This window comes from Nelumbo lutea, chromosome 4 (assembly GCF_056320005.1).
Source record: "Nelumbo lutea isolate HS-2025 chromosome 4, American lotus-T2T, whole genome shotgun sequence".
Classification (NCBI taxonomy): Eukaryota; Viridiplantae; Streptophyta; class Magnoliopsida; order Proteales; family Nelumbonaceae; genus Nelumbo; species Nelumbo lutea.
In genome coordinates, this window is record NC_142687.1 from 42715437 (window position 1) to 42859615 (window position 144179).

At 38.9% G+C, this 144179-nt stretch overlaps 2 protein-coding genes, 2 long non-coding RNA genes and 2 pseudogenes across 10 annotated transcripts; 2 read left to right on the forward strand and 4 right to left on the reverse strand.

Annotated features, from left to right (window-relative positions):
- Window positions 1–2815: 2815 nt before the first annotated feature.
- LOC148855449 (Protein kinase superfamily protein) lies at window positions 2816–91095 on the forward strand. Its single transcript, XM_088986727.1, has 16 exons — window positions 2816–3209; window positions 3338–3421; window positions 10500–10640; window positions 10761–10831; window positions 16012–16105; window positions 20938–21015; window positions 45196–45262; window positions 48601–48686; window positions 49023–49073; window positions 55742–55789; window positions 67345–67465; window positions 67626–67806; window positions 89524–89661; window positions 90128–90240; window positions 90514–90585; window positions 90681–91095. The coding sequence occupies exons 1-16, from the start codon at window positions 2994–2996 to the stop codon at window positions 90797–90799; spliced, it is 1680 nt and encodes a 559-aa protein (XP_088842853.1). The 5' UTR covers window positions 2816–2993; the 3' UTR covers window positions 90800–91095.
- LOC148855450 (allantoinase pseudogene) lies at window positions 68720–71024 on the reverse strand (annotated as a pseudogene).
- Window positions 91096–93089: 1994 nt separating the features above from the next.
- On the reverse strand, window positions 93090–100507 carry LOC148855451 (uncharacterized). Of its 2 annotated transcripts, none has more exons than XR_016112456.1 (2): window positions 100128–100507; window positions 93090–93434 (listed from the first exon to the last, which is right to left on the reverse strand). It is a non-coding gene; the product is annotated as an uncharacterized LOC148855451 (long non-coding RNA). The 2 variants fall into 2 exon arrangements; XR_016112455.1 differs by lacking the exon at window positions 100128–100507 and adding an exon at window positions 93922–95364.
- On the reverse strand, window positions 96076–99417 carry LOC148855452 (disease resistance protein RGA2-like; annotated as a pseudogene). The gene has a single exon (XR_016112454.1). The product of XR_016112454.1 is annotated as a disease resistance protein RGA2-like (transcript).
- A 2301-nt stretch (window positions 100508–102808) lies between the features above and the next one.
- Window positions 102809–107973, forward strand: LOC148855453 (uncharacterized). The gene is made up of 2 exons (XR_016112828.1): window positions 102809–103235; window positions 107547–107973. It is a non-coding gene; the product is annotated as an uncharacterized LOC148855453 (long non-coding RNA).
- A 672-nt stretch (window positions 107974–108645) lies between these two features.
- Window positions 108646–141021, reverse strand: DPB2 (DNA polymerase epsilon subunit B2). Of its 5 annotated transcripts, XM_088984031.1 has the most exons (14): window positions 139976–141021; window positions 139689–139898; window positions 139390–139564; window positions 139074–139227; window positions 138823–138955; window positions 137940–138016; window positions 124158–124262; window positions 123957–124037; window positions 123740–123870; window positions 123542–123636; window positions 123335–123437; window positions 112668–112782; window positions 112447–112557; window positions 108646–109234 (listed from the first exon to the last, which is right to left on the reverse strand). In XM_088984031.1, exons 2-14 carry the CDS (start codon window positions 139849–139851, stop codon window positions 109094–109096), a joined length of 1584 nt encoding a protein of 527 aa, XP_088840157.1. In that variant the 5' UTR covers window positions 139852–139898; window positions 139976–141021; the 3' UTR covers window positions 108646–109093. The 5 variants fall into 5 exon arrangements, with proteins under 5 accessions (XP_088840157.1, XP_088840158.1, XP_088840156.1 ...); XM_088984032.1 differs by having other exon boundaries at window positions 123335–123434; window positions 139689–140175; XM_088984030.1 differs by having other exon boundaries at window positions 139689–140175.
- Between the last annotated feature and the right edge of the window lie 3158 nt (window positions 141022–144179).

Sequence of the window (144179 nt, forward strand, 5' to 3'; positions counted from 1 at the left end):
TGTCAATTTATCCACTTTAGTTGGTATTTTGTTTATAATATAAATTGTTGTAGTTAATGCTTCACCCCAGAAATGTGTTCCTAGATTAGAGTGGGATAACATTGACCTTACTATGTCAAGTAGAGTTTTATTCCTACGTTCAGCAATTCCATTCTGTTGTAGAGTATAACTCATGGTTAATTGATGTTTTATTCCATTTTGTATACAAAAATCATTAAATAGATTATATATATACTCACCACCTCTATCACTTCTTAATAATTTTATTTTTCTTCCTAATTGGTTTTCTACTTCTAACTTGTATTCTTAAAATTTTTCTAATACCTCAAATTTTCTTTTAATCAAATAAACATATCCAAATCTAGAGCTATCATCAATAAAAGTCACAAAGTATTCCATTCCCTTGTGTGTCTTTACATTTAGTGGACCACAAACATCTAAGTGCACAATATCTAACAATTCTTCTGATTTTCTTCCTTTATTAAATGGTAATCTAGATAATTTTCCACTAAGGCATGATTCACAGTATTTAAAGTTAATTTCCATCTTAGGTATTAAGCCACTTGAAGACATCCTCATCATTTTGTCTTTATTAATATGTCAAAGTCTCATGTGCCATATATAGGCATTTCCATCCACATTATACACACAATCAAAATAAGCAAAAGAGACATTCACTTTATTAATAGATAAATGATACAAACCATCAGACTTAGTTTCAAACAATAAGACTCTCCTATGTTTCCCAATTGGCACTTTTTCTCCTCTAAAATGAACCTCAAAACCCTTTTCATCCAAGAGGGGTATAGACAAAAGATTCCACCTAACACTAGATGCATACATTATATCATTTAAGATCAGATTTGTATTTTCATTGATGACTATTTTCACTTTCCCAACACCTAGTATATCGCAATAGGTATTGTTTCCCATGAAGATCCTATGTTCGCTAGACTTCATATCATTCATCTCCATAAATAGTTCCATGGATTTGCATACATGGCGAGAAGAACCTGAATCAATGCACCAATCAACATAATCAATATCAGTGAGTAATGATTCAGAAACCACACAGCTGATATCTTTCTTTGCTGATTTATTATGATTGTTATCTTTATTCTTCTTGTTTTGATAACAATTATATTTGGTATGGCATGGTTTCCCACAAATAAAACATTTGCCTTTAGTTTTCTTGAACTTCCTTGAAAAATTAGGTTTATTATGATACTTTCCTTTACCTTTATAGTTCTCAGTTTTTTCAGTAGTTTTCAATTGGATTAGTGACAAATATAAATGATGATGATTGAGCCTTTTTGCTCTTTTGTTCAGCTTCTAGGCCTAGCAAGGTTGGTAGGTTTTTCATATTAATGTCTCTTCCAAAAAGATTTAAGGCAACAACCACATTTTCCCAAGAGTCTGAATCTCCTTCTTTCATCTTACAAGCACAATATTTTTCTATTAACATTTGAACATAGGATTCGGTTACCTTTCCATAAGCTTCCTTAACTGCATCAAATAATTGTTTAACATTCCTATATTCTTCAAACAAGACTTCAATGCCTGGTTCCATAAAAGTTAACAAGCAAGAATGGGCTGTTTTATTATCTTTTAGGTATTTCTGATAGGCTTTTCTAACAGCCAATAATGCATCATCACCAGGAGCAGAGGGAACATCTTATTCTAATATGTATTCAGCATCTTCTTGATCTAATATAAGTCTGATCCTACATTTCTAGAGAGGAAAGTTACTGCCGTTAAGTTTTTTAGTTTTTCTTAATTCATTTGCTATTGCAGATCCAACCATTATGACTATGAATAAACAAGGAAGTTACAAGCAAAAAAAAATGAAATTTATAGTGTAATGGCAAGTTGATATGAGCAAGAAGCTATTTTTAATCCAAAAAAAAAAATGATGAGATGTAACTATGATTTATTTAAACATTTCATGAAATTTCAGTTACAATCCAGCATTGACTCTTTGAAATGGATATTTCAGATGAAACCCTTTTCAAACATCTTGAGATAGGGTGGAAATTACTTATAAACCAATGGAAAAACTACCCAAAAATCATAATCAAAATTTTAGAGCCACACTCAAAATCCACATTTTAAAATCATTAAATAGTGGCAATTGGACCTACTTTTAAAAGGCCCACACCTGATAAAAATAATCATGATTAAGAGATTTTTTTGGGGGAAAATTTCACTTTAATACCCAAAACTTTGGGGGTGGTGTCAAGTTAGTACCTGGACTTTCAAATGGGTCGTTGTAGCACCTAAACTTTTAAAAAGTGTCTAGTTGGTACCTGTCATTAACCGACCGTCAGTTATCTATTAAAAATGTCAAAACTACCCTTCAAAAGAAGACACTATTCATTGTCTTCTACCTTGAGGCTGAACTAGTTGAGGTGTTTGAGATTATAGACTAATGAAGTCATTGTCTTCTACCTTTAAATTTGAAAGATATACTTGTCTAGTTATTTATTTGCTTTCAATTATTATTTCCCTCTATCATATTTCATATTTTTTTCTCTTTTTCTTTAAAGATAACCGATTCAGTTTCAAGTTAGAAGACAATGAACAATATCTTCTTTTGAATGATAGTCTTGACATTTTCAACATATAATTGAGAGATCGGATTTGTTCCTGACCGAGCGCAGTTCACACCTTTCTCATAGCGCATCTCAGCCGTGCATTAAGAACATCTCCCGTATGAAAGATCATCCCAATGCACGGCTGCGATGCGCTGTGAGAAAGGTGTGAGGCGCGCTCAATGAGGAGCAAGCCAGTACCTTGACTAGCTTCTACCAAACGCGACCTTCCAGTTTCTCTAATTCTGCTGTTCCTCTCCTCCTCTTGAGTAGAGTGGTAGGCTGGTAGCTTCCAAACGACGACTAGTCGGCTATCCCTAAGTCATTCTTCCGTTCCTTTCCACTTGCAGATTTGCATCACAACGGTCACCACCACCACCACCACTACGCACAGAAGCTCCAATGTCTACAAAGGCCAAACTTTTCAAATTTCCCGCCAGGGTTAAGACCACTCTGTATCTCATCACGGCAACTGGAGCCGCCGGTCTTACCTTTCAAGCAGTGAACTCCAACCTCATTCCCTTGGATTCCCCAATTGCTTCGGCGATTTCAGGCTTTCCTGAGACGATAAGGGCAGGATTTAATGGCGTTATCCGCTCGTCTCGGGCTATCTACACTGTCAGATTCTATCTCATACTTAACCCTTCTCTTTTTTCGAAGTTTTTCTTCTCCATTTTTGCTCTTTTTGGTTCAATTTATTCTACCCTATTTCTGGCTTATAATCAAGTCTTATTTATTGGATGCAGATTACTTTCAATGTTGTTGATTACAAGTATTCTTTAGGTGGGATATCGTCGGATTCCGAGGAGTATCGTCGTAAATTATCTGAGGTGACTTATTTTTCCTTCTTTTATTTCTTATTGTTTCTCTCAAGAGCAAATTTAGTTTACTTGTCCTATTTCTGTTAAAGTTGAAATTTGTAAACGGTATGTTCACTAAGAAGGCTAATGGGGAATGGTTTGATCGTGATAATTTTATATTGGCAGGAAATAATGGATGTCATATCTATTATCTGCGAAAAAATGGTTAATGGTGTCCTGTCCGCTCCGCTAAAATCCAAACTAATTCATTTATGAGTTCCAGCATTTCTTGTAGCCATGCTGAAAATTCAAACTGAATTGGCATGTTGTCACAGTACAAGTACCTACTGTTATGTCATAATGCTCAAAAGATGAATTAAGATAACTCTTTTCAGTTTTCAGAACCTAATGTTTGTGGGATATAAAAGTTCTCTAGGTAACAGGAGATGGTGAAACCTTTGGAAACCGTTACTCTATTATCACCATGCAGTTTTGGAAGGAGTCCAGAAAGCTAGGGAGATGAATCTCAGAAAACTCATAATTAAAGGGGACTCGGAGGTGGTGGTAGGGTGGCTGAATAAAGACGATAGTGGTTTATGGAGATATAGCAATATGAGAGGGAAATTCAGATGGCTGGTTCGAGAAGTGGAAGTTAAAATCAGTTGGGTTAAAAGATCAGCTAATTCTTTTGCTGATGGGTTAGCTAAACAAGGGGTGGACAGGATCACATTACATGCATGTTATTTACTGATCAAAAAAAAAAAAAAACAAGGGGTTGACAGGGAGTCAATGTTCTGGGCACAATTGTAATTTAAATCTCTTTTTTTTTTTTTCTTTTTTCCTTTTTCCTTTTCTCTCTCTCTTTTTCATTTCTTGAGGCTCAAGCTGAAGGTGGAAGATAAGAAAGTTTGTCTTCCTCTTTGTAATTCCCATTGTGATAATTAATGAACTGTGTTATTGATCAAAAGAAAAAAAATGAAGCTAAAGAATTTCTATTGGAGGAGACATCAAATTGGGGGCGGGGGTGGGGGGGGGGTTGAAGATTCAAGGTCCTAAAGGGACAACTCTGCTGGTAGGGAAAGTTTGGATATGGTTCAGAAAATTCCTCAATGGATTAGTTTACATGGAATGGAGATTGGCATGGAAGGCTATCTTGCACAGGTGGGGAAGCAGTATATCACAGGAAGGAGAAGAAATGTAAAAGGGAGTTATGTGAGTTTGACTAAGAAGCTTAGAAAAGGGAAGAAGCAGCTAATAATTATTCAAGAAGGATGACACCGACAACAGGTTGGAGAGGGTTTTTGGAAGGAATTTCTCTGTAAGACATGGGAGATTGAAGGGGTGAAGAAGAAAACACATGTATAGCAGAAACCCCAACAGAAAGCGAGAATCCTATCATGGTGATGATAGATAATCAATCTAAATTAATGATACAGGGGAATAGAAAAGGATGGAAGGAGAAACTAGTGATTATTATAAGTAGGGGTATTGCGAATTGGGAAGAGTTGGGGAAATGGTTGCAAGAAAGATTGAATTAAGAGGCAAAGGATTGAATTAAGAGTTGGGGAAATGGATAATCAATCTAAATTAATGATACAGGGGAATAGAAAAGGATGGAAGGACAAACTAGTGATTACTATGAGTAGGGGTATTGCGAATTGGGAAGAGCTGGGGAAATGGGTGCAAGAAAGATTGAATTAAGAGGCAAAGGATTGAATTAAGAGTTGGGGAAATGGATGCACCTAAGTATGTGGTCACAGAGACCAACCCCAAAGAAGGTCCTCTTATAGGCAAGGATTGTGTCAATTAATAAGCTGGATAGACATGTGTAGGCTAATCTTCAAACTATTCCACCTTTGGACCTAGGTAATCCTGCCCTTGTGTCTTGTTTGCATATTGGACTTTCCTCGGGTTCTGTTGCAGATCAGGTAGGGTAATATCTTTCATTAAATAAAGCCAAAAGCCACAGCCAACCCATGTACAAAGAGATGCTGTACAATGGGAATATTCAAAAAGAAAGCAAAGGAATATAAGTAAGAAAATTTGGATCCAGCATAAAAAAAATTACTAGGCCGGACACCCTGGAAAGGAGTTTGAATGTTTAACCAGCAACGTAACAAACCCTTTAACTTGCTTTTTACTGTGTCTAAATGACAATGCTTGTTCTCAAAAACTTGCAAGTTTCTTTCTCTCCAAACGTCCAGATGATGGCTGCTGGTAAAATTCCCCAAAGTATTGACTCCTAGCCCCTCTTGGACTTCTCCACCCTCTGGATTCATAAAACTGAATTTTGATGGTAGTAGCATAAGGAATCCATGGCCTTTGGGGATTGGGGGTGTGTTCAGGAATGAGGAAGGGATTACAAGTGTTTTAGCTACTCTGTAGTCCAGAGTACATCATAATACAATTTGCCCCAGATCACAAGGATCATCATCTCTATGTTTTGCTACAATCAGCTATAGCTTTGCCCAAAATAGAGCTATCAGCTCCCTGTTTTTCTTGAGCATATGCCAATTCATTTGCTGTCTTTTTAACCCAACCGAATTAAGAGTTAAAGCTCTTTGTAAGAAGATCGATCTCCCTGAATGCAAATCTATATTTCCAGGGTGCCGACTTTATTTGCATAGCCCATGAAATGACCAAAATTGAGTCCCCTTCTACCTCCAACTCACTAGTTTCTAAGTGTACTGCTAATTTTAAGCCCTGTAAAAGTGGCATAATTTTTGCCTGAACCAAGTCTCTATAACCAATTGGTCATGAGAACAAAGCCACAACTTCTCCATGATGATTTCTAAAGGCTCTCCCTGTACCTGCCATCCCCAGATTTCTAAAAGAGCTGCCATCAAAGTCCATCTTCAGTTTATTTGGCTTTGAAGGTTTCCATCCCATCTTGATAATTTCTATATGTGTATCCAATTGTGCAACTTCCTTCCATTTCCTTATTATGTCATTTGTTGAGACATCTTCCTTTCCCCTGACACCCGAGTGTGGACCCTCCACCCAAATGGCGAATTTTCTTCTAAGTCTCTGTTCAAGGCTCTAACAACAGGTGAGCAAAGCTTCTCTTTCCCCTATAAGAAAATCTGGTGCAGTCACGTTCCTTCAAGAGTCTGCTTCTTTGTATGGGAAGTGTGCCTATAGAGAATAAACACCTGTGATTTCCTTTAGAAGAAGAGCTTGGGAAGACTTTATATTTCTCCTCACGCTTGTTGTTTATGTCTGCAAGATGGTGAAACAGTTGATCACCTACTTATACATTGTAAGTTCACTTAAAGGGTCTGGTTTTAAGCCTGATTGGTATCATTGGGTTAACCCAGAGCACATTTTTTCTTGAAGAATCAATAAAAAATTCATTAAAGGAAAAAGGTTACATCCTAACACCCTTGGTTGTCTAGATGACACACCAAATACATTCTCCTCCCTCTTTCCTTCTCTCATACCCCTCACAATCCAACTACGAAACCTCATCTTCCTCCTCCTCTCCCTGTCTTCCTACCAACCCCAAGATCACTCAATCTCGTCCAGTCCCTCCTGGCCTCCTCTTCTCCCCCTTCCTCGTCCCACCCCTTGATTTTTTCTAAGTATTTTTTCTTTTTCTTTTTCTTTTTTTGTTCAAACTTCTCAAATGCTATTTTCGTGAAACCATTTCCCTCCCCAAAAAACAAAACTGAGAGACTTTCCTATCTCAACCTCCCTCTCCACCAATTTATTGATATTCACTTTTCCATTTTGTATTAATTCATTGACTTCTTGGTCCTTTTGAATCTGTTCTTCTCTCTCTCTCTCTCTCTCTATTTCTGTCCCTAGTATTTGAAACTTCTCCTTGTTTTTCTTCTTCTGGTCTCTGCTGTTGCCTTGAGTTTTACTGCCTGTATCAACTTCTAAATCATTTGAAGCATTGCTTTTGATCAGTCATTTCTGAGATCTAGAGTTTGCCTTAGGTTCTTTCCTTTTGTAAATTCTATTAAATATGCCGCATGGACCATTCCCGACCAATCCTTCCTTGAGACGATGAAAAACCTTGGTTACATGAACAAGCTGAATTAGTTTGTCCCGGGTTGGCTACGACTCTTTTCCTACCCAATTCCATCTCTAGCTTTCCAATCAAAGAAGCCCACGCTTCTTCTTTGCCCATACCTTTAGCTTTTTTGTCACTCGTTACCTTCACTGTTATCTGCACCATCTTCCTATTATTAACTCCGCATGAGAACACCTTTCTCTTTGATGAATTTCCTTCCTTATCACAATTTTCTTCCAGTTCAGCTCTTACCACCACTCCATCACCCTCCTCAATCCCATCTGAAAATTTAAGAATTTCTTTCTCAGAGTTAATGATTGAATCCTCAACACCTACTCTTTCTTGTGATGCCATCGAGCCTGGTTCTCCAAGGTCATATCCAACCACAAGGGGTGTCAGATCTGTAACCATGGGATTGGAAGAACCAAGAATCCCTTATTTCCTGAAAAGAAAGTCCTACATTGCCATTCATGGGAGAAGGAGTGAGTTCGACACAAACCCCTTGAGTTCCACCTACAATCCTCTTCCTACCATTTTTGTCATACCTAGTGACCACCCAGACCCATCTTTCTCTGTCTTTGGTCGGAATCCTTCTTCCTATTATTCCACTCCTTTTAAACTTTGGTCCAATAAGCCCATGGAACTTTTTCTCGCCAACTACCTTTCTCCTGAACTGATTCACCTTCCTGCCATTGTTCTCTTCGGCGTTGCAACCTTGATACATCAGTGGTAAGGTTCTGGACTAAGCAAAAGAGGCAAAGTTAGGGTTGTCAACGGGTCGAAACCAGGTAGAACCGGTCCCGGAACCAATAGAAGAACTCGTGGACCCGGAACCGACACAGACCCTATAGGGTCTGTAATTCTGGACCCAGAACCGAACCGATCAGTTCTTGGGACAATCGGGTCCAACCCGATGGGCCCGATTTTGATATGTATGCTAATAATACCCTTACTGAAAAATGCAATAAAACCCCTGTAAAAACCTAAAATACAATGAAAACCCTGCTAAAAAAACTGCTAAAAAGGAAACTGGTAAAAAAACAATAATAACTGTTTTGATGTACAGTGTGTGTGTGTATTAGGGGTTGGGTCGGGTCTAAACCGGTTTGGGACAAGGTGGACCTGCTTCCGACCAGATAGTAATCGGGATTTTTTTTAAAGAACCGGAACTGACCCATCAGGACAAGTTCTGAAACCAGAACCGCCCCAATTGGTCTGGTTCTGACCCGACCAATTGACAGCCCTAGGCAAAGTCTACTGGAAAACGGTGTTACATGCAGTAATGTGGGGAGTTTGGGAAGACAGAAACAAGCACTTGTTTGAAAACAAGCCCAGACCATTCATCAAAAAAAAAAAAGCCCAGACCTCTCGAAGTGTTAATATCATATATCGCCTATCTATGTAATCTCTGGGCTGCTAATTTGGAGCTGTTCCAAGGTCTCTCAATCAATGACCTTAACAGAAATATTCATACTATTCTGTTTCTTCTACACTCCACTCAGAATATCTTAAGACAACCAGTATTATTCAGTTGAGGAGGGATGGTTTTATACTTTGATGGTAGTGCTGCAGGCAGTCGAGGTTTTCCTGGAATTGGGGGTATCTTGAGGGATGAAAGAGGTAATATTTGCTGGGTTTTCAGTGGTCCAATTGGATTTACTGACTCCACTAAGGGTGAACTGTTGGCTGCTCTTACTGGAATCAGAATAGTAAAAAGTTTTTTTTTTTTTTTTTTGTGAGAATGTAAGGTATAAATTTATCGAGAAAACTAAAAAACAGTATAACAAGCTGCTATACAAAAAAGGGGGGGGGATGCACAGCCAATGCCTATACGACCCTAAATCCCCACCCTCTGCTTATAAAAAATATTATCATATACAAGAAAGGAATTGAGATTTCTTTCCCTTCAGAGTTTGTTCATAGCTAGCTATCTATTGGGTATTCAGAACCTATCTATTGTAGGAGATTCAGCAAACACCACTAAATGTCCAAGGGATAAGGAAGGGAGTTTTTGGAGGTTGAGCTATTATTGGCAGAGGCAAGGGATTCCTTGGAATGTTTAAATGCAAACCTGTTTTGGATCCCGAGGGAGCTATAACTATTGTAGATGGCTTAGCTAAACTGGGTGCTTGCTTAGAAAATCTGTATAGAGATAGGCTTCCTCCTTTGTAAGTTCTTGTTTTATACATCCTCTCATGTACTCCTTTTAATGGAATTTGGTTCAATATCCCTAAAAAAACAGCTATCTATAATGACGATTGAGGTCTTTAACATTAGGATGTGTTGAACCCAAACCCATTAATGATGAACAAGTGTCAGAAACCATTCTTCTAGACTTCTTTCTTTTCCTTCAAATGTTACTCTATTCCTAATGTCCTTTCCTTCCTAAGAACCCAACAAACTGCAATGGGGACCATTCACAAAATAATTGCCTTTTTACCTGCTTCAATCTTTTGTTCACATTGCCATACCTTGTAAACAAGATCAGAATGAGATGCATGTTATAGAATTTGCATTCTTCCCATCCAAGGTGTTCTTATCTATTGCTTTGCTGACTGAATTATCCATATGTTATGGCTGTACATATTTCTGGGTCTCTGGGAAGTATGGCTGTCTCAAAACAGAAAACCACTTACCTAGTTGAATTATTCATGGGCATGCTTGGGAATATATTGCTTGGTCTTTTGTAAGTATGGTTGTCCCAATAAAGAAATCACATACATGATTGAATTATTTGTGTGTAATGGGCATGTTCTGGGACATATTTCTGGGTCTCTAGGAAGCATGGTTCACTAAAGCAGAATATCATGTGTAATAGAGTCATGCTCAAGTAAATTAAAGTTTTATATCCATCATTAAAGAAACATATTCTTTGTTTTCCACACTTTTTTTTGAGAAGATCATGTAATTTTCTTTAACAATAACAACAAAGAATTAAAATCATAAAAAAAAATGCTAACAACACAGAACTAAGGAACTAGCAGAAGAGGTTGGCATGCTACTTAAAATAAAACTCTGGATCTAGTCAAGGAATGTTGCAATAGCATTGCTGTTTTTGGTGGTTAACTTTAAAAAGACGTGTGAATGTAGGTTCATCTACGCTCTGCCAAGAGGATTTTGAAATTATGTGAATCCAATAAAGGTTTCTATGTCAAAGCCGGCCAGTTTGTTGCAGCCTTGCGACACGTTCCAAAGGAGTACACATTAACTCTCTCCACTTTGCAGGACCAGGTATTTATTATCTTTTCATGCATATGTGGACATTATCATTTGCAATAACTATTTATGTAGATGAAAGTTAGTGGTCTCCTGATGAATTATTTTGCTACTTTGTTCTTTTTGGTGCCTTAGGCAGTTCCCTGTCATTTTAAAGCAATTAAAGAAGTACTAGTTAACAATCTGGGACTGGATTTGTCTGAAATGTGAGTTTTCTTTACAGTAGCATTTTTTTTATCACAAAAAGAGAATTAGTTATTTATTAAACTGAGATACAGATTACAGTTTCTTTATCTACTCTGCACTCCAGAGTATTGCAACATACAAAGAAATCCAGATTATGTAGATCAACATCCCACTGTTGTAATACAGCTAGCTACAGTTTAGCCCAAAATAGAGTAGGTCTATCAACTCCTTGTTTTGCTAGAGTATCTGCCAGTCCTTTCGCTGTTCTTTTAACCCATCTGAAAATAGAGTTAAATCTCTTAGCAAGAGAGTCAATCTCCCTGAAGGCAAATATCTACTTCCATGGTGCTGAGTTTACTTGCTTAGCCCAAGCAATGACCAGAAGTGATTCCCCCTCCACTTCCAATTCTCTAGCTTCTAATTGTTCTGCTAATTTCATGCCTTGTAAGAGTGCCATTGTCTCTGCCTGAACCGCATCTCCATACCCAATTGGTCATTTGGTCCTAAGAACAAGGCTACAGCTTTCCCATTGTAATTTTGAAATACTCCCCCTATTCCTGCTCTCCCAGGGTTTCCAAGGGAGCTGCCATCAAAATTCAGCTTCAAGTTATGTGGTTCTGGAGGTTTCCAATCCATCTTAGTAATCTCTTTATGTGTTCCCATCTGTGTTACTTCCTTCCATTTCCTCATTATATCATTTATTGAGATATCTTTGTATATGTCAATGGTTTTTACCCAGTATGCCGATCTGATTTTAATTGTTTCAATTACTTCCTCTTTAGATTTGCTCTTGTCATCGAAAATCCTTTGGTTTCTTTCTTCCCAGATGGTCCAAACTACGGCTGCTCTTGTTACCTTCCATAAGCATTTCACCCTTTTTTTCTGTAGCCGTATAGAATTAGTATTGAATAAGCTAACCACATCTTGTGGGGTTCTCATTTACAACCAAAGAGTGAAGAAAAGTAATCCCAATTGCAAGACACCAAAGAGCATGAGATTAGTAAATGAGGTAGGGTCTCACCACTAGCCAAACAGAGGATACAAACATGAGGAGATAGGCACTTAACTGGCCTTTACAGTAGCATTTTTATTTCTCAAAAAATCCATTGATATTTACCTGTAACATTCTTCTGCATGGTTTTTTCATTTTCAAATAGTCTTCTTGCTTTCTGTACATGGTCTCATCTTGTACATGCTTGCCAAAGACCCTCCCATAGCAGAGACACAGGATCAAACTTGTGGTATGGGTCTCATGTGCACCCTGCTTTGTCCTTGCTCAACTATTAAGATACCAAAAAAAAAAAAAATCTTATCCATGTTTTTGCACTCAATAAAATACAATATCTACTACTTTAAAGAAGTACTTTATTTCTGCAATTATCAATGCCTTGTTTATTTATACTCAATTGTTTTATTTCCCAATTGAAGCAAAATCTAGGTCTTGTGAAACACATTTTTTTTTATGGAGTTTGGAGGCAATTATTTTTCTGTGGCCCTTCACTCTTTAAAGAGACATGCAATATTTTTTGTACAACTTTTCTCTGTCGTTTTCTAACTGATGATGTAGATTTTTTATGGGCAGAACTCTTGTCACTACTATTTGGTCTAAAGCTTGCAAGTTCTCTAGACTTTACAGACAGTTTAGTGGGAGGTGACTCATGCATTATTGTGGAATGTCTAAGACATAATCCAGCACCATGGACTATGGAGATATAGGAAATGGTAAGGGAGGATGCAAATGAAGGACCCAGGGGCTAATGTTGGGTGGACTCCTAGTGAAGGGATTGACATGGCTGATGCACTAACCAAACATGGTGTGAATAGGGATCACATGTTTTGAGGGACTGTAAACAATGTACAAACATTTTAAAGGTCATTATCCAGTATTGGTCCCAGCTATCTGTGGTCTTGGGAGGGGGTGAACTGGATATGGTCCTAGTCTTTGGCATTTTTTTTTTTCTTTTGGCACGAAGTAGCTGCTTTGAGACTCAAAACTGCATTTCCATGCCATAGGATTTGCAAAGAGTACACCATTTACTAATTTCCTGTACTGTTACATCAGATTTGTGGGATTGGCTCTTGATTTTTGGATGCAGGTGTAATAGGCCAGCAGATATAAGCAGGCTTTTTGACCCTTCTGCCTTTGCTTGGTGCCATCGAAGAGGAAGAATAATGTGGAGGGTTGCAAGAGCAGCACTGCTTTGGACAGTGTGGGAAGAAAGGAATGCCAGAATATTCCAAGAGACGGTGTGAAGCCTACAAGATCTGAAGGAATGTATTCTGTACAGGGCTATAGTGTGGCTAAAATCTCTGGATTTATTTCAGCAGTTCTCTTTGAAGACAAAGATGCACATGAGCTGGGAACCCCCACCTGAAGGTTTCATGAAGTTTAATTTTGATGGTAGTAGTCTGCGCAACCCAGGTCTGTCTGGGATGGGAGGGGTTATAAGGAACGTAAGTGGTTCTGTAGCTCTTCTATTTTCAGGTCCTCTAGGTGAGGGGGACTCCACTAGGGCAGAATTGTTAGCTGCACTACAAGGGGTACAGTTTGTTATACAACTAGGAGTGGAGCAGCTACTAATAGAAGGTGATTCTCAGGTGGTTGTGGGGTGGCTACAAAAACCAGAGGCTGCAGTTTGGTGCTTCAAAAATGAACTTAAAAGATTCAAATGCTTGACGAGGAATTTGTATGTTAGAATACAATGGGTAGGGAGATCTGCCAATGCTATGGCTGATTGTTTAGCCAAGCAAGGGGCAATGAGGGAACATCTGTATTGGAATTTGGGCCCAGTTGTGATCGTTTTTAGTTTATGATGGGTTGGAGTGGTTGCAGCTCATGCCTCTCCTAGTGCATTCTGTAATAGTTCCTCTTGGTTTCTTCTATTAATAATTTCTTTCATTTATCAAAAAAAAAAAAAAACTGCATTTCCATGTTTGAAAGCCCAAGATTTTATCCTTAAGCCAAGTAATGGCCCTAATGTACGAACATTTTAGTACATCACTTGTACCAACTTTATGTTCTTTTCCATATATAAATAAAAGTTTTGGTATAGATTCAATGTGTCTAATCCCTACCCTCGGTGGCAATGTTATGTGCTGGTTGTTAAATTTCAAAGAGATGAAAAGCAGTTATGAGCTGATATTGGATATTTGGATTACTTGTCTTAGGTTAGAACTTAGTTCATTCTGAGTTCTTGGTTGTTGAAAGAACCTCTATCTTCTGGTCAGTTTTAAATTTGTAGGATTTTGTAACTGAGGATTTATGCTCTTATTGATTTTGTAGTCTCCTATTGAGACACATGTATTTTTTTCTGTCACACCATTTTCTCAGTTATCTTTTCTATGTATATTTTTAATATACTTGTCAATATTTTTTTTGTTTACCATAAAAAGTATTATGTAAGAGTTGAGTCCATCTGGCTCTAAAAATCATGGGATGTGGGTTATGATGGATCCGATGACTGGGTACCCATATGCAGGCATGTTGTATACTGAATTATATGATTCTTGAGTAAGCAAGATATGTTTAGTAATCTAGTTGCAATCAATTATATTTTTTGGGAAGTAGATGGAAAAATTTTATTAAAAGAGAAAAAATGAGAAGACTGATTACAAGCAACAGCCAGGTTTTGAGATAACACCTGCCCAATCACAGAAATAAAACATAATTAAAAGCACAATACAGAGGGAACAAAAGAAAGCCACCCAAAACAAGAGCAATTATAAATCTTCTTCAAGCATTTCGTCTTGTTCATCTCCTTCCTCATCCCACTCCTAATTATATTTTTGTTGTTATATTTTATTTATAATTTATTATTTTATTATATTCTATTATTGTTTTTTATTAGTTTATTAATATTCTTTTGTTTTTGCTTATTATTTTAAAATTAATTTATTATTATTTAGTAATTAATATATTAGTATTTTATTATTACTTTAATTATAATATATTAATATTTTATTTGTACTTTATTATTATTATTATCTCATAAATAATATCTTTGTTTTTTATTATGAATTTATTAATATTTTATTCTACTATTTTTATTTTATGAATATTTTATTACTATTTTAATTATTTACTATACTCTGATTTTATTGTTATTGTTATCTTATTATTACTTCCATAATATTTATTATTTAATTGTTAATGTTTTATTATTATTATTTTTATTACTTTAATTATGTTGTATTAATATTTATATTATACTTTATTATTGTTATATTTAATAATTAATATCTTTGTTTGTTATTATTAGTATTTTATTATAGTACTATTATTTTATTACTATTGTACTAATATTTTGTTAATAATTTATTAATTCTTTATTGTGATTGTTATTATCTTGTTATTAAGTTAGTAATATTGTATTATTTCATTAATATTAGGTTCTGGGGGGCTTATCGGGCTTTTAATTCTTGATAGACTCTGGAATGGGAATCCCATTACCTGGAGGGGGGGGGGTGGAATGGCCATTCCCCCTAGAATGGGAATCGGAATCCCATTCTTCCTGTCAAATAAATGGTAGGAACCGGAATGGGCCATTCCTTTTCCGATCCCAGGCACCTATTCCTGGAAACCAAATGGATCCTGAATATAATGATGGCTCATGGGGTGTCTAGTTTACTCAGGCTGAAAATTCTTCTCTGTGATCATTTGAAGCACCATTAGATCTTGACTGGCAATCAGATGGCTATTGACATGGCGCACAGTCCTGTTCAATATGACTGAACCAAAGATATTGAATCAGTATACATTTGACCGAGAAAAAGGTTTTTCCTGGAAAAGTATGTCCACCCTTTGTGAGGTCCAAGTGTTGACTTACTGATGTACTCAGAAAAGAATGGTAAGAATGTAATGTTGTATACACCTGGTAATAAACAGGGATATTGTTCTAGAGGAAGGGATTGGAGTACCTTTCTAAACATTGTCCAAAAATCCTTTGAGTTCACTGAAACTATGGTTGGTGGTATGGTCATTCAGGTCTTTATTTGGAAACTACTTTCTTACACTTATTTATATATTCTATGGTTTCCCACTACAAATTGCTTAACAAGTTTACCTCTCCATGTAGATTTCATTTTGTTGTTATCTAATGTTTCCTTTTGAAAGAAAAATGTTTGTCCATACCACTATTTTGGTTTTAGTTATTTCTTGGAAGGCTAACATCTGATTTTTAATTTCTTGAGTAAACACCAGATTTTTGTCATTTGATGAACAACCGATTGCTGCTGCATCAATTGCTCAAGTTCACCATGCATTGTTGAAAGATAATCAGGAAGTAGCCATTAAGGTTTGTTTTTTTTTGGGCCCTTATCAAGTTCATGTGGATGATTGTACATAATCTCTTTGTGCAAGGTTGTTCTTATTTGGTATGATTTTCAAAAAAAAAGTTTTTTTTTTTTAATACTTGGAATCAGCATAAGAAAAAGAATTTTCATTTTTTTTTTTACTTCTGCTGTACATTGTATTTCATATTTTAGTCCTAATTGCAATGTAGGTCTATAACTTTCATTGAGATATTTTAGTTGGCATTTAACAAAATGGCCTCAGTTGATAACGAACAATTTTGTGATCCAAAGCTGCTATTTTTTTGATTGGCAAAAGTGAAACATCATCATCCTTATCCCAACTATATGAGGTTGGCTACATAAGTCCTGTTTTACCAATCCATTTTATTTAATGCCATATCAACTGTAGAGCATATGGAAATAACAACTTCAGACACTGTTTTACCATGAATCCTGTGCACAATATGGGAGGGAAAATCAGATCTTTTATTAACAGGAGGGTATGAGCTTCTACAATGTTCATTTAACTGACAAGTAGAACATTCCAATGTAGCAACAGACACTGACTTGAACAGGTATGGAAATAACAACTTCAAAGACGCAAAGGAAAAATGACCCCATATCAGTAACTTGACATTGAACAGACTAGTGGGTGTTAGTGGATTACTATTTTACCTTTTGTTCTATTCAACCCATTTTTCAATATTTCAGAAATACCGCTGTTATTATTCGACTCAAAACCCATTTTTCAGCTTCCTTGAAGTACTTTCAAGCAGTACAATGAGAGAAAAATGTCTCCCAACATGTAGAAATCTTATATACAAGGCAGTTGGGCTCTTAAGGGTATTTTAGTCATAAAAATATGTTTAATAAGGCTGACTCTCCCTTCAGGAGCAGTTCGGTCATGAAAATTTCATATATGCTGATGTGGACATCTTCTGTCAATGAACACTACGGTGCTCTATTGGATGGTGAGTTTTAGTAAACAAAAACTCACTGGCATGGGGTTCCCTGGACATTTTGAAAAGTAATGGTGAGTTTAAGGGAAATGCTGAAAAGTCATGGTGAGTTTTAGACAATTTCTCTTTTCTTTTTCTTGCTTCCATGTCATCTCTACTCTCCACCCCTTCCCCTCCACATGTTACCCACCAAGCCAAGTCAGCATCGTCTCCAACCTTCACACAACTCTATAACAGTGCCTCAGCTTCGGTTGCCACCCAAACTTTATGCCAGACACCTTCTACAAGTCAATTGAGCGAGGAATGGCTTCTGGTTTTGTACCTACTAATTTAATCCTTGCTGCATGGAGGTCAACTATATTCATCGCTTCCAAGACTCCCCTGCAAGCTATTGTGACTTTGTCCAAGATAGACTCAGACCACAAGTTGGACGGAGGGCCCAGAATGTTCGGGGTGATACTTCCCTCCTTAACAGTCTTCTCATTATAGGAAGGATACTAGTTTTCAACCATAACCAGACCTTCATTGGTCTCCGAAGTGCAAAAATTGAGTTTGGTTCTCCCCCCCAAGATGGCTTTATTCGGTTCGAAAGGCTTGAGTGTAACTGTGTCTTTCAGATCCAGTTTACTTGCAACTGCATTCAGACTCTCTTTCCAATCTTTTTATTTTTGGTTGAGACTACCATTTTTTGCTCCTAGTTTTCACTTCCTCCCTTTACAGCCATCATTGGGGGCCATTGTAAGGCATACAAATGTATCTCCAAGTCTATCTTCTCCGCTCTGATTTCTTCCATTTTCTGTAACCTTTCCTCCTGGCTCTCCTGCTGGCTTCCCCCTTCTTCCAGAATCTTGTCAAACCTTTGATCATCAACAAACCTAATTATATATATTCCTGCAACAGATCTTGTTATGGACGCATTCGTGGGGAAGAAGTACCGCTGCCGGCAGCAGCAGTAACGTGGGACCCTCATCAGATTATCTAGCTAGCCACAGTTCATCTTACCTTATCCTTATCTTATCTGCTTTCTTACTCTTATCTTATCTGTTCCAATAAGGATTAGTATAGAGTCTGATTTATCTTAGGGAGTTTTTATCCTTCTTGAGTTGGGAGTCTTATCTAGGAGTCTTATCTATCTTATATGTAAGCAGTTTAGTTAGTCTTATCTAGGAGCCTTATCTATCTTATCTGTAAGCAGTTTAGTTATCAAGGAGTCTTCCTACAAGGAGGACTCTTACCTCTTGTAATCTCCTGTTTAAGGAGCTGAAATTATTGAATAAGGATATCAAATTTCCAGTCAAGAAAGAGAGTAAAAGGAGAGTTCGGTGATCTCTGGGACAAATCACCCTCTAGGGCGCCAAGGTAGGTTCAGCTAGGAAGGGGAGGAACAAGGGAAAATAGGAGCTTTTCCCCGTGGACCAACCCGTGACGAGATCCTATGCCCGGGCCCATAACATTCTGGTATCAGAGCCAACCGTCATGGGAGATCTGGAGCAGCTATCATCCAGGGTCCACGAACTGGAGCATAGGCTCGTGGAAACCAGCGTGGAGGTTCGTGAGGTCAAAGGTGATGTCCGGGAGCTGTGACGCTTGTTGGAATCGTATTTCTCTAACAAGGAGAGGAATCCAGAAGGGGCTGTAACCACAAACAGCCGCCGACCAGACTTGACGGAGTCGTCCGGCGAATAGCAGGTCGTCGCCCCGGTAGCCGCGGTCGTTCCCAAGTACAGCAAGCTGGAGTTCCCTTCATACAACTGTGCCGGAGATCCTTTGGGATGGCTGTACAGATGCGAGCAGTTCTTCCGCAACCAACGGACAGGGGACAACAACAAGGTAAGCTTGGCCGCATTCCACATGACGGAGGAGGCGCAACTCTGGTTTTATAAATTGGAGCAGGAGGAACCCGGACTCAGTTGGACCCAATTCAAATCCTACTGCCTCCTCAGGTTTGGGCCCTCATTGACGAGCAACCCGTTAGGTGAACTGATCAACCTCAAACAGACGGGAGCGGTGGCTGAATACCAGCGTCAATTTCAGACCCTCCTTTCCAGAGCAGCTTCGGTACGACTGGACCAGCAGGTAGACATGTTCACCGTAGGGTTAGCAGAACCCTTGAGGGTGGATGTGGAGATGCAACACCCCCCAACCTGGTTACAACCATGAATCTAGCTCGCGCCTTCGAACGAAAGATGCAGCTCAGCCGCGGAACCTTCAGTATGGGGTGGCCTCCATCCGCATGGGCACCCCCGGAACCACTCGGAATGGCTCCATCTTCAGCAGCCAGCCAAGAACGGAAACCACAGACGAGCCACAATTCCAAATCAGCATCTAGTGAGGGGAGCAGCGTTGTTGCACCCCCTATTAAGCACTTGTCCAGGGCTGAGATGGCGGAACGCAGGGTGAGGGGACAATGTTTTAATTGTGATGAACTCTACTCAGCAGGGCACAAGTGCAAGAGACTTTTCTGCCTTCTGATGGAACAAGAGGATGGTGAGGATGAATCTCCTCCATTGGAACCCGATCCAGGAGGGCTAAATCATTCCACCTATCCTGGATTCCCTTGACTGAACTCCAAGACACATATCCAGATTTCGAGCTTGAGGACAAGCTCGTAGTCCAAGAGGGGAGTAATGTTATGGACGCATTCGTGGGGAAGAAGTACCGCCGCCGGAAGCAGCAGTAACGTGGGGCCCTCATCAGATTATCTAGCTGGCCACAGTTCATCTTACCTTATCCTTATCTTATCTGCTTTCTTACTCTTATCTTATCTGTTCCAATAAGGATTAGTATAGAGTCTGATTTATCTTAGGGAGTTTTTATCCTTCTTGAGTAGGGAGAGTCTTATCTATCTTATCTGTTAGAAGTTTAGTTAGTCTTATCTAGGAGTCTTATCTATCTTATCTGTAAGCAGTTTAGTTATCAAGGAGTCTTCCTACAAGGAGGACTCTTACCTCTTGTAATCTCCTGTTTAAGGAGCTGAAATTATTGAATAAGGATATCAAATTTCCAGTCAAGAAAGAGAGTAAAAGGAGAGTTCGGTGATCTCTTGGACAAATCACCCTCTAGGACGCCAAGATAGGTTCAGCTAGGAAGGGGAGGAACAAGGGAAAACAGGAGCTTTTCCCCGTGGACCGACCCGTGACGAGATCCTACGCCCGGGTCCATAACAGATCTGCTATGGCTTTCCATTCAGAACTTTTTCTTCCCTTTGGAAAGCAATCACTTGTCTTTGCCCATCACCAAACTGTTCTGTTAGCGTCAGGAAACCATCCCTTAAATTCTTTCTGTGTTCCACCTGGTAAAGCCTGCCTTCCATCTGTTAACTTTCCTAGCCATAACAGTGAAAAAGCTCAAAATAGAATTTGGAAGGGTTGTCAAGAATGAATGGATCCTCACCCCAAAGAGCCTCCTTTATATTAATAAAGATGTACAATTACAATAATTCCCTTACAGGGCAGTATACAAAGTACAACAAGGACTATGATAATAAATGTGTTGGTTTCACTGTTTTGGGTTTGATTATTTTGTTTATCTTGGTTTTATGTTAGAGTGTTTCCTCAACCCTCTTCGTTGTAGTCTGATCATAATCTTTTTACCTTTACCTTTTAAAAAGTGTTTTTTTCTCCTTTGTTATTAAAATAGCAATAGGGATATTTGCTTCTGCTTCTACTTTCTTTTTATAAAATGATAAAAGGAAAAACCAGGTAAGGATGGCTTCCTTATATGCTCTTTGTATCATGCATTATATTGCTAATTTCTGTGGCATACTGGCATATACTTATTGGAGGAAATCAGGAGATGTTTGGCTGGAATAACCAGTTAATTATGAAAATATCACCAATTTATTCTATGCAAGTTTCTCTCATTGTGACTGCCAGGTACAATACCCAGGTTTAGAGCAACAGATGAAAATAGATATTACAACCATGGCTATCCTCTCAAACTGCGTAGCCTGGGTATTTTCCTTATTTTGTTCTTTTCCTTGAGATGATATTTTCTTTATGTTTTTGTTTTTGTTATCATGTCTATCTATGATATACTTCAGATGATAAACGATGACTTCCATTTTTAATCTTTCCTGAGATGTATATGATGCTGATTGTGTTGTTTCCTGAGATATATATGCTATTGATTGTGATGTTTTCTCCCCAGCAAGGTTTTGAGTTTTTGAACATTTGATAGATGTTGAAATAGCAACAGCAATAAGTTCCATTGAGGCATTTAACCTCAAAGCATAAAAATAAAATACTCACAGATTCTGTTAAACTTTTGTTTAATGTTCTATTCATCTCTCTTTTGAATCTTTTAGTTATTAGATGTATGTTAAATTGACCACACAAGAAAATTGCATCAAGACATTTAGTATTGAACTGTAGAAGTAATACTTGACAGTTAGAGTTCATGCCCTAGTTTATTGTTTGTGAAAGATCTAAACTTCAAACTTTATGGAGATTAAGAATTACAGTGAGACCAACAAGAATTCTTTGCAAAGGAGATAGAGAAGCAAGGTTTTTCCATGGTGCAAAGATGGAGGAGACAAATAAAGGTGGAAGTGAAGACCTTCCCGTCAGGAATCAGGTCCAGAGGCATCCCAACTCTAAAGATCAGAGAATTGAGGATGGAAACAGTGTTGCTGGTAGGTGAAGCTGCTCTAAGTGTCAAGGGTTTTCTTGATGGAACAGCATTTACAAAGGAAGTGGTGGACTGGAAAGCAAAGCTAAATGTGGCTGCACTGGCTGGATGAAGAAAAATTGCAGGAAGGAGGAAGAATTCTAATGGAAGTAATGTGGGATTGGTTGAATAATTTGGAAAAGGGAAGAATGAATTGGTTTGCTTCCCAGTGGGTAAAAGAGCATTAGGTTGGGAAGAAACTTCCAAAATATTTCAAGAATACCTGCAGGAATTAATATAATATAAGTTGAGGAAGGAAAAAAAGAGCAAAAGTGAAGAGGGATGTGGAGAATAGAAGAATGACGAAGTAGAGTCTGAATATTGATGTAAGTGCTTGAGAACCTTCTGAGATGGTAGCAGTGAAAGGAACCCAGGACTGTTTGGCATTGGCGGAACTTTTAGGGGTGAAGAGGGGAGAGTCGTTGCTTTGTTTTCTGATCCTATTGTTGTTGGTGACTCAGTCCAGGCTGAGATCTTGGCAGTGATGGAAGGGATAAAGAAGGCTAAGGAGTTGAACTGTAGCGGGCTCATTGTTGAAGGAGATTAAAAAATGGTTATAGGATGGCTGCAAAAGAAGAGGATGGTGTATGGAAGTTTGCTAATGAAAAAAGTGTCAGTGCAGTTCGAAATTGAAAAGTTGAACAGATCTGTGTTGTGATTAAGTGAGTTGGCCACGCCAAGAGAAAGGTAATATTAATGAAAAGTAAAAGGACAAATCTGCCCCTAGTATACAAGATGTATGATACACAGTGAAAGAATGAAGAAATATGTACAACAATAAGAGAAATTACAATATTAACCCTCATTTTCCCTATCTCTAGACTCCCCCTCAAACTGATGCAAGATACTAACATCAGTTTGCTCATGAGAAAGGAATGTCTGGCTCCAGTCATACTCATAGCTTTGGTGAGGATGTCTACCAGTTGAAGGTTGGAAGATACATGAAGAACAGAAATGCAGAGCCAGAAGTGAGAAGATCCTTGATAAAGTGACAATCCACTTCAATATGCTTCGTTCTCTCATGGGAAACAGGATTGGAAGCAATCTTGATTGCACAAGATTGTCAGCAAATAGGGGCACTAGAGATGATTGATCAAGATTATGATCCTGTAGGAGAGACTGGAGCCAAATGATTTCACTACATGTTGAGGACATGACTCAATATTTTGCTCCTGTGGATGATTTAGAAACTGTCTGCTGCTTCTTACATTTCTAGGAGATAAGAGATGCATCCATAAAGATGCACCATCTTGTAGTGGACTGTCTAGTATCTAGACAACCAGCCCAGTAAACATCGACATAGACATAGTTTTCAAGGCGCCAAGGCGAGGCTAGGCGACAGTGGGGCGCCTAGTCGCCTAGTTGCCTAGGTGGGCACCTAGGCGACGCCTAGGCGATGAATTTTTTTTAAGTAAAACCATATATCCTAGGGTAGTTCCCTAGGTTCCATCTTTCCTTAATAATTATTCATAATTTTCATAAGAAAAGTATAAGTTATATGTTTAAGTCTAGAAAATCAACATTTTTTGAGAAGAAAAATAACAAAGTAAAGAAAATTTAAAAAATATAGGGGCTGAACCCCTACTTTTGTTATAGGAAAGAAGAAAAGAAAAAGTGGAAGAAGAAGAAGAGGACATGGAAGAAGAAAATGTGTTGATTAGACAAAATTTTAAGTTCTTCCTTTGCTTATAGGTTCAGGTTTTGAAAATTTTGAGGGTTCAATCAAGGATCAAAATTTCGATACGATACGCCCCATATCGGGTGTATTGTATTGTATCTTTGGGGTCCCGATACCTATTTACAGGTGTTTTTGGGGGACCCATTTTTTTTAATAATATATATATATATATATATATATATATATATTTAAAAATGAAATTGGATACCAAAGAAAAAAATAGGGGGAGTATCGTTATAAGTACCGATACACCTTTGCCAATACACAAAGGTGTATCAATACTGTGAACCATGGGTTCAATACAGCAGTTAGCAATGTTGCATTGATTAAACCCTAAGAAAATAAGAAAATAATAAAAAGAAATTAGTAAATAAACACATAAAATGAATATTCTAGTTTAATAATGTCTATTTTATAATTATAATGTCAAAAAATTAAAAATATAAAAGTATTTTATAACCCAGTGCACAAAACTGCTAGGTGACTGGGCGAGGCGAGCCTCCAAGGGTGCCTTGTCGCCTAAGTGTCGCCTTGACAACTATGGACATAGGCTGATATCTGAAGACATGAAGAGGAAGGAAAGAACATGCCATAATAAGCAGTTCCCCTAACATAACAATGATACGAAGTACAACTGTCATATGATATTGGTGAGGGGTCGAAACAAACTGGTTGACTATCTGGACAACATAGTCATTGTGAGATAAGACTCCCCACAAGTTGAGGATAAAGAGTGGCATCCTCTAAGAGTGGATCATCATCCTTGCTCAACTTCAGATTAAGTTCCAACTGTGTATCAACTGTCCTAGTGTCAGTAAGATGAGCAAGCTTAACCGAGTCAGGGGCATATTTTTGTTGATTAAGAAAGTAGCCACTGGAATTGTAGTGCACTTCGAAGCCCAGAAAGTATGTTACTGGTCCAAGATCCTTCATTTTGAAGGATTGACTAAGAAGAAGTTTCAGCTGATGTGTACCATCTTGGTCATCTCTGGTGATGAGAATATCAACATAAAGTAGCAATAGTGTGATACCTTGAGGGCGATGTGAGGTGAAAAGAGAGTAGTCTTAGGAGCTTTAAGTGAATCCAGCATTAGTAATATCAGATCTAAATCTCTCAAACAAGGCACGAGGAGCTTGTTTGAGACCATAAAGGGACTTCTTGAGGTGGCAAACAAGATGTGGATCAACACAATAGCCTGGAGGAGATTTCATATAAACTAGCTCCTTTAAATCTCCATGTAGAAAAGCGTTTTTGACATCCATCTGATGAATAACCCAACTTTTCACAGCTGAAATAGCAAGGAGGAGATGAATTGTGGTCATCTTGGCAATTGGAGCAAATGTCTCGTCATGGTCAATTCCATACTCTTGCTTGAATTCTCGTGAAACAAATCTAGCCTTGTATCTGTCCAAGCTACCATCAGACTTTAATTTAATTGAATACACCCACCGACTTGCAATGATTGAAGCATTGGGAGGAGTAGAAACTAACTCCCAAGTGTCATTCTCTAAAAGAGCATCAATCTCAGTGTCCATGGCATCTCTCTAGTGTGTGAGCAATGGATTTCTGGTAGGATCTTGGAATATCTGTGACATACAAAGGCCTTTCTTGCATGCGGAATGGCGGTGGAGGAAAGTTTTAGGCTGGCGGGGAGGTGGAGAAAAGATCTGTGCATTGAAACGAAGAGATTCATCTTCGAGCGGGGACGAGCAAGGGGTAAAGAGTACCTGAAAGTCAGGGAAGGTAGCAGGGCTACGATCCTTTTACCAAAGGAAGACTGTTTCTGGCTAAAAGGCTTCGAACAGTTAACTCAATCAAGGCAGAAGGGTGGAAAAATTCTTTCGGCTACTCTGGAAAAAGATACAAAGCGGTTCTGAAGAGGAACGAGAGAGGCTGGTTTTTCACTGTTTCAGAACACTTTGGCATTAATAAAAAGCAGATGATTTGCGTGCCTGAAGGTCTGAGGAAACAAGGGTGGGCCTCCTTTGCTGGCAGTCTTCAATCTTTCCTCTTGAAAGTTGAGAGTGAGGCAGCAGAAGAATCACCGAAGGGAAGTAACTCCTCCTCCCAGTGGTTACCTAATACCAACCTGGACTAGACCCCTGTCTGTCAAGAAGTAAAGGTAGCAAGCTCAACCGTACGTCGGAGATTAACAGTTGAAGAAGGGAGGAAAAATTGGGAGCACAGAATGGTTCTCACAGTTGAAAGGGAAGTAAAGGACTGGACAAAAATCCTAGATGCAGTGGCACAAAAGTTAAAGTTGGAAGGTGATGCTATACTATTGCCTTTCTCTGAGAAGAAAGCTATCCTGGAAATTGATGTTCAGAAGTGGAGCTTCAACACGATACAGATCGATGGCGGATTGGTACAGATACAAAAATGGGTCCCAATCTGTAATGAAATTGAACCAGAAGAAGGTAGCTTTCGGATTAAGTTGCTAGGATTTCCTTTTCACCTCTGGAACGAAACAGCTTTTGAAAAAATAGCAAAAAGCTTGGGTGGAGTAGTGTTGGAGATAAACCAGTGGAGCTTGCGAGCAATGGAACTTAGAGTTGCAGGATTGAAACCAGAACAAGTGCCCCGTTCGATTGAGATATGCTCGGATGGTGCCTGGTACAAAGTTTGGATTGCCTCAGAAGCAGAGGTGTCGCTGTGGGGAAGACGAACAGCTGAAAAGGGAGATGCTGGGGTGGCCGGTTGGAGTACACGTGGCTTTCAGGGGCTGAAGAAGAAGACTGGTACAATGAAAACAGAAGGGGAACAGTCGCAGGAGGTTAACCAGTCCCAAAGCACTCCATTTAAAGCAATTAATTCAATTTTTTTTGAACTAAAGACTTTTGGCTATGATCGACAGTCCTGCTGATGTGGCAAGAAGGGGTTTGGGTTCGAATGGTAATAACCAGGGCGCACACTCTGAGCCGGTTCGAAGATTGGGTGAGCCAGATAGCATAAACACTCTTAGAGGCCCACGTGACACTTTAAGTTGTCACGTGGGTCGGGAAAGAAAGAGGGAGATGATAGTTGAAAAATCCCATCTATCATCTTCAAAAACTGTGCTGGCCGAACTGAAACAAAAGGAAAAATGCCGAACAGAGAGAGAAACTCGATTTCTGTGTTGGATCCCTTGACTGGGTGTTGAGGAACAGGAAAGTAGGGCAGCAGGTTGCCCTAATCCGTGCTATCTGAGGGATAAGAAAGAAGAGAGGGATGTAGAAGACCAAGGGTGGATAAGCTGTGGTTCAGACAGTGACTTTGAGGAGGAGAGTTCAGACGACATCTCAAGTTTTGGAAGCTTGGAAGATGAAGGATCTCAAGAGGACTAATAACAGGGAGTCCCTAAACTTGGACCGCCTATTCCATGGAGATTTAGTGGGAGAACAAGAAGGGAACGAGGAGGCAGAGATGCACAACACAAAGGCTGAAAACAGAGAGACTCACAATCAAAGAGGTGGGGGGCAATTCTGGTGCCCAGAACTGGAAAAGCCTCTCTCAAGCGCTAGTACTGTACGGAAAACTGAGGTGTTAGCTTACGTTAACCCAGAACTGAGCAAGAATACATCACAGAATGGTAAACAATTGGGCAAGGGGAGCAGTCATTGTGAAAACAGAATGACGGGGAATATTTCCCTCCAAAACGAGGAGACCAAAAACTCCAATTTTGACACACAGGGCTTGACAACCATCTGTCCGCCTACAATCCCAATTCCCTTTGCCCAGCCGAACCCAGGTAACCTTGCTAACCCTATTCATTTAGCTTTTTCTACTGATGCGGCTTCTGTTTCTCTTGTTCTAGATTCCATTCCCAGTCTAGTCTCAGAAGCCCATGAGAAGGAGGCCACACTGAGTCCTCAAGGAAAGAAGGGGGGAGAGGTGACGATGGAGGGAATTTTAAGGGAAGAAAGAATATGGGGAATCATTGAGAGCATAATCGGTGAAATTGAGAAAAATGAGCTACAAAGGAGAGTTACAAATGGGTCTGAGCTGGTGTGCAATGAGGAGGAGGAGTTTAGAATGGAGGAGAGGACTAGTTATGGAATGAAAGAGGGAAGGAGACTAGGAAGGATGATTCGATAGCTGAATTTGTTGGAAAGCTGGGGTGTAAGCTGAAGAATCTAAATGATCTAAAAGTTTCCCTAATAAAAAGAAAGGAGGAGAGCAAGATTAAGAAAAGAAAATTGAGTGAAGTGGAGAGATTAAAGAGAGATATCGAGAGGGATAATAAGTTTGGGGTGAGAGGGGATAGAAGGAAAGGATTCAAATAGATATCTGGTGGTTTTTTAGGGTTAAATTCTAAAGTTGAGATGAGAATTCTAAGCTGGAATGTGAGGGGATTGGGTAATGCAAGGAAGAGAGCAACTATCAAAGAAGTAATTAGGAAGTTCAATCTGGATGTGGTGTTAATCCAGGAGTCCAAGAGAATGGGCTTTGATAGTAGATGGGCAAGAAGTGTCTAGAGTTCTAAAGGGATAAAGTGGGTGGCTGCTCCATCTTGGGGAGCCTCGGGTGGGATCATAACATTGTGGAAGGAAGATGTGGTGGTAGGTTTGGAAAAACTGATAGGGTATCATTCAATTTCTATGAAATTCAGGCAGGTGGAAGATGGTTTTGAATGGGTACTAACAAATGTATATGGCCCCAATGACTATAGGAAGAGGAAGAGGCTATGGGAAGAATTGAGTGATATTAGGGGCCTATGGGAAGGACCTTGGTGTGTGTGTGGGGGGGGACTTTAATGTAGTAAGATTCACAGAGGAAACCAACAATCCCAGACAGAGAGTGACAACCAGCATGAGAAATTTCAATCAATTTGTGGATACTTTTGAGCTTAAGGAATTCCCGATCCAAAGCAATATCTACACTTGGTCCAACCTTCAATCTAACCCAATCTGCTCTAAGTTAGATAGATTCTTGTTCTCAACAGATTGGGATGAGCATTGGGGGAACCTAAATTCTAGAGCACTCCCTAGATTCACTTCAGACCATTGGCCTATAGTGTTGTGTAAGGAGGACTTAAGAGGAGGTGGACTTGCTCCCTTTAGGTTTGAGAATATGTGGTTGATCCATCCGGAATTCATAGAGAAGATCAAAGAATGATGGGAACAACACAATCCGTCAGTTGAATGGGAGGGGATGAGATTCCACAAAAAGATTCAATTCCTAAAATCTCAAATAAATGAGAGGAACCGTCTGGAATTTGGAAGAGTGGAGGAAAGAAAGAAGACTTTAATGGAGCAAATTGAGGAACTAGACTTGAAGGAGGAAAGGGGTTCTTTTGGAGAAGAAGACAGAGAATTGAGATGGAGGGTTAGAATGCAGTTGGAGGATCTCTTATTGCAGGAAGAGATAAGTTGGAGACAAAAGTCTAGATGTAAATGGTTAAAGGAGGGAGACAGAAACACTAGATTTTTTCACTCTGTGGTAAACACTAGAAGAAGGAAGAATATCATTTCTAAGCTAGAAGTTGATGGAGTTGTTCTTTCCCAACCAGCAGAAATAGTAGAGGCTTTTGCAACTCATTTTAAATCAATTTTTGGAAGCCCTTTAAATGAGAGGATTTGGGTGGAAGGGCTGGAATGGCCAAATCTTAGTTTAGAAACCAGAGTGGGGTTAGAGAAAAACTGACTTAGAGGAGATAAAGGAAACAATATTTTCAATGGATAGAACGAAAGCTCCAGGCCCAGATGGATTTACAATGGCATTTTACCAGGATTGTTGGGATATTGTGAAGAAGGACCTAGTGTTGGTTTTTGAGGAGTTCCACAGGAGGGGAATCATTTATCTAGGTTTAAACTCCACATTCATTGCATTGGTCCCTAAGAAGAAAGAGGCATCACATCCAAGGGATTTCAGGCCGATTAGTTTGGTGAATAGTCTGTACAAGATAATTGCAAAAGTCTTGTCTCTAAGAATTAAGAAAGTTCTTCCAGCCATTATCACACCCAATCAAGGAGCTTTTGTGAAGGGAAGGCAGATAACTGATCAAATTTTGATTGCAAATGAGAGCTTAGAGAATTTTAGGAAATCCAAGAAAAAGGGAGTGGTATGCAAACTAGACTTAGAGAAGGCTTATGACCTAGTTGACTGGTCCTTCTTGGTGGAGGTAATGAAAAGTTTTGGTTTTGGAGACAGATGGTGTAGATGGATCTGGGGTTGTATCAGGAGTTGCCATTACTCAATATTGGTGAATGGAACTGCGGTGGATTTCTTTCCGGCCATGAGAGGAATAAGACAAGGTGATCCGCTCTCTCCCTTTCTCTTTACTCTGATTGTAGATGTCCTGGGGAGACTGATACATAGAGTCGTTTCTAGAGACTTAATAAGAGGTTGGAGAGTCGGAAGGGGGGAAGTACCACTTACACACTTGCAGTTTGCAGATGATACAATCCTATTTTGTGGGGGTGGGGATATAAGATGGATCAAAAACCTAAAACTAACAATACAACTCTTTGAGCATATGTCTAATCTTAAAGTGAACTTTGATAAGAGTTGTGTGGTGGGAGTGAATTTGGAGGAAAGGGAAGTGATTGTGCAAGTGTGTTAGGGTGCACTATCTCGGAGTGGCCTATCACTTATTTGGCCTCCCCCTAGGAGATAACCCCAAGAATGAAAGCTTTTAGAACCCGGTAGTAGAGAGATTTGAGAAAAGGCTTGCTTCTTGGAGGAAAAATTATCATTCTCTTGGGGGGAGAATCACCTTGATTAGGTCTACCCTTTCCAACCTTCCTATTTACTTCATGCCAGTGTTTAAGATTCCTACAAAGGTCTCAAACTGGATAGAAAAATTAATGAGGGATTTTTTATGGGAACTAGGAGTGGAGAAGAAAGACCATAGGGTGAGGTGGGAAGTGGTAAATAGGAACAAGAAGCTAGGGGGCTTGGGATTGGGAATATCAGGAAAAGGAACATGACATTATTGGGGAAATGGTTGCGGAGATTCCCATTGGAAAGGGACAAATTGTGGACGAAGATTGTGGCTAGCATACATGGGCTGGGTGAGAATGACTAGGATCCTGGAATTTTGGCAAGGACTACTGCCGCATCCCCGTGGAAAGCCATTCATTATCTGCTTCCAGTTTTCTCCCCTTGGATCAGGTACGATTTGAACTCCGGTAATCGAATAAAATTCTGGGAGCAAATTTGGGTTGGGGACCTACCCCTGAAAGACCAATTTTCCATCATTGTTTGAGTTGAAAAACAGTTCACTTGATGTATGGAACTATTTGAGATTAGATGCAAAACAGAAACTAAACAAACAAGAGAAGAAGAGAAGAGAGAGAGAGCTGGCGGCAATGAGTGTTAGAGAGTGAGAGTTTTCGAACTTAACCTCACTCTAACACTCTAAACATTTTATTAAGGTGTTAATCTTTGATAAATTACAGAGAGGCCCTTGAGTGGGCAGAAAAATACAAAAACAGAACATTACAGAGTATGGGCCCAGAATAAGGCCCATAACAAAGAGAAACATAACATAACATGAAATGACAGTCTATGGGCCATTTGGCCCATCTCCTCTACACTCCCCCTCAAGCTGAGCATAGATGTTAATCATGCCCAGCTTGCTAGTGTCATGTTGAAGTCTTGCCTTGGAAATGCCCTTGGTGAGAAAATCTACCAATTGTCCTTCAGAAGTAATGAATGGAAGACACACTTCACCGGAGGAGACTCTTTCTCGAATAAAGTGTCGATCAACCTCAATATGTTTGGTTCGATCATGTTGTACCGGGTTGCGAGCAATGTTGATGGTAGCCTGATTATCACAGTACAACATCATGGGTTTGTCATGATCAATCCCAAGTTCTTCCATTAAGGACCTTAGCCACAACAATTCCGAGACTCCATGTGCCATGGCTCTATACTCTGCTTCTGCGGAGGATCGGGCCACAACAGATTGTTTCTTACTCCAAGAGTCAACATTACCAGCTACTAGACTGCAATACCCTGAAGTAGATCTTCTATCATCAATATTTCCAGCTCAATCAGCATCAGTATAGGCTTCAAGTTTCAGATGACCATGCTTGGTAAATAGAATTTCTTTTCCTGGAGAGCCTTTCATATAGCACAAAATCCGTTCTGCTGCTGCCATATGAGTATCTCTAGGAGCATGCATGAACTGACTAATGCAACTGACAGCATACGCAATATCTGGCCTAGTCATGCACAGGTACAGAAGCTTCCCAAGAAGTCTTTGAAAGACCCCTTTGTCTTCCAACAAAGTTCCATCCGAAGCTGAAAGTTTGTGACTCATATCAATAGGAGTTGCAGTTGGTCTTGCACCCAATTTTCCAGTTTCAGACAATAAATCAAGGACATATTTCCTTTGGGAAATAAGAATTCCATCCTTGGATTTGGCAACTTCTATGCCAAGGAAGTATCTCAACTCCCCCAGATCCTTAATCTCAAATTCTGTACGGAGGAAAGACTTAAGGGCCAGAATGCCTGAGGCATCATCACCAGTCACTATAATGTCATCAACATACACAATGAGATACACTGCTAGAGATCCACTTTTCTTCACAAACAGAGTATGATCTGACTGTGTCTGAACATAGCCGAATTTAACAAGTGCAGCTCTAAATCTCTCAAACCAGGCTCTAGGAGATTGTTTGAGACCATAAAGTGATTTATTCAATTTACATACCTTTCCTTGCATATCTTTCCCATACATTCCTGGAGGAAGACACATGTTGACCTCCTCATGTAAGTCACCATTCAGAAATGCATTCTTTACATCTAACTGATAGAGAGGCCAATCAAAGTGAACTGCCAGAGATAAAAGAACCCTTACAGATGTCATCTTGGCAACAGGGGCAAAAGTCTCCAGGTAGTCAATCCCATATGTCTGTGTGTAGCCTTTTGCAACAAGTCTGGTCTTGTACCTCTCAATAGCTCCATCAGCCCTGTATTTAATGGTAAAAACCCACTTGCACCCAACTGGATCCTTCCCTTCAGGCAAATCCACCACCTCCCAAGTACCATTTGCATGTAGAGCATCCATTTCAGTCTTCATGGCATCTCTCCATTCTGGAATCCCAAGAGCTTCTGAGACAGACCTAGGAATGGGGTTAGAAGCAACAGAAGAGAGGTAGGCAAAGTATGAAGGAGAAAGCAGGTCATAAGAAAGGTGTTTGGAAATGTAGTGTGCAGTACACTTCCGCTTCCCTTTCCTAACAGCAATGGGGACATCAAGGTCTAGGAAGGATGATTCCAAAGGAGCTGAAGCAGTACCTGTTATCTCATCTGTGATTGGGAATGTATGAGTCTCATCTGTTGTAAGGGAAACTACTTGCTCATTCCTGGATCTCTGCCTTTGATACACTTTGGGATTATGGGTAGGATGAGGAGGTAAAGAAATAGGGGCACTAGGACAAGAGGTATGAAGTGATTGATCCTCCTTTGATTCATTTGGTGAGGATACAGGTTTGTCAAGAGACTCAACTGGGACAGGAAGAGGAAGAGCAAAAACTTGTGATAGACTTTCCCCCTATGGACAATGTCCTTCCTGAGAGGAACCATAAAAAGGTGAAAGTTCATCAAAGGTAACATCCATAGAGACATGTCGGGTGCCAGTCTTTGGATCAAAACAACAATAACCCTTTTGTGTGGGGGAGTAACCAAGGAAGATGCATTTGTGGGCTTTCGGTTCAAACTTATGTCCCTGCACACTTGGAATGTGAACATAGCAGGTACTTCCAAACACACGAAGAGGAATTGGGAAGAGATCCTTGTTTGGATGAAGAAGACAGAAGGGGGATTTAAACCCTAAAACCCTGGATGGCATACGGTTTATGAGATAGGTAGCAGTAAGTACAACATCACCCCAAAATCTTGTGGGAACATGCGAGGCAAACAAAAGACTCCTTGCAACTTCAACAATATGTCTATTTTTCCTCTTAGCAACTCCATTTTGTTCAGGGGTTCTAACACAAGAGCTTTGATGAATAACCCCCATGTCAGAGAGATACAAGGATAAACTCTTCTCAAAATACTCTTTTGCATTGTCAGATCTGAAAACCTTAATTCTGGTATCAAATTGAGTTAAAACAAGCTCATGAAATTGCCTCATAAGTCTTGGGACTTCATCCCGGGATTTCATTAAGTATATCCAAGTGAATCTAGAAAAGTCATCAATAAACAGGATAAAATATCTGTAACCCCCTATAGAGGATAAGTGGTAAGGCCCCCACACATCAGAGTGCACAATATGAAAAGGAAAAGAGGATATTTTATTGCTTACAGGGTAATTTTTTCTACAATGCTTTGACAACTGACAGGACTCACAATTGAGACTGGACACACTAACTCCCTTAAACAGTTTGGGAAGCAAATGACTTAAAGCAGAAAAAGGTAAATGACCCAACCGATAGTGACTCAATATAATTTGACTGACAGACTCTGTAAAAGTAGAACCAAAAGCAACATTCTTGGGATGATCAAAGCATTGGCCAGGGGTGTCGAGCAAGTATATTAGATTCGCTTTATGGCTACTCCCAATCACCTTCTGAGACTTCGGGTCCTGAAACACACAGTGAGAAGGGAAAAAGGTTACACAACAATTCAATGACTTGGTCAAGCTACTTACAGATAATAAGTTGGTATTTAATTTAGGTACATGAAGAGTGGAAGATAAAAGTAAGGAGTCTGTAGCTTTGACAGTTCCCTTGCCAGAAATAGGGGCAAAAGAACCATTAGCTAAGGTGATTTTGTCATGACCATGAAGTAAATCATATGAAACAAACAAAGGGGAAAGGTTGGTCATGTGATCAGAAGCACCTGAGTCAATGATCCAAGGGGTTTTGAGATTACCTGAGGTGGATGCATGGTTAGCAGAAGCCCTTATACCTGAGTGAGCAAATTCGGTGGTGGTTGGACTTCCAGAAGGGCTGGATGATGAAGTTACACCTTCAAGCTGGTTGATCATCTTTCCAAACTTCTCATATTCAGCTTTCATGGCTGCCAACTGTGCACTGGTAGACTCAACCTCTGTATCTGTGCTTGTGGCTGCATGTGCACTTCCTGTCTTTCTACTATCATTCTTCTTCTGGAATCTGATAGGAACAAGATTGGGATGCAATTTCTAGCACTTGTCCTTTGTGTGTTTCGGCTTCTTACAATATTCACACACCACCTCCTTGTTTCCTGTGCCTCTGTGAGCTCCTGTAACCCCTTTGGGTTTAATTCCCATATTTGCAAAATGATCATTGATACTGACTCCTTGAACCTACACTTGCCTCCTACTTTCTTTACTGCTGACCAAAGCATATGTGTGTGACAATGAAACATCTTCCTTGGACAAGATGTTTTGCTTTGTAATGTCATATTCAGAGTTCAGCCCTGTCAAGAACTCAAAGACCCTATTCCTTTCAACCAATTTCCTGTATGTTTCAGCATCCTTGGGGGTATCCCATGTCACAGCCTCTATCAAATCAATCTCCTGCCATAGTGATTTCAGGGTTGAGAAGTATGCTGCAAGTGACTTCTCCCCCTGCTTTAGATTCTTCACATCACTTCTCAGTTTTTAGGCTCTGGCAACATTCAACTTCTGGGAGTAAGTTTCTGCAACACTATCCCAGATTTCTTTAGCCGAGTTCATCCACAGATAATGTTGGCTAATCTGTGGCTGCATTGAGTTCACAAGCCACCCAATCACTGTGTAATTCTCTTGCACTCATTTCTCATAAGAGGGATCCTCCTCTGGGGGAGCTTTCTTGCTCCCAGAGATAAACTCCCACTTTCCTCTACTGCAAATATGAATTTTTACGGATTGTGATCAGGCCAAATAATTGGTTCCATCCAGTTTAATTGTAGTTACAGCCAACAAGGAATCAGTTGTAGTTCCTGAATTATGTCCATATTCAGCAGTGCTCTTGTTCTCAATTTCTGAGAAGTCCATTATGTAACAGCTTCAATTAGGGTTTCGGCAAGCCTTCAAAAGTGACATGATTTCAAAGAACTCAGATTGAGTTGAAACAATAGCAAACACAACAACACACAAACTCAGTTCAGATCTGACATCCGTGAGAACCAAGTTCGGTGGCAGCACTTTCAAGGAGAAGAAACCTTGATTCAGCCTTCAAGGAACAATCAGCAGGCGTCCAAACAATATGTATTCTTGATTCCCAACAATAATTTCCCAAGGAGAACAAAAAATACAGTCCACAGTACCTAAGAGGACTTTTTACAAACACTATGTATGCAACAGTCAACACCTCACTGTTAACCAGCAGAAATCACTTCAAGAACACTCCGTCTAGGTCCAAGAAGTAGCTGAACTAAAGTAGAGGCTTGTACCACTTAGTTTAGATTAGTTTTCAGCAGTTTGGAAGTCCAATAACAGCCGAACCACACTTCCAGAATAACCCAGAAATTTCTGAGTAGAATCCGTACAGCAACAGTGGGCCGAATGGAGGTGTGCTTTGAATTCTTTAACAGTCCTCCCAAATAACAAAATAACTCAGCAAGGAACTGAGAAAACAACTTACAGTATCTCTGGTTTGAACTTCAAACCAGGTCGAACTCTCTGAGCTAGCTTCGAAATCCCTTTTCTCTGATTTCAAATCAGGCTGAAAAACTTGCTCTCTGATTCTTCCTGGTCACCGAACCTTTCTCCAAGTGTATAGAAACTTGGGCACCCTCCAATGACCTCCAAGAACCAGGCGAATGACTGTAAACATTCAGCCCTAGAACCTCCTCATGCAGTTGGCTGAACTAGAACCACATGAGGGACACGCCAAGCAATGACCCGCTCTGATACCAAGTTGAAAAACAGTTCACTTGATGTATGGAACTGTTTGAGATTAGATGCAAAACAGAAACTAAACAAACAAGAGAAGAAGAGAAGAGAGAGAGAGAGTTGGCGGCAATGAGTGTTAGAGAGTGAGAGTTTTCGAACTTAACCTCACTCTAACACTCTAAACATTTTATTAAGGTGTTAATCTTTGATAAATTACAGAGAGGCCCTTGAGAGGGCAGAAAAATACAAAAACAGAACATTACAGAGTATGGGCCCAGAATAAGGCCCATAACAAAGAGAAACATAACATAACATGAAATGACAGTCTATGGGCCATTCGGCCCATCTCCTCTACAGTTTGCTTTGTCAAATTTGAAAAATGAACCCATTTCCTCCTTCTTGGTTCCTTTTGATTCTTCTTCTGGGTTTGGGTGGAATCTGGGGTTTTGAAGGGCAATAAGGGATACAGATTTGGGGTGTATGTCATCTTTGCTAACCATCCTTGAAAATGTTTTCTTGAAGTAAGGGAGACACTAGAATCTGGACCCCTTCTTCATCCAGCTCTTTCTCTTGTGCTTCGTTTTTTGAGACATTAGTCCAACCTACTACACCACTTGGGCTGTCATTCCCGGTTAAAGAGATTTGGAGCAAACCCATTCCTCCTCGGGTTGGTAGTTTTTGTTGGGAAAATTTCCTGGAAAGAGTTAACACAAATGACTTGCTTCAAAGAAAGAGGCCCAACTGCTGTTTACTTCCCAATAGGTGTATTCTTTGCAAAGCTGATGGGGAAATGGGTTATCATATTATGGTTACTTGTCCAGTTACTAAGACTGTTTGGGAGTGGGTGTTTTCCCTTTTTGGGTGTACTTGGAATCCCCCCGGAAGTGTGCAATGCTTGTTCTCTCCTTCTTTCTTTAGTTGGCCTAAGAGAAGGGGGAAGATTATGTAGAGAAGCATTAGGGCTGCAGTGTTCTGGTCAATATGGGAAAAAAGAAATTCACGAATTTTTTCAGATAAGGAAAGAACCACAGAAAACCTAACAGATTTGATACTTTCAAGGGTTGCTCATTGGCTGAAATTAATGGAGATATTCTCTGAATTCTCTATGGCAGACATGCTGAGAGTGGAAATAGGTTGCTACTGCTGTTATGTATAAAAGGAACTGTAGTCCCACTTGGACCCCCCCTCTCGCCGGATTCATAAAACTGAATTTTGATGGATGTAGTTTTAGGAATCCAGGGCCCTCTGGGATATGGGGTGTTTTAAGGAATGAGGAGGGGTATATTACTGCCATGTTCTCTGGGCCAATTGGAGAGGGTGACTCTCTTGCCGAAATTCTAGCAGTTCTTGAAGGAATCCAAAGAGCAAGAGAATTAAGCATTAGATGCTTAGTGATTGAGGGGGACTCAAAGGTGGTGATTAGGTGGCTGAAAGGAGATATCAGTGGCTTGTGGAGCTACAGCAATGAGAAGAAAAAATTTAATTGGCTGTGTAAGGACTTAGAGGTGCAATACAGCTGGGTGAAGAGAAGTGCTAACTCAATGGCTGATGGGTTAGCTAAGCAAGGGGTGGCTAAGGATTCTTTGTTTTGGGCACATTTTTAGTATTTTGTTGCCATTTTGATGTTGGGGAGTTGCGATAGTTTACCTCCCCATTTTCTGTAATTAATTTTCACAAGTATTATTCATTAATACAGATTTCTGTTATCGATCAAAAAAAAAATCTGTGACATACAACACAGTAGAGAACAAACTATGGATTGAGGGAAAACCATGGCATTCAAGTAGTCTAGAAACTCTAGTAGAACTGTGTACGGTAGGAACATTGGTAGATGGAGAAGTTGTGGTAATAGGAGGGGATGACATACTTACAAGAATAGGAGAAAATAAAGAACCATGTTCTAGAAGAGACAGAGAGGTTGGGAGTGTAGGAACTGGAGCAGCTATCCACTTTTGGAAATAAGTTTGGTGCAACAACTGAAGAAGAGATAGTGCTTCTGAAGTACTTGCATTGCATGCTCAAAGTAGTGTAAAATGGACACTGAAGGAGCAGGAAATTTGATAATATGTTGAAAGAAAGAATACATTTTGTGAGATTCTAATCTGACAGAATTTAGGGTCATAGCAAATAAACCCCTTATGATCAGGACCTTGTTCCAGAAAAGCACAAAAGATAGACTGAGTAGATAACTTAGTATCCAAACACACGAAGCATAGAGAAGTAGTATCCGCATAAGGAAGGTGTACAAAGCTAACGTATCCAAACACATGAAGCATAGAGAAGTCAGGAAGTGTTTTGAAAAGGGACTGATTTGGGGACAAGCTACCAAGAACTAATGATGGAAGAAGGTTGATAAGATGTACAACAGTGCTGGCTGCTTCCACCCAGAACGTGGGGGGAGAATGGGAATCTGGAAGAAGGGTTCTCACAACACTCAAGATGTGGCCATTCTTGTGCTTGGCAACTCCATTTTGATGAGTGCTAGTATGGGATCTTTGGGTTTGTATTCCATGATGCTACAAATAGGTAAGAAACTCTCCATCCATGTACTCTCCCCTTGAATCCGAATGTAAAGTACAAATTGTAGCATTGAACTATGTGGTAACCTTGGCTTGAAAAATTTTAAACACAGTAAAGGCATATGACTTTTTGTGGAGAAAATATATCCAAGTGTACCGAGTATGATCATCAATGAAAGTAATAAAATATCTAAATCCCATTCTGGATATCAGAGGAGATGACCAAACATCATTATGTAATAACTGAAAAGGTGCTGTAGCATGAGAAGTAAAGATAGGAAATGGTAAAACATGGATTTTACTTAAGCAACTTTGCATACAAGTTTTATCAACATTCTTAGGAGCATAAGTAGATAAAGGCAAACAACCAAATGCTATAAGAGAATCAAGTTTTCGTGTAAAAATATAGCATAAACGACATTGCCAAATATTCCAGTCATTATTACAAGACAAATAAGTAGTAGAAAGTAAACAAGAAAAACTACTAGTGGAAGAGGCTGAATTCTTTCAAATTCCAAAGCAAATAACCATTCTAGTCTATGCCCCTTCCCCTTCACCTCAGTGCACTGGTCCTATATCAAACAACCATGTTGTGAGAAAGTGACAATATGACATGTTTAATAAGTTGACCGATAGATATTAAGTTAGTAGTAAGCTGATGAGCAAATGAAGTTAAGGGCAATTTGAAAGGGGTAGGTTGAGAGATAGACAATGGTAGATCATTACAACCCACAATATTATGTTTCTTACCATTTGCAGTAACAGTATGTCTACTAGAGGGAAGACGATAAGAAGGTTGATCACAAGTAGCCCCCGTCATGTGATTGGAGGCATTGGAATCTATGATCCAGAGATGACTAGGGGAAGCACAATAGTGGGTACACTCACCAGACAAGTCAAAAGAAGAGAAAGCCGAGGAGATTGCCAAGGACACCAGTTGATGAATTTTCTCTTCAGTCATTACAACACTGGCTGTCCCACTCTCGGTCTGTGCACAAGGGAATGAAGCATCATCTGATCCCTCAACAGTAGTCTGATCCTATGCTGATTTTTGTTTTCTTTGGATTGGTTTAGGTGGCCTAGTAGGACAGTTTGTAATAATAGGTCCATGCTTAGTGCAGTAGGTACACTGTACTTTGTGGATAAGTGCATCGGTTTGGACTTATCTGAAGCCAAAAATACAATCTCTATTCCATCAATCTTTGCATTCACTGCTGACTGAGTAGAATGGCATAAGGGAGGACAAGAAATATGGGTAGAACAGCGTAAGGGAGGATTAGAGGATGGTTAAGGATCATTGATAGGTGGTGAAGGAATACTTACAGTGTTAGGAGGTGAGTAGGGACTAGTAATTGGTGGTGAAATACTAGCTTTTGGTGGTGAAGGGGTGGAGGTGTAGGCGCTGAAGCGGCTAGACTCTTTCGAAGAAAGGCACAGAACATCTCAGGAGCAGAGGAGCATAAAAGAAATATGTAGCAGGAAACTTTGTAATGTGAGCATAAAAGAAAACATTATAAAGAAAAATAACATTGCAACACACATCAATGTTGATTGGAGTTGGGAGGGTGGAAAGGGACATTGTATTGAAATGAGCTAAAGCCTTCGAATGTAAAATTGGGCAACTCCCCTTAATATATTTAGGGATGCCGATTGAGGGATCCTCAAAGTCAGGTGCATTATGGATACCAATAGTGGAAAGAGTGGAGAAGAGGCTGGGTGGTTCAAAAGAAAAATACTTATCTTTAGGGGGAAGAATAACCTTAATAACGAGCAATGTTTTAAAAACTGACTAGGAGACCGAACCATTTATGCCTCTGGGTCGCGGGTTACTGATTCGACTGGCTGGGTCGAATGGTTCAGACCGTGCCACTTCAGCGCATATATGTATTAAGTATAGATATTTATATACATATAAATATGTTTTAGATATGTTATGTGTATTATTTTATATTTAATTTATGTTTTTAATTATTTTATTTATAAAAAATATTAAAAATTGCAATTTGAGGCCAAAAAAGGGTTCTTTTTTTTCGTGAAAATAGCGGGGCAAGGTGCCTACAGCCCTTGGGATGCATAAATCTCGAAAAGTTACCCAATATAAAAAAAATCACCCCAATCAGACATCGGAGTGCAAAGTTATGGCCTCCAAAAGTTTGCATGCATAGAGTGTGTAACCCGCGACCTGGTCACCGGGTTGAATGGGTCAATTGTTGAACCGGCTGGTTTGAACGGTTCTTGACCAAGTCAACGTTTTTTGGCCGTCTGATGGGTCTTGACTGAACCGGAACTGGAATCCTGGCCAGGTTACGGTTCGACCGACCGGGTCAATGGCAGGTTGAAAACATTGATAAAGAGTGTTCTCTCAAGCCTACTGACTTTCTACTTATCCTTACTTTGGTTTCCGTCACAAGTAGTTGAATTGAAAATATTCAGAGGGAGTATGTGGGGAGAGAGGGGGAAAGAAGTTTCACTTGGTAAGTTGGGAAGTTTGTAGACCAAGGAAGAAGGGTGGGTTGGGTTTTAGGAGAGTCAAGGTTTTTAACAAGGCCTTGGTTGGAAAGTGGCTGTGGAGATTTGGTTTAGGGAGGGAGGAAAACACATTATGGAGAAGAGTGCTGGTGGATAAGTATGGGATGGTGAGGTTTGGGTGGGAATCCAGGGAGGTTAGGTCTTCATATGGGGTGAGTGTATGGAAGGGGATCATGATTTCAGGGGTCTAACAAGCTTCTCAGTTGGAGATGGAGCAAGAATCAGGTTTTGGGAGGATGGTTGGTGTGGGGCAGGCAAATTGTGTGAACTATGTCCAAGTCTGTGTAATAGATTATCTGAAGCTGAATTATCCATAATCCAGTGTTATGAGAGGAGGGGAGAACAGTTGGTCTGGTGTCCAAAGTTCAGAAGGCCTTTGCTGGATAGAGAATTGGAGGAATGTATCTCCCTCCTGGAGAGATTAGAGAAATTGAAGATCTCAGCTCAGTCAAGGGATGAATTTTGGTGGAAAGAATGCTTGAATGGGAAGTTCTTTGTTAAGTCATGTCATATGGTTCTCATTAGAAATATTTCAGATCCAAATCAGGTAGCTGCTGTTTGGGGAAATCCAGTTCCCGCAAGGATTGAAGCATTTGCTTGGGTGGCAGCCATGGATAGATAGTATACTGACCTTGGACCATCTGAAATCCAGGGGCTTTAGTTTGGCTAATATGTGTTCTCTGCAAAGAACAGGAGGAAACTGTTGGTCATCTTTTCATCCCTTGCAAGATTGCTGAATTCTTGTAGATGATATTTACTTCTATGTTCGGATTCCCAGCCAGGCGCTACTGCAGGAATTTTTTCTACATGGCCGAAGTTAAGAGGTAGCAAGAAAGCAAGAATGCTTTGGAGCTGTATCCTGTTTGCAATCTGTTGGAATATATGGAAAGAAAGAAATAGAAGAATTTTTGAAGAAAAGTACTGGAATCTGGACAAGATTGTGGCAGCTGTCAGCAACTCAGTTGCAGTTTGGGTTGTTGCAACTTCAGAATTTAACCATGTCTCTAGGGAGGATTTGGGGGATAATTTGGGAAATATTTTTGGATTTCAACTCTGTAACTTGGGTAGCTATTTAATTCTGTAATTCTGCTCCCTAGTAGATATCTTATGTTTTTTTTTTGATATGCAGGTAGTGCCTCATCACCTGCTAGATTGTAATCTCTCTCTCTCTCTCTCTCTCTCTCTCTCTCTCTCTTTTTTCTTTTTTAATGAATTTTCATTTTATCTTAAAAAAACCCACAAAAACATACATAACAGATTAGGGTTTGAGCTTTGTGCTCTTATGGGGAAGAAGATGAACAAAACACACACAACCAAACACGTGGAATATAGAAAAGTCTGGTGGGAAATGAAATAAGCACTGGGAAGAAGAGGCATTGTTCAAGACGAAACAGGGAAGTTAATAAGGTGCATAGCAATATTGGTGACATCCACCCAAAAGGGAGTTGGAGCATGTGAATCATGAAGTAATGTTTACACAACAGTCAAGATATGTCTACTCTTGTGCCCTACCACTAGTTTTGTTTGGGGTGCCAAGGGAAGATTATTGTGATTGAATTTCATAGCCCCTCAAGAAGGTATGAAGCTGACCAAACTCACCATCAAAGTATTCACTCTGATAGTCAGAGCAAAGGGTTCCAATAGAAGCATAAAATTGATTTTTAATCACTGTCAAAATGGTTTTAATGGTGGGAAAAACATTAGATTTCTTTCTCAAGAAGTATACCTTGGTGTAACAAGTGCAATCATTAAAATGAACAAAACAAAGTATTTTTTCCAAAATAAGAAAATAATAAAAAGAAATTAGTATATAAATGCATAAAATGAAATCTATTGTTTTTAATAATGTTTATTTTATAATTTTAATGTCAAAAAGTTAAAAATATAAAAGTATTTTGTAACACAGTGCACAAAACTGCTTGGCGACTGGGCGAGGAAAGCTTCCAAGGGTGCCTTGTTGCCTTGGCGTCGCCTTGACAACTATGGTCTCAGCCCTGCTGACTTGAAGAGAGGGATCAAAACCCTTTTAAAACATAATGGATCTAAAACCAACTTGATAGGCAAATAGAGAGGGCTAGGGTGACACATAATTGAGAATCCTAGCTTGATCCAATGAGGCAATTGAAAGAAATAGGGAAACACAGATCTCATCTGCGATTTTCCAGAAAGAAAAGAGAATTCCTGTGCTGATTGAAGCAGCTCCCAGAAAACTTCCAGAGGAATGCAAATAGGTTGGTCTGAAGTCCTTTAGTCTCCCTTTGAATCCCAGGTTTCAAGCACAAATCAAAGGCAGATCTATACCTGCTCTGGTACCATGTAAATGCTGTGCAAACAAGGATTTCTGTTAGGGTTGTGTCTAACGATCCACATGCCCAAAAAGAAAGCTTTTATATTAAAGAGATAAAAGAGTGAGAAAGGACAGTTATGCCCTTTTCTTACAATAATTAATAAACTGTACAAAGAATAAAATAATATACATATGATACACCAAACTACCAAAGAATGGTGATCCCACACCCCAATATACAAGGAAAAATAAGAGAAACAAGGATCAGCCTATAGAATCTCCACACTCTAATGTGTAGTTCCTTGTTATCTGTTCTCAAAAGAAGGAAAAAAGAACCATTCTCAAACATAAGTAATAAATGGATAGGAGATTAGTAAATGGTAGCTAGTCTCCCGGCTAGCTTTATAAAGAATGCACACATTTGGGGATAAACACTAGTTAGACCTTCTCTTTTGAAGAATATCATAGGTACTAATTTTCTTATGAAAAATTCTCCCAACAAACTACTATAAATTTGTTTAACAAAAATGGCCTGTGAAGAGGAGGGGGAGGGCAAAAGAACATGGAAAAAAGGAGTCTGAATCCGTTGACAACACATTGCTGGCCTTGCTCATCCATCCGTACATCAGGAATATTGGTGATGTAAAGTACAGCTGATATTCCCGATGTGCAGCTGGGTGAATGTGACCAGCAATGTGTTGTGGTCAGCAGATCCAAACTTTGAAAAAAGAGGGACAATAGAAGAGGCCTGAAGGATGGGAAGTCCAAAACCACCATCAGGCTTAAGAGGATCAAGGAAGACCCCCTATAAAACTTGCAACAAGAAAATAGCATTAGGTTATTCAATTCTTTTAAAGCTCAAGTCTCAATCAAAACAACTAGAAAAGGAGGAAGGAAAAACAATTTAGGAGCAGGCTCCCTTTTAAAAGAATAAAGGGAAGACAAATTGAAATCAATCTTTAACAGAGGAGTCCCTCAGCATCTCTCAAAAAATAATTTTATTTCGAGAGTTTACCTGCTATCATTTTATTATACATTTTTCCGTTTTTTTGGTACATCACTCAAATCTAAAGACCCTTTTTATTGATAACAAGAAACTTTAGTAATTGTAAACAGTAAAGATCTACAAGCATTACATACACTTCTGAGAGTATAGCCCCTACTATCTCTCGCCATAAAGCCTAGAAATAAAAATTGATTTCTAGTTACTCCTTTTATGGGTAATGCATCTGCCGAGACTGTTTTCTGACCTTTGTACCCATTGAATTTTTACTTGTAAGTTCCTAGCCAGCCATCCTAAGCCTTTAAAGATCATTCCTATAGGACCACAATGCTCTCTCATGATTAAGCAGCCATCACCACCTTTGAGTCACCTTCAATGATTACCCAAGTTCATTTCATTAGCTTTCTATCTGAATAACTGCGATAAGCTCAGCTCTTGTTGAATGTTCCACTCCAATTGGGCCCAGGAATATTGTAATCACATGACTGTCACATCTCTTAATACTCCTCCCACCCCTTGATGACCCCAGATTCTCAAAGCTGCTGCCACTAAAGTAGAACTTTTACAAATCCCTTTTCTAGTGGTGTCCATGCATATAAAAATTTTCTTTGATTTAGAACAAAATCTAGAGACTTATTTTATTGACAAGTCTAAATAGATCCACAATTTGTAATGAATTTCATGTGTTTTAAGTGTTTCCATTTATTTTCTTCCACAGGCTTTTCCTGAATACAGGTTTGGGTGGATAGTATCAAAATTTGAGAAGGCAATTTCTCTGGAGCTTGGTAAGTAGTAGAGCATAGCGTGTTTCTGTGTAGAGGTCATCTTTTCTTACTAGTCTTATGCATATGAAGTCTTACTGTAGCAAAAAGACTCTTTTCTGTTGAAAGCTGAAACAGAGAAATACCTGAAATTCTTGCATTGTTTATGGCCTTATTTAATTATCCTTTTGTGCATTACATCCATTTAATTTGGGTGCTATTCAAATGCTTGGAGATCTTTTTCATTTATGTTTCTGTTGGTTTTGTACTTTTGTAAATATAACATAGTACTACTGGGTCTGTATCTTGGTATTTTTGTAGTATGGACTTGTGAGATTTTAGATTACATGAAATCATTTTTTTGTCTTTTCTGATGATAAAAGATTGAAAGGGAAAATAATGGTATAGAATGGGTATTTGGGCTTACTGGCTCAGCAATGAGAGTCAACAGTGGTAGCAGAATAAAAGCTACTTACCAAGTTACCAAATCAAAACGGTATAAATTATCCACACCATACAAAAGAATTACCAAAAAAGAGCAACATGTGTAACTGAGTCCCAGCCACCCAGCCTAATCGAAGAAGAGATGAAACACTTAAACCTTGCTTTTAAGAAGAGAGAAAAGGCACCTACACTATAACTGACCAACACGAGTACCTGGACCACTGGATAAGCCGGGAAGTTGTATGCAGGGATAAGAATAGGGGGTTTGGGTTTAGGGAATGCACAGAATAGGAGTGCAGGTTTGTTAGGGAAGTGGCTTTGGTGATTTCCTCTGGATAGGAACAAACTGTGGACAAAGTTGATAGTGAGTATCCATGGGCTCTTGGACAATGGATGGAGTGCTGGTGTAATGCCTAGGGCAAACTGAACATCATCTTGGAAGGCCATTAGTGTAATTTTACCTCTGTTCCTTCCTTTTATTAGATACAACCTTTGTAATGGCAACAATGTTAAATTTTGGGAACAACACAATTGGCTAGGAGCCTCACCTTTGAAGGATCAATATCCCTCTCTTTTTGCCTTAACAAACTTTAAAGATGATCCAGTTTCTAAGTTTCTTGTTCAATATCCCTCTTTTTGCCTTATCAATATCCCTCTCTTTCTCATGTGCCTCGAAAACCTTGTTACAACCCTCCACTAGTGGTCTGCCTCCTTTTCCAGTGAAAGAGATTTGGTGCAAAGCTTTTCCACCAAGGTTTGCTGCCTTTTGTTGGGAAGTTGTTCATGGAAAGATTAACACCCTTGATCTACTTCAAAGAAAGCAGTCACATTTGTGTTTATCCCCTCATTGGTGTGTATTATATAAGGCTGATGGTGAGAGTTGCTATCAAGGTTAGAGATGATGTTGCTCCAAAGATTTTGGGGAAAGGAAAAGATGAAAGCAGGTTTCACCTTGTTCATGTCTCTAAAGTTTTCTCTCGACTGAAAGATGGGCTGGTTGATATTGGTCTTACTAACAAATTTAAGAAAGTCTATAAGAAGAGAGGTTCAAAAGCTAAAGCTTTGAAGACAGATTTCTGAGCTTTGGGGAGTAAGGCCAAGCTCTAGGAGTAGAGCTGCAGAGGACGTTGGCTTCTGAAGAAGGTTTGGAACTGAGGTCAGAGATGGTGGATAAAGTGGAAAAGGGCGATCGAGATAGTGGGAAAAATTCACATGCATCTTCTTCAACCGTTATAGGTGAGAAGGGGAAAAAGTGGAGATTAAATGTCTGGTTGACAGGGAAGTTCGGTGGGTAAGAGCTTAGGTCTGTTTTTTTGGGGCGGAGAGGAGTTCGCTAGAAGGGCTTTTGATGTTTTTGAAAAAGAAGAGGGTAGAAAACTCAAGGAAGACCATTGATGGGGAAGGAGGAGAAGCATGTAATGAGGAAGGCTGAGAAGATGATTTAGTACCCTCTTGTTTTTTGAGCTCTTGTTTTAGTTTCCTCTGTATGTTGGGCGACCTGGAAGGTGTTAGTATTTAGACTGCTTTTGTTTTTTAGTTCTAATAAAATTTTCTTTTTACTCTTCAAAAAAAAAAAAAAAAACAGAGTTGCTAGCACCTGTTTATCTCTTGTTCCTTTATTACTTCTATTTGGGGTTGGTGCTTTTCTCTCTATGGGTGCAGGTGTAATCCCCCAGTAGATGTTCAAAGCCTATTTGATACAAATACCTTTGGCTGGTCAACAAAGAGAGGGAGGTTAATGTGGAGATGCAAAACAGTTGCTGTTATGAAGACAGTTTGGGAGGAAAGGAATGCAAGAATCTTCTCAGAAAAACAAAGACTTGAAGGTAATATCATTGAAACTATTAAGATTGAAGTGGTGCATTGGATGAAGTTAGAAGGAAGTGGCGGATTCTTCAGTTCATAAGCCGGTCATCAATCATCTTTGGTCACCACCAACTAGAGGTTTTCTTAAGCTTAATTTTGATGATATCAGTTTTGGTAATTCTGGACCATCAGGTGTTGGAGGTTTATTTAGAGATGAGGAGGGTAAAATCATTGCTATGTTCTCTGGGTCAGTTGGGGTGCGAGACTCCCTGAGAGCAGAAGTGTTAGCAGTAGTGGAAGGCATTCAAAGGGCAAAGCTAATTAACATTTGCATGTACAGTTTTTGTCTGTATTTAATGTGTTTTACAGTTTCTTCCTACATTAATTAATAAAATGCTTGAGTTATTGATAAAAAACAATATAGAAGACTGTGAGGCATTAAGGAATATGTGGAGATGTATTTTAGTGACGTATATTTGCTGTACCTTTAGATGTGAAAATACTAGGAAATTCTTCATCTGTTTTTAAGAAAGGTTAGGAAATTTTCAATCATTTTAAACCGTAGTAGAGTAGGGGCAGGGGGAGATGATGGTGGTTCCATGCAAAAAAAAAAAAAAAAAAAGATACAATAAAAAATAAAATAGTGAACAACCTCTAAGAAATGTACTGGAGAGGTTGGTTTGACCACTGAATGCAGGAATTAGATCAGGAATGACATGACTATCTAGGAAGTGAGCCTATTTGGTGTTATGAGCATTTAAACAAGAAAGGGTTGGATAATAGGGGCTTTCTATTCACCTTTTGTTCTATCTTTTGTGTATGGATTGTATGGATATGGGAAGGGATATTCTAACCATGATGTTTCTTAGCCTTAAATGACTTTTGGACACGTGGGTATTGTCATAGAAGGCCATGGTGCCATTATTCTTGGCTTCTTAATAGTCATTTTTTTTTTATTTTTCCCATTGACAATTGGAATTTTTATATACCATTTTTGCCCTTTCTAGATTTTATAGTTGATCCTATATAAGAATTTGCAAATTTACTTCTGCAAAAAATGGTTCATTAAGTCATTGAACTGAACAAGAATGCGATTAATGATTCCCCTGCAGATTTTGTCCAAGAGGGAAAGAATTCAGAGAAAACAGCCGAAAACTTCAAATCAAACAATACAGTCAGGGTTCCTCGTGTGTTTTGGGTAATGATCCTTGGCAAGGTCTTACACATAATTTGATTTTTAGTTGATCCATGGGGCCATTGCTTGGTGTAAGGGTAAAATCTTGGGCTGACAAGCATGGGGGTGCAGGTTCTAATCTGAGAATTGTCACTTTCTGCAAGAAATGCCAAAAGTTAGGCCCAAATCCAGTCCACCCTTCCCAAAACCCCTGATAGCTAGGACCAACATTGGGTGCTGGCCTTTTTTTGTGCATTATTTATTTGACTACAAGTTGATAGTTTATCTTTTTTGTGGATATTGGGGCTTGTTTTATAAATCATGGGTTATAGCATGCTGATCATGAAATTATGTGCCTAGGATTTGACAACAACCCAGGTTTTGACAATGCAATTTTGCCATGGATACAAGGTATGATTCATCAAACTTGCTCGGCATGATTGCTGGACTTGACTTTCATACTAGCTTTTTGTGGCACTTTTCTACTCAAATTGATTAATAACACTTTATACGGAAAAGTAAAGTTATTTGCCTACTAGTTAAAATAACATAAAAAGAAAAGGTCTTATCCAGTGTTGTGGATATAAGGGATATAAATCGGTTTAAACAATAAATCTAATTTTGTTTAAGCGTGAAATGTCTAAGAAATCACAATTTACAATATCAAGACAGTAAAACTGATGTAAAGATGGAAAATGAATCTAGAAGGTGCGAAATGAAATAAAACAGTGCGGAACTTTTCCAGAATGTGTGAAAGGATGCAACTGTAGCTATCATGCGAATCTGTGATTAAGGAAGAAAGAAAGCTAATCGATTTGAGATTGAGGTATGTTACAACAATGCTGTTCTTGAATCTGATTTCACCCCCTTTTGGATTATATTCACAGTGCTCACATTAATGGCATCAAGACTCCAGGATACAACAACCAGGCTCTAAAAGTTGCACCTTTTGTCAAGAAAAAAGTTAATTTCCAATAGTCTTATCTCGGAGTGCAAAATGAAGCAAGCATGATGCAGTTTGAGTTGGGTCTTTTCTCATTTACTAGAGAGGGTGATAAGAAATGACGAATAAGTAACACTGCACAAGGGTCACTCCGGAATTGGAGGAGTAATTAGGGATGGGAATGGGATCATTTGTGGCTTGTTTTCGGGGCCTATTGGGCAGGGTGACTCTGTAAGAGGTGAGCTCTTGGCGGCTATTGTTGGGGTGCAAAAAGCCAAGGAAATGGGGATTAGAAGATTAATAGTAGGAGATTCTAAAATAGTCATGGGATGGCTGAAAAAAAGAGAAGCGGTATTATGGCAATTCAGAAATGAACTCAGGCGGTTCAAGCTGCTGTCAGGAAATATGCAAATCCAGTAAAGATGGGTGGGGAGATCTGCTAATGGTTTGGCGGATGGCTTAGCTAAACAAGGGGTGAGTAGACATCATTTGTTTTGAGCTCAATGTTAGCTGGGTAGTGGGGCTCTCTGCTGTATTGGGTGTTCTCTAACAACTTCTTGTTGTACTATTCTCTTTTCAAGTTCTAATAAATCTCTTTAAGTTGCTGATAAAAAAAACACTGCATAAAGACAAGAACCTAACCTTCAATCAAACAAAACAACAACAACCAAATACCCACTCCATAAAATAGGAAACCTCAAAACAAACTCCTTTTCTCACCAATCATTATCAGCACTATTAACAACCTTTCCCATCCCTAACACTCTCCAAACTCTTTCCAAAATCATAAATCCCTTTTCAACTCTCATACTACTAAGACCCCCTAAATTTGAAGATTAAATTCCAATTGATACCAATCATATCTTTATCCACTAACTCCATTACTTCATTGGCTTGATCTATACTCTTTTTAGTAATCTTCTTAATTTTCTTTACCTTCTGACTGCATTAGTGATCTTTAGAAACTCACATTGTTTTTCATCCTCAAGTTTATCAATTAAAGAACCCTGAAACCCCCTTGTAATTCCATGGCCATGTTTTTCACCATGCCTCTCTCTAACACCACTTTGTTCTTTGTTTCCCCAGCAGAACTTGAGCTGACTTCTTCTTCAAAAAAAAAAAAAAAGAAAAAGAAAATAAAAGCTTCCAACACCCTCTCATGTTGCCCTTGCTCCTCCATACTCTGTCCTTCCAAACCTCCTCTAATCTCATTTCCTCTATTTATACCTTTTCCACTTCTTATAACACCTTCCTATTGTTGCCTCTCCCCTTCCAATTCTTTCTCTAATTCTTCAAAATCCTTCTTTTTTCGATCAGAAATTCTACAAAATCCTTCTTTGCAAACCCTTTCCCACAATAAAAAGAAAAAGAATAAGCCGAACATTTTACTCATCTCACACTCCTTATTCAACATTTGTTCCGCATTAATTATCTTCTCTATTGTATGAATTTCATCTATCACAAATTCTTCTAACTGGTCATTTCCATCTATTTCCTTATCCTTTGCAATCCCATTGTCTTCTAATGGTGTCGTCCTACATAACCTTTTCCTTATATAAACTTCTGTACATATCAGGTCCAGACTGCCCTTTTTATCCTCCAAAACATTGACTTCCCCCTTTTTAACAATTCCTCACCATCTTAAGTTTTCTCACTTTGCTCCTCATTCCTTCTACTATCTTCAAAACACTTCCCTACGAATTGACATTTGTTGAAGGCTTTTTTTTTTTTAAATCCAAATAATATTTAAACAATTTGTAACCCAAATAAGTGGGTTGGCTAGTCTGCTAGCCAAATCATCAAAACTATAAAAAAGTGTCCCATATGGGAGTTCCCTTTCTTTAAGTGGGAGGGATAGGTGTCCTTCACCTAGGGGGAGGAGGTAGTTGCATAACTACCTCATTCCCTATTTAAGCTCCTTAAGGAGAAGCTAGAGGCTCCCCCCCTTCGGAGAAATTGTCTCAAGAGATTCTTAAGAACAACCAAGATAAAGAGAGAAGAAAACTGACTTAGATACTTCTTCCACTAGAAAACAACAGGCAAAGACTTGGAACAGCAGAACAAAACTAACTCCTCTGGCACCAAAGACTAACCAAGAACAAAAGGACAAACTGAAAACGAGAAAAAAAAGGTACAAACAGAAGAGAAAAGCTAATCTTCTCCATCAAAAACCTCCTTTTGGTTGTCACCATCTTCATCTCATCTCCCTCTTCCAATTAACCCTTTTTGTAAACTCTCTTCCTTCTTCCTCTCAAACTCTTCAAAAGTTTTTAAGGCGAGATCCTCACCTCCCCAGAAAAGGAAACCCAAACTTTTACCAATTTCTACATCCTTTATAGCATCCGCCTTGAATGAGACAACACCGGTTTTCTCCACCTCTTTTTTGAGACTTTTATCAAGTTCTCTAATGACCGAATTGGAACTTTCTTCAGGGGCGCTAACAAGATGATCATTCCCCGGCTTCTTGCCCAGGTTAGAGGCAACTTGAGAGTTCTTAATATCCAGATCTTGCTTTAAAATTTTAGAGGTCTTACTGTTCCTTCTTCTGTACACCCTTTTGTAATTCTTTGTGGGCCAAACCCAACCAAATCAAGCTTTAGACAGGAAAAAATTTGGTTACATACATAGTATGAGAGAATCTTACTCCAGCGGCTCCTCGACACTTCTTAGATGTCATAGATTCAATCCCACTCAAATCTTTCTTAACCTCCCCTCTCCTACCCAAATCCACGTCTAATTTCCCAATCACCACCTCTTCGAAGACAAGAAGATCATCATCGACGTCTTTGATCTTGGATGGTGAACAAAATAAAATTCCCCACCGACAATTTTGCTTCCTTCACCTCCAGCCACAACATTTCCTGCATGGGTAGCAACAATAGACCCACTGGAAGCTATTTCCTTTTCCATCATACCAATCCCCGCTTCTTTGTGGATCTTCATGTCGGCTCTAACAACATCCAATCCAGTTTAGGAAGGGGCCTTGGCACTTGCATTAGAGTTTTGTTTTGGAGGAGCATCTTTAAGAACTTCTACTGGCTCTTTGCTACTTTGATCACTACGACCAGAGTTGTCCATGCTGATCCCAGAACTCCTAGATGCACCGTAGTCCCCCACTGGACATATAGTATCTAAGACTACCTACTCTCCCCTTTTTTGATCGTTGCTACCAGGAGCACCTTCGTTGTAACCATGGCTACAGGTCGCGTTAGAAGTTCTTTCGACAACAGGTCTTTCAACATCATTTAGCTTCGGCGTCTTGTGCGATCTGATAAATCTTCAATCTTGGGATAAGTTCAAAATGTGACTATTCAGCCACCTACGTTTGATAGCGTGTTTGAAGAGATTCACACTCCCCTTAATAACCCCAACCTTGGGTGGGACGCGAGACCTACTCACACTAATTGATAAAGGCCTTGGAAGCGGGCCCCACTAGAATCTCCTTCCTCGATGCATGACACCCCTTGAAGATGTGGAGATGGAGACTTTCCATCTCCCCCAATAGCTAACACCGAGTGGGCCCTACTGCCCTCTTCCTTTTTGAGCTCACCCCCAAACCATCACTCCTTTTCCAAAGTCTCGAAAGTCCACTAGAGCCATTGAAACAACCCCAATAGAACCAAAATCTTTTTTTTTTTTTTTGTTGTACCCAAACTAGACTTGTCTTCAGCCTTCGTCACTATCTATTCGACTTTCGCCTTCTCGAACTAGAGGGATCTTGAGGATCACCTCCTCCCTCCTTACTCGAGACAAGTAGATTAAGCCAACCGCCTAGGTAAGTTCCTTCTATTACCACTTTTAAATCGAAAAGTTCTCTGTCAATGTGAAGCAAAAGGGATGTTGGAACCAGATGAACTTCCTCCACATCAATTAAGATACATGCACTTACTAAGTTCTTTCAATCCAAAATTCTTGAGTCAACAAACCTAAAAATCCCACAAGCATCTCCAGTCTCCCTGAAGGTAAGGTAGCTCCAGGCATGAAGAGGAATACCGAACATGTTAATCCAAATGAAGCTTGAAGCCGCCACATTTCTCAGCACACTGACAAGAGGATTCCACCTCCCTAGTCTTAACTCTGGACTCCGAACTTGATCTTGTTTGTGCTCCAGAATATCTGAGGCTTCTTTTTTACTACTGAAGGAGAAAAGAAAGAGCCCTGTGCCAAGTCTTCTCACCTGGAAGTGTCTATTTGGCTCCCATTCAGTCACTGCTCAGTTCCAAACTACTTCAGCATCTGGTTCAGAGTTGATGAAATAACCAACCAAGCATTTGTTTAAGAGCTTTAGATGCTCGAAAGTTCCTTCAGTTGAGTTCGATACCACTAAACTCATAAATCCATCTTCAACTCAAGCCATGCTCTTTTTTTTTCCTACAGGGGAAGTCTCACTAATACAAGTAGGAAAAAGGAAGGTCCTCTCTGTGAATACTTCCTATATATGTCTTCTGCTATGTGTCCTTCTTTCTCTCTCTTTTATTTTTTCTTTTGAGAAAGGAAATAGAGGGAAATAAACCATCTACAACTAGGTGCTTCTACTTGGTTGATTATGGTCCCTCTTTCAAGACAAAGTTTGGGATTAAACCATCTATAGTCTAATTCTCAAGGGCTGATTATGGTTCCCTTCAAATGAAAATGAAGAACAGAGGGATAAAAACTGTCTACAATCAATTATTCATTTTGATTGACTACGGTTCCCTTCTTGTATACAATATCCAGATGATTAAGGCTGTTTAGAGTCAAAATTTCACCTGATTGACTACAACTTATTGTGAAGAAAGGAGTGAGAAGGAAATCTTCTTTGTATTGAAAAGAAAAGAAAGAGAGAAATGTATTGTTGTAGAGTTTCTCAATTGTATTTTTTTTCTCATTCTTGTACACTTGATGTAAGGGAAATGCAAATGAAAAATTCTTTTTCAAGAAGTACTCTATTGTTCTTTTCTTTTGTTCTATGCATTCATTTCTCTATGTCAGAATCAAAAGGTGTTATCTACCTTCTTGTGGAGATGTAATTAAAGGGAACGATCCCTATATTCCCTGAATGGGCCTTACCCAAAATAATAAAAATTCAATCACTTGATTGAGTGAATTATGTTGCATGAGAATTTATTAAAATTTTCACACCTGCAACATTTACTTCATTTGCTGCCAAGATATCACCATCCAACCTCTGCCTGCTGTCCTTTGCTTCCATTGTCCCCTTGATCTTCTAAAAAATGCCCCACTTTTGTCACCTATTTCTCTTCCATCTTTATTTATATTTTTCCTTCCACCTATAAGATGTTCTATTGTTGCCACCTCTGTGCTACAACTTCTTGCAGTTATTCCTTCTTGTTGTGCATTTGAAAAATAGAATACCTCTCTACATCTACATCTCTCTAACCCTACATCCTTTTCCTCCTCAACAACCCTGACCATTGATGATTTCTGTATATTTCCTTTGATGGCTGCGCTTGCTCTTCATTTTTCTTTCATCTTTTGGCTTTACTTTTCTCATTTTTTCAGCTCTATTTCTCCACACGTCCTCCCTCTGTTCTTTATTTTCTCTGCGAATATGCTTTGTGATGCATACCTTTGGAAAAAGTAGATTGTAACCTTAAGTTGAGGAGTTCAGATTTGCACCCCACAAAGCGCTGCCCCATATTCACTTCTCAGTGTGCTTTGGGAACATCTCCCGTACTTGTCAATGGAAGATGCTGCCGATACACAGCTGGAATTGGCCATTTCCCAATCTGTTTATAACACACCACTCTGATGGAGCTTATTTTCTAGCTAGGTGTGTTGTGGCTAGATCTTATTTGTGTGTGTGTGTGTGTTTTCCTTCAGAGCTCTGATGGATTCATGTGCTACTTTTTTTCAGTCTTGTTTTTCTGTCCTTTTGGTTTAGGGACCTTTTTTGTAGCGGCTTCTTGGTTTGCAAACATATGTATTTATGTTTGGAAAAGGATTTGCACAATCAGCAGTTATAAACAAATTACTATTCCAATTTTAATGTATGTATTCAAATCTGGTCACTCAAGGCCTGAGTCAACTGCTAAATCTATGTTGAATTTATGGTTGGTTTATGCATGGCACCTTTTTTTTTTCTCTAGCTATAGAAAGGTACATTCTAAATTCTACTAACAAGTTCAGCTTTCAGGTTAATGACATGGAATCTCTCAATGAAAGTGGTATAAATCCGAAAAAGGTTGGTTATTTGTATGTTTTAAATGACTATGCTTTTCTATAGAGCGTCAATTTTGTTTGTTCACTGCTTTTTGGTTTAATTCTGTTGTACATTTCACTCACACAAGGCAACATAGTTTCCATTTTATTTGCAGATTACTGGCTAAATTGGTTAGTGTGTAAATATATACCATAACTTTGTGGTACACTTAATAATGGGTATGGTGGTTAGAAATGGTCATGCCAGAGAATGAGAACAATATAGAGTCTATAAATGATTCAGCCAGATTGGATGAGGATTCAAGATATAGATAAGAAAATGGATCTGAGCATACTGATCTAATAAGAAGTTGAGGTGAGGAGGTTTGGAAATCTTTCTTCTGGGAGGAGAATTTTCTCAGAAAGCTTTCTTGGAGCTGGAAGAAAAAAATAAGAAAGGAAATAGCAGTTCAAATCTGAACTGATGGTGAATTCGTAGAGGTAAAGAAGGGGCATAAGAAGTGATTTGGTATTGGGATAAATTTGGTGAGGGCTTGTAGGCGGGATGTTTGTGGTTTTGAGGTTTGTTAGTTGACTGTGTTGAAATTGGGATGCAATGAACCAAATATGTGAGTGTTGAGTTTGGTAGAGATTTTGGTTTGTTAAGGCATTAGGAAGTTTTTTAACTTTACTGGTAGGGTAGTATGTTTTTCAGGCTTCTGGTGAGGATATTGGGGTCATGGTAGTAAGGGGGGTAGAATGGATAGTATAGTTTGTCTTGTTGATGCCTTTATATTTACCATGAAAAAGACATCTAGTGAAATGCTGATTTGTGAACCAATGTTCTTTAACTCTTCTAGAGATAGAAATCACAATAGATCAAATATGGATTGATCTTAAAATGGGGTAGTGGAAGTGTCTACAAAACAGAGAATCCCAACACAGTGATGTCTCTGAAAGCTTATCCCTTCACTATAATTTGCGTAAAATGTAGCATACCTTTAATGCTAGAAGAACTTCTAGTGATATTGGAGTGAGATACCAATAATATCAAGGGTGTGTAACGAACTTTGAGTTGGGATATCAAATATCGTTAAATTGGGATATCATTGTAAAAGAAAAGATTTCATTAAAAAAGAAAAATAGTACAAACTGTTTAGTTGTTAAGGCAACACCTTCAAATAAAACATACTCATAAAAAGCCAAATCAAAACAAACCATCAAAGTTACAGAATTGGAACTCCAAAGCTTCCCAAGGCCTATCCCCAAGATCCACTTTATTAACAACTTGTGCAAATTCTGGAAGATTCAAAACCCAATCTGAAACAGACTTGCCAACAACCACCACCAGGCTATCCAAACTCCAAGCCTTTCCTTCTATGTATTCCAGCAAATCACAAAAGGGATGCATCTCAAAATCAGCCCAGCTTACTGCCCCTGATCTTTGGCTAAGAGAAGAGAATCTCTGAAAGGAGTCCTTGGATGAAAGTTTCTTACACCGAACAATGCTGTGAGCAAATTCACAGGAATCCAGTAATCTTGCAAAAGATAAACAAATGACTAACTGATTTCCTTTGTTTTTTGCACAAGTAACAGTTGCTAGCCATACTGAAGCCTTTACTCTTAAAATGATCCACAGTCAAGATGCTGAAACCCAGTGTGATCAGACATGAAAACATGAAATAAATAAAGGAAAAAGTGTAGAAAATTCACAGAACAAGTTGGAATAGAAGTTTAGAGAGAGAGAGTAACATGGAGAGGGCTGAAACCCAGTCAAGATCAAATTAGTCAGTTCTCAACTGCCGCCTACCTCTTTATTTCTATTAATGAATTTGAAACAAGGTTCAAAATATTGATGCGTATCGTATCGGGAGCTTCCCGATATGCCCCTACAGAGGGTGTGTTGGGGTTTTAACCGGTTCAGGGGGTGGACAGACATTAAAGCGCCCCCTGAACCGGATTTGAAAAAAAAGTAAAAAAAAAAACTAAAAGAAAAACTATCGTTACTGCCCGATACGCCTGTACCGGCGTGTCGGGCGTATCGATATTTTGAACCTTGATCTGAAATTAGATTATTACCCCTAAATAAGTGAACTAATAAATAATAGAGGGAACATAAAATAAAAAAGACTAAAATACCCCTACAATAGACACTATAATTTGACATTCCCCCTCAAGTTGGAGCATATATATCATAAAGCTCCAACTTATTACAAATATAATTCATATGTGCATGGCTTAGGCCTTTGGTATAAAGGTTGGATAGCTGATCTTCTAACTTATGATTTCCCCACTAATAACTTCTACCTTACAAAGTGGCAATCCGCTTCAATGTGTTTAGTTCTTTCCTGAAGCACTGGGCTGGAAGAATCGTGTTGTCACAGAGCAACTGAATGGAAGCAAGCTTCGATGGGTCAGCTGGTTATGTGTTTAGGAAAAAGTTACAGAAGGTAAAGGCTCAGATTAAAGAGTGGCATCTAACTCAGTCCAGGGAGTCCAGTAAAAGAAAAGAGGAATGCTGCCTAATTATTTCTGAAATTGACAGAGAGGAAGAGGAATCCACTATTGATGAGGAAAAGAGGAAGAAGAGGTGGCAGGCTAAACAAGACTTTGACAAGCTGGCATTCCAAGAGGAAGTGCATTGGAGACAATGCTCCAGGGTACGGTGGCTGAAGGAAGGTGATAAAAACACCTCTTTTTTCCACAAGGTGGCAAGTGAAAGAAGGACTAACACAATAAAAAACTGCTTTTGAATGGTCACTTTGTGGATAAAAGTGAGGAGATAGAGAGGGTAGTTGTGGATTTCTAAAGAAGATTTACTCTGAACCTAAGCGGTGCAGGCCAAAATTAGATGGTTTGCAGTTTTCTCATCTATCAGTTGATCAGGTAGCAGAGTTGGAAAAGCCATTCTCTGACGAGGAAGTGTTAAACGTGTCGAAGATGGGGGGGGGTGGACAAGGCCCCGGGGCCAGATGGTTTTACCATCTTATTTTTTAAAAAATTCTGGGAGGTGTTAAGCGGATTTGACAAAAGTGTTGTGGAAGTTTCACTCTTCTGCTGCTTTAGAAAGAAGCCTCAATGCCATTTTTATCACGCTTATCCCTAAGAAAGGAGCCTCCGAGCTTAAAGATTATAGGCCGATTAGCTTACTAGGGAGCGTGTATAAAATCCTTGCAAAGCTCTTGGCCTGAAGACTGAGATTGGTGCTGGGGTCCCTTATTTCCTCTTCTCAGGGGGCATTTGTTCTTAACAAGCATATTCAGGATGAGGTGTTGATAGCCAATGAACTAATTTATTCTATAAAAAGGAGTGGAAAGAAGGGGCTTGTGTGCAAAACTGATATAGAGAAAGCCTACGTGGGCTTTCCTAGATTTATGCTGAAAAGGATGCACTTTGGTCAAACCTGGAGGAATTGGATGAAGGTTTGTGTCTCCATGCCTAGATACTCAATTCTGCTAAACGGGCCTGCAATAGGTAACTTTGAAAGTTGTAGAGGTCTCAGGCAAGGAGACCCCTTGCCCCCCTCCTATTCCTTATTGTCATGGAAGGGCCGAGTAAGATGATTGATAGAGCTGTGGAAGGTGGCTGCCTAGAAGGTTTTCAAATAGCCAACAATGGGGTAGAAATTCCCCTACTTCAGTTTGCGGATGATACATTATTTTTCTGCAGTGCTAAAGCAGATCAAGTAATCTCTTTGAGGTATACTCTTTGCTGGTTCGAAGTGGTGTCAAGGCTAAAGATCAATTTGGTGAAGAGTGAGATGTTGGCTGTTGGGGATGTTGAAAACTTGCAGTCCTTGGAAGACTTGTTGGGGTGTAGGGTAGGTTCTCTTCCTTCTTCCTATTTGGGGGCCAAATGCACTTCTAGAAGTATTCGGTCTTCAGTGGTGGAGAAAATGACTGGTAAGCTAGCTTCATGGAAGGTAAGGTACTTGTCTAAAGGGGGTAAGCTAACTCTTCTAAGGAGTGTGTTGTCCAGTATCCCTGTTTATTAAATTGTTTTTGTTTCCAATCTCCTCAGAGATAGCTCTAAAGTTGGAGAGACTTATGACAGACTTCCTTTGGGTGGGTTGGAAAGATTCTAAAAAGATCCACTTGGTCAATTGGGTCAAGATTTGCAAGCCTATCAAAGATGGTGGTTTGGGAATCAGAAAGCACAGAAATATGGTATTCACGCAAATGAGTGGGATGCAGCTGAGTCTACCTTCTCTTACAGGTGTGGGGTGTGGAAGGGGATCTATAAGGCTTATCCTCTTTATATGAAAGGAATTAAGTGCAAGGTTGGAAATGGTGCAAGGCTGAATTTTTGGCATGACAATTGGTGCTCAGATTACCCTTTGAAAGACTTGTACCCAGAATTATTTCTCTTGGCTGCTGATAAGGATGTCAAAGTAGCTGAGTGCTGTAGTGTTTCAGGTGATTCTCTTGTCTGGACTCCTTCCTTCCGGAGGGACTTAGGGGACCTAGGGGATTTGCCCTGGTCCACTTTCTTTCCCCTTATCTTTTCTTCCATTCTCTTTTTTTTCTTCTCTTTCTTTTTCTTTCCCTTCCCTTTCTTTTCCTTTCCTTTCCTTTTTTTCTCTTTCTTCTTTTTTTGTCTTTTTATATGAAATATGCATGAGGTGTATGAGCACGCCTCATGCAAAAGGCGTATGAGGCGTACACCTCTTACACCTGAGGTGTATGCCTCCAAGGTATCAATGCCTTTGGCATATGCCTCAAGGTGTTGTGGGGGTGCCTTGACTGGAGGTGTGCCTTCAGGTGTATGCCTCCCACGCCTTTTAAAACACTGCCTTGGGACATAACTCACAAAGCATTCCTACCTCACACCAATCATCTCACCAAAATCTAATTCTCGCTCCATCCCTATTGAAAAGCTAGTTAACTCCTGAATTCCTGATTGAATATCATTATTCCTTTCAACACACTCCATGAGATGAATTCACCTCCCTCGACTTCCACCCAAATGTCACCACCCCATACTTCCCCACCACCACTCTCCTCCATAACTAATCTTCCTCCTTTCGTAACCCAAATCTCCACAGCCACTTCCCAAGCAATGCCCTATTGAAGGCCCTCAACCTCCTAAACCCCAAACCCCCTCCTTCCTTTGGCCTATAGACCTTTTCCTAAACCAAATGGAACTTCTTAACTCCCCTCCCCTCCACCCTTCCCGTAAAAAGTTTCATTGGATTTTTTCCACTCTCTTAGCAACTTCTGTTGGCACCCTTAACACAAATAATATGATGGCAAGCTCAATAAGACAATAATGAGAGTTGTGGCGAAATATAAAGGGAGAGAAGAAGAAAATTTTCTTTATTGATGATCAAAACATATTGAGCATACAACTTAAATAAGAAAAGATAGGAGAGACAAACCCCTAGAATCTCTCTCAATCAGGGATTGACTAAATCTTTCCCTTAATCCTAGGATATGACTTTCCTAAATTTATTCAAATCTAATCCTTCCTAAATTTATTCAAATCTCTTAATCAATCAAATCATATCTTTCTTAATTTGTCGCAAATCCTATCTTTCTTATTTTGTCAACACTCCCCCTCAAGTTGGTGCAAAGATATCTATCATGCCCAACTTGCTAACTTGAAGTTCAAATGGCTGTCTCAACAAGCCCTTAGTCAAAACATCTGCAACTTGCTGCATGGTTGGTACAAACGGAGTGCAAATTATTCCTTCTTCAAGCTTTTCCTTTATAAAGTGTCTGTCAATCTCAACATGTTTAGTCCTGTCATGTAGAACCGGATTATGAGCAATGCTGATAGCTGCCTTATTATCACAGTACAGTTTCATAGGAAAACTCACTAGTCTCTTAAGATCTGCTAGCACTCTCTTTAGCCAAAGAACCTTGCACACTCCTTGAGCCATTGATCTGAATTCAGCCTCAACACTACTTCTAGCAACTACACTTTGCTTCTTGCTTCTCCAAGTAACTAAATTGCCCCAAAGAAATGTGCAGTACCCCGAAGTTGACCTTCTATCAGTGATCGAGCCTGCCCAATCCGCATCTGTATACACCTCAACCCCTCTCTTCTCATTTTTCTTGAAGAAGAGTCATTTTCCTGGTGTGCCTTTTAGATACTTAAGAATTCGATACACAACTTCAAGATGTTCTTCATACGGGGAGTGCATAAATTGACTCACCATGCTCACAGCGAAGGCAATATCAGGACGTGTATGTGACAAGTAAATCAATCTTCCTACCAGCCTTTGGTATCTACCCTTATCTACTGGAACCCCATCTTTAACTTCTCCAAGCTTAGCGTTAAATTCTATCGGAGTGTCTGAAGGTTTGCATCTACTCATTTCAGTTTCTTTCAAGAGATCTAGAATATATTTTCGTTGTGAAACCACAATGCCCTTCTTTGATCTTGCCACTTCCATTCCAAGAAAGTACCTTAGCTGGCCTAAGTCTTTAATCTCGAATTCCTTGGCTAAGCTCTGCTTCAGTCTGCTCATATCTTCAATATCATCTCCAATCAAGATTATGTCATCAACATAGACAATCAGAACCGAAACCTTGTCTTTGGTGGATCTTTTTGTGAAAATAGTATGATCAGATTGTCCTTGACTATATCCTTGACTTTTAACGAACCTTGTGAATCTTTCAAACCAGGCTCTGGGAGACTGTTTAAGTCCATATAGAGACTTTTTTAGCTTGCATACCTTAGTTCCAAACTTCTCAGTGAAACCAGGTGGAGGCTCCATATATACTTCTTCCAAGTCTCCATTCAAAAAGGCATTCTTCACATCCAGCTGATTCAGTGGCCAGTCAAGATTAGCTGCAACAGATCAGAGTACTCGAACTGTATTTAGCTTCGCCACTGGAGAAAAGGTCTTAGAGTAGTCCACTCCATATGTCTGAGTAAAGCCTTTAGCTACTAGGCGAGCCTTGTATCTCTCCAAGGATCCATCTGAGTTGTACTTCAGAGTAAACACCCATTTACAACCAACAACTGTCTTTCCATCTGGCAGATCCACTTTCTCCCAAGTAGCATTCTTTTCCAAAGCTCTCATCTCCTCAAAAACAACTTCTTTCCACTCAGGAACATTTAGAGCCTCCTAGATACTGTTAGGAATGGATACACTAGACACTTGTGAAATAAAGGCACAATATGAAGGTGAAATATTTTTGTAAGATACAAAATTTGACAGAGGATGTTTTGTACAAGACCTAACACCTTTCCTAAGAGCATTGGGAAGATCAAGCTGATTGGAAGAATTAGAATTACCTGGAGGAATATTTTTAGGAATTTTTGGAGAATTATCATAAATTTCATGATCCAACCTCTGATCAGATTCTTATTGATGCTGCGGAATAGTGCCTCTCCTTTTCTGTGCTAGATATTCCTTTGAATATATAAGGCCTTTATACTATTTTGCACGTATCTCTGTTGTTTCAGCTTTTTCATTTTGAGATGGCATCACCAAAGGTTGTTCATTTTCAATATTTAATTTATTTGTTTCCACTAATTTTGTATTTTCTGCCTCACTTTCTTTCGGTGACTGGTTGTGAGGGACATCATTATGGACAAATTCAAACATTAAATCAGAACCAACTAAAAAACCATCTTCATCTTTACTAGTGTTGCTCTCCCCCTGAAGATGGGAGTTGCTGTAGTACAAGGTTCCTTCAAAGAATGTGACATCCATAGTCACAAACATCCTTTTCAAAACTGGATCAAAGCATCTGTAACCTCTTTGATTAGTGGGATAGCCTACAAAAATACATTTATGTGCTTTTGGATCAAGTCTTGAACGTTTAGGATCATGGTTATGAACAAAGGCCACACTTCCAAAAATTTTTAAGGGAATGTTTGTCACTAGCCGAGAGTTTGGAAAACAGTCAATGAAAACCTGTATGGGTGTTTTAAAATCCAAAATTTGTGTAGGCAGTCTGCTAATCAAATAAGTGGCTGTTAAAACAGCTTCTCCCCAAAGATACTTAGGAACCTTAGTTTTAAAAGTTAAAGCTCTAACAACTTCAAGGAGATGTTTGTTTTTCCTTTCAGCCACCCCATTTTGTTGAGGTGTATTATTACACAAACTTTGGTGTACAATTCCTTTCTCAGCAAAAAAATTCCCTAACACATTGTTAAAAAATTCCTTTCCATTATCACTTCGAAAAATTTTAATCAGAGTCTGAAATTGTGTTTGAACCATGTTATAGAAATTTCTGAACACAGTTTCAGCATCAGATTTCTCTTTTAAAAGGAAAACCTAAGTGACCCTAGTATGATCATCAATAAAAGTAATGAACCAGCGTTTTCCAGAAAGAGTTGTTACTCTAGAAGACCCCAAACATCACTGTGAATCATGGTAAATGGTTTTGATTTTTTATATGGTTGAGACTGAAAAACAGCACGATGATGTTTTGCTAATTCACAAGATTCACACTTGAAAACTGAATGATTTTTATTCATGAATAACTTGGGAAATAGATGCTTTAAATATTGAAAACTAGGATGTCCTAATCGATAATGCCATAACAAAACTTCACTGTCACTAGAAACAAAGATAGAACTGAAACAAGTCTATCGGTCTTGCCTTCCAAAGGTTGATCCTTTATTAAAGAGCTAGAGACCACCATTCTGTTTAGCACCCCCAATCATCTTCCCCGAGGTTAAATCCTGAAATTCACAACAAGAAGACCAAAAATTAACTCGACAATTATGATCAAGGGTTAGTTTGCTGACAGATAAGAGATTGTATGATTGGTTAGGAACATGCTGAACATCTTTAAGGTTTAGAGAAGGAGAAATAGACAGTTCCTTTCCCAGCAATAGTAGCAAAGGAACCATCTGCAATTTTAACCTTTTGATTCCCTGCACAGGGTGTATATGAAGAAAAGAATTGCGAAGTGCCGGTCATATGATCAGTGGCACTTGAATCTAATATCCAGGAGCCATTAGATTTGGTACAAGCAATGGTTGCAGTGAAAAAATTACCTGACTGAGCTAGAGAACATGATGGGTTAGAATTTCTTAACGATTGAGATTGAAATATTTTATATAAGTGCTCTATTTGTTCCTTTGTGAATGGAAGAGACTCTGAGGATGATTGTTGCCCTAGATCCGAATTGCTTACTTGAAGCGCGCAGACATCTCCCCCTGACTTGTTGTCACTTCCAGATTTTTTCTTCCAACCCGCCGGTTTCCCGTGTAGCTTCCAGCAGGTTTCCCGAGTATGCCATGGCTTTTTACAATGATCACACCAAGGCCTCTGCTTTCCTCCTCGTCCATCTCCGTCTAAGTCTGCACCTCGGGCCACAAGAGCGGACCCTTCATTCTCTGTTTTTGTTTCACTAACATTCTTCAACATCACTTGTCGCCGTGCTTCTTCTCTACGCACTTCTGAAAAAACTTCTCTTATAGTAGGCAAGGGCTTTCGCCCTAAGATATGTCCCTGAACCTCATCGAGTTCTTTATTCAAACCAGCCAAGAAGACAAAAACCCGGCCTCTTTCTATCTTCTTTTTGTACCAAGCATTGTCACTCGGACTTTCCCATTCTTCTTCTTCAAATAAATCCAACTCCTGCCAAACAGCCATCATCTCATTATAATAGGCTGTTACTTCACGTTCACCTTGTTGCATCTTCCACATTCGGGTATTCAGTTCGAACAGTTTTGAATAATTGTCCAAATCTGAATAGGTTTTCCTAACAGCTTCCCACACATCGCGAGTCGTCGACAGGAACATGAATGGTTTTCCAACCACCAGATCCATAGAGTTGATCAACCAGGTAGTAACCATCGAATTTTCAGAACGCCACTGCCTGTACTTTGGATCATCAGTGGCTGGTGGTTTCACTTCGCCGTTCAAATAGCCGAGTTTCGCTTTGCCGTCGGTCACCAACCGCACGGACTGAGACCACTCAAGATAATTTTTTCCATTGAATTTGTGAATGGTAATTTGAAGAGAATTCTCAGAAAGAGAAACAGTCGCTGACTGAATACCTCCCTCCGAAGACGTCACACCACTGGTAGCATCCGAAGAGGCTGAACCCGAAGACGTTACATTGTGCTATGGTCACCCTAATTTCTATTTTCTAGAAGACGTCACACCACTGGTAGCACCCACTCCTATCAACAGGCTCTTTCCTTGCAGGAAGATCAACCAGTTCCCATTTGTTGTTCTTGTGTAGGGCATCGATCTCTTCCAGCATAGCTTTAGTCCTTTTTGGAGATTCCAGGGGTTCTGCAAGAGATTTAGGGATAGGAACACTAAATATAGCAAAAATGTAAGCATGATAAGAGGGAAGCAAAGAATCAAGAGAAGTTTAATGAGCAACTGGTGCCTAGTGGTACACATGCAATAGGAACATCAAGGTCATCAGTAACAAAAGGTAAAGACAAAACAATGATTCCTGATTGAGAAGAAGATGGACTAGAAAGTGGATTTGCCTTCTAAGAGTCCATTGGCACCAGTTGCTTATTCTAGTTGCTCTACACCTTGAGATGCATGCTGAACCTGCTAGCAATAACAAGAATGAGAGAAAACACAAAGAGGATAGAGGACTTGCTGAGGATGAGAGAGACTGAGACCTAGAAACAAAAGGAGAAACAGGTGTGAAAACTGGATGAGACACAGGAAAATAGAACCTGTCTATCATCACCACAAGTCTCTCCCTAAGGGGAGGTAGGAAAATGGGACTCAAATTCAATGGAGGTAACATTCAACAAGACATAAGACTTAGATGATACAAGGTGTAATAGTTGATTAAGTATGCTGCCATAGGAATTGCATCACCCCAAAACCTCTTTGCCATATGCATCTGCAGGAGTAGACATGGAGCCACTTTGAGCAAGTGTCTATTCTTCTGTTTTGCTACACCATTTTGTTGAGGTGTCTGAGGGCAAGAACTGTAATGTAACACTGCATTATTAGCAAAGAATTTGATCAGAAACTGAGTATACACCATATGAGAGAAGTCTTTAATTACTTGTGGGACTTCTTCATGTGAACAAAGTAGATATCTCCGTATGTAGAAATAATAGTCATCAATAGAACCCATAATGTACTGATATCCACCATCAGTTACAATAGATGCAGTGCCCCATACATTAGAATGCACAATATCAAATAAAAAATCAGTTTTTTTTTTTTTATTATTAATTGGAAATAATGTTCTACAGTGTTAGCTTAATTGACAAGTATGACATTGAAACCAACACACAGGCACAGACTTGAATAGAAAAGGAAAACAGACTTTTAAAGCTTCAAAGGACATATGTCCCAAATGGAGATGCTACAAGAAACCTGACTCTAACATTACTATCACAGTGATGCAGAAGAGTTGTAGAAGAAGAAGACTTTAGCCCAACACGAAAGACCATCTGTCATTTAACCTCTGCCATTTATCCTTCTCTAAGCCAAATTCTAAAAAACACATGAAGTGGGTAAGGTTACATTACGTTGCAATTTAGTGATTTGGTAAGACCACTGATATACCTGGAAATGATCACTGCTAGTTGATACAGGTAGACCATGCAAGTCAAAGTATTGGACATCCCATAGCTATTTTTTTGTTAATGGAGAGCAGATTGCTCCTTTCTTAAATTGTCTTCGATTTATTTGAATTATAGGTTGCCAAGGCATTAGTGGAAGTGTTTGCCGAAATGATATTTGTTCATGGTTTTCTGCATGAAGATCCACACCCAGGCAATATATTAGTTTCTCCAGAAGGCCGTAATGGATTCTCTCTAGGTATATGTTCAAGTGATGACCTGTGTGGATCTATATTTTGATTTATAATATGGATATTATTCCTTGAAGTTGTTGTAGTCTAATGTACTTGTAATTGTTTTGATATAAAGTTTCTCTCTGAGCATTTGATGTTCATTTTTATTTCATGAATGAGAAATAGTTCTTCTGGATCATGGACTTTACAAGGAGTTGGATGAAGCATTCAGGCTGGATTATTGCCAACTGTGGAAGGCTTTGATTCTTTTGGATTCAAGCAAAATACAGAATATAGGTGAGCGTTTTGGTGTTGGAAAGTACTCTAGGTACTTTCCTGTTATTTTCACCGGAAGAACTATTGACAGGTATTTTTTATATCCTTTTTCTCTTTGTATTGAGTGTAAGGGGATTTGGAAGAATTTCTAGTATGGCAACTGGAAAAAGAGAATATTACAAACGTACAACCTTTTGCATCCTACGGTCCTTCTTTTATGTATATAATGTTATATAAGAAAGAATATCTGTAGTTGTGTTTGATCAACACCAAATGAGTATATCAAAAGTCCTGAAGGACAGAAAATGGAAAAACTCTTGTCCAAACTTTTAAGTAGAAGCAAATTTATCAATTAAAAAAATCAAATAGAAGCAAAAAAAGAGAATATTGCATCATATGATACTTTCCAATCAAGGGGCCACATAATCACATTGCTGCTTGAGTTATAAAATAAATATTATGGAAGCCTAGCATGGAGTATTATCAAATTTCTCTTCTTTTCTTTTTTTTTTGTGATCAGTAACTGTAAATTATTTATGCATACAATAAAAGTGAATATACAGAGCAGTTATGGAATGGTCAGCCTTGGCTAATCATCATAGTGTAATTTCATTATCAATTATGAATTCTCCAGAACTGCTTCCTTGTCACCTCTTGTTTAGCTAGCCCATCTGCTAACCTTATGACTGCTCCCAAACTCATTAATTCTTTATCTTCTCTGATTTCATATCTGATTTCCAAGGGCCCTCTTCATTGCTTCCCATCCAACCTGTTTTTTTTATCAATAACTATACTGGTTATATACTTATATTATACATATCCAAGAAAAAACATGTGAGAGAGAAGCATCCTGCAATTGGAAACAGAATATAAGCACTGAAAATGACCCGATATGATACAAGGACTGCTGAGACACTAGAGTGAGAAAGACATGTTCAGGTGTTGGAGGTGGAACAGCTTATGTTGTTGCATTGCCTGCAATCAGGATTCAGGAAGCCCCACCATCAATTTATCCCTTTAATTTGTAAGGTTCGTAACACACAGACAGTGGGATGATGTCTCCCCTCAGTGTTGACAAGGTTCCCTCTCACAAAAGTTTCCAAAACTTTCCCAGTTGGTTTCATTCCCATGTAGGCCGAGATACTAGGATGCTTTTGGTACGTAGCATGGTTCTCATCAAGTTCAGATTCAGTATCAGGTTCCCATACAACAATATTTGCATGGCTTCCAACATGCAATAGCTCCCTTCAATTGCTGGTCTGCAAGTTTAGCTGGCCTTTCACTCCACCATGAAGCTAATTGACTCAGTGATTTCATACTTTTCTCCATAAGACCATGCCACAGGAAGAACAAACTGCAAGGATGGTATGCCACCCTGTGCCTTCAAAAAGTCACCCTCGTAAAAAAGTTTAAGGTCTGACACTGTTGGGGAATGATCAGAACTCAATAGGACAATGTGTCCTTCCATCATGGCTGTCCATTGTTTTTCTCTATTATTAGCATCACAAATGGTTGGGGCACATTTAAAGCAAGAATCACCATCATGAATCTCTTCTGCAGAAAATGCTAGATAATGGGGGTACGTTTCAACAGTTATGCTGTCACCACTGCTCTTGTCTCTCTTAATAGGATCCAAGGAAGCTGTTGCATCTGACAAATGAACAATGTGTAGATGAGCTCCTTCTGCTTGGCTCTCACTCCTTGTGTCATTTGTTTCCTTTTTTTGATAAGTAAAAATTGACTGGAATCAATATTGATAGCGCACTACCACCTTTGAGTCCCCTTCAACCACCAAATACTCAAAGTTTAACTCTTTTGCAATCTGAACACCTTTGAGTCCCGACTTCCCACTGGTCTTGAGTAGAGTGCCACTACATTCTCTTCCTTATCTCTTATGAGACCTCCAATTCTAGAAGGGATTGGGTTACCTTGGCTACTTCCATCAAAATTTAATTTCAAAAAACCTTCAATAGGAGGTATCCACGTCAACTAGGGATGCAAACGGATTGGATCGACTTCGAATTAGGGTATATCTGAATCCAATCCGACACTGTTCATGGCGGATCCTTTCTGATTCGGAGACCCGATCGGATCTGAGAGGCAAGGATATGAATTCAAATCCAATTGGGAAGTCAGATCTTTGGATTTGATCTGATCCAATTTGTTTTCTTTAAAAATTAATAAATTGTTAAAACAAAAATAAAATATACCAATTTAAATAAAGAAAAACAAAAAAATACAAGTATTTCTTTTAATTATTTTCATCATATATACATGTTTTTTATAAAAAATAAATAATATAACAAATTTACAAAAATACAATATAAATAAAGGGGGGATTAGAAATTTCGAGATCACCTCTTTTTTGTACAAGGAAATTTAATACAAGGAAACAAATCCTTTAGAAGCAAGTCGTCAATCCAAACATCTTCACAAAACCGAATTAAATTCCTTGAACATAAATTATACCTGATATACCTGAGAAAAAGAGGAAGGATTCCATGAATTGCTTTCCAAGGTGCTGCCAAAGTAGCCCAATGTGACACACTAGCATTCTAGCCACTCTCCAACCTTCCACGAATACTATGCATCATGTCATGCCATAAAATTTCCCTTTCTAATGGCCATCTCTGGAACCACTTTCCTAACAGAGCTATATTCTTCTTCCCGACCAACCTGTTATAACCTTTGAGTCCCCTTCAATAATTATATTTTTGTACCTTTTAAGTTTCACCTTTTCAACCGACTTTCGGCTTTAGCTACCACTGAAATCTTTGCTTTGTGGAGGTGATGCTTCCTTGGATATAGTACAATTCAAGGTGATAATGTATTTTGACCTGCCAATGACAGTTGGTGTTACTTACATTGTATCCCAGCTAGGGGCTGTAATTTGGTAAATAACTGATGTCAATATTGGTTCAAGTAGAAATCACTATTTGCTGATTCAGTCAAGCTTCTTGTGAGAGAAAGAGGGGGAAGGTGAAGATTTCAGCAGTAGAGAAGGAAGGAGAAGAAGAAAAGAGTAGGAGGTCAACTAGAGTTATGAGGAAGTTAACCCTAGCCGCCAGCCCCTCATTATATTTATATTTAACTTAAAGATGAGATATTACAAGGATGCCCTTAGTAGGGCGGCTACTAAAACTGAATAGTCACAACTTTAAAAAATAAAAAACTAATGGGCCGAAGGCCCAACAACTTCCTAATTAAATAAAAACAAACTAAAGACAAACCGGCCCACTCAACAAAACAAACCGGCCCACTCAACAGTTCATCTTCAGGTTTTAGTGATATTGATGCTTCTCTAACCATCTGAGTTTTCATTAGATGCTTGGGTGGTAGCCAGGGGTTTCCATCCAGTTAAGAGATGGTGGTGACAGGGAGCTTGGAGAAGAAGATTCCATTGCAAGGGTTGGTGGGATGAACTAACATCTATCAGGAGAGGTGTGCCTCTCTCAGCTGGTGATCACTTAGGTGTGGATGATTCACATTGTGTGGATTGAATTTTGGATTTTGAATCTGCTTATTCCACAACTTACCTTTTTGGAGCTAGTTCCTTTGACTGGTCTAAGTCAGATGATCAAATTGGTCACATGTGATAGACCCTAGTGACAGTTGGGTCTTTGGTTCTGATGTTGGGACTGGCCCCAACTCCCCCTCATTGCTGTGATCCCTATGTCTTCAAACTGGAATCAATTGAAATCAATTATTGGTCTTTGGGATGAAAATGTCCGTGTGGCATTTGAGGAATATCTGGGTTACCTCAAAGGGCATTAATGGGATTCTGAAAAGAAAGCATTAAGGGTTTTTTTACTGGAGATCATATAAAGTGAATTTCTCTTTCTTGATGTTTCAGTTTGGTCTGTCTGATGTCTCTTCTCTGAACGAGGTTTCTTGCTGTTGTCTGTAAAGCCTCTTGCTCTAGCTACAATATTTTAGAAAAACAACCTGGAAACAGAACCATTTTTCCCTTCAGGTCTTCAATGGTTCAGTCATCTGGATCAAAGAGGTCAACCTGTGATATCATGAATATAATAAAATATTAACCAAACTGTAGAGAAAAGAGTTAATCAGTTTGTAGTCCCACTAGTTTATTTTTTTTTTTGTGATTTTTCTGTTAGCTCTTTATTTTTCTGATGTTATTGGCAGCAGAGCTATTCTTGCCATTGTAACCTTTTGTTTTCGTTTAATGTAAATAGCAACCTGTGGGGCAGCAGAACAGATTAGATTTATGTACCCCTTTTCTCATTCTTTCTTCTTCTCTCTTCTTCTCTCTTGTTTCTCTGCTTTTTCTTGCTGTTTTCTTATTGAAAGTAGGCAGATTATCTGTGGTTATTATCTACATGGTATCAGAGCCAAGTTTAAGATTGATTAGGGTTCTCATATAGGCCTTGTCCAGCCAGCTACATGAGAACATTTTAGGGTTGGAGATTTCAGTTTTTCTTGCCTGATTCTTGAAGGTCATTGGAGACTGCTGGAAGTGCCTAAGGTGTGAGATCTTGGAGATTTGCCTGGTGGCCAGGAAGAGTCAAAGAAGCAGGTCGGTTTGTATTATAGGGTTTAAAATCAGTGATTGAAAATGGCAGTCAGGGTGGGTTTCACATTCCTTTTCAGACCGGCTGCTATTGGAAGTGTTTTTGAATCCTCTGGAGAGAAGTTATGAGTTTCAGGTTTTCTCCAGGGCTGATTCTAGGGTTTCAGCAAGAAGTGATCAGAAGAAGGGCTGTAACCTTCTTTTCATCTTCTTTTTTTTCTTCTCTTGGGGATTCTAAGAGAGGCCTGTGAACTGTTTTTGTTGTGGAGTAAAATTGTGCAGTTTACACTACTCTATGTTTTCCTTGGGGTACATTCAGCATGGAAACTACTGGGATTGACTCTAAATCCTATGGAGAAGGGTCTTTGGGGGCTGGAAGTGTTGTTGACAGCAATTCTTTTCAGATTACAACTGTGAAATTTGATGGAACAAATTATTTAGAGTAGGTTCAATCGGTCATGATGGCTATTGGAGGAAGAGGAAAGTTGGGATATGAGACGGGAGGCACAAAAAAACAAGCAAAGGAGGATCCATCTAATGCTAAGTGGGTTCAAGAAAATTATCTTGTTATGACTTGGTTATGCAATTCCATGCAACCCCATATTAGTAGGAACTATCTTTGGGCAAAATCAACTAAAGAAATTTGGGTTAATATGAAAGAAACCTACTCTCAATCCCTTAATGTTGCTGGAGCATGTGAGCTGAAAAGTGAGTTGAACAATCTTAAGCAAGGGGAGAAACCTGTATCTATTTATTTATCTACCCTAAAATCATTATGGCATGAGATAGATCACTTAGAAACAATTGAATGGGAGAGCCAAAAGGATGAAACAACATATAGGGTGTTTGTATTCCTTGTTGGATTAAATTCAGATTATGATACTGTGAGACAGCAACTTCTTACTAGAGATAGTATCACCCTATGTCAGGCTTACTCCATAGTACATAGTGAGAAGAGTAGAAGGAAGGTTATGCTTTAGATTCCACCTATGGAGTTGGCTTTAGTTGCAATAAAACCAAAGGTTGGGGGAGATAAGAAGGAAGTGAAGGAGGAAATGAGGGAGGTCCTTTGTGATTACTTTAAGAAACCAAAACACAATAGGGATACTTGTTGGAAGCTTCACCCTTAACTTATTCTAACAAGGCTCAAGAGGCTCCACCCACATCCAACACACGATCTATTCCTCTTGATGCCTTGGCTACAGTCAGAGCTGCCTCGAGTTAGTTGGAGAGTGATGTTGGTATTATCGGACAACCCAAGTCAATTATTGTTCCTCCTACTTCTACTTCAGCTTTTGCTCACTCAATCACAAGGGCTATTGCCTATCATGCCTTTGCCCCAAGTAACACTAGTCTTTTTTGGATTGTAGATTCGGGTGCATTTGATCATATGACTAGTTTGTCTTCCTTGTTTTCTTCCTATTGTTTGCCTCTATTATTTGTTGATGACTACTCTTAGTTTTCATGGGTTTACTTTATGTGCTTTCAAAATGAGGTTCCTACTTTGACCTGTGCTTTTTATTAGATGGTTTTGACAAATTTTAGGATTAGAATAAAAAAAAATGTCAGATCCGATAATGCCAAGGAGTATTTTGCAAAACCCTTGGGCTCATATCTTCTTGAACATGTGGTTATTCAACAAAGCACCTATCCCCATACACCTCAATGAAATTGAGTAGCTAAGAGAAAAAATAGACACATCTTGAAAGTTGCAAGAAGCACTCTAATGTTCTTATACGTTTCTAGGGGGGTGGCATTCACATTGTTGTCTATCTCATTAATAGGATTCTTTTATGAGTCTTAGACATGAAAGCTCCTTTTAACTTGTTGTATCCTGATAATGAGCAGTTTTCTATTCCTCTCCAAACCTTTGGATGCACTTGTTTTGTTTAAATACTTGGGCCTAATCATTCTAAGTTTGATTCCAAGGAAGCCAAGTGTATTTTTCTCGGGTAAGCACAAAATCAAAAGGGGTATTGTTATGTTCTTATCTCAAGGACCCATTATCAGTGGATGTTACTTTTTTTGAAAATGTCCCCTATTATCCTAGAATTTCATCTAAGGGGGAGAGTAGTGAGCAAGGTTTCTTTTTGCTCAGGAAGTCTCATTGCCTATTCCTGTAAATGAAGGGGAGTGTAATGAGGGGAGTTGTGAAAAGTGTAAAGAATTGAGGGTGTTTCATAGACGATGGTAGAGGTAGGTTGGTCCTAGTAATGAATAGGCCAGGCCAGCTCCAGTCTGCTCTACGACACTAGATTTAGGTATTACACCCACTTTACTCACTCTTACTCTAGATGACATTACTACCACCACTAAGCCTCAACCTCCCTTTGATGATCTTGACCTCCTTATTGCACTAAGCATAGGGAAGAGTCATTGTACCTCATCGACCGCCCATTGCATCTCCCACTTTCTTTTTCATGACCACCTTTCATCATCATATAAGTCTAATTTGGCTTCAATTGATACAATTCCTATTCCTAGAATTGTGCAAGAAGCCATAGTAGTGCTTGAGTGGAAGGAAGCAATGAAGGTTGAGATGGATGCCCTTGTGAAATGATACTTGGAAATTAGTAGATCAGTTGAGAGGAAAGAAACTTGTTGGGTGTAGATGGGTATTCACAATAAAGTATAATGTTGATGGTATAGACAAAATATACAAGGCTAGACTAGTTGCTAAGGGATACACACAAACTTATGGTATTGATTACTTGAAAACTTTTCCACTAGTTGCCAAAATGAACACCATCCAAGTTTTGTTGTCTCTTGCTGCTAACTTTTCATGGCCATTGTTTCAAATGGATGTTAAGAATGCTTTTTTAAATGGTGACTTGTAGGAGGAGGTGTATATGGAGTCACCTCTTGGTTTTTATGATGAAGATATTGGTAAAAAAGTCTCTAGGTTGAAGAAACCTTTGTATGGTCTAAAACAATCTCCTAGTTGTGTATGTTGTTGACATTATGGTGATAGGGAATGATATTGATGAATTTAATTCCCTTAAACAATTGCTTAATTAAGAGTTTGAAGTATATGATTTGGGTGAGTTGAGGTATTTCTTAGGGATTGAAGTGACTAGGTCCAAGTATGGCATTTTTGTTTTCCCAAGAAAATATGTTCTTGATCTCCTAGAAGAAACTAGAAAATTGGAGCTAAACTTGCTGACACACCAATTGAACAAAATCATTATATAAATGTAGAAGATGGTGAGCCTCTTGAAGATAAAGGTATGCATCAATGGCTTGTGGGAAGGCTTCTCTATATTTTCCTGACTCACCTTGGCATTTCTTATGTTGTCAGTGTTATTAGTCAATGTATGCACTCTCCCAAGACAATTCACCTTCTTGCTGTTGAAAGGATACTAGCTTGAAGAGGTGCTCGTGCTGAGGTATACTTTTTAAAAATAATGGCCATATGAAGATAAAATTATACAATGATGCAAATTGAGCGTGGTGCATTGATGATAGGAGATCTACCTCAAGGTATTGTGCTCTTGTTGGAGGAAATCTTGTTTCTAGGAGGAGCAAGAAACAAAATGTTGTTACTCGCTCCAGTGTCGAAGTTGAGTATAGGTCTATGGCTAATGGTGTAGTTGAAGTGTTATAGTTGAGATCACTTATTGAAGAATTGGGAATTGAGTATGAAAGACCCTTGATGTTGTATTGTGATAACCAAGTTGCCACTAACATTGCTCATAAGCCAATGTAGTATGATAGAACATATTAACAGCCGAACAAAGGAGAAGAGAGGTAGGAGAAGAGAAGAGGAAGAGAGGAGAGAAGAGAAGAGAGAGGTTTGGAATCTGCTACAATGCCGCTATAGTGCTAGCGGCACCAGCTTATATTAATATATATAGGGCGACCATAATTGGAAGGGAAAGGACCCTTATGCCCCTACTTAAGTTACAACATAAAAAACAAAAGAAAAAATTGCTTTAATTTGTCCAAACGGACCCTAACTCAGAAGAATACAACCATAATAAACAAAGTTAACATTCCAACACTCCCCCTCAAGTTGGGACATGGATGTCAGTCATGCCCAACTTGTCACACAAATTATTATGCCACACGTGTTGAAGGCCCTTGGTGAAGATGTTTGCAAGTTCCTCTGAACTAACATAAGGAGTGCACACTTCTCCTAAGAAATTTTTTATCCACATCATTTCAGCAACTCCATGAGACATGGCTCTGTATTTCGCCTTAGCACCAGATATAGCCACCACACTTTGCTTCTTACTTCTCCATGTGACTAGGTTTCCTTCCACAAAGGTACAATACCCACCGGTAGATTTTCTGTAATCGGTTGCCCTTGCCCAATCAGCATCTGTATACACCTCCACTTTCAAATGCCCATGTTTCTAGAAAAGCAAACCATCTCCTGGGAACTTCTTGAGGTATCTAAGGATTATTTCTGCAACTTCAAAGTGAATTGTCTTAGGATTATGCATGAACTGACTAAGAACACCCACTGCATAGACAATATCAGGTCTGGTCATAGAAAAATATAAGAGTCTCCCTACAAGTCTCTAGAACTTCTTTACACCTTTCAAACACTTCCCCTGATTGTCTCCTAGCTGATGGTTGGGAAATAAAGATGCCCCTTTTTGAGCGGGCAACTTCAATTCCAAGAAAATAACGTAAGGGGCCTAGATCCTTCACCTCAAATTGAGTGGCTAGGAAATTCTTCAGCTTCTGTAATTCAGTCTTCCAATCTCCCGTGATTACTATGTCATCAACATAGACAATTAAAGTTGTAATTTTCCCTTTACCTTTTTTCACAAATAAAGTATGATTTGACTGGCATTGTTTGAATCCCATCCGTTGCACTGCTAAATGAAACCTACTAAACCAGGCCCGAGGTGATTGGTTCAACCCATATAAAGATTTTTTTAACTTGTACACCTTCTGCTCACTACCTTTGGCACAGAAACCTGGAGGTTGAGTCATGTAAACCTCTTCCTCTAGGTCACCAATCAAGGTTAGCTGCTAGTGAGAGGAGGATTCTGATTGAATTCATCTTGGCTACTGGAGCAAAGGTCTCTGCATAGTCTACTCCTTACATTTGTGTAAACCCTTTGGCCACCAATCTAGCTTTGTATCTTTCTACTGAACTATCAGCTCTATGCTTTACTGTGAATACCCACTTGCAACCCACTGGTTCTTCCCCTTCAGGAAGATCCACTAACTCCTAGGTGTCATTTTTGTGTAAAGCATTATTTTCTTCCTTCATTGCATCTGTCCATTCAGGTTTGGATAAAGCTTCTGCCACATTCTTAGGAATAAAGACACTGTCAATAGAGGAAAGGAATGCATGGTATGAAGGTGAAATATGATCATAGGACACAAAGTGAGAGATAGGATGATTAGTAGTACAAGACCTAACACCCTTTCTCTTAGCAATAGGAACATCAAGATCATTAACAACAAGAGGATCAATGTTAAGAGATTCAGGCATATCAATGGGAACAAGTGTACCTGGCTGATGAGGAGGATCTACCTCTGGAGAGTCCGATGATATTGGTTTCATAGTTTCAGGTTCCACGACTCTTGAACTCTGATGGCTCTTATGGCGGCGAAGAAAGACCAGAAATGGAGAAGGGTCGGGAAGAGGAGGTAGTTGAACCTGAGTGTGTTTCTCCTCAACCCTACTCTCCCCCTGAGGAGAAACCGAGAAGAAGGGTTGATTCTCAAAGAATGATACATCCATGGAGACATAGTACTTGCATGAAGCAGGATCATAGTAGCAGTAAACCTTTTGAGATAACGGATAACCAAGAAAAACACAAGGAGTGGCACGGGGATCGAGTTTACCGCGAGTAGGAGACAAGTCATGAACGAAGCAACGACACCCAAAGACACGCATTGGAATGGGGGACAACAGAGCTGTAGTAAACAAGAGTTGATGTGGGGCCTTATACTCTAGTAACCAAGATGGCATACGGTTGATGATATATGCAGCACGCATAACAACATCCATCCAAAAACGTTTCGGAACATTCATATGAAGTAATAAACCACGAGCTACCTCAAGTAGATGACGATTTTTCCTTTCAGCAACACCGTTTTGTTGAGGTTTCCTGGAACAAGAGCTTCGGTGAAGAGATCCACACGAAGCAAAGAACTCCGTGAGATCACTATGGAATTACTCTTTTGCATTGACCGACTAGAAAATGTGAATTTCAGTTTGAAATCGAGTGAAAACCATTCGTTGAAAGTTTTTCACAATCTTTGGCACTTCATCTCTAGATCGCATAGGATACACCCAAGTATATCTAGAGTAGTCATCGATCAAAGTAATGAAATATTTATATCCAGTCTCAGTAGGTAGAGAAATAGGGCCCCAAACATCACAATAGACAATATGAAAAGGAAATTCATATATTTTATTTCTTTAAGGAAATGAATTTCTACATTGTTTGCTCAAGTGGCATGTATGACACTGCAATTAACTAACTAACAAAGACTTAAACAACTCACTAGAAGAACTTAAAGACTCTGTAGCCACAAGACCAGCTTTATTCTCCAACACGTAGAGGCCATTCACCATGCTTCCTCTACCAATCGTCTTCCCTGAGGTCAAATCCTGAAATACACACGAAGAAGGAAAGGTCACTGAACAATTCAAGGAATGAGTAATACTGCTAATGGAAAGTAAATTGATAGGTAATTTAGGAACATGTAACACATTAGAGAGGGTAAGACCAAGAGGAAGGGAGATGGTTCCTTGATTGGCTATGGTGGAATAAGACCCATCAGCCAGTCTCACTTTATCTCTCCCAGAGAGGAGGTTATATGCCTGAAATAAATTTGACTTACTAGTCATGTGGTTTGAGGCTCTAGAGTCATTTATCCAAGGGGAATCAGATGTATTAGATGACACATGGAAGGCAGTGGCAGTGTTACCTGATGTAGACACAAAGGAGGTAGGAGTAGGGCCAGAATCCATCTGGCAAAGTGTCCTTCCATATAATTCCAAGTGGTCATGAAAGGAGTTGATGATCTCTTCCTTGGGGTCAGAACCAGAGTGTCGCTTTTGGGGTACCATGGGACTAGCCTCTTGAGATGCCACATTTGTTGAGTTATATTTCTTCTGACTCTGCTAGGTTGGCTTCTTACTCGGATCAGACTTCTTACTCAATTCTTGAGCCCATTTCGGCTTGCCATGAAGATCTCAACATGTGTCTTTGTCATCCACTCTCTTCTGTGAATCTCCATTTTTAAAAGAACCTCCAACATTTGAACTTGTACCCCCTCGGACAGCTAGTGCAATCAGTTCCCCTTCTGTACAATTCATCACACTTCTTCTGCTCTCTTCTAACTGAACTAAGGCATAAACTTCTTGAACTGAAGGTAGGTTCTTACTTCCTAAGATTTGTACCCTCATGGATTCATATGTAGGATTCAGCCCCAAAAGAAAGGCAAATACCCGTTGCTGGGAAACAAGTGATTTGTAGGCCTTTGCAACCTTATCGCACTTCCAATTCACATTTTGATAATGATCCGGTTCCTTCCAAATTGATGTCAAGTCTGAATAGTACACCGAGAGACTCCTCTCCCCTTGCTTGCAAGTGGAGGATTTTGCTTGTAATTGATATATCTTTGCATAGTGTCTCTGTTCTGAATAGGTAGATTTTGCTTGTTCACATATTTCACAAGCTGTTTCAGCCCACATAAAGGTCTTCATTACTTGTGGCAGCATGGAAACCAAGAGCCATGACATCACTATGCTATTTTCTTAGTCCCATCTGTCATGTTCAGCACTACCAATCTTTGGTTCCTCGATTTTACCATTAATATGCCCAATTTTTCCTCTAGCAGTAATATAAAGTTTAATTCCCCTAGACCATTCAAGATAGTTCAGTCCATCAAAGGGGATTATAGCCATGGGGAAACTCATATCCATCCCCCCAATCATTCCATTTTGACCTCTAGAAATTCCTAAAGTTGCAGAATTCTCAGAGGACATGATTCAAACACCTTTCATACCTTACACACACCTTATGATCCCTCTTATCACCAAACAAACAGCCCTAGAAACACCAAGGATAAAGCCCACATGCACACACTGCAATCTGGACACAATCTGACTACAAACCAGCCTAGATTGTCCAAAAAAGGCAAGATTTTAGGGTGATCTCAGAGCTGATCTGACCTAGCAGTCACACTCCACCAACTTCCAGACACCCCAAACACATAGACTGCTAGGAGGGGTCATAAACCAGTATGGTTACACCACAAGGGTTAAAAGATCAGGTCATCCACGACCTACAGATCTGAATTCTCAGACATGGGATCACACGATCCATAAAAAAAAGAGGTTCGAACCTCACTGCTTCTCAGAAAACATTCACCAGCAGTCTGGAGTCATATAGTTTCTTCTTGGTACACGACCAAGGAAAAAGGAAAAAAACACTAAAAAACTTCTGTACCAGTCATTGGTCTGCACTTTTTTTATCTCAGTTGAAGAAGACAGCAGGTTGAAGCTTGTTCGGTCTGCTCACAGGCCTAGCAGAACCTGGCTCTGATACCATATTAACAGCTGAACAGAGGAGAAGAGAAGAGGAAGAGAGGAGAGAAGAGAGAGAGAGGGGAGAAGAGAAGAGAGAGATTTGGAGTCTGCTACAGTGCCGCTACAGTGCTGGCGGCGCCAGCTTATATTAATATATATAGGGCGACCATCATTAGAAGGGAAAGGACCCTTATGCCCCTACTTAAGTTACAGCATAAAAAACAAAAGAAAAAACTGCTTTAATTTGTCCAAACGGACCCTAACTCAGCAGAATACAAACATAATAAAGAAAGTTAACATTCCAACAGAACAAAACATATTGAACTGGACTGACATTTCATCGGAGAGAGAGTTGCGTCTCAAGAAGTATGCCTTTCTTATGTAGCCCCTGATATGAGGCTTACCGATCTCTTTACCAAGGCAGTCACCAAAGTTAAGTTCAAGACAGATAAAGTTGGGAATGACAATTATCCTTTCCCAACTTGAGGGGGAGTGTAGATAAAAGAGCTTAATCAGTTTGTGGTGTAGAAGAACTACTGAAGGGTAGTTTTGTAATTCTACTGTACTGTATTTTATTTATTCTTTCTTGTACTATAATAGGTGTGTACAGTGTACAACTCCTTTTTTATTCTCTTTGTAAGGACAATCTTGTCCATTTACATAAGATTAATATAAATATATTTTTTTTGGGTTGGTTCGATTAGATTAATCAACCCAAACAGATCTGGACTTCTGTCTTTCCCATTGCTCTCTCACTCTTTCTCGAGCTGACAAGGTATCAGAGCAAGCTGCTCTTTGATCCTTTTCTCCTCTTTTTGATCAGTGTGACATCTTTTGTCACTGCTGATTGAATCTGGATTCTTTTGATCTATCCAAAGATCTGTTCTCTATGTTTTGCGCATCCAAGTATTTAAGCTTACCTTTGGGAGGAAATCTCTGGGTTGTGAGGGAAGTGGTGTCTAGAAATAAAGACAAAGGGGGTTAGGGATTGGAAATATTAGAATAAGAAATGTAGCTTTGCTAGGCAAATGGTTATGGAGGTTTCCTAAGGAGCAAGAGAGTCTATTGCATAAGGTGATAAGAAGTATTTGTGGAATGGTAGCAAATGGATGGGACGCTGGACTCGACCCAAGGGTGTTGTACGATTTCTGCAAGTATACAGATCGTGGGCAAGTAATAGTGTGTGAATAGAGTGTCGATCCCACAGGGAAGGTGTTGTCAAGTACCAAGTTCAATTCTCAAGCCAAATTAAAGAAATGATAATGCAAGTAAATAGGTTTAATTCAGAATATTATAAAAAGCTTAGGATTCGGGTTTCATCAAATGATTACCTATGACATACTTATGTTTTCTTAGATTGGTTTATTGTTGTAGGAATTTATGATCAGATTTCCCCAAATTATGTGAAGTTCTCTCTCAAGTTACAACACATGTGTTTATGCTAGCCGCGTGTCTACTCTCGTGATCATGGGCAATGAACACAAACCCATTAAGATCAATGGAAATCAGTTTAACAATCACAAAGGAGTGTTCTTATCTCTAAGCAACACATACCCTAGGTCAATTATCTCAATGAACTGGTATTATGCTTCCACTCTCGCTACTTCACACAATACCTTGATTCAAGTAATTAATGGCCAATTAATTACTAGCATTAAGCCCTAAGATAAAAGATAAGTCCCAACAATCAACGACCCAATCGATTAAACAAAATCTATCATAGGCAAATCAAAAGACTACATCCAAATCCTAGATCAAGAAATTTAGCTACTCATATTATTAATGAAAAGAATCATTCCAACGATAAAATTTAGATTAAGCATAAGTGAAATTGAATAATAACAGAGAGTAAAGTTTGAAGATAAAAAACTCTTGAATAGAAGTTGATTGAGGGGAACTCCTCACCCTTGAATCTTCAATTCTCCTCTTTGCCGCCTTTCTTCTCCTCTTGGGTTGCTGACTGCTTCTTTGGAGGTTGAAGCTCTCTTGGAGGATTTCTCCTTGCTCCATTGATTGATTGATGCCTGGTGCTAGTCCGCCCCCCCCCCCCTTTATATAGCTTTAGGAGGAGGGGTTGTTTCCAACTCCTTTTTGGAGTTCTTTCTCAAAATTAGAAAGTCCTAATTCCTAATGATTAGTTTAGATCTAATCCTATCCTATCTCTTATCTGGTAATCTCAATCTCTTTTATCTTTCTAGAATTACATCAGAAAATTGAATCTGATAGGACTCTTTGCAGTTTCTTATTCTTGTATTCGTATTGGGCTTCCTTAACGAATTGGGCCGCTGCAAGGCTTCTCTGTAAATTGGGCTTCTGCTGCGAATTGGCTTCTGCTGCGAACTGGGCTTCTCTACAAATTCGCTCAGACTTCGGGCCCGATTTTGACTTCGATGCAGTCCGAATCTATCAAAACTCAAAACATGAAAGTTGTAGAGTTTTTCCTCATCTTTCCAATGCATCTTGAATCATCTCAATCAGAGTCCTGATGGGAGAGTTATGCCCAGATTACTACACGGCACCAAAACTGTGCAAAATTACCCGATTAGCCTTGTTTTTCTCCTGATGCCTTCTTTCATGCCCTGAATCGAAATACAGGAATAATGAGTCCAATTAAGTACTAATTAAGTATAAAAAACTGAATATTTAGGGATAAAAATATGATAAATTTTATTCTCATCAAAGGGCTTCGCATTTTTCCCCATGGAAAGATATTGTTGGTATCTTGCCTTTCTTCTCTCCTTTCATCAGGTATGATGCTTGTGTGGGTAATAAGATTCTTTTTTGGGAGGACTTGTGGATTGGGTTATCTCCTCTTAAGGATGGATTCCCGAACCTTTATTCTCTTTCTTTGAAAAAATCTCAATTTATTTCTTCTTTTCGTACTTTTGGGGATTCTTGGGATCTGGGACTAAGGAGAGATTTGAGGGACTCAGAAGTGGATTCAGCAAATGATATTTTTTCTCTTCTAAGTTAAGTTTTTCTAGACCACTCCTCTCCAGACAGTAGAGTTTGGGTAGAAACTTTTATAGGTAGTTTTTCTTGTTCTTCGTTTTTCAATGCTATGGTCCTTCCTTCTAACCCGGTTTCCTCATTTCCTATTAAAGAAGTTTGGAGCACTCTGGTCCCCCCAAAAGTAAGGGCTTTTTGTTGGGAAGTGGTTCTCCAAAAAATCAATACCTTGGAAGTGCTTCAAAGAAAGAGACCAAATTGGTGCTTGTGACCTCATGTCTGTAGCCTTTGCTTGAGGAATGGTGAGACGGTAAATCACCTATTAATTTCTTGTCCTTTTAGTGCTCTAATTTGGGATTGGTTCTCCTCTCTCTTTGATTGTGAGTGGAATCCTCCCACAAGTGTAGCGGATTTATTTGATCCTAGCTTTTTCTGACAACCAAAGAAGAAAGGAAGGGTGATGTGGAGAACAACGAGGGCACCTATCTTGTGGGCAGTATGGGAAGAGAGAAACAATAGGATTTTCCAAGGGAAAGAAAAATCAGCTCCTCAAGTTATTAAAGGGATCACCATCAAGGCAGTAGTACATTGGCTAAAAACTCTTGACTTGTTCAAGGAAGTCTCTACAGATGATTTGATTAGAGGATGGAGTACTTTAGCAAGATCTTCTACTTCATCACCTACCATACAAGAAGTTTGGTCCCCTCCTTTGCAGTGTCATGTCAAACTTAACTTTGATGGCAGCTCTATTGGGAACCTCGAACCTTCTGGAATAGGGGGTGTGTTTAGAGATGCGGAAGGAAAAATCCTAGCTTTGTATTCTGGTCCAATAGGTGTGGGGGACTCGCTTAGAGTTGAAGTTTTGGCGCTCCTCCAAGGGCTCAGATGGGCCAAGAAATTGGGTTTTCAACAGTTGGAAATGGAGGGGGATTCAAAATTAGTAGTAGGTTGGCTGCAATCAAATAGTTTGGGAATGTGATCCCTTAGACAACAGGTAAGGGGATTATCGAGCCTCACAAGGGAGCTAGGTGCAAAAGTGTATTGGTCTAGGAGGTCAGCAAATGCTTTAGTTGACAACCTAGCAAAACAAGGGGTGAATCGGGAGTTTTTGTTTTGCGCAGTGTTGTAAGATTTTTGTTCTTCAGGGGTCACCACTTGCTGCTATAGTAAAAGTCATGTTTTACCTTTTCCATCTTCTACTGTACATGCATCTACACCTTTTTATCTCATTCATAGTGATGTGTGGTCGGTCGTCTTCAGTTATTTCACGCTTGGGTTATAATTACTTTATATTATTCATTGATGACTATACTCGTTACACATGGGTTTACTTTCTTCGAAAGAAATCAAAAGTCTTCTCCATGTTTAAGGACTTTCGTGCTATGGTAATGACCCAGTTTAAAAGCACCATAAATATTTTGAGGTCAGATTCAGGGGGAGAATATTATGATGGTGAGGATTGTGAGTTTCAAATCTATCTTAAACAACATGGCATTCAGTCCCAGAGATCTTGTCCTGGTACTCCTCAACATAATGGAGTATCGGAGCGCAAGAACCGTCATGTTGCTAGTATGGTGAGGTCCTTGATACAAGACTCACATGCTCCCCTTACCTTTTGGGTGGAGGCGACCCGCACTGTTGTTCATCTCATCAATAGTCTTTCTACACCTATTCTTGAAAATTCTTCTCCCCATCAGTCCTTATTTCATCGTCCACCAAACCTGTCCATTCTTCGTGTCTTCAAATGTGTTTGCTTTGTCCATCTCCCTCCCCATGAACAAACAAAACTAGCAGCTCAATCAGCTATGTGTGCTTTCATGGAATACAATACGGAACACAAGGGGTTTCTCTGTTATGATCCCAAAGTCCGTCGGTTGCACATTTCTCGCAATGTCATATTTCTTGAGAATCTCTCATTCTTTGAACATATTTGTAAATTACCTGCACCATCCATTTATGTTCTACATGACTTTGCATCTATAAGTGCTTCTCCTTCTCTTCAGCCTCTTCAGACGTACTTCAGGAAGCATCCAGTTCGCCCATTGCGTATGCCTCCTCCATCTCAAGCAACAGTATCTGGTCATTCCTCTCCATCCACCATTACTGTAAGTGCAGATTCTCCTCCTGAGGATTTGCCTTCATCTTTTCCTTTGTGTCGGTCATCTCGTATTTCTTGCCCACCTGATCGCTATGGCTTCTTTTCGAGTCATAGCTCCTTCTCAGTTGTTTTGTCATCCACAGATATTCCTAAGTCTTACAGCCAGGCTGTAGCAGTTGAGCATTGAAAAGAAGCTATGGATTTAGAGGTCCAGGCTTTATTGGAAAATGACACATGGGATATTGTCTCTCCTCCTCCAGATGCCTCCATAATTGGTAGCCGGTGGGTTTACACCATAAAACTCAAATCTGATGGTACTCTGGACAGATATAAGGCCCGTTTGGTTGCTCAAGCCTACAAGCAAGAGTATGGAATTGACTATGATGAAACTTTTGCACCTGTGGCCAAACTGACAACAGTTCATTTGCTACTAGCCATTATTGCCCTCAAATAGTGGATAGTTCATTAGATGGACGTCAAGAATGCCTTCCTCCATGGAGAGTTACAGGAGACAGTTTATATGAAACCACCTCCCGACTACTGTGACAATCCTCAGTTGGTGTGTAAACTGAAGAAATCTTTATATGGCCTTAAACAAGCTCCATGAGCTTGGTTTGATTGCTTCCGTACAGTTGTGTTGGAAGCCGGTTTTCAGCATAGTGCTTCAGACTACTCTCTCTTCACTCTCAAGCAGGCTCAAGGATTGACTCTTCTTCTGGTCTATGTTGATGACATCCTTATTACTGGAGATGATGTGGATAGTATTACCAATCTCAAACTTCTGCTTAGTAACTCCTTCAAAATGAAAGATCTTAGGCCAATAACATACTTTCTTGGACTCAAAATTCAAAGATGTCATCGGAGTTACTTTGTCAACCAACAGAAATATGCTTCTAATTTGGTGTTTCTTGCTTGCTTGACTGACTCTAAACATGTTGATACACCTCTGGAGCTTAATTGTAAGTTGAGTAAAGATGAGGGTGATCTTCTTCCTGATGCCACCCTGTATAGACAACTTGTAGGTAGCCTTATCTACCTAACCATTACTAGACCTGACATCTCATATGCGGTTCAGATTGTGAGTCAGTTTGTTTCAGCTCCACGTCAGCCTCACTATTTTGCAGCTCTCCAAATTATTCTTTATGTACGGAGTACACTATCATATGGCTTATTTTTCTCATCCTCTTCATCCACACAGCTCTTAGTTTATGCAGATGCTGACTGGGCCGGTTGTCCTGACACTCGTCGCTCTACTACTGGCTGGTGTATATTCCTTGGTGATTCTCTAATTTATTGAAAATGCAAGAAACAACAAATGGTTTTCAAGTCATCTACTGAAGCCGAGTACAAATTCATGACTTCAGTATGCAGTGAAATAACTGGCTTAAGGCACTCCATGACATGAATATTGATCACTCATCTGCTATTCCTCTGTTTGCGGACAACATGAGTGCAATCAAGATTGCAACCAATCCTATATTTCATGAGCGGACTAAACATATTGAGGTGGATTGTCACTTCCTTCCTGACCTTCTCCATGCGGGTCACATCTCTCTCCCACATGTTTCATTGGGTCTACAGCTTGCGGATCTCTTCACCAAAGCCATGACCAAAGCTCGACATAATTTCCTTGTTGACAAACTGATGCTTCTACCCCAGCATCAGTTTGAGGGGGAGTGTAGAAGAACTACCGAAGGGTAGTTTTGTAATTCTACTGTACTGTACTTTATTTTTTCTTTCTTGTACTATAATAGGCATGTACTTTAGTGTACAGCTCCTTTTTTATTCTCTTTGTAAGGACAATCTTGTCCATTTACATAAGATTAATATAAATATATCTTTTCTGGGTTGGTTTGATCAGATTGATCAACCCTAGCAGATCTGGACTTCTGTCTTTCCCATTGCTCTCTCACTCTTTCTCGAGCTGACATGTGGTCCCACTAGTTTATTATTTTTTGATGTTATTTTGCTGTTATCTCTTTATTTTTCTGATGTTATTGGCGGCAGGGATATTCCTATCACTGTAACCTTTTTTTTTGTTTAATATAAATAGCAACCTGTGGGGCAGCAGAACAGATTAGATTTGTGCACCCCTTTTCTCATTCTTTCTTCTTCTCTCTTGTTTCTCTGTTTTTTCTTGCTGTTTTCTTATGGAAAGAAGTTGGATTATCTGTGGTTATTATCAACTAAAGCAAATAATTTTTTATAGGGACTATCAAGTATCAAAATTACATATTACCCTTTCCATACTTTACAAGAACAAAACCCTCATAACTATGAAAGAAGAAAAGGAATGCAAACCAATATCAAGTCTCCAAACACAAAATTAAACCAAAAGGAAAAGCGTAGCAAAGAAATTTAGAGGAAAAATATTACTTCAGGTTTCTCTTCATTGTCAAAATCAACAGCTTTGGAATCAAGTGTCATGGCTTCAAAGTCAAGTCAACGGAATGCCTGATCCAGAAACTCTTTTGGAATGGTTTTATAAATTTGAGAGTTCAGAGTGACTGAACTGACAATCCTTATTGGCAACTAAAACCCTGAAAAGCTCCTCAATCTTTGATTGTAAACCCTTGAAAACTTACTCATTAAAGAGGAGGTTACTGCCACTACTGTTGGCTGAACTTTTGAGAAGCACAAAACATGGTTCAAATTGCAGAAAAGGAATTAGGGTTTTAGATTTTTTTCCAAATATGTTCATTGATTAACCTGTGATCTGCTGTCCTTGTTGAATGGTTCAAAGGGTTGCTAGGTTGTTGCATATTCAACACTTTTTTGTATTATAACAGTTTAGATGGCAAACAGAACTGGATTTGAGAGTTGTTCTCTGGATTGACCAGTTTGACCATCTAGGTCAACAATGGGTTAAAATTAGAAATGAACACGTTAATAACAAGGCGATTCCTAAGATGCTGGAAGGGTGTGATACCAGAAGAAACTTTTACAAATTAGAATCCTTAATGAATTTTGATATATATCAGCTGACTGGTTAGCACTTTTATGATACCAGTTGATTGGTCTCAGTTCTCTTTTTTGATATCATACTTTTCTGGCATCATAGTTGGGCTCTGAAACAATTTAGCAGTTGCCCCAGTAGGTGATAAAATAAGGAAAACTAGACAGACGATTTTCATGTCTTCATGGAAGATATGATAATTGCACAATCTTCATGCATTTTTATGACCATGTATTGTTTTCGTTATTGTAGTAATTTCTGAATTTTAGACAAATTGCTGGTAGGAGGGTAAAATACTAACTGGTTTTGATTGCATAGTAGCATACCATTAAAATTGATTTTGATTGTAATATGATTATATGAAAAAACCATACAAATCAGCAACTGTCTTTTCAGTACTAGACAAATTCCAGCGCTAGCAAGATTCAATATGGGGTTTATTTATTATTGTTATTGGTGCATTGCAGTTCTACTCCATACAAGGAACAATGGACCACTCTATCAAAATTAAAAACACTTAAAAAAGAACTGTTCAAACAAATATAATGAAAGCTCAATCCAAGTGTCACTGGACCTTAAGTCACAAAAAGATAAAACTTATATAAACAGTCAAACACCTCATAATCCTTTTTTTTTAAGCCCTTCCCCCATTCTTTTAATTACTCTTTAGTGTTTTAAAGGAGACGATCAATGCTCACACTAGTGTTACAATGGAGGATTATCTGTAGTGAACATTTAATTCAGGTAGTGACTTGTCTGATGGTACAGTAAATCAGCCCTTGGGAGAGGAATGTCGCTTGAAGAGAAAAGAAACCTAAGGCAGGAATTGAAGTCTCTAAAGATGGAAGATTTTTCTTCATTCATGGAGTCTTTGCCACCTGACTTCCTAGCAATATTACGAACAGAGTAAGGAGAAAAAAAGAGTACAGAACTTTTTTTTAGGGAGCATAAGGATGCCAAACTCAGGAAATTAAGCAATGCCAATAAACTATGAGGGGCCATTTGATAACAGCCAAAGTCGCTGAACTGAAAACTTATTGCTTTGTCATTTTGTGAATCAAATTTTTAGGAGGTTGTGGGCTCCTTAACAGTGAAGTTTGGTAAATTGCTATATGCTCGACTACTTTATTATTTAATTCTTTTATCCATTAAATAAATTGTGCAGTTTAGCAACTTCAGTAGTTACAAATGGCCCCGAAGTTTATTAAACAATTGTATACATTGCTCTACAGTCTAGGTGTACCCATGCCCAATTATGTTTTGCAGTGTGGTCTGGTCCTAACATGTCTTTTGGGCAATGCATTCAAGAATGGCATATTATTAGTTATCCTACAGAAAAGTTTTTGCCTTAAACTTTTTGTTTCTTTTCCAGTGGACTACTGAGGTCTATAATTAGCAAGTTGGGTGCTTCACAACAGGTCCGGCTGTTGACTTATGCTAAATATGCTGTATATGGTCTTTCTACAAAGTTGAACCATGAATCTGGTAACTTCCAACAGCATCATGCTTACTATTATACTTGCATGTTGACTTCGAAAAATAATTATTTATTTGAAATTACTTTTTTGAATATAAGTAATATATGTAATTTTATATGATCGCACCTTGTAAAATGTTGTTCACAAATTGACTTATTTTCCGGGATCAATGGCCTTAGAGATGTTTCTGTGTGCTGAATCAAATTTGGCAGGATTTCTGCCAAGTATTGACTGATGATAAATTCTGACCAGATACATGTTACATCTGTCGTATTTCCAGATCTGACAGCCAAGTACATGATCTATAGGTTAAAAGCAACCACAAGTTATGTTCAATTGAGGCTTCTGCTTGGTAATGCAGCATATGGTTATTGCTTGATAATGAGTAGCTTGCAGTGAGAAGATCAGGTGGCAACACTAACATTTGATATTTTTCTCATTTTTCAGGAGTACTGGAGCTAAATTCTTGGATGAAAGATTTTGGGTATTCTATAATAAGCAAGTTTAAACGGATGTTGGTTAACACATGGTTGTTTCTTAGTAGGAACCATTTGCTTTTGGCATGATGATGTTTGAATGGGCTGTTTGGATGGCACTTCACATCAAGCACTGAAACAGTATTTATAGATAGAAGGGACAATATTAAAATGAGATGGAATGACCAACTCTCAACTCTCAAGCCAAAATGGATTAATCGAAGGCAAAATATGCAATATTGCTACAAGCCTACAAGATGATTTATTTTGTTTTGAACTTTTGATCAATATGTCAACTTGGACTAAAGAAGTAATTCACACATGAAATGATTTCGCCCCTTTTCACTCTTGAGGAAAATTCTAAAAATTGCATAGGCTTCTCTGAAGATTTTCTGTACCTGTGTACATAGAAAAATGATTGCATGATGGGACTGTTAGAATACACTTGGGGCTTTATACTAAGGCATAAATAAGCCTGCAACTTGGGACCCAACCCAATTTAAAGCATGGGTTGCGGTTGGTCTTGGGTAGAGGCATACCCAAGCCCAGACTGATCGGTCCAACCTAATTTGAGCTCATCCGTCCTCTCATGTGTACATTATTTACTTTATTATGTGCATATATAATATGTTTTTACACATAATTTAGTAATTTACCCAATTAAAAATTCGTGGACAAACACAAACAAATTTATGCTATGCATATTATTTATATGTGCGTATATTTATTTTAACCATATACAAAGTATCAAAACAAGTTGGTATGGCACTTTACTTCATCATGGCAGATACACAGCCTTTGGACTTAAAAACTCCTAAAATCCCAGTATCCGAGTTATTCAGCTTGTGATTTAATTTCTTGAAACCTAACGTGGAAGAAGTGGTGGAGAGCCCCCTTTGCTTGATCTCTCCACGAGACAAGGTATTTATTTGGAGAGCAGCTCAACACGCTCCCCACCAAAGTCTGTTGCAAACCAGTTTGGTTCGGATCAATTTTGAATTTAATTACAAATGTACCGGGTTAGCATCAGAAACATTAATGGCAACTGGTTGGTAGGAGTGGTGGGATGTAGACAGAGCGATTGTAGAAACCCATTTGCTCTTACAGGACCGGTCATACTGTGGTTCCTGTGGAGACGTAACAGGGTATTCCAATAACATAACTTTGATTCACACTCATAGCTCCTCTACTTTAAGTAGCGCTCAAAGCCTCAGACAGCCACAAGAATGTCCAATCCAGGCCATGAATCTCCCTTCATCTAGAACGTCCCCAAGTCAACACTATTAAAATCAATGTCTAACGGATTTATATGCTTTACAGCCTTGAATTGTGAATATCTTCCTACTTCTATACTTTATTTTATATGGGGAATATTCTCAATGCAAGGTTGCAATAGGCTGTCTGATGGCTTCCCGTTATGTCTTTCCAAGGGTTGTATCGGGTCAGACACTGGTTTAGAGAGTAGCTGGGCCTTAAACTGATTCCTCTGAATCAGTTTTGAAAAAAACAAATAAAATCTAAAATAAAGTACCGAACTACCGATAAGGTAGGACGTATCAGCCTATATCAATACTTTGAACCTTAGGTTTGCCCTGACCGAAGTCGATCTCCATTAGGTGTCACCGTGGTAAATATATTTTCTCAGTCTCCCTATTGTATTGCAATTCCGCATTCTGATGGAGGCAGAATCCTCGGCATTGCTGTTGAATTATCCCCCCCCCCCCCCCTTCCCCAACATATTATCATAGAAGGTGGCTCTCTACAAAACTTCTGTTGGTGGGTTCTATCGACCCACCAAGGTGTATCAGCACAAGAATTGATGATTGCAGAAGTATTATGTCGTACCTTGTTTCTTCTACCCGAGGTTCAAAATATCAATACACCCTTATGTATCAGCAGGGGTGTATTGGTACTTAAAATGGCACGCTTTTATATTTTTTTTAAATTTGCATTAAACAGAGGTGGTTCTCAATATGGGGCATATTATATTGAAATTTTGAACCTTGCTCCTCTACCTGGTGTACTGAAAATTCAGTAGTACGTAGTCTGGCAAAGAAAGCCATTCATCTTTCCCGCATTCTCACTTGGTGTGCATGTCTGGATTTCTTGAAGAACATTCTACAATCTGATATTACATCCCCAGATAATGAATTATGTGCATTTGCACTTCAAGAAAAAGCAAAAAAAAAAAAAAGATCTGGGTTAATATGCATTGGATTTTGCAGTTATGGGTTTATAACACGGGTGTAATTGACCAATTTTGATTCCACTCAATCCATACTTGAATCCACATGCTTGTCACTTTTAACTCTCATTTACTCCCTATTTAATCGGAATTCAAATAACATACCTATTTATGTGAATTCCAAGGTCGTAAGTATTTGATATGAATGGATATATCCGATATATATCAGATTTTAGAATGATAATGTGACATGATAAAAAATAATAATAATAAGAGTATTTGAAAAATTCCCCAGCATCAATCACTATTGGTGTGTATCAGCATGCAAGATTCATCCACGGTTGGTCTCCATTTCGCGGCTTCGTCCTTTGCGGTTATAGTACTGATAGATGATATAAAGACAACCCTTTTCACTGATTTTTCCTTGGAGCATAACTTGAAGAGTTTTAAAGTCCCTCTTGAGTATATTTGATTGAACATATCCATCTTCATATAATAGTCACATGATATGGCATGTTAATGAATTTTAAAGAATCTCAACTGTAGAGGAAAAAGTAGTCAATCGTCAGAAATAATGATACTTTAAGATAATATATAAACAGTAGGATAGAGTTAGTCAATTAACTAAATTATAAAGGTAGTTTAATAAATTTTCACTTTTTACCAAAAATCTAAATCTATGACATAAAAAAATTATGATATGGGAAGAGTTTTGACCAATCAAAATCCATCGATGAATTTTAATAAATAACATCTGATTGACTATCACATTTATGATTCCAATTGATTGGTCAGAAGTTTTTCAAATATCACATCTTTTCCAATATCATCAACATCTTCAAAAAATGATAGAAATTGGAATGGCAAAAAGATAAACGAGTTCCACTATGATATAAAAAAGATATGATATTTAAAAAACTTCTAATCAATCAACTATAATCATAAATAATCATAAATGCAGTAATCAATCAAATGTTATTTATCAAAATTCATGATTGAGTTTTCATTGCTCAACTCTGTTCCATACCATATCTTTTTCACATCATAGATTTTCCGGAGTGAGACGGAAAGAAACCATTTCGAGTCAGGTTTCTACTACTGCTACGATGTCGGACAAATCCCCATATTGTCGATCGCCTATTACCACAACTGGGCTTGGCGCAATGCAAGTCATGAGAGCAGTTTGCAACCCCAGAATAATTAGAGCATTTCTGATCGTTATCAGAGAAGAGACCATTAGACTGGGGTTTGGCGCGCAATTGAGTTAGACGACGTCAGATTGGGGCTAGAGCCAAACGAGCGAGCAAGCGAGCGGAGGCAGGGAGCGAACGAGGCAAAGACTGAGTGAGACAGGGGAGTGTGTACCAACACTGGTGGATGGTGGTGGACAACCGTCCCTGGTGGATAGTGGAACAGGGGAGAGCGAAAAAAACAAGAGAGAGAGAGAGAGACTGAGCGTTGGGAGAACCCAGCATAAATTGTTTGAAGATAGCCATGGTTTCTATACCCCTTCTGCGATCTATGTGATCGATTCCATGGAAACCCAACTTCCTCGAATCGTCCCTCCACTCGCACTCCATGTTTCATCAACATCTGGACCAACTGCACTTGTCGGTCGATGGTTACGTTCTCGCCATGCCCTCTCACTATAACCCTTCCTATAGATCCAACCTTTGCATTGTGACTCCCTCTAACCATGGGATTACAGTATTCATTGTCTCGGTCAGCGTCCAATGGCAATGCCAACTCCCATATTAGATCTGTCACCGATAACGGTAGAATCTGATCGCCGGAAATTTCCACCTAAAAATCTGTTCGTTCGACCCCACCAAACAAGGGCTGGTCCAAAATAGTCCCCTGGATTTTCACTGTTGAGGACATTGGCAAAGAGACAAAGAGGACAGATTCTGAGGTAGGGTGAAGCATTCCTCGGCCAGAGAAGGGGAAGAAACAAGGAGGACAGAGCGGAAGTTGAACCTGAGGAACGAAATCAGGCCATATCGGTTTGAAATATGAGGTAGAGTTTGGTAGGGTTTTGTTTTCTGATAATCCATTTACAGGCATCCGAATCAAAGTTGAGGCAAGTTTCAATGGTTTCATCTGAAACGCATTTTAATCAGATGAGTTTATTTTGAAAATTTGAAGAATAGTGAAGGATAAATTTAACATTTCATTATTTATGCTTAACAACATAAGAGACCGATGAGACCTTCAAATGATGAGCGACGTTTTCTTTGCTTTGTTATATGCTTATACGATCTTGGTCACCTTTCTTTATATTCAAGTCTTATTTGGCTAGTGGTCACCAATTTCTTTGACCCAAAATAACCAAACCCAGAAGCAAAGACTACTTCTCAAGACTTCGTAAACTTCTTCTGCTTGTCTCCCGGATGTTAGTGACTATGTATCTGTTGCAGTTCACTAATATATTTCTTTTATCCATAAAAAAAAAAAAAAAAAAAAAAGTATAAAAGAAATTGTATTGATCTCAAATGTGGCTATTCCCTAGTTCCCTAGCTCAATACTCTTATAACAGCCTCAAGCTTCAAGCTAAACAAATTTGAGTTGAGGTCATCTTGGTTGTGGAAACAGGATGCCAAACTCTTGTATTTGTTTGGCACAAAAGAATATGTTCTAGAATAGGCCAGCGAAGGTTGCAGAGGCGTCTCCAACGACAATGAGATTTGGGCTGTGTGTCACTGCTGTAAAGAGCTCGGGAAAGAGGAGAAGTGAAGATAGAGGGAGAGAGAAAATGATAAAAGAAGCGGATTAATTATTTTTGATAAAATTATGTGGTCCAGGTCAATTTTTAAGGCTCAGTTGGGAATTAATATAAATATAAATATGTACAATACAAATACATACAAAATAATATAAAATATAAGGTTTTACACTCTACGAATTTGTATTTATACTCCTTCTAAATTGAGCCTAAACAAAGAGGACAGGGTGGCGTGTTCGACTCTCATTGAATTTTAGGGACAGACGATGTGATGAGCAGCCATTAACTACACCACTTGCTTGCAATGGAAGTCTTACCGATGGTTTGACTGTGTAGAAAAGATGCACTTGAAACTACCAACGGCTTTGTTTATACATTTTCTTACCTCTAGACAATTGTACAATTATCCACCAAGTTATACCATCGGGTTCATCTACCTACAAGATCCAATTAATAAATCTGCAAACTCAATATGATTATATTTAAAAATATATACATATATGTTCTTTGCTGTTTGCAAAACTAGAATATCAACAATACAATTCTGTAACTAATCCTTTGTCAGCAGGATGAGCCGCTTTCATATCAAATGGTTCATTTTCTTTTCTTTTTTTTTTTTGTTTTTTCTCATCTTCAGCTTCAATTGAGCATTTCCCCTCCAACTGGTGCTCGAGTAAGTTAAATCCTCCTCACCCATATGAAACTTTAATACCTAGCCCTTGAAAGTGTTCCCTCCAGTTGGGATGTTTCTTATTCAGTTCAGCAACATAACCAATTCTCAATTCCTTTAGTTGGGCACCGCCCAGGATCTCTGGCAGTGTGTTTAGCTTGGGGCAGAACAACATAGTAAACTTCTGGAGGCATGGCATAAGCTCTCCTCCCAACTTCAATTTCACTTCTTCTAAGTTGGGCATGCTACTGATGTATAGTAATTTCAACCTAGGGAAGAGGCCCCTGCTCCAACCCTCTCTCTCACCACTACCATTATCAATTCCAAAAAATTCATAGCTCATATTTATCACATCTTCCATTCCACTAACATTCAGTTCCTCAAGAAAAGGTAGCTTCCCTATAGTAGAAGGAAGTTGTGTACATTTCATGCATCCTTGAAGCTCCAGAGATAGCAAATTGGAGGACAAAAGAAATTCAGGATCCTTCGTCATCAACCAATTCTTAGGAAACTTAGCACTTGGGTACCAACGTATTTCCAATCTCTCCAGATTTGGATGTGGATTGAGATTTTCAAGAACATCTTCCATCCTCTTTTCTGTCAACCTATTCTCTCCATAGACACCATTAAAAAACAAGACTAGGCCACGGAGATGTGGTTTATTATGCAGTTCTGCCCGACTTGCCTCTTCCCCATCTGCAACATTCTTCAGGCCTTCAAATGTAAGTTCCCCTTGGAGGTATGTGAGGCCTTTTAGTTCATCAATTTTACAACCTCCTCCCTTAGCACCAGTATTAAGATCACCCACAACAAAATTACTTAATGTCCTCAAGGAGCTTAGTTTCCCAATTCCTTGAGGTTGGCAGCTTAGTTGATCAGTGCGGTCAATTTGAAGATGTCTCAGCTTCAACATTCTTCCGATTCCTTCAGGTAGTTTACAAAGATTCCAACAATGCTCAACTATCAAAGTCTGCAAATTATATAGATTGGATATTGTCTCTGGCAATTCCCTCAATTCCGCCCAAGACAAATCAAGGTACCTCAAATGTATCAGTTTGTCTACTTCACGCAGTTGCAGCTCTGTAAGCCCACTTTTGCTTAAATATATTCACAATTGATGTCGTCAAGCTGATATAATCATATTTCCCAGGATTCATTAAGACTTGGAATGTACGTAGGTTCTTCTTTGCCTTAAAAGTTGAAGTGGAAGGAAAAACTGAATCCATATTTCCACCATTTAAGATCAAAGTCAAATGGCGGGCCTTGCTTGAATTGAAGTCTTCTAGTTTAATATTAGTAGCAGAAACCACATAACAGTCATTCGTTGTGAGATATTGAGCCAAATCATGCAAGAGATCATGAATACTGTACATAGCTTTGTATTTCTCAGAGACATCTTGCAAGAAAGATGGATCACCAAGTTATTTAAGTATAACTCTCCTGTCATATCTGGATTACTTGTTCTTCTCCCCATGGAACTTTCATCTAGAAAACCCTGTGCCATCCATAGATTGATTAGTTTCTCTTTCTCTATTTTGTGATCCTTGGGAAAAATGGCACAATATAAGAAACATCGTTTCATATGCGAAGGCAAATCGTAATAGCTGAGCAACAGTGAGGGTAAGATCTCCTTTTCAACTTCTTGTAATTCCCATATTTCACTTTCCAATACATCTTGCCAATCTTGAATTGTTGGTTTCCTAAAGCGCAAGAGACCTCCTAAGGTTTTTGCTGAGAGAGGTACACCTTTACACTTATTTGCTATTTTCCAGCCAATTCTTTCCAATTTCTCAGACTTCTCTCCTGAAAATGCTATGCTGCTCAACAATCTCCAACAGTCCTCATCAGATAACTTTCCTAAATTGTAGGTGTCTGCTTTACCCATCATTTTTGCAACTTTCTCATTGCGTGTGGTGACCACAATTCGACTTTTTCTAGCACCATGATTAAGGGAAAAATGAAATGGCTCCCAATCCCTGGAGTCCTCAGTCCAAACATCATCCAACACAAGAAGAAAGTCTCTTCCTTCAATTGATTTGCTCAATTGATGGTGCAAATCTGGCCATGAAATATTGTTCTCTACTTGCTCACCCATTCCTGTAATGATCTCCTTGGCGATCCTTACCTTATCAAAAGGCTCAGATACACATACCCACACTCTCTTCTCGAAGTGGGTTTTCACCCTATCATCACTGAAGACCAGTTGAGCAAGAGTTGTCTTGCCTAGGCCCCCCATACCAACTATGGAGATGATGGGGACTTCTTCTGGTTGACTACTGTCACTCAACACCTTGCTTCGTATAATTTCTCTCTCCCTATCACGACCAAATATTTTCGATTCATCAATTTCATAGCTGGTTTCTAATCTTATTACTTCCTTCCATCTCCTTTCATCACTGTTTGTGTTACTTGCAAGGCCAAATGTATCTTTCTTAGTTGCAATCTCATTTAGTCTCTCTTTTATTGTTTCTATCCTATGACCAATGTCATGGCGCAAACCTATTTGCTTAAAACAGACGCAAGAGCAGAACAAGTTGAAGATACATACTGTTTTCTTGGCCCTCAAGTGACCGTCAACATCATCAAGCATTTGTATTTGTGATTTGAGGATTCCAGTGCTCCATTCATCCAACACATCGTCCATGTCATAGGCTACATCTTTCAGATCTTCTAGCCAAAGCTTTACCAAGTTGTCCATTACTTGCTTCTTCTCGGCATCTTTAAGCACGGCTTGGATGGTCGCCAGTGTACGAGAGAGGTTCTCAACCTCCTTCTCGACGCCCACGATCAGTCTTACTTCTTGTTCGATCTCTTGTTGGATAACAGAGGCTAATTTCTCCAAGAGAGTGGATACAAGAGCGTCAGCCATATTTGGTGATGATCAAGCCGCAGGGAAGAGGCCAAGAATGATGGAGAAACAAAACTACGAAAGTGTTGGATGCAAGCATGCTCAAATCTTTCCATTGAGATAGACTTTACAACGTCCAAGAAATGAGGTCATTGGATTTGGAAGTCAATATACGCGTAAGTCATAACTAATTAATTTTAGGGAGAATAACTGTCAGCCCACACTCAGAATTCTTAACCAGAGTAGAATTCAAAATTCTGCAGTGGAGTATAATACATTTTTTCATTATTTTTTTTGTTGATGTGGACCAGTCATCTAACCTTTCAAAGCTTACCTAGAGAGAATGTAAAGGACAGACTTTCTCTCTGTGCTCTCAACTCTTCTTTCAGTGAGAAATGAGAATGTAAAGGATGACTAGTGCATAAATTAAGGATTAAAAAATGGTTTCGTAATAATCAAGCAATAGAAAAGCCTAATGGGCCATGAATTTCAAGACCTGCTCGGCTGCTGCTGTGTTTGAACGGCATGGCCTTTTGGCCCTTTTCATATAAAATTCATGCAACTCCCCCGTTCGCCAAGGGGCATTTACAACATGGATCGGATTAAATCATGTTCATATACCCGTTTTTTGTTGGTTTGGGGTCTCTTAAAGATCCACGTTGCTAATGAATTAATCTGCTGGTTCCATCAAAACATGGATCTCATATGATTCGTACATGGACAGGATATGGATCATCCATGGGATCCAAAGCCTTTACTAACATTAGGTTCGGGTTGGAGTCACTTTGGTTCATGTTAAACCAGACTCATACCGGCCCATACGTTGACACCTAAAAACATGTATTTGATGTAATTTTAAACCGGTCTAAGAACCAGGTATCTTGAGACTATTTTGGCTGTCGGTTCATTCCCTACCTATCTGATGATGATGATCAGTTTGTTTGTTGTTTGCAGTACAAAATTCATTGAGTGGAAGTTTTTTTATTCACGAACCTGGAAAAGACTTGCATTAATAACTGGAAGCACCATCAAGACTTGCATATTGTATCAGGGCCTCGTCACCATTCTTGATCTTGATCGTCTCTTTTTTTTCAGCCCTCTATTTCTTCATGTTTTCTTCCTAGTAATGGCGATTGCAGATGCAAATTCGTCATCTTCATACTTTCTTCATCTTCCTAGTAATTGTGATGCTTGTGTCTTGCCCATTCAATGGCGAAATTTTCATAAACAAAACAAATTTTGTTTTGTTGATGGAACTTTGGTTCATTCTCCACAATCATCACCTCAAGAAGATGCGCTTGGATGACGTGCAGTTCCATGGTAGTCTCTTGGCTATTCAACTCTCTGGCCAAAGAACTCCATGGAAGCCTTGTATTTATAGATACCGTTGATGAATTTTGGAGAGAATTGGAAGAGCGATTCTCTCAAGCAAATGTGCCGGAAATACACCAACTCAAGCGGGATTTGGCACTCCTCCAACCAAGAAAACCCGTCGATCAAAATTTATTTCACAAGATTCAAATAATATATATATATATATATATATATATATATATATATATCAAAATATATTTAAAATATTATGTGTAATTTAATTTTTTTATTTATTTTAAGTAAATTCATTTTTTAAGAAAAATACTGTTATCTAAAAAAATAATAAGGATTCAGGTTCCCATGGGAAACTCATCCTTGTGGGGGATCAGGGATGGATGACAAATTTTATCACCGGTGGGGATCAGAGATGGAGATGGGGTTAATTTTAGAATCAGGGTCGGGAATGGAAAATATGATCCCCATCCTGTTGCCATTCCTAGTGGTTGTAGCAGAATCCTACCTACATTTGGGTTGGAAGGGTTTAAGCGTTTAGGGGATGGGCTACCCCTTTCTATAGCCCCTTGGAGCAAAAGAAACATGGTGGCATATATATATATATATATATATATATATGAAGGTTTTGAGTAAAAATCATATTAGAAGTGGGCTGTTCAAAATTTCAAAGATATGGTGAGAAGTGGGAATCTCCAATTCTCAATCCATTCCTAAAATACAATAAAAAATGCTACAACAGTTATTCATAACCCCACCAACACGTCTCTTTTGAGCTTCGATGAATTCGCCGACCACTGGTGATCATTTATGCGTGGCATCCGACGGTTGGGACCGTCATACCATCTGTGTGGATGGAGATGCCGGTGGTCGACTATCAGCAAACATGGGGAAGGTTTTTTTTTAATCTTATACTATATAGCCGCCCACCGACACATCTCTTTTGAGTATAGATGAGATCATCGACCACCAGGTAAATCAATTACGTTTGGCTACTCAACCTCCTTGGGTGCCTAACCTTGGCACTCCTAAACAAACATTCCTTGCGGGGCGGCCCTGGTTAATGGCTAGCATGGCTACCAGGGTTCCTCATGGACGCACACATGCTCATGGGGATAGTGCATAGATCGGCACTACGTTACCGACACTCAAGGGAGGCTTGGCATGCGGGCCTGGCTCAAGCATGACCATTCACCACACCAGCCCCTTGCCTAAACTGAATGAGCTATCACGTTGCCCATAGTACACGGGTGTGTTCCGGCCCAGCGGTTGCCTATCAACATGGCACACAGGTGCCCATCATCATCGACATACAGGAGTCCCTTCACATTGGCGCCAAGTCGCCTCACATCATGGCCTTCCCCCTTTAGCACGTAAGCGGCGTCTCCCATGGACCAACTAAAGTCAGCCGAGTGCCCCGGCCATGCGACTTGAGATCATGATCCAATGTTACTGACTTTGGTAGAGCCATCTCATCAGGCAACTCCTAGCCTCGCATCACACAAAGGCTTATCCTGACCTATCTTGACCTAGACGCCGCACGAGCTTCTTCCGGTGTAGAACTACCCGTGACAGGTGGCCAAGACCGTTATACCATCGAAGTGGATGAAGCTTCCGGTGGTCTAAGTTTCAGGCAAATAGGGGATTTATTTTTCTTTACACGCAACCACCAACTATTTAAATAATCTCTAATGACATAAACAATCGCCGGAGATCATTTATGTTAGTCCGTCAGTGACCAAGGTCATACAAGGTTGTTTATGGCACCAGTGGTCGAGTGTCGCACTTAGCGGTGGTTGAGTGGTGGTCGAGTTTCGCAATGACAATTGTCTAAGAAGACAACCGTGCAACTTTGAATAGTGGGCCCCATATTATCGTAAGTTAACAAAATTACAATTTGTACCTTCTCAAAGATAAATGTAATTAAACCTTAATTAAATAATCAATTTTTATAAACTGTAATTCATAATCATAATAATATCATTAATGTTTATTCAAAGTGGGCCCATAATAATTACTGAATACACTAATTAAACCTTAAATAAGAATGAATATTTATTAATAGTAATTAAAAATGTTAATCCAAATTATTAATGTTTATTCATAAATGCAAAATATGAATTAATAAATCTATTATATAATAATTATACTCATTGGAAAAAATATTTTAAGTAAATATTTAAATAATTACACATTTAGATAATATTATTACTATATAAAATTTAAATTAAATATTAAAATAAATTAATAATAAGAATAATAAAAATAATAAGAATGGTTAAATTAAAGTAATAAACGGTTCAAGTTGAATTTAATGATCATATAGTTGTGTCGGTTGGACATATAATGGTGTATTTGATTTCCGAGAAACTGATGGGAAAGGAAGCATATTTGAATAATATTCTTTTTTTGTGTGTGTGTTCATTTCAAATAAAAACCCAGGAAAGGAAAGGAAACACAGGGATGCGGGTTACCAAAAATTGGTAAGCGGGGTCGCACTAATTTGGTGAGACCCTACTGAGAAAGGAAAAAAGGCGAGAAAATTTTGTCAAAAGCCCTCTCACAAACATTGTCGCCTCCCTTCTTCTCGTCCAATGGTCACATCTCCAACGTTCACATCGGACGATAAGTGTAGTTCCGACACTATCTCTTCATTCTTGTTCTTTTTTATACCATTTTTCTCCTGTTCCATTTGATGGGTGGCTATCGTAATCTCACCGCCGGCTCCATCCATCATTGGTCATCTAAATCTCACTGTCGGCATTCTCGGCGAAGGTAGGCTTAGATCTAGCATGATTGAACCATATCTAGCTTCTAACTGGATAGTCATTTGAGTTTATTCGCACGATGTCCAGATCTGGATTCTGGAATATGGTTGTTCTAGATCTGAGATTTTGTGTTGTTCTTTGTTGTTTTTTTCCTTTAGGTAATCACAAAAGAACAAAGCATTAGATTTCGACTTTAGGTAATAGGTCATATCAAATCTAATATTTCTTTCACTACCCTGTTTTTTTTAGATTTTTTTCTTTTACACTTCACCAATTTGGAATAAACTTGAATGAGTGTTAACTTAATCATTTTCTATATATGTTGATCTCAGAATCTTGCATGAATGCAAAATTCATGCATTCTTGTTCTCATTCTTGTTCCCCAAATATTTCACTATCCTGTTTTTTTAAGGTTTTTTCTTTGTAATAATAATTTCACCAATTTGGAATAAACTTGCATGAACGCTTGCTCTTTGAACTTGGTAACTTAATCAGTTTATATTATGTTGATCTCGGAATCTTCATGCTGAAATCAAACATATATGAGTTTATTATGGATTGTATGGATTGACTATTCTTGTTCTAATTTCTTATGGGGATTGATTATTTTCTAGAGGATTTACCACTTATGTTTAACACTTATGGGGATTGATTATGGATTGACTATTCTTTCTTTAGTGCTGCTGTTAATAGTTGTGGGTATTGGTTCAAGCCTAATACAAGTTATTTTCAAGCATTCATCTTGCTTGAATGCTGTATGTTTATAAAAGGAATCGTAGGTTCAAGTCTAATTCAAGTTGGGTTTCAAGATCCTAATGTGGCTGGATCTAATTCAATTACAGCCCTACCCTTTGGTTAATTAAGTGCACCTAGCATTTCTTTGAAATAAACATATCATCTTTCTGTTTAAGCCAAATCATTTGAAATAAATAAATCATTTCCTAGTTCATGCATCCTATATCAATAAATAGTTGTTTATCTTTCTTCTTCTTTATTATATCATCCATTTTTTATATTCTCATAGATGGATGATGAAACGTTGACTACAATCGTTGGAGCTGCAACTAGTGGAGTTGTAGTTGCATTGACCATTGTTCAAGAGTGGTTAGACTATATTGATAGGGAATCTTCCGTTAACCAAGACTTGTAACAACAAGATCTACTAGATCTGTTGTATAGGGGGAGACATATTGATTGCTACTATCAATTAAAAATGGGTAAAGAAGCCTTCTACAAGCTTTGCAAAATTTTATGGGAGAACGGACGACTCCACAATACATTGAGGACTAGTGTAGAAGAACAAGTTGATAGATTCTTGAATACTTTAGCACATAATGTTAGGAATAGGACTATGGGATTTCACTTTAGTAGATCGGGTGAGATAGTTAGTCACCATTTCAACTTGGTGTTAAATGCAGTTCTCAATTTAGAAGATAAATACCTGGTTCAGCCAAGTGGCACAGACACACCACCTAAGATTAGAAACCAACAAGACTTTTAGCTATATTTTAAGGTCATTGTGGTGTTAATTTGTAATATATCTAAATTTAGGTGATGAATCATATAATAAATACAAACGGTATGACTTGCTTGGTAGGATTGTGTTAGGACAATTGACAAGACACATATACCTGTAAAAGGTCCACTGTCAAATGTAGCTACATTCCGTAGTCGGAAGTCCTAACCCACACAAAATATTCTTGTTGCATGTTCATTTAACTTGCTTTTCACATATGTTTTACCTTGATGGGAGCGAGTTGCATCAAATTCCCACATGCTAAATAGTGCATTGACAAGGGAACACAAACTACAAGTCCCAAAAGGTACTACTACATATCCATGGGGTCAATTCAAATGCAAATGTGGAAATTGGTATCTAACCACTTTCTTGTATTTTACACAGGTAAATATTACCTGGTAGATACGAGTTTTGCTCTCAAGGTTGGGTTCTTAGCCCCATATCGAAGCACAAGATACCATTTGAAGGAATGGGGTTTGCATCAACCTAAGAACCCCAAAGAGTTGTTTAACCTCCATCATGCCTCACTTCGAAATGCAGTTGAGCAGATTTTTGGGGTCCTTAAGAAACGTTTTCCACTCCTAATTTCCGAGCAACACTACCCATTCAAAACATAAGTCAATATTGTGTCTGCATTTTGCATATTACATAATCATGTAATGGGAGTGGACCCGTATGATCAAATCATGTCTCAGTATGATCGCGAGGTAACTGAAGGTGTGGATGTTGATATAGATGATGGGGCAGAGCCAGATGATGTGTTTGATGACACTCATGTGTCTCATCCATCTCAACGCATTGGCAGAAATGAGTCTGTGAGAGAAGGACACCGTCTTAGAGAGAAGATAGCTAACCAAATGTGGGCAGACTACCAAGTGACTCGATCGAGACACCGTCATTAAACATCCTTTTTTTTTACCTTCACATGTACTTTGTTTGACTTCATTATGCAGATGTAATCTTGGTTAAAGTGCTACTATCTATGGTTGTTTGCTTGACTTGGGTGTTTCATAAACCTTTGTGGTATTAACTTTAACATGGGTGGTGTTGTTTGATTTCGAATGAAAGACCTTGATTTATGTGTATGGTTGAATGTCTCAAATGTTACTATGCTTTGATTGAATTGTCAGATATGTTGATTGTTTGGTGTGAATCAGATATGGGTACTTGAGATATTGTTGAATATCTCAGATATGTTGATTGTATTAGATGTATAACTTGAGATGTTGATTGTTTGGTGCGAATCAGATATGGATACACGGTCCAGTGAAACTGATGGAAGAATGAGTAAGTCTAACATGAGCTGGACTGCTGAGATAGACAATACACTGATTGACACTCAAGTAGAGCAGGCCACACTTGGCTATAAAGTTGATAAAAGTTTTAAAGCCCCGGCATGCAATGCGGATACAAAGTCGATTAGTGATAAGTTTGGAGTGGAATGCAATCACAATCACATTAGAAATAGAATGAAGACAATAAAGAAGACTTTCACTACCATTTCAAAAATTATCAATTCAAGTGGATTTTCGTGGAATGACTTAGCCAAGACAATTGATGTAGAACCCCGTGTTTGGGCAAAGTATATCTAGGTAAACTTTAATATGGTATGTAAGCTTATTACTAAAATATGTAAGATAGATACAACCTTATTAGGTTGATCTGTAATGAATGAACAGGGGCACCCAAAAGCTAAGCAATTTAGGAGGAAGTCCATCCCCAACTATGACTAGTTTTCCATAGTGTGTGGGAATGATCAAGTTACTAGATCTGCAACATTCACTGCTAGATAAATGAATAGGCATGAGGCAATGCCCATGAATGAAACAAGTATGCCAATGATGCAGGAACCAGTGTTTGATGAGGCTGATGAGGGTGACAATGTTGGTTATTCCAACCTTCAAGCCAAGACACCAGAGGAGGGTAGTTTAGTTGAGAAAAAGGGGTTAGGGAAGAGGAAGTCATACGTAGTTGCAGTTGCTGAGGAGGTCCATGAGACCACAGTAAGCATTAAGACACTAGCATTTGCTATTGAAAAGGGGATTGGGTTGTTGAGGAAGGAAAAGATTTACGATGATGTACTTAGTTTGGGGGATCATAACCCCACCTTTGTCATAAAAGCAATCACTACTTGTTAGAATCTGAAAACCGGGCAATAACATTTTATGTATTGGCTCCGGGGTTGAGGAAGGCCTGGTTAGACATGAAGTTGGGCTTGAGTGACTAAATTTAAAATTTTCCATGACTAAACATGTATTTTGGAAACATTGTTCAGCTTAAACTTGACATGATTGAGCCTTTTTTTTTTTAATTTTGAAACACTATTGAACTGAACCTTTGTTTGATGGGGTAATCTTAATGTTTTGGGAATTGAATCATTGAAAATTTTTGATGATGAAAAACATGATAAATATTTGTTTATCTTAAAACGCTTGATTTGAACTGGTGTTGAATTGTGTGGCTAGCAGGTTAAAATCTAATTTTATGGGATCTAATAGCTCTTGTGCATGGATGAGAGAATGATTAATTGGATGGCGGAATTTAAACAGGTTTCCTTGATCTATTATGATATGTTATGTGGACAGGTTGGCAGGTGTTCATCTATTAGATCTTGAATGAATGATTTATAGGTTATAATTCGTTCTAAGAATGAATTTCTTGCATGAATGAATAGGTTTTGAATAGGTGAATAGGTGTTTAGTTTGCTTATTAACTAGTTAAATCCAAGTGCATTGACAAGCTTTAAATGGTTCTGATGAATGTGTTAAGTGGTTTCTTACACTAAATGGATTTAAACAGGTATTAATGGCCAAATATTATGTTGTCTTCAAAGGTTGTTGCCCTGGAGTGTACTTTAAATGGGCAGAGTGCACCGCACAGGTACACCGATTTAGCAAAGCAATTTATTGCTCATACACTACATATGAAGAATCTATACACCAATTCTGTATGTATCAAAGCAAAGTTTCCACACCAAATAGTCTACATCAACTTAAATCCAAGGAAGGATGCTCTTCCACACAAGATAATGCTTCAAACAACAAATCAATGGAAAAAACTAGGCTAGAATGGTTCATTATTAGTTTTCTTGCGATCAGCTTAGTAGCTATGATTATCTTATATTATATGAAATGAGAACCAATATGTAATGCAAGCAAGTATTGTACACAATATGGAACATGATAGTTATCATTTTGTCAAATGTGATTGCAATATCTTATATGCACCTCATTGTTGTCACATGGCAAATTTACTCGACCATGCAATGTTATTGAAGGTGAGAAAGGATGATAAACTTGGTTTAATGTGTTTCCTGCTAAGTTTCTTAGAAAGCAAACACAGGAAAATGAATTTCGATCATATTGTTTCTCGGGAAACAAACACCAGATGCAACAATGGGAAAAAAACATATTCCTTTCTTGGCAACCAAATAGACCATAATGTGGACCCATAGACTGTATGGTTGTCTTAAAAAAAAGCAGTTTATAAACAGCAATAATAAATGTTAATAGAAATATATATATACGGTCATTTCCAAAAGAATCCGTTAAACCATGGTTTACACTTTACATTAACACGTCTTATGATAACATGCAAATCTTAGGCCCTGTTCGGTTTGCAAGAATGGGGGCCTAGAATCCGAATTAAAATGGTTTATTCTGATTCCAACTGTTTGGTTGGACAGAATTGGAATTCCATTCCATTCCTGCTGGAATGGCATTCCCCCATTTAAGGGAATGGTCATTCCCTGCCCCTGCCTTGGGAATGAAATATGATTCCTATTGATTCTGACTTCCATTCTAATTCCTGTCTGAACCAAACAGACTAAAGGAATAGACCATTCAGATTCCAATTCCGATTCTAATTACGACTGCAAACCGAACAGACTAAACACACATCTTAAATTTGCCTTTTCAGATAATCTTGCCTGCCACATCCTTAAATTAACAAATTTTGTTTATATAACCAACATTAATTGGAAAAGAAAAGATTATCACACAAAGTTGGGCTCTCCAGATTGCGAAGGAGCGCGTGCAATTTTAGTGCATTTTATTTTTTGCTAAAGTTCAAGTTAAAATTATATAAATACAGTATAGTAGTAAGTTGATTGCCCTCGTGCTGTGCATCCTTTCCAACATCCTCAGATCTGCAATTATGTGGATGTGCTCTTTCAAGCTCCCCAGACAAGTGGATGGACCTACGTCTCCAAATCCAAAACTAGAGGCGGTCTCAGTTTATCTGCCAGGATCAGTGACTAGAGCCTCAGAACTCAGAAGAGTCAGGTAAGCTGGGATTCCATCTACACGTGCTTAATCCTTCAAGTAAACAGGAAGAGGAATGCAGGCTCACAAGGCTGACAGCTCAACTTCCTGAGTGCATGGACGATATGCTATGAAAGTACTATCATTGGAGAAAGAACCAGGGTTGAAGCATGTAATTCCTGTATATTTGAATGCTTTCTGCTCACTTCTGTCACCTAATACAATCTGCACAAAAAATCTAGCAATAAATCTTGAAGTTCAAACATATATATTAAGACCTGTTCATGGACCATGCTCAACCTTAGCTTTTGCCAAAATTTGAACTGACTAGCCCAAAACAGTGTAAAACCGAGCCCAAATCCTGGCTTGTGTATGTGTGTTGGTAAATAGAAGAAAACAAGGCTGCACAAAATGGGTACTAGCCCTTCCCCAAAAATCACAAAAGCAAATACAACTGAAAATCAATTCAACCTCTCATAATCAACACTACTACCCCTATGCCCTGCATTGGAGAGCCAGTCAGAAGCAGCAGCATAGGATTCTCTAAAAAGGCGAGAAAAGCAAATATTTAGCCCATCTCTATAACTAATAACACAGCCTCCTGAGCACAAGGTGTAAGTGAGTGTTGTACAGAATTTTTTATATGTTTTCATTCTGTGTATTATGTTACATGATAAAATGGTTACCCCGCTTTTACAAATAGCATTTTAATTATAAAAAATGGCTTAAATACAAAAGCATAAGAGATGTAAGTAACTTGTATAAAGCACAATAGACCATATGCCCCATAAGCCTCTGGGAAGCAGCCAGGAAGCAATCACCACTATGCTGGAGGTGTATGCCTCAAGGGTCTGCATTCTTCTAGGCTGTGCCTCCAGGCATTTTCTTAGCACCTCGCCTAGATACATGCCTCCAGCACTTTTTAAAACACTGATAACATCTTCAAATCTGGATATAAAACTCAGGTCTTAGCCAAGTCAAGCAAACTTGTCCCAGATCATGTTGAGAAAATATGGATGGCACCAAGGAGGGACAAGATGAATACAATGCTGCAACTCCAAATAAGAGTAAGTCATTGATGAAAGATAAAATCTTAAGTTTTAATTCTCTACTTCAAAACATTTAATCGGGTAAGATATGCTGCCTCAGGTTTTCCAGCATCACCTTTAGAATCAACAAGGAGTGAGAAGACTCATTTTCCTGTTGATACAATTTCATTAAATTTTAAACTTTTCTATAAGGTTGCAATCGAATTGAGCTCTAGTCAAATAGTTTGGGCTCAAATTTGATTAGGCAAGATTCAAGTTTGATTCTAATCAAGCTCAAATCGAGTTCAAACCTAGGGGTAAGCTTGAGCTCATCCAATAAAAGGTTTGGCACGAAAGCTCGTGAGCGTGGCTCGATTAGCATACATACATACATACATAAGAATATACTGTATATTCTATATAAAAATATATATTTATATTCTATATAATATAAAAATATACTGTACATTATAAAAAAATATCATATATATAAAATATACAAATATATTTATTTTTGAGCTTTCAAGCCGAACTCGGGCTCATTGAATACTTAACCAAGCTCAAGCCGGAAAATATAGTTCGAATCGAATTCAAGCTCAAAACTCCAACCTAGTAGTATTTTAGTCAAGCTGAGCCGAGACATGACAAAGTTCAGTTCAACTTGATTGCACCCCTACTTTTCTCTATCTACAGAAAATTGGGTTGCTTAGTAGTTAATGTTTGTCTGCGTCAGGGGTTGCAAAGGTGAACAGCTTACAAACATTGCTTAAAATGAGGAACAATTAGCATCACAGTGATTTGATGATGACATATGGGCTTCCAATTAGTTAGGTGCTTGGGTTATTATTTGTTTCTTTATTACGCCTTTCGTTCTTATTGAGATATTGGGCCTTCATTTTTAATTTGTTATTGCTGCCACCCTATCAGGTGTATCTATGTCATATTTCCTTGTATTTTAACAGTAAATATATAAGATGGTGAGTCAGCATAGAGGCTTCCATGATTCTTTCTCCTCTTCCTCTCTTCTCTTCTCTTTTCTGTTCTATATTTACTATTTATTCCCTGGTTATTGCTGCTTTTAAATCAAATTATTGAAGTTTGTTGCTGGTTTGTTTGACAAATGCATAGTTTCCAAGGTGCCAAGGCGAGTCTAGGTAACAGGGGGGCACCTTGTCACCTAATTACCTAAGTGATGGATTTTTTCAAGTGAAAAACATGTATCCTATGGTAGTTCCCTAGGTTCCATAACCATATATCCTTAGTAACTATCTATAATTTTCATAAGAAAAGTAAAAACTTCATGTTAATGTATTAAAAAAAAACATATTCATGAGAAGAAAAGAAAATTCAAAAAATATAGGGGCTGAACCCTTATTTTTTATAGGAAAAGAAGAAAAGAAAAGGAGGAAGAAGATGTAGACCAAATTTTAAGATAATCCTTACTGGTTCAGGCTTTGAAGTCCTTGAGTGTGTGTGTGTGTGTGGTTACACAAGTAATTACACCCCCAGAATAAAGTTGGTAAGTTATCCAATCAGTGTGATACATAGATGGGCTTTTGCACCAGTTTCTATGGTGTAAAGGTCCTTGAAGTTTTCTAATTCATTAAACCAAGATCTTCAAAATGCTTTGAAATATCAAGCAGAAAAAGAATGCCAAAGTTATCTTAAGATTCTTTCAGACTAAATAGGAGACAGTTCAGATTGTTCCAACCATATGGTCAAGTTAGTATTTGACCTATAACATATCCTACCTATGACCATCATATACAGTGAGCTTGCATGCTCATATAGTGAGCTTTCAATAATTCCACTTCTCAAGAAAACACAACTTGCCTAATTTGAGAAGCCAAATGGTCAACAGTGTGCTTACTGTCAGGCAATTGGCCCAGACTATGTCAAGGCATCAAGGTGATTCTAGGAGACAGTGAGAACCTAGACATTTATAGGCAATAAATTAGTTTCCTAATTTTACATGCCATCCAGCATGCATATAAATTGAAAAAATAGAAATGCTCTTCACAATAACATTAATTTTCCTCTCAAAATATGGCAACCCATTATTTGTAAATAAAATAGCATTTTAAATCAATTAACTTTAATTTTTCAAACACAACAAAACAGTATTTAATAGAGAAATTTGTCATATGATATATGACATAATGTATTAGTGCACATAGTGATAATGTTACAATAAGGCATCCACTTTATTATTTATGTCACCTAGGCAAGTTGCTAGTTGCCTAGACAGGGGCCTTTTTTATATAAGCCATGATGACATTCAAGCAAGGTACCCAAGCAAGGGTTGCTTGTTACCTAGGAAATGCCTAAACAGAAACCTATGCAACACCTTGACAACTATGTTTCAAACAATTCTAAACATAACAAATGATATGTTGGTGTAGAAGTTACCGTATGTGGAGTAGGATACAAGCGGAGGCAGTGGTCATAGTTCCAAATAATGGGTTGCACAGTTAGGGGAAGGGGACAGAGATGACTTTGATGAGTAATGGTAGCAACAAGCTGCAAATGAATTCAAAAGGCTCATTAGCTAAAAACCATCTTCTAAAATCCATAAAGCCAATTTTCAGGAAAAGAATAATAAAAGCTGACATCAGAAAGTTAATACTTACATGCTCGAAAGGATCACTGGTTTCTTCTGTTGAGGGTGGAATCAAACAGGCACGCCGCATTCTATAAAGCAAATCTTGGCGGAAAAATACAATTTCTTGGGTATAAAACTTGATTCTGATTTACAACATGAAAATTTGAAACCATGTTATATTATATACAGCATTGTTGTCAGCAATATGTATGTTAAAATAATTTAGTTGTTGGTGTTAGGGTCTGTTTGGCTAGTTAAAGTGTTTTTTTATTTCGTTTTTTACTTCTGTTATGTCTGTTATTGTACTCAGGGGCACAAGGATCTTTTCCCTTGTTATTTCTGTCGCCCTATATATATTATAATAAAGGGTGGCGCCGCCAGCACTGTTACATTGCAAATTCCTTCTCTTCTCTTCTCTTCCTCTTATTTCTGGCCGGCTATACTGTCAAGATGGTATCAGAGCCGGAATACTGACTAAAGAGAGCAAATCGAACAACCTTTACTGAGAGAACAGATCGAACAGACTTGCTGAACCAGGGCGGAACAGAGATCTGAATCTGGACTGAGGAAAACAGCTCTACAACTGGTACAGTTCTTCCGTTTTCTCTTCTTTACCCTCCTTGGTCGTGTACCAAGTGAAAACCAAATGAATCTGGGCTGCTGAATGCTGTCGGATCTGTATACCTCTATTTTTTTTGGATCGTGTGATCCTGTTCATGTGTTAAGACGACTGTAGGTCAAGGATGACTTGTCATCTCAATAATTTGACTTGATTATAAGTGATAAGGATCTCTCCTGCTGATTAATGGCTTTAGACATTCTTGAAGGCTGGTAGGTTGGGACTGTTAAAACCGTACAGGTCTGAAATCTGCCGAATATTGCCTCTGTTTTGTCCTGAATTTGGTACTGTTTGTGCTCAGCCTGTTTTTAAACCCAAGTGTGTGGGTGTGGACTGAGTGGAGCATTGTTTTGTGGAGTAAGGAGGGGTGCTAAGTCCGGTGTTTGGGACTGATTATCTGTTTTGACCATGTCGTCTGATAATTCTGCTACTTCAGAGATTTTAGGGAGCCACAATGGAGTGAGTGGGGGAATGGATATGAGTTTTCCCATGGCTGTTATTCCCTTTGATGGTCTGAACTACCTTGAGTGGTCTAGGGGAATAAAACTCTACATCACTGCTAGGGGGAAAATAGGATACATCAATGGGAGAGTGAAGGAACCGAGGTATGGAAGTGTTGAATATGATAGGTGGAACCAAGAGAATAGTATGGTGATGTCTTGACTCTTGGTTTCCATGCTGCCACAAGTAATGAAGACTTATGTGGGCTGAAACTGCTTGTGAGATATGGGAACAAGCGAAATCCACCTATTCAGAGCAGAGACACTATGCCAAGATATATCAACTGCAAGCTGAATCCTCTACTTACAAGCAGGGGGAGAAGAGTCTCTCGATGTACTATTCTGATTTGCATCGATATGGAAAGAACTTGATCACTATCAGAATGTGAATTGGAAGTGTGATGAAGATGCAAAGGCATATAAGTCACTTGTATCTCAGCAACGAGTTTTTGCCTTCCTCCTAGGGCTGAATCCTTCGTATGAGTCCATCAGGGTGCAGATCTTGGGTAGTAAAGACTTGCCATCAGTTCAGGAGGTGTATGCCTTGGTGCAATCAGAAGAGAGTAGAAGAAGTGTGATGAATGATGTAGAAGGGGAGTCAGTTGCCCTAGCTGTCTGGGGAAATTCAGATACAAATGTCGGAGGTGGTTTTAAAAAAGGTGACTCTCAGAAAAAAACTGATGATAAAAGCAAACTTTGGTGCACTCACTACCAGAAGACACGACACACGAGAGATACATGTTGGGATCTCCATGGAAAACCTAAATGGGCACAGGATTTGGGTAAGAAGTCAACACCTGATCAGGGCAAGAAACCAGGCCAACAGAATCAAAAAAGGTATAACTCAGCCAATATGGCGTCAACAGAGACTAGTCCTTTGGTAACTCAGGAGAGGCATCCTAGTTCTGACCCTAAGGAAGATATTATCAACTCCTTACGTGAACATTTGGAATTGTATGGTAGGACTCTCCGCCAGATGGATTCTGGTCCTACTCCCTCTACCCTGTTTGCGTCTACATCAGGTAATGCTGCCACAGCCTTCCATGTGTCATCTCCTACCACTGATTCTCCTTGGATTATTGACTCTAGAGCCTCAAACCACATGACCGGTAAGTCAAATTTGTTTCAGACATATAACCTTCTCTCTAGGAGAGATAAGGTAAGACTAGCTAATGGTTCTTTTTCTACCATAGCTGGCCGAGGTACCATACCTCTCCCACTTGGCCTTACCCTTCCTAATGTACTGCATGTTCCAAAATTACATATTAATTTGTTGTCCATTAGTAGTCTAACTCACTCCTTGAACTGCTCAGTCACTTTTTTTCCGTCTTCATGTGTGTTTCAGGATTTGGCCTCGGGGAAGACGATTGGTAGAGGAAGCATGGTGGATGATCTCTACGTGTTGGAGAATAATGTTGGTCTTGTGGCTACAGAGTCCATGAGTTCGTCAAGTGAGAGTCAAGCCTATTTATGGCATAGTCGTCTAGGTCATCTTTCTTTTGAGTCATTAAAAGTTATGTTACCAAAGTTGTTTGAGTCTTTGTCAGTGAGTCAGTTACAGTGTCAGACTTGTCAATTGAGTAACCATTGTAGAAGTTCTTTACCTCTGCGAAATAAAAGATCTGAATTTCCATTTCATATTGTTTATTCTGATGTTTGGGGCCATGTTACTCTACCTACTGAGGCTGGCTATAAGTACTTCATTACCTTGATTGATGATTATTCTAGATACACTTGGGTTTACCCTATGCAACCTCGAGATGAAGTGCCAAAAATTATGAAAGATTTTCAACGCATGGTGTTCACTCAATTCCAAACGAAAATCCATATCTTCCAATCAGACAATGCGAAGGAATATTTCCATAGTGATCTCAGGGAGTTTTTTGCTTCGAGTGGGTCACTTCAGCGAAGCTCTTGTGCCAGGACACCCCAACAAAATGGTGTGGCTGAACGGAAGAACCGCCACCTTCTCGAAGTAGCTCGTGGCTTATTAATTCATATGAATGTGCCAAAACGGTTTTGGATGGATGCAGTCTTGTGTGCTACACATATCATCAATCGCATGCCCTCTCGGCTACTAGAGTATAAAGCCCCAAATCAGCTTTTGTTCCCTACAGCCCCGTTGTCCACCATTCCAATGTGTGTTTTTGGGTGTCGTTGCTTTGTCTATAACCTATCCCCTACTCGCGGTAAGCTTGATCCTCAGGCTATTCCTTGTGTTTTTCCTGGTTACCCTTTATCTCAAAAGGGGTATCGCTGCTATGATCCCACCTCTCGCAAGTACTATGTCTCCATTGATGTATCCTTCTTTGAGAATCAACATTTTTTCTCGGTTTCTCCTCAGGGGAGAGTAGAGTTGAAGAGAAACAGGCGACTCAAACTCAACTACCTCCTTAAACCAATCCTCCTCCATCCCGGGTTTTTCATTGTCGCCATAAAAGCCAACAGAGTTCAAGAATCGTGGAACCTGACACTATGCAACCAACATCATCGGATTTACCCGAGGCAGATCCGTCTCATCAGCCAGGTACACTTGCTCCTGTTGATATGTATGTTCCTCTAAATGTTGATTCACCTGTCATCGATGATCTTAATATTCCTATTGCTAAGAGAAAGGGTGTTAGGTCTTGTACCACTAATCATCCTATCTCTAATTTTGTGTCCTATGATCATGTTTCACCTTCATACCGTGCCTTCCTCTCTTCTGTGGACAATGTCCCCGTTCCTAAGAATGTGGCAGAAGCTTTGTCTAAACCTGAATGGACAGATGCAATGCAGTAAGAAATTGATGCTTTACACAAAAATGGCACTTGGGAGTTGGTAGACCTTCCTGAAGGGAAGGAACCAGTGGGTTGCAAGTGGGTGTTCACAGTGAAACACAAGGCTGATGGAACTGTTGAAAGGTACAAGGCTAGACTGGTAGCAAGAGGCTTTACACAGGTATATGGAGTGGACTATGCAGAGACTTTTGCTCCAATAGCCAAGATGAACTCTATCAGGATTCTTCTTTCATTGGCAGCAAATCTTGACTGAGAACTTCACCAATCGGACATCAAAAATGCTTTCTTGAATGGTGACTTGGAAGAGGAAGTGTACATGACCCAACCCCCAAGGTTCTGTGCCAAAGGCAGTGAACAAAAGTTGTGCAGGTTAAAAAAATCTTTATATGGGTTGAAACAATCACCTCGGGCTTGGTTTAATAAGTTCCATTTAGCAATTCAACAGATGGGGTTCAAACAATGCCAATCAGATCATACTCTATTTGTGAAAAGAGGTGAAGGTAAAATTGCAGCCCTTATTGTGTATATGGATGACATAGTGATCACAGGAGATTAGGAGACTGAAATACGGAGACTAAAAAAAATTCTTAGCCACTCAATTTGAGGTGAAAGATCTAGGCCCCTTACATTACTTCCTTGGAATTGAAGTTGCCCGCTCTCACAAGGGCATCTTTATTTCCCAATGGAAATATGTACTGGATCTACTAGAAGATACAGGCAAGTTGGGGGTAAAACCAATTGATTCACCAATTGAATCTAATCATCATCTGGGAGACAGTTAGGGAGAGTTTTTGAAAGATGTGAAGAAGTTCCAGAGACTCGTGGGAAGACTTTTGTATTTGTCTATGACCAGGCCTGATATTGCCTATGCAGTGGGTATCCTTAGTCAATTCATGCACAACCCTAGGACAACTCACTTTGAAGCTGCAGAGATGATCTTGAGATACATCAAGAAGTTTCCCGGAGATGGTTTGTTGTTCCAGAAACATGGTCACTTAAAGGTGGAAGTATATACTGATGCAGATTGGGCAGGAGCAGTCAATGACCGAAAGTCTACTAGTGGGTATTGTGCCTTTGTATGAGGAAACCTGGTCACATGGAGAAGTAAAAAACAAAGTGTGGTAGCTAGATCTAGTGCTGAAGCAGAGTATAGAGCGATGGCTCATGGGGTTGCTGAAATCATGTGGATAAGAAATCTGTTAGGAGAACTGGGTTTCGCAGTGAGCAATCCTATGTCACTCTACTATGACAATAAAGCTGCCATCAATATTGCTGCTAATCCAGTCCTGCATGATAGGATGAAACACATTGAAGTGGACAAGCATTTTATCAGAGAGAAACTTGAAAATGGAGAAGTGTGTACACCATATGTCAACTCAGAAGAACAACTTGCAGATATCCTCACCAAAGGTCTTCATCATGTGCGACACAAAGATTTGTTTGACAAGTTGGGCATAATTGACATCTATGCTCCAACTTGAGGGGGATGTTAAAATAATTTAGTTGTTGGTGTTAGGGTCTGTTTGGATAGTTAAAGTCTTTTTTATTTCGTTTTATACTTCTGTTATGTTTGTTATTGTAGTCAGGGGCACAAGGGTCTTTTCCCTTGTTATTTCTGCCGCCGAATATATATTATAATAAAGGTTGGTGCCGCCAGCACTATTACATTGCAAATTCCTTCTCTTCTCTTCTCTCTTCTCTTCTCTCTTCTCTTTTCTCTCTTCTTCTTCTCTTCTCTTCTCTTCCTCTTATTTCTAGCCGGCTATACTGTCAAGAATGTATTAGCATGTTCTTTTCTTTTCCAGAAATTACCATGGTGAAAGCAGTGTGACACAGTTTTTATAATTTGTGAAACATGCACAAGTTGCATATATAAATAAGCAGATAACCATATTTATTGGTAGTCCATGTGACATAAGTTGGTTCAGCCTCAGCCCTGAGCTTGCTTCCAATTACTTCCTGAGTTTCTATCTGCGAATGTTTCTGTGACAGTATCCCCACTTAGTTCTCACCTCCATCGTTCTTAATCTTACCTTTCATCTGATGTCTTCCTTTTAACTTGTCTGTGAAGCTGTCTTTCCCATGTTGAACCTAGGTTAGAAAAGCCTTGCACTTTCTTGTATCTCTTCAGAACTAACTAATCCTGATGAGTTTGTTTTCCTTTCCAAATTCTGAATCCTTTCAAACCTGCATAATAACCCAGTGGGTGGTCCATCCTTTACTAACTGCCCTTCTTAAACCTTATCCTCCCCGTAAACCTAACTTATAGTCTCCCTCCCTGTTTTCCTCATGGCTTAAGCCAACCCCCTAATAGTGTTTCCCCTTAGTTCCCGCCTGTCAGTCTGTTCATTCACAACTCACAAGAGAACAACTCTCTACTCCTCAACCCCCTAACATGGTTCAAAGTATCGATATGCCTCTGCACATTGGCAGAGGCATATCAGTACTTTGGACCATGCGGAAATATGGTTTTTTTATTTTTTTTTAAACTTTGGTTTTTGGGTAGTTTAATACCCATATTTTTCATTAAAAAATAGTGGGGTCCCGAAACACCTGTAAACAGGCGTATCGGGACCCAAAAGATACAATACGATACACCCGATACGGGGTGTATCGTATCGATTTTTTGAACCTTGCCCCCTAATAGTGTTTCCCCCTTAGTTCCCACCCGTGAGTCTGTTTATTCACAAGAGAACAACTCTCTACTCCTAAGTGGGGCTAGATCTTCACATTCTACCTGGTTTTTCCATTTTATTTATCCTTGCAGGTGACTGTTTTCTTTTTGCTTGGCCTCAACTGAAGGAGAGATATAGAAGAAGAATCATCGATCCTCGCAAAGGAATGGCAGACCCTAAAGGAAAAGGAATTCTCAAGGAAGATCAGGACAAACAAGTGAGTCTGTGTTTGGCTCAGATGCTTGTAGAAAAAGTGATCATGAAAAGAAATCAAATGAAAATGGAAATGACCAAATTTACAAAAGAGAAGAATGTACTTGCACACCTCCTAAAAGGTAGAATCTTTCCACAACTCAAAGTATCAGCAGAGATTGTCGAGAAACATGCAAAAACAATCTGGAAATTGAAAAACCAGGTACATATCAAATTTATATAAGGTAGTCAGATCGAAATCTACTTCGAGGACAGTGATGAAAGAAAAAAAGGTGTTGGATGGTGGCCCTTGGTTCTATAGATCAAGTTGGTTTATGATATCCCCCTGGACATACAATGAAGACGGATCTATAGAAGAAGTTTACATCCAGAAAGTTTGGCTACAGCTGCACTTGATCCCAAGAGCAATAGTCAAGGACTCCAGATTTAAAGCTTTGAGCATGATGGCAAGAGACATAGTACCCAACCAACCTCCTATTCCTGCTGGATATTTAATACAAGGGCTATACACAAGAGTTCAAGTATTTATTGACATCAGGAAATCCCTGCTCACAGGACGTTCATAAATGTAGATGGGCGAGAAAAATGGGTAAGATACTGTTACGAAGCACTGACCAAGGTGTGTGCACACTGCAGACTGTTAGGCCATAGATGGTATAGATGTAAAAGAATTAATAAACCCCTGGAGGAAGCAAAAATAGAAATTGATAATACCGGGGGAATGGCTCAAGCATAGTTGTCGAGGCGACGCCTAGGTGACAAGGCGCCCTTGGAGGCTCACCTCACCTAATCACCAAGCAGTTTTCTATAGCATGTTATAAAAAACTTTTATATTCTTAATTTTTTTAGGTTATAATTATAAAATAGACATTTTTAAACTAAAATATTCATTTTGTTTGTTTATATACTAATTTCTTTTTATTATTTTCTTATTTGTTAAGGTTTAACCAACACAAACATTGCTAAATGCTGTATTGAACCCTCAAAGACTTCAAAACCTGAACCAATAAGTAAGGAAGAACATAAAATGTTGTCCAATCAACACATTTTCTTCTTTTTCTTTACTAATTTTGTGTGTTTATATACTAATTTCTTCTTCTTCCACCTTTTCTTTTCTTCTTTTCCTATAACAGAAATAGGGGTTCAGCCCCTATATTTTTTTTAATTTCTGTTCTTTCTTCTTTTTCTTCTCATGAATATGTTGGAATATGTTGATTTTCTATACTTAAACATGAAGTTCATACTTTTCTTATGAAAATTATGGAAATTTATTAAGGAAATATGATTATGGAACCTAGGAACTACCCTAGGATACATGTTTTTACTTAAAAAGTCCATCGCCTAGGCAACAAGGCACCCCCCGTCGCCTAGCCTCGCCTTAGTGCCTTGAAAAATATGGGCTCAAGCTGACTTCAATTCTGATAAACAACAGAAAACAGGAAGAATGTCACAGACCATTGATTAAGACGAGTGACAGAGGCTCTGATGAAGATTCGAAAGATGAAGACAATCTTGAAAAACACAAATGCCTGGAAGACCAGTTGGCGACCATTCTCCAAAAAGAGGGGGGGAAGGAAATCCCAGGCAACACTGATGATTCAATCGGGCAACTCGGACAAGTCGAGTCAAAGGAATCGAAAAAGGAAGTTGGAGACTGATGATAGTCTGTGTCTAATAGGTGTTGTGTATGAACCCCCTGCTCCATAACAAGTGGCACCACCAACAATCTCTAAAGAAGGAAGGTGGAAAGGCCTCATCAACAACTGGTAGCCATGCAGAGAGGTAAGTCCAAGTGTCACCACTCACAAAAAACCATTTATGACCCAAAGTCCAAGGCCATAATACAAGTAATAAATAATATGGTGGAAATTTTAACAGCAGATGGAACTCGATCTAGGATTCCCCTTCCCATGTTGACAGAGGAAGTTCTTGAAACGGAGGGGTGGGTAAAGCTATTTACCAACCTTCAGTATTCAATAATGACCTTGGAAACCATTTGGTGGAATGAGACCATATATATGGTGCAATCTCTCCTTGGCTAGAACAGTCACATTGCAAGCAAGGAACCACTGATCATGGAAAACTGGGAGGATATTTGTGGAGAACTAGCCCCAACTACAATCGATACCTTTTTTATCAATAACTACAATCAATACCTTGCCAATGGAATCATTAGGGAAGTCTGTTGACTGGGTACTTCTTTGGCTTTGTCCATATTTTACATTGTAACCCCTACTTCATTTAAGCTTATATCGTTTTCTTGTCTTACTCGCTCTGATAGAAATAAAGATGTTCTTAATCTAGAATGCTAGGGGTTGTAATGGCCCTCATACCTTATGCTTCTTGAGAAAACAAATTAAACAAAAAAAAACTGACTTGATTTTCTTATCCTAACCAAAACTAGAAAATCTAAACTCAAAACTCTCGTTTGATCAATGGTGTGGATACCTGGCTAGAGGACAGTTAGGAGGTCTATTCTGTGGATGGAAATCTAGCATGTTTGTGCAACAAATTGTAGCATCCGAAAGAATGATAATTTTGAACATAAAGAATGGTTATTTAGAACCAGAGCGGTGGTTGTGCTTAATATACAGGTATCCAGTAAGATCCAAAAGCAAGATTTTGGAGTGAGCTCAATGAACTAATTGGAGACAAATAAAACTGAATGATGGTAGGGGACTTAAATGACATTGTGGAAATTGAGGATTATCAGGGTGCAAGAGGAGGGACAAACAGAATATCAATACCCTTGACCCAGATCATAAACAAACACTCACCAAAAGAATTAGAACTAGTGGGTGCAAACTTCACTTGGACAACTAGATAAAAAAGGGTCTTAAATTGGTCAAGGACAAATTAGACAAATGTCGAGTTACTCCATAATGGCATAACCTTCACCCAGAAGCATGCATAGAGGCTTAAAAGAACACCTCTGATCATACCATGCTCCTCCTAAACACATCACCAAAAACACTATCGGGACCTAAGCAATTCCACTTCTTACCTACATCGACAAAAGAGGAAGAGTGTAAAAATAATCATTGAATGACAATGGACTGATCAAAACTCCCATAACAAGTGTTAAAGCTGAGAAAGTGCAAAAGTGATTTGAAAAAGCATAATAAAGACAGATTTGGCAAAACATTGAAGAGAATCTGAAAAAAATAGAAGAAAATTTATTGGCCATGGAAGAGGAAGGATTATTAAGTGCAGATAATGAAAGAAAACTAAAAAATAGTATGAGAAATAGTTGTTGCGAGAAGAACAGCTGTGGAGACTAAAATCAAAGGAAGTTTGGTTGAAAGAAGGTGATAGAAACACCGAATGACAAAATCTAATAGAAGAAGAAATTAACTTGACTATCTAAAGAAGGAAAATGGAGAGAATATGGATTTAGAAGAAATTGCTAGGGCCTTCCAAGATCAAGCCATCCAAATAAGTGGGACCATGCAAGATGAAGAGATGGAAATGCATGAACTGACCCAAATAAAAATATCAAAAGAGGAAGCTGATGAGCTTACATCTCCACCAAATGATGAAGAAATTGTAGTGGTGAACCAAATAAAAATACAAGGGAGTTATTCTCAACATTAACTTAAAACCAAAAGCACACTTTTTTGAGATACATTGGTCATTTTCTCCAAATTCCTAAAATCCGGAGAAATAACCCGCCTCCCTATTTAACCTGTAAATGCCACAGATACCTTTTTCTATGACAGAGATAGTTCTACTGGTACAAGAGATTTGTATTTATTATTTTTCTAGACTATCTATTTCAAACCTTTTAAGTATAATACAGTTTAACATTGAAACAACTGGTATAAGAGACAATTAAATGAACAATGCAGTAAAGCAACAAGTGGTTTTTATCCTGTTTTGAGTTTGTATGAAACATGATAGAACCTAACCTGCAAGGATTACTTGAGAAGATTGCACTAGGAATGTGCTTCTGGAGCTCCTCAATCAGATACTTTGGCAATGCACACCTCGGTAGGACAGTTGATGGGCCTGCTAAAATGCCAATGTAAGATGTGGTTTAGGAAGACACTTGCATGTACACAAGGAATATTTCAAATGAAAGAAATCATCTAGAAAAATGAAAGAAGTTGACATACCTGCATCATCAGGACCTGGAACAAACAAAAATTGACTGTTTTCTTTTAGCCGTTGATGAGCCCCGATCATTTCCCCAAGCTTTCCAAACTGTTGTCTGCATATGGAACTTGTTAACCCTGTTTTTCTCTTAAAAACAAGACAATACATCCTATCGGGAAAAAAGTTAAAAAGAAAGCAAGATTTGGAAGGGTTCTTACCTGAGACTCGAGAAAGAATGAAAGGAAAGGTTGCATGGACGAGAGCAGAAATTCCCCATCAGAACAAATAAAGAAGGAACCACCTCCACATTCTCATAACCATCAAGGACGGTGGCTAACTTTGTCATAGTCTTTTCTACGGATAATACAAATTTGTTGGCTCTAAGAATAAAAAAGGTTAATGATAAGAAGCTGGAAATATAAGGTAGTAAATTACCTCTTCATTGTCTAGCCAAATGTCAGAGAGGATAACAAACATGTCATTCACTGCCTTTTTTTCCAGGCCTGCAAGTCGGATCTATTGGAAGTTAAAAGGAAAACCATAACACTACTATCAGTTACTCCAAAAGTCTTTTGAAAGGACAGCTAGAAATAGTTCAACACTTATTGATATTGTTGAAGGCCCAATAAAGGATACAGTTTCTTCCATTGTAAGAACACCACCGCCAAAGAAGTCAAGACCCACAAGCAATGCAAGTGAATCTTCTCTATCCTCTAAAGGGGGAAACCCACATGTATTAACCTACATAATATATCATGTATCAGTATCTTGCAGGAGTTATGAAGAAGCAATTGACACAGTGAATAAAATGTTGAACCATATTTCAAGAAATCATTTTAACAATAGCTCTAAAAGCTCAAAAAAAGAATTCTGTATGTTTGTTATTTCGAACTTCCATGGGTAACATCAGGAAGAAAAGATTTGGTGCATTAGATCACTCTAAATTGTAACCACTTAGACGAGTGTTGAGTCCATCTAAGCTTTATGTTTTAAATATGTTTACTTTGAGAAGTCTGTTCGCAATCATTCTTGGAAATCCAAGTATACTTTCTAGATGAGTGTTGAGTCCATCAAGATCTGACACTTTTTTATCAGCCATAATCTAGCTTGACAGCAGCATATAATAGGCAGACATGAAAAAATGCATGTTTGAATTGGCATGCTACATATGTGATTTGTAAATTAATTTGGTTATGCAGTCCACTATATGTACATAGAGGAGCAATAGTGGAGGAATGTATCATTGGAAAGGTTCTGGAGTTGAGAATTATCTTTCTAAAAACACAACCTCTCAATTATTGTAGCATTTCTACTAAAAACACAATCTCTCTCTCTCTCTCTCAATAGTTTGACATGCTTGGGTTCAATCAGTAGGCATCTCCATGCGGACTTCTCTAATATAAATTGTTGTCCCCTTTTCATCAATCTGTCTACCCATCTCTGTGCTGATTCATGGATCATCCATCAAACTTCGATCCGTCTCACGGGACTTCAAGAACCAAGAGGATATTTTTCCCTTAATCTGCATTTGAAGATTGAGAGGCTGATTCTTCATTTTGAAGTCAATGGTCATTGAGAAGGAATCTAAGACTTCTAGAGAAATATCCATGTTGATAACTAATTAGCAAATAGGAATTGGTATAACTAATTAGCAAATATCCATGTGAAGATGTTTTGAGGTAGATCTCTTCGGAAAGATCAGAGAGGTGGGAGGAGATGGGAAGCTAGGAATTGGTACAAGGGTGTAGAGAAGGGGGCGAGGAGGAGACCGAACTTCTCTTACAGTAACGGTTACGACTGGAGTTTGGCCGAATTTTGGGCAGTCTGAAATCAAGAAGGTGGAGGATAGACAAATGATATTTACAAAGTCCCACGGCGTAGAGGCCAGAAGGAGATTCTTGAGAGATTGCTTGGTGGGAAGATTTCAGTGGAGGGTGGGTTTTCAAGTGGAAAATTGAGTAAGTAGATGTTAGGAGGAGGCGGAAGGAGTGAAAGTAAAGAAATTAGTCGATGACCTCTTCCTGTTCATATTCTCGTCGAGATCAGCGGTGGCTTGGATCCTTAAGCAGGGTCCATGGCAAATGGAGAGAAATCATCTCTTTCTGGACTAGTGGAGGGCAAGCACTAGCTGCTTCTATCCGGAATCAAGCGAAGATTCAGACCGTTCAAAAACCATCTAGGTGAGGGTGTATGGTCTTCCTCTGATACTGTGGTGCCCGAGTGATCAAGAACATAGGGGATGCTTGCAGTGGTTTCGTGGAAACCGATTACTCCCCTGAGGAGATTTCAACCTGTGAGTGAGTTCGAATGAAGGTGAAAAGGTCTGGGAAGATTCCTAAAAAAGTGGAGGTTGTGGGGGAGTCGGTATTTGAAATCTGTATTTGGCCTGAGTCACTGCCGACGGTCCGAAGTTGGACGCAGGAGATTCATGAGAACAATCAGTTCCGATTGCAGGGAAGGAGCTCGGAAATCTCTAACACGGTGGTCCTAGAAGACGAGGGAGAAAGCTCATTGCCGCAAGAGTTCCATAAAAGGTCATTGAGTTTCAAACCGCCACTGAGTAGCTTGTCGGAGGTCGACGGAGGGGAAGAAGATGGTAGTGGGATCAATCTGATCCGTCCACAAGCAATTCCGCTGCACGACCAGGATCGTCCTCAGGCTGAGTGCTTTGAATCTTGCACGCCAGAATTAATGAAGGGAAGAAGTGGGGATTTTCCAAGGGTGGAGGATTTAAAAACTCTCATAAAGCAATGCATTAAAGAACTACACGCGGAATCAGACGTGGAGGTCTCGAGGTTTAAGGGGAGGGAGGTTCGATAAAGGGCCGGATTGGATTCCAAGGAAGATGAGGAGATTCAGATTTGGACTTAGCTTCCGGAACCGGGTCAATCTAGATTTAAATCCTTGTCTACCCGCTCTACTCAATTGGCGAAGAAACTTGAAGGTAAAAAGTTTTTTAGTGAACCTCGGTGGCCCACTGGTAGACAAACAGATTATAGTCTGGTTCAGTTGGAACCGACCTGGGTTAGTCTGCCATCCAAACATCAGTTGAATCCAAGTGATGGGTGATCTGAGTTAGGCTGCTACTTCATCTCAAAAAGTTTGGTCTTCTTCAAAAAGTGTGTGGGAGATGGACAACAGGCGGCAACAAAGTCAAGAGCTGCATCTGGTGCTAGTGGAAGAGATAGTGGAAGAGACTCCGTTGGTGGCGACCCCCATTGCGGTGGTGGGTAATGAGGTTCATAGTGGGGATGTGGGAAATTGTCTTGATCAATCCAAAGAATTGAGAAATAGTGATGTAAGCCCCAAGTAAATGAGGAGAAGCAACGGAGAAGCCTTGTTAGGAAACAAGGGGAAAGCGAGTTCATCAACCGCGGAGGTAGGCAAGGACAGTAAGTCTGAAACTAATCAATCTTCTTGGGTGACATCGAAACTTCTAGGGCTGGGGACTTTGCTGGGAATTTCGATGGAGGGGATGGAAGCTGATATTATTAAGTTCTTGGAAGGAATTGAACAAAGAGTGCTTATGGAGGGGGGGAAATTGGCGGCAAAAAAAGGGGGATTAAAAACAAAGAGAAGCGGAGAAATGATGAGATTAACTTGGGGTTTGAATGATAAGGCAAAGAGCAGTGAAGGGGCTGCAAGGGGGTCTAAGAAGATGTGAAGTGTGGGTCCTTTTCTTTAGTTTTTTCTTATGGAAGTGAAAATTCTTTCCTGAATGTTAGAGGACTGGGATTGGGAAGGAGTAGGATGATGGTATGTGATTCTTTGAAGCAATCGAAGTCTAAGATTACCTTGCTCCAAGAAACTAAACCGGAGCGGGTTGATGCTGCTACAATACGAAGTGTTTGGGGGGAGGGTCAGGTCAGATGGAAGGCCTTGGCTGCCTTGGGGAGTGCTGGTGAAATTGTGAGCCTTTGGGACCCTACTTTCTGTTCTTTGGTTTCTTGCAGAATTGGTAATTTCTCAATCACTCTAAGACTGAAACTACAAGATGGAAAACTTATTCAAGTCACAAATGTTAATGGTCCTGTTGATGCTAATTATCAGATTTGAGATGGTATGATGGTATGCTAATTTCTCAATCACTCTAAGACTGAAACTGAAGCAATCGGGTGGCTTTTTGGGCGAAATTATCAGATTTGAGAGACCCTCAAAACTGTCCTTGGGTAATTGGGGGTGATTTTAATGCAACTATTTCGGTGGATGAGAAGAATACAGGGGGTAGAAGAACTGGTTCGATGAACATGTTTGCTGACTTCATAAAAAGTATGGAATTAATGGACGTCCCAATTTAGGGTAATAGATTCACTTGGACCAATTACCAATCTGTCCCGACCTGGGTTAGCTGGACAGATTCTTGGTTTCTTCAAACTGGGATGAATTCTTTCCTGATTTCAGACAGCTTACCATTCCTAGACCGATGTCCAACCATAGCCCTATTCAGCTTGTTTGTGGTCTCCGTGAGACAGTCAAATCCCCGTTTAAATTTGAAAATGCTTGGTTTGAAGAGGAAAATCTTATCCCCTTAATCAGCTGTGTGGAATGAGTTGCAAGTGGAGGGCTCTAGTTCTTTCGTTATGGCATCAAAATTAAAGGCTGTCAAGGGTAAGCTAAAAATTTGGAGTAAGGAGAAGAATATGAAGTGGGTAATTGATAAGAAGGCTTTGTTGAGCACCATTGTAGAGATTGATAGAGCTGAAGAGGCGGGTCCCTTGTCTGAAGATCTGAGACTTAAGAGGTCAATTGCAAAAAATCAGATATGATAAGATGGCAGTTGAGGAAGAGAGGAAGTGGAGACAAAGAGCTAAATCCATTTGGCTTAAAGAGGGGGATAAAAATACAAAGTTCTTTCACAAAATGGCAATTGCTCGTGCTAGGTTCTCTTCAATCAGCAAGATGGTGTAGGAGGACAGATGTGGTGACTCTAGTTCTAGATGTGAATCAGTCCTCTAATATCAAGTTTAAACTTAGTGATTAGCAGAATAAATCAGGTCTGAATAACTGTGTAAGAGAAGAAGATGGCAAAGAGAAGAGGTAAGAGAAGGAGTCAAATAATTCTCCATTCTCCTCTAACCCTATTTTATTAAGATCTAAAAATTTAATGATGACAAGAATGCCCTTAAGTGGGCAGCCAGCTTGGCAGTTATATAAAGAAAGTAAACAAGAATAAATAACAGGCCCATTAAGTGTGGCCCATCAACATAAAATAAAAGATATTACAAGAGAGGTTGTTAGGGCCCATTCGGCCCAGTCTCTTTACAGTTCTAAAGTCAAATCTATAGCTACTTCTTTCTATAAGAACCTTTATAAAGAGAAGTGGGTTCAGAGACCTTTTCCCTCCGAGCTTCAATTTAATAAATTAAATGAAGAGCAGAAAATCTGGTTAGAGAGACCATTCTCAAAAGAGGAAATTAAGGGTGCAGTAAGAAGCTAGAAAATGATAAATCACTGGGTCCTGATGGGTTCTGTAATCTATTCTATTTAAAATGTTGGGATATTGTGAGGAGTGATCTGATGCAGGTGTTTCAGGCACTTCACACTAATGCCTCCTTTCAGAGAAGTCTGAATGCAACTTTCATCACTCTTATTCCAAAAATTGAGGGGGCTGTCAATATAAAGGACTTCAGGCCCATTGGTCTCTTGCACAGTTTCTACAAAATCTTGGCTAAGGTTTTGGCTGAAAGAATGAAGTGTGTGTTAGGCAGTGGTATCTCTTGTAACCAAAGTGCTTTTGTCCCGGGTGGACAGATGGTTGACTCTGTTCTCATTACTAATGAACTGTTGGAGTCCAGAAGAAGAGAGGGGACCCCAGGTGTTCTGTGTAAATTGGATATTGAAAAAGCTTATGATCATGTTAACTGGCACTGCTTGGATCTGGTTTTGGAGAAAATGAATTTTGGGCAGCTTTGGAGAAACTAGATCAAAGTTTGTGTTAAGACTCCTAAGTTCTCCATCTTAATTAACGGGCAAACAACGGGGTTTTTTGGAAGTTCAAGAGTTTGAGGCAAGGTGACCCTCTCTCTCCCCTACTCTTCATTTGTGTCATGGAAATTTTATCTCTCTTTAGCAAGAAGGCTGCTGAGAATGGGCTTTGGGAGGGCTTTGCAATTGCTCCAAGGAAAGAAAAAGTCAATATTCTTCAATTTGCTGATGACACCTTATGATTTGTTGATGCTTCTCCTAATCAACTGGAGGTGGTGCTTGGAATTTTGAATTGGTTTGAGGTGGTGTCTGGCCTTAAGGTTAATTTGAGTAAATCTCAGATTATCCTTGTAGGTCTTGTTACAAATCTAAAAGTTTGTGCAGAAGTTATGGCTTGTCAAACTGCCCATCTTCCAGTCAAGTACTTGGGGCTCCCTCTGGGAGTTAAATATACTTCCTCTCAGATTTGGAATCCAGTGGTTGAAAGAATGGAGAAGAAATTGGCTTCCTGGAATGCTAAATACCTTTCTTTTGGGGGGAAAGTGATTTTGATTAAGAGTACTCTTTCTAATTTACCTACTTACTACCTCTCCCTATTTCCTATTTCTTCCAAAGTGGCTAATAGAGTGGAGCAACTACAGAAAAACTTTCTCTGGAGAGGTTGAGAGGAGGAGAAGAAGGTTCATGTTGTAAACTGGGATCAAGTGTGTCTTCCTAAGGAAGTTGGAGGGTTGGGAATAAGAAAATTGAAGAAATTCAATTCTGCCCTCCTGTGTAAATGGCTTTGGAGATTTGCAAATGAAAGAAATGCTTGGTGGAGGAAGCTGATTGTGGACAAATATGGAATGGACTGGGGTGATTGGAGATCCAATTCTCCTATTTCAAGAGGAATAAATTCCATTTGGACAGGTATAATGAAGAACGCTAGCTTATTTGAGGAAGGAATCAGTTACAACTTGGGAAATGGGGAAAGAATCAAATTTTGGAAAGACTCTTGGTGTTCTGAAGTGTGTCTAAAAGATGCCTTTCCTCTCTTGTATCAAATTTCTGTAAATCAGGACTCCTCGGTGGCTGAGAATTTCAATGTGGATGGTAACTCTTTCAGTTGGAACCTAACTTGTAGGAGGCGCCTCTTTGACTGGGAATTTGAGGAGTATGCAATTCTGTTGGGCCTGCTCCAAAACCAGAGGACTGACCCAAACATGGAGGATGCTTGGAGATGGAAATGGGAAGCTAATGGCATGTTTTCTGTTAAGTCTATGTTCAGTAAGTTGATAAGTTCAGGTCAGGAAAACTTTCCGGCTAGGCAGATTTGGAGCTCATTCAGTCCTTCTAAAGTGAAGTTTTTGCTCTGGACAATGACTTTAAATAAATGGTTATCCAAAGTTAATCTAGTGAAACGTGGCATTCAGATTTCAGATATGTCATGTGGCTTATGTGGTGGGGTAGTAGAAACTACTGAACATCTGGCCTTACATTGCCCAGTCTCAAATTATATTTGGAGGCATTTTCTCCAAGCTTTGGAAATCAGCTGGGTAATGCCAATTTCTGTGAAGGATCTGCTGTTGTGTTGGCAGATTGAGGGTCTCAGCAAGAAAGGTATCTTGGTTTGGAAGACTATCCCAGCTGCTGTGCTTTGGACTATCTGGATTGAAAGAAATAACAGAATTTTTCAGGGCAAAGCTAAATCTCCAGAGGAAATGGTGCAGATAGCTGTGGGTAAACTTCTGTCCTTGGTGTCGGCATCGGAGTTGTTTAAAAATCAGAATTTGAGTCTGTTGTTTAGATCTCAGAACTGGTTGTATCTGTAATTTGTGGTGGCTCTAGGCAGCCTCTAATGGCCTAGGCTCCTTGGTACTGGTTCTTATTTTAATAAATTACCTTACCTTTTCAAAAAAAAAATTCTAAGGTCTTTTTATTGTGCTTGAATATAAAGTTGTGGAGTTTTTTTTTTTCATTTTGTTATGCCAACTAGTTTTCATAATGTATACAAAAAAAAAGTCCCTACATGTTTATCTCTTTTTCAGTAGGAGCCTTTAGTTCCCTTTTATGGCAAACAAGCTTCTATTCCCTTTATTTTGTATCGATACATTAGATCTTGTTATGGACAAGGGAGATTAATATTTTTTATTTGATAATCCGTATAACTAATTAATACAAAAAACCAAAATATAAGGGAAAAAATGTAGTACTAGTCTATACAGAAAATTTAAACTACACATGCCAGAGGGATAAATTGTCATATACCAGTTTGAAATTGATAACATGTAATTCCAACTTGGCTGATATTACAAATGTGAAATTTTGTTGCCACATCATCACTACCCTCCATTTCTACCCGCCACATGGAATCCACCAAACCAGGTAAGCATCATCTTCTACCTTCTTACCGCTGCTCAATAGCAGGGATTCTGCTTCCATTGCAACCCAGATTTTGCACTAGAGTCCTAGTAGGTCAATAGAATGGGGAATTGCTTCTGGCTTGGCACCTACAGTCCTGATTCTTGTTGCATGAAGATCTACTATGTTCATGGCTTCCAAGATCCCTCCACAGGCTATTGCTACTTTCTCTAATAAGGGTTCCGACCACAAGCTGAAAGGGAGACCCAGAATCTTCAAAATGATACTTCCTTTGCAGTATTCTCATTACAAGTCAGGCTCCAATTTTCAATCATAACCAGTCCCCCATTGGTCTCCACCATACAAAAGTTGAGATTAGCACTTCCCACTTCCAGTATAGCTTTGTTAAACTCAAACAGCTTGAGCAATAGCGTATCTTTTAGCTATAATTTACTTGCAATGGCATTAAGCTCTCCTTACAATCTTTTACTCTGCTTTTCATTGAGACTAACATTTTTTCTCCCAATTTTCACTCCCGCCACTTACCGCCATTCCTGGAGCTATTTAAAAGCATATGAGAGGTGTATTCTAGTCTTCCCTCTCTTTCTCTCCCTATTTCTTCTGAGTTCCTCCATTTGCCTCCTTGGATTCTTGTGATCAATCTTCCTCTTCTATCTTTTGTTCAAGTTTTTTAGTTTCAATCCATCTGCTCATATACTCCTGTAGAAGCCCTGCTACAGTTTTCCAACCCGAGTTATTTCGTCCTTCTAGGAAACATATTACTTGTCTTTGTCCTCAACCAAACTGCTCTTTTAGCATCAGGAACCATCCCTTTATGTTTCTTCTCTGTTCTATCTGATATATTCTTTCTTTCACCTTCAAGGTATTCTTCCAACCTGGATGTTTCACCAAGTGTATTACTCCATCAACAAAACCTTTTAACCAGCCTGCTGCATCTAACTCCTGAAATAGAGTTGCTCTTCTTCCTTCTTTGATCATTAGCAAATCTTTTCCTCTGCTTCTAGTTTCCTCAAACAAAAAGTTAATGGCCTCAATCCCTCACCAAACTAACACTTCACTTCAGCCCCCTCACTCTTCCACATATAGTCCATTAACCTATGCCAAGAATCTCATTTCACCATCTCAACCCTAATTAGGACCTTCTTGCACCACCCCTTGTTCTTCAATACCTTCAACTTTAAAAATACACCACCTACCTTCCAAAAGGAAGGCTTCCACTCCACCAACCTACAAACTTAGGAGAAATGTTTTTAAAGGCGTGGGTGGTGCATGTATGTCTAGAGGTGCACTTCCAAGCAAGGCACCCTCAAAATCCCTGGGGGCATATGCAGGAGTTGTTGCCTTCGAGGCAGACATCTCAGTTGCATGATGTGTACACCTCAAAAGCCTTTTGCACAAGGCATATGCCTCTGATACTACTCATGCATGCCTCAGACAGAAAGAAAGAAAGGAAAAAAAAAAAGAGAAAATAAAAAGGAAAGGGAAGGGAAGAGAAATAATATAGGAAGATCTATCACCCACTTAGGCTCCACAAACTCCACAACCCAGCTATGCTTTTGGTTATTCTTTATCCACCTTTTGTTCATGAATAAATCGGAACACTTTCAGATCTTCCCATGCACCATTGTACCTCCTAGAAATCTACCATCCTATTTAATTCCTTAATTTCATATTATATTTTGATCATGCATTCCTGTAAACATCCATGCAAATTGACATACATTTTCAACAGGACAGAAACTGCACATTCCCCTTTTATCATCTCATTTTCTAAAATGAGATGGCAATCACATACACCCCAAATTACAATGTATCTACAGCCTGACTGATGTTGGACCTGTGGGGATCCTACAACTAATGGATCTAGTGGTGGGCTTTGTAGGGGAAAGGGAATTTGACTAATTATGGATGAATATAGGTGGAATGATACATAGTCAGCTTGCTCTCCACCAATGAATAATAGATTAGAAAGTAAGATAATAACTCTTTCTGTTAGAGAAACAACAAAAATGAACATCTAATGTAAAACCCTCCTAAATGGATATTCCATGCGTTCTTGAGGACACTTCCATAACATTTCCTTCTTATCTCCTAGGTTATTGGACATAAATGAACATCTAATGTAAAATATGAATGACATAGTTCAAACCAGACATTACTTAATAATAAAGACAACATTTCAAACACCTTTTTGCAGGTATATAATGTTAGAATTCAAAAAAAAGAATTATTTTAACAGTATATACTTTTCCATAGGTGTGCCCAAGTTCATGTTTTCTCATCTTTTTTTTTTTGATAAATAACATCAATTCCTTTAAAATAATGAATAGACACAAGAAGATCCCCTTAGAGGCGCAAGGAGCAGCCTCTCCAAACAGCAAATACACAAACTACAATAGAGATAACATGAATGTTGAAATTAAAACAAGAGTTATTGTGCCCAGAACAATGTTTCCCTATTTATCCCTTGTTTTGCGAAGACATCAGCAAAAGCATTAGCTGATCTCCCAACCCATTGTACTGTTATAGACATATTTCTTGTCAGCCATTTGAATTTCTTTAACTCATTTTTGTAGCCCCAAGTGACATCCTCCGGATTATTTAACCAGTCCACCACTGTCTTAGATTCTCCTTCAATCAGAAGCTGTTCCACGCCCACTTCTTTTGCAAGAAGTATTCCTTGTATTGCAGCTAACAGTTCTGCCTGGATAGAGTTCCCAGCTCCTAAAGGGCCAGAGTAGATTAAGACAACATATCCAGCCTCATTCCTCAGTACACCTCCCATCCCAGAGGGACCCGGGTTACCCTGGCTACTCCCATCAAAATTCAGCTTCAAAGAACCAAGAGGAGGGGGGACCCAGCTAGTCACTACCCTTCCCTTGTAGGAGGAACAGTTTGCTACCAACTTCCAATCCTTCCAACAATCAGTAAAAGTAAAATGGTTAAATAATTCTGGAGTCTTTAACCAATGTAATGACCTGGACAAAATGCAGTCCTTTAAGGTTTGACTGCTTCTTCCTTTTTCTTGGAAGATTTTGGCATTCCTTTCTTCCCATACTGTCCATAACAATGCTGCTCGTGAGCATCTCCACATTTTCCTTCCTCTTTTATGGGGCCAAGAGAAGAAAGAAGGGTTAAAGATTGTGCTTACTTCTGTTGGCATATCCCAACTAGACCCAAACAAAGATAGAAGCCAAGCCTAGAGCTCTGCAGTGACACTTCAAGATAAAAATAGATGATTACAATCCTCACCATGAGATCTGCAAAGAATACACCAGTTTGGTGAAATACAAAGGACGGGTCTTCTCTTTTGTAGGTTGTCCATCGTGTTACTTTACCATGCCACGCTTCCCAGCACAAAGCCATAACCTTGTGGGGGATCAGCCTACACCCAACTTCTTTGGAAGGGAAACTCTGATGAGAGGGAGATTAGCAGAGGAACTTGAAAAAGGACCACAAGAAAAAGACCCTTTGGGGTGAATGGCCCAAATCCTTTTATCAGGTTTCGAGGGATCCAACCAAACCTTATCAAGGAGACACAGAAGAGTAGACAAACACTCAATTTCTTCATCCCTTAATCCTCTATGGAAACCAAAATCCCAAGACAAAGCTGGTAAAAATAAATTCAATGGAAGGAATTTTGAGATCACCTCATTTTTATACAAAGAAACAGAGTACAACAAAAGAAAAAGGTCTTTCAAAGGGAGATCTCCAACCCAAATGTCCTCCCAAAACCGAATAGAATTACCTGAACTAGCATCATACCTGACACAGCTAAGGAACTGTGGAAGAATTTTGTGAATTGCTTTCCAAGGTGTGGCTAGGTTAGCCCTCATTGATGCACCAGCATCCCAACCACCCTAATCCTCCCTCCTCTTTGCTTCTACTCACAACCCCCCACTTAATTAAATGGTCTCTTTTACCTTCTCTCGGTTCCCACAGAAAATCTCTCATCAATTTTTCCAACTTCTTCGCTTCCCTAGACGGTATCCTAAAGACAGAGAGATAATAGGTAGGTAGATTCATGAGGGTAGCTTTTATCAAAGTGATCCTCCCACCCAAAGAGATATAATTTTTCTTCCACACAACTAGTCTCTTTTCTAACTTCTCAAAGACTAGGGTCCAGAACCTACTCTCCCTAGGGTTTGCTCCCAATGGAAGCCCTAAGTAAGACAAAGGCCAGGAGGAAATGGAGCACTCAAGACAGCCTACAATCGCCTCAACCTCCTCAAAAACTAAATTTGCTCCAGCTATGCAGCTTTTTCCTAGATTGATTTTCAAATTAGACTCCTTGAAAAACTGTAATCAATTCTTTCGAATTTTCCACCTTCTCACCAAAACCTCCCTCACAGAAGATCATCAAGTCATCTACAAACTGAAGGTGAGTGACTAGAATTCGGTTTGTGCCTACTCTCCAACCCCTTATCACATTTTCCCTATCAGCCCTAGTGATAATTCGACTAAACACATCAGCTACCAAGGTAAAGTGGAAGGGTGAAAGTGGGTCCCCTTGTCTGATTCCCCCTACTAGCTGGAAAAAATCCCTCACCACCCCGTTTGCTAGGATGGAATAGTGACAAGAGCTAACACAACCAGTCATCCAACTACACCATCTTTCCCCAAACCCACACTTCCTCAAAACCTCTAGTAGGAACTGTCAGTCCACCAAATCATAGGCTTTCTCCAGATCAAGATTACAAACAAAGCCTCTCTGCTTGGACCTCTTCATCTCTTCCACACATTCATTGGCAATCAGAATCTGATCAATTATCTGACGCCCTTGGATGAAAGCCCCTTGAACCTGACTAATAATGGAGGGAGAGGATTGCTTTAATCCTTAAAGACAAGACCTTGTTGAATCAAACTCTTTGCCATGCATTGGATTCTAACTCTTGTCTTTGTGTCTATGCAAAAATGTTTCCAACCACTTTAGAACTCAGACACTATAATACCTGAACCCTAATAACTCATTAGTAATCTTACTAAAACTAATTTACTGTAAAAAATACTAAAAATAGTACATCAGAATTTCAATATAAATAGCAATTATAGGAATTACTACAAATAGTCCAAAAGTTGCCATAAATAGTAAGTTCATTTTTACTATGAACAATGAATTTCTGGAAGACTAAAACCTAACCTATTCTTAAAACACCAACAATAAAAGGTCTCTCTAAAGAAGGCAAGGTCATTTGGGGAGTAGGACCAGTTTTATGGTTTGGACAATATTGACAGAAAGAAGCAAAAGACTGTTTGAAAATAAGTTTGTTACAGAGGAAAATTTATGTAAAGGTTTTTGGGATAGGATGTACTCATGGGTAGGAACACATAGACAATTCAGGAATAGACCATATAGCTCATTTTGTAATTCTGGAGCTCTTTTTGTATCTATACACACAGGGTATACAGTTTAGAAGATGTACACTTGTTGATTGGACACTGCACAGCTCCTTGTTGTGCAGATCTGGTTTTCTCTGTCTAATATATTACTCTACCTTTCTCTCAAAGAAAAAAAATATAGATAATAAATTTAAAAACCCAAAAATGCCAAAGCCACATCACCCAGAAATTCTGATATTGGTTGAGAAATAGGAAGAAAACTGATCTAGTTCTCTGTTGATTCTTCCCTTGCTTCCTATCTACATCACCAAAAGACCTTTAATTCCATTGAATAATCCCCATTACCAGTAATTACATCAACTATCCATCCCCATTCCCCAGTTTGTATTCACATTCCTTTTTGTGCCTGCTCTTATTTTTTTTATCAATAACCATGGCGTTTATTAATTAAAGCAAGTAAGAAGAAGGTACAAAGTTATAAAATAGTCAATGATAGATAAACCCTCATATTTCTCCCAAAAATATCCTATTTTTTTCTTGCAGCCGAATTTCAATAACACACACAAAGTTCAATAATGTAACATACAGAATTTCTTAAAAAATGAATGAATCAAACACAGGCATTGTATATCAAGAATTGAAGCTAGATTTCAGCCCTAATTTGTTCAACTACAGAAATCATATTCTATGCAAACTAAAGACTCACTACTAATGACCATGAGTTCTCCATTGTCAAAACGGGAAAAAAATCAAGCATCTGAAAGGAGATTCTAAGTGGAAAAAGAAACTAACCTGAAAAATACCATCTGGAAGCATCACACCTTCTGCTACTATTACAGTGTTTTCAACAAATAGCCCTGTTGTTATTTTGTATGACAAGTCAAAGAAAATAATAGTTTCATTTCTCAACTTCAAAACAGGAAGAGCTATCAGAGATGGAAACAATTAATGCATCCAATTAAACGGCTATACCTAAATATACTTTCAAAAGAAATAGTAGTACCTCAGTTTCAATAAAAACTTTAACCTTTTTTATCAAAAACAGAATAAAAACTTTAACCTCAACCACACTGTGAACATATCTACAGAATAAACAGCAAGCATTGTTTAAAAACGATAGAAAAATACAAATATATGGAACAAAGTTTGAAATTGGGTTAATCTAAGACAAACATTCTTTTCTATAACTGTACCAACAAATCATACAATCTTGTCTGAGAATGGTTGAAGTTAGACAAGCATTCTTTTGTACTAAAAAATCACAAATTACAGAATTTCAGTTTGAGAAAGAGATATTTCACCGTATATCTCCTATGCTTGTTACCTATACAGCTACTGAACTACACTTCACTAAACGATCAACCCGTGGTTGTGCAGGACTTGTTCTAAACTTAGTTACTCTCACATGTATGGGCTTTTACATACATACAATGGAACACTATTACATACTCATTGATTAGTGTAGGAAGTGTAGGAGAAAAGGCTAGGGGATCCAGAATCCAATATGAAAAGGTAAACAACAAGAGCATTCTCAAGCTGACAATTACATGAAAAAAAAAAAACAACACAAAACAATAGTGTAGGAAATCCAGACACCAATATGAAAACGTTTTCGCCAGTATACAAGCATTTGAACCAAAAAATAATAAATACAAAAGAAATTGTGAGAAGGATATTGCATTGGACAAATTAACTTCCACTGATGCAGTTAAATCTTCCAAGTAGAAATGGCCATCTTCCAATTGAGATATTACACCCATAATCCATTTTCTACCAGTTTGCCCAATCAAAGACTGAATTGGAGATATCTGCAGCCAAGATAATTCAAAAATGGTCCATTACAACTATGCTTTCACAATAACAGCATACCATAACCATTAACCAAATGTCATGAAAAATATAAAAAGAAAGAAAGAAGGTCCATACTTCACAACTTCCTGTCTCTGTCATTTCAGTATCAAATGCAGGTCTTGAGAAATGCCGATCACGAGAAATCCTTTGGAGCAACAACTGAAATCTATCCCTGTATAGGGCAGCTTTTGCAGAAGCATCACCATGTATTGGTAGCTTTCCTGTGTGCCTAAAATAAGAAGAATTACATAACTACAGGCATCCAGATAGGCTTTTGGCAACAATATTCTCAAAAATGTATGTATTTTTCTCTTATTTCTGTTTCCCTGAGCAGAACACTCATATTTTTGGCCAACTCTACTGCTAAAAAACATTGAACTAAAGGACTTACTCGTAAAAGACCTTTTTGATGGAATCATAGCAAAACTTGGGGACAATGAAAGCATCTATTACGCGAAGTGCAGATCGACTACTGGAACTGGGGTTCTCCTCTGCTGCGGCTTCGGCTTCCAATAAAAGGTTTACAACCCGTTGCACGGGCTCCTTATCCAGAATGGACGATTTAACTGACAATTTTTCGCAACAATAGAATAACGAAGGTCAGGACTCAGGAAATCAAACGAAAACCATTTAAAGGAAGGGAAAATGCAGAGATTGAATGTTTTAAGGAAGAGGTCAAGTGTGACTTACGGGATTCCCTCTCGATTTCGTCGATGAGGAGGTCGATGGCTTCGTCTTCAGCATCTTCGAAACGGCTCAAGAAAGAGAGAATCTCCTCTAGGGCGTCGATTTTCAGAGTATAGCCTCTAATCTTGAATTTCCTTTGGACCTTCTTCCTCGTTCCTGCTCCCATTTTCTTCGCCCTGCTTACTCTCTCTCTCTCTCTCTCTCTGACTCTCTCTGCAAACGGCGGGAAATAATTGAAGGATTTGTTGGAGATGGCGGGAAAAAAGGGGTTATAAAGTTATGATAGATACATTCTCAAGGTTCGGAATCCGGAGCCTGAAATATTTTCGCCCGCAGTGGTGAGAGAAGACGATGGGATCGGGTCCGTTTTGGGACTGGGGTTGGCAAATGGGTGGAATTGGGTTGAGTATCAATCCACCCATATTGTCCCACTAAAACCATTTACTAATATTGTCCTGTTTGAGAAGACTTAAAAAGTAATTCTTTTAACACATGCGACTACACTTTTTAAATATTTATAGGTGTTTGATAAAAAGTGGAGAAAAAGTATTTTTTTTAAAGAAGCATTTCTTTGAAAAAATAATTTTAAATTAGCTTTTTTTTAAGTACTCCAAAAAATTAGGACAAACCAATTCCCACCAAATTTTTATAATGACAAAAATGCCCTCGCGAGGGTTATACACCCTTCCCCACCCTCATCCATTCAGTCAAACCTCACACCCTAGCAGCGGGCGCACCAGTTGCAGTTTCACCGGCGACGATTGGCGGTGAAGAACAGTGGCCAGCGATGAGGTGCCATTTCGACCAAACCTCGGCGATGCAGATGAGCAAAACCGCCATCATTAGAAGCACACGTAACGCCATTTTTGGTGACCCAAAAGCAACATGAATAAAAGCTGAAGCACACTCACAAAAGTCATCATCTTGCTATCCCTTCCTTTGCTAAAATTAATTTACTCAAAAAATTGATTCTGGTGACTAATGGAATGGACAATATGTTGATCACTATATGCTCAATGAGCGAAAAACATTGTCCACCTTCTTCCTCTAGCCGCAATGAATGGAGCACCACAGCATGCTCAATGACCGAAAAACGTTGTCCACCTTCTTCCTCTAGCCGCAGTGAACGGAGCACCACAGCACCGAATCAAAGTAGCAGTGGTAGCTCTGCCCCATCTACCTTTCCTTCTCTCTCCTCTTCTTCTCCTTCTCCTCCTTCTTCCCTTAGTTGTTGCGACACACAAACTACAACTGAAATCCCCAAGTCATGGTTTATCTTCTTATCCTTCTTCTTCTTTCCCCTTCATATTCTTCTTCTCTAGTTCTCTCTTCTCTCCTCCCCTATTCTGCTATAACCAGAATAAACTCAAACTTTCTATATACAAACGAGAAGGTGAGGAGAGTTCAACCTGAATTGGGAACCACGACCGAGTTCGAGTTGATCACTAGCGTGCTCCAAAGTTATTCCAATAGAGTGGGTTTGCTGAGAGAAAAGGAGATCGGTAGAAGGATATTCATTTGGTTGGTTCTCTAGTTCTCTCATTATTATTATTGTTATTATTATTATTATTATTATTATTATTATTATTATTATTATTATTATTAATTGGATCCACATGGCAACCCACATGGGGTTCACATGGGCTTTCAATTGAAATGTATAATATAACATGTGAAATCATAGTATATATGTCTGAGTGAAGTGAGGGCTAAAATTGTCATTTGAATGAATATAAGCACTTGTAGGGAAAGTAGTTACCAAACATTCCCACTCCAATAAGAACTTAAAAACATAATAAGTGATTTGAAAAGTGGGTTACCAAACAACCTAAAGGGTTGTTAAAATAATTACTTATAAGAAGTACTATTGAAACAAGAAGTACTTAATCATCAAACAGGGCCTAAACCCATTGCCATTTGCCACCTATGTTAGTAGATCAAAGGGGGTTGCAACCCACTTTGACTCTCACCCACGCCACGCATATGACTTAATTCGAATTAGCTCCTTCATAACATAAAATGTTCAAAATTTTAAAAGAAAAAAAAAATGCATAAAAACACAAAAAGTAAATTTTGTGTAAAACTTCAAAATTTGCACAAAAAAAGATAGAAAATACTAAAGAATTTTAAATATAAATATAAAATATAAATAATTATCAAAAAATATAAAATAGAAATTGTAAAAAATAGAAAATTTTAGGAAAAATACAAGAAAATGTAGAAAAAAAACATAAAAATAATATAAATAAATAAAATTATAAAGGGCAAATTTCTTAAACTACCCTTATGGTTTAGCTAATTGACTAACTCTACCATTACTATTTACATATTGTCTTAAAGTACCTTCTTACTATTTCTAACAATTAACACCGTAGGCAAGTGCTAAGGGAAAGAAATGAAATGTCAAATTAACCCTCCACTATTCTTCAAATTTTCAAAATAAAGCCCAACTGATGAAAAGATCATCTAATAAACCATCTCACTCTGCAACACCGCATGGATGGAGCAATTCATGTGATATCAATGCCTTCCAAGCTAAAGCAAACGTCAAAATTTTCTACGGATGCCAATCAGTGAGTCATGATTTCAGCTCTTGAAACACCACTCTTTCGAACCATTTGAAGGACCAAAGGCTATGCTTCTAAAATTTGCCTACTCCTGACCAAAATGCGAATCATCGCACTCAATGAGTACAAAGAATGTCTAAAAGTTGAAATTGTCCCTAGAGAATATATAGATTCCTGACCCAAGACAATGATCTATGGATTCAAACGACAAGACAAATAGTGTAAGGAATTGAAGTTTTCTTGTTTCGAGTTCAGCAAAACTTTTTCTACAATGAAGATATCCGAGGTACATGCAGGTAAATCCTTTGGGACTTCAAATCTGGGTGGAGGTGGAGGATTTTCCAATTGAAGAACCCTATGTCAACCCTTTGTTAATGTTTCAAGGATCATCTTTCAACTACAAAAAATAAAATAAATAAACAAAACAAAATAAAACAAAAACAGATTAATAAACATTTGGGACTTCAAATCTGGGTGGAGGTGAAGGATTTCCAATTGAAGACCCCTTTGTTAGTGTTTCAGGAACCATCTTTTGGTTGCAAAAGAATAGATTAATAAACCTAATGAGCTTTGCGACTTCAAATTTAGGCAGAGATTTGGTTAGGTTTCAGCAACTCTAGGGTTAGGTGTTGACATAAAAGTGAAATAGTGGGAGTGGCAGGAGTGCCTCAAGCAAGGAGCTATCATCCTCTTGATGGTTTGGAATGAGAAACATGGAAAAATAATAGAGGTGATGGGGGAAAGTGTAGCTGAAAACCGGCAAGATGTATGCCGAAGATAGGTGAGAATACTAAGAAAGTATTAAGAAGACAATGAACAGTGACTGAACAAAGGGGGAAGAAGAATGGAGGGTAAATGGAAGAGAAAGAATGGCGGCAAGGATGATAAAATGGAGAGAAAACATATGGAAGGGAAAAGAGTTCTAATCGCCGTTGTTGTGCTTTCGTTTCAATATTGAAGATGATGAACAGTAAGTTCAGCCCATTAGATGTTATCACTTGAACGAACGTAGAATTTCGAACTCGTTCTGGACACCTAATCGAGAGATGGAGACGGAAGGAGAGAGAACAGGGGTTGAGGTCAAAGAGGGTCACACGTAAGAGTGAAGATATGGAATAGTAAGGGTATTTTAGGAATTTTAAAAATTACTAGTCATGTGATGTCAAATGTAAACGGAGTGTGACGGAAAGTTAATGGTAAGGGAGGTTTTAGATAATTGTTAGAAACAGTAGGGGTACTTTAAGACAATATGTAAGTAGTAAGGGTAGAGTTAGTCAATTAGATAAACCATAAGAGCATTTTAAGAAATTTTCCCAATTATAAACATAGGAATTTTAAAATAAAATTTTTATTTTATTTAATAAAAAGCATTGAAATTTTAAAAAAATATATAGAAAATTTGCAAGAAATCATAGGAAAATTCAAAAAAGTGCAAAAAAGTTGTCGGATAAAATAGAAATTATAGATGTTTTGCAAAGGAAAATTATAGCCAAATAAATAATAGAAATCGTAAAAACACAGAAAATACTCAAAATGCATATATTTTAGCCAAAAATATAAATTACAGAAAATATAAAATGATTAAAAATAAAAAATACATATTTCAAAAAAAAGCATAACACAAAAAGATATATGAGGATGTCAGAAATGTGCTAAGTCCCTACTAGAAATGACAACTTAGAGCTCGACGAGTGAGGCCAATAGCTGAATCTACAAGACATACAACGTTAGAGGACCCGGGGGGATAACTCGGGCAAGGGACACCAACGGTTAAATGAGTATCGAGTTGGCAGGGTGAAAGAGAGCAAACAAGCAGGAAATCAAAGCAATTGTGTGAGACAAATAGTGAGTGTACCTTGTGAGGGTGAAGGCACACCCTTATATAGACCTTGAGACTTGGTAGAGACGTGTCCTATATGTTCGGGTT

Coding starts and splice junctions, on each gene's coding strand:
- DPB2 (XM_088984031.1), bottom strand. CDS start 139,851: ATGGGAGCAGGAACGAGGAAGAAGGTCCAAAGGAAATTCAAGATTAGA. Junction 139,565..139,688: donor CGAAATCGAGAGGGAATCCC/GTAAGTCACACT, acceptor AAAAATTGTCAG/TTAAATCGTCCATTCTGGAT. Junction 123,871..123,956: donor TTTGGCTAGACAATGAAGAG/GTAATTTACTAC, acceptor TCCGTAGAAAAG/ACTATGACAAAGTTAGCCAC.
- LOC148855449 (XM_088986727.1), top strand. CDS start 2,994: ATGTCTACAAAGGCCAAACTTTTCAAATTTCCCGCCAGGGTTAAGACC. Junction 3,210..3,337: donor CGTCTCGGGCTATCTACACT/GTCAGATTCTAT, acceptor TATTGGATGCAG/ATTACTTTCAATGTTGTTGA. Junction 45,263..48,600: donor GGCAATTTCTCTGGAGCTTG/GTAAGTAGTAGA, acceptor ATTCCCCTGCAG/ATTTTGTCCAAGAGGGAAAG.